At 38.6% G+C, this 128,853-nt stretch overlaps 10 protein-coding genes across 20 annotated transcripts; 6 read left to right on the top strand and 4 right to left on the bottom strand.

Annotated features, from left to right (window-relative positions):
• Nucleotides 1-16,351: 16,351 nt before the first annotated feature.
• On the bottom strand, nucleotides 16,352-30,527 carry sbk3 (SH3 domain binding kinase family, member 3). Its single transcript, XM_033981552.2, has 4 exons — nucleotides 30,350-30,527; nucleotides 24,568-24,715; nucleotides 21,093-21,295; nucleotides 16,352-17,892 (listed from the first exon to the last, which is right to left on the bottom strand). Exons 1-4 carry the CDS (start codon nucleotides 30,353-30,355, stop codon nucleotides 17,137-17,139), a joined length of 1,113 nt encoding a protein of 370 aa, XP_033837443.1. The 5' UTR covers nucleotides 30,356-30,527; the 3' UTR covers nucleotides 16,352-17,136.
• A 9,518-nt stretch (nucleotides 30,528-40,045) lies between these two features.
• epn1a (epsin 1a) lies at nucleotides 40,046-57,469 on the top strand. Of its 4 annotated transcripts, none has more exons than XM_055227575.1 (13): nucleotides 40,046-40,116; nucleotides 43,923-44,058; nucleotides 46,120-46,221; nucleotides 48,835-48,993; nucleotides 50,214-50,342; nucleotides 51,919-52,039; nucleotides 52,655-52,812; nucleotides 53,698-53,769; nucleotides 54,309-54,392; nucleotides 54,469-54,748; nucleotides 55,161-55,325; nucleotides 55,505-55,747; nucleotides 55,824-57,469. In XM_055227575.1, exons 3-13 carry the CDS (start codon nucleotides 46,153-46,155, stop codon nucleotides 56,273-56,275), a joined length of 1,932 nt encoding a protein of 643 aa, XP_055083550.1. In that variant the 5' UTR covers nucleotides 40,046-40,116; nucleotides 43,923-44,058; nucleotides 46,120-46,152; the 3' UTR covers nucleotides 56,276-57,469. The 4 variants fall into 4 exon arrangements, with proteins under 4 accessions (XP_055083550.1, XP_055083551.1, XP_055083552.1 ...); XM_055227574.1 differs by having other exon boundaries at nucleotides 40,072-40,161; XM_055227576.1 differs by lacking the exon at nucleotides 53,698-53,769.
• foxj2 (forkhead box J2) lies at nucleotides 57,469-63,412 on the bottom strand. Of its 2 annotated transcripts, none has more exons than XM_033981798.2 (10): nucleotides 63,136-63,412; nucleotides 62,533-62,888; nucleotides 61,861-61,935; nucleotides 61,696-61,779; nucleotides 61,269-61,406; nucleotides 59,852-60,290; nucleotides 58,784-58,933; nucleotides 58,281-58,385; nucleotides 57,871-58,200; nucleotides 57,469-57,798 (listed from the first exon to the last, which is right to left on the bottom strand). In XM_033981798.2, exons 2-10 carry the CDS (start codon nucleotides 62,863-62,865, stop codon nucleotides 57,686-57,688), a joined length of 1,767 nt encoding a protein of 588 aa, XP_033837689.1. In that variant the 5' UTR covers nucleotides 62,866-62,888; nucleotides 63,136-63,412; the 3' UTR covers nucleotides 57,469-57,685. The 2 variants fall into 2 exon arrangements, with proteins under 2 accessions (XP_033837689.1, XP_033837690.1); XM_033981799.2 differs by having other exon boundaries at nucleotides 58,281-58,382; nucleotides 63,136-63,411.
• Nucleotides 63,413-63,558: 146 nt separating this feature from the next.
• On the bottom strand, nucleotides 63,559-65,810 carry isoc2 (isochorismatase domain containing 2). Its single transcript, XM_033981800.2, has 7 exons — nucleotides 65,761-65,810; nucleotides 65,554-65,624; nucleotides 65,313-65,437; nucleotides 65,032-65,244; nucleotides 64,325-64,395; nucleotides 64,132-64,249; nucleotides 63,559-63,681 (listed from the first exon to the last, which is right to left on the bottom strand). Coding segments are annotated over exons 2-7 (594 nt in total). The 5' UTR covers nucleotides 65,555-65,624; nucleotides 65,761-65,810; the 3' UTR covers nucleotides 63,559-63,615.
• A 104-nt stretch (nucleotides 65,811-65,914) lies between these two features.
• On the top strand, nucleotides 65,915-68,049 carry atg12 (ATG12 autophagy related 12 homolog (S. cerevisiae)). The gene is made up of 4 exons (XM_033981801.2): nucleotides 65,915-66,060; nucleotides 66,731-66,867; nucleotides 67,587-67,649; nucleotides 67,900-68,049. Exons 1-4 carry the CDS (start codon nucleotides 65,967-65,969, stop codon nucleotides 67,957-67,959), a joined length of 354 nt encoding a protein of 117 aa, XP_033837692.1. The 5' UTR covers nucleotides 65,915-65,966; the 3' UTR covers nucleotides 67,960-68,049.
• A 4,377-nt stretch (nucleotides 68,050-72,426) lies between these two features.
• si:ch211-149k23.9 (germ cell-specific gene 1-like protein) lies at nucleotides 72,427-77,715 on the top strand. The gene is made up of 6 exons (XM_033981213.2): nucleotides 72,427-72,648; nucleotides 74,316-74,498; nucleotides 75,115-75,162; nucleotides 76,000-76,152; nucleotides 76,871-76,982; nucleotides 77,343-77,715. The coding sequence occupies exons 1-6, from the start codon at nucleotides 72,453-72,455 to the stop codon at nucleotides 77,713-77,715; spliced, it is 1,065 nt and encodes a 354-aa protein (XP_033837104.1). The 5' UTR covers nucleotides 72,427-72,452.
• A 2,410-nt stretch (nucleotides 77,716-80,125) lies between these two features.
• Nucleotides 80,126-85,190, bottom strand: rcvrn2 (recoverin 2). Its single transcript, XM_033981641.2, has 4 exons — nucleotides 84,944-85,190; nucleotides 84,319-84,845; nucleotides 82,378-82,489; nucleotides 80,126-80,244 (listed from the first exon to the last, which is right to left on the bottom strand). Exons 2-4 carry the CDS (start codon nucleotides 84,697-84,699, stop codon nucleotides 80,156-80,158), a joined length of 582 nt encoding a protein of 193 aa, XP_033837532.1. The 5' UTR covers nucleotides 84,700-84,845; nucleotides 84,944-85,190; the 3' UTR covers nucleotides 80,126-80,155.
• A 6,603-nt stretch (nucleotides 85,191-91,793) lies between these two features.
• si:dkey-17m8.1 (C-Jun-amino-terminal kinase-interacting protein 3) lies at nucleotides 91,794-107,086 on the top strand. 2 transcript variants are annotated; one of them, XM_033981634.2, is made up of 28 exons: nucleotides 91,794-91,915; nucleotides 92,523-92,790; nucleotides 93,450-93,644; nucleotides 94,012-94,132; nucleotides 94,649-94,719; nucleotides 94,799-94,863; nucleotides 94,970-95,039; nucleotides 95,637-95,812; nucleotides 96,521-96,801; nucleotides 97,516-97,573; nucleotides 98,323-98,475; nucleotides 99,177-99,219; nucleotides 99,298-99,425; nucleotides 99,873-99,926; nucleotides 100,240-100,362; nucleotides 100,441-100,570; nucleotides 100,655-100,741; nucleotides 101,697-101,744; nucleotides 101,903-102,044; nucleotides 102,625-102,667; nucleotides 102,767-102,847; nucleotides 102,940-103,007; nucleotides 103,088-103,236; nucleotides 104,058-104,229; nucleotides 104,898-105,011; nucleotides 105,086-105,184; nucleotides 106,132-106,221; nucleotides 106,300-107,033. In XM_033981634.2, exons 2-28 carry the CDS (start codon nucleotides 92,689-92,691, stop codon nucleotides 106,416-106,418), a joined length of 2,982 nt encoding a protein of 993 aa, XP_033837525.1. In that variant the 5' UTR covers nucleotides 91,794-91,915; nucleotides 92,523-92,688; the 3' UTR covers nucleotides 106,419-107,033. The 2 variants fall into 2 exon arrangements, with proteins under 2 accessions (XP_033837525.1, XP_055083708.1); XM_055227733.1 differs by having other exon boundaries at nucleotides 91,800-91,915; nucleotides 95,640-95,812; nucleotides 106,300-107,086.
• A 3,120-nt stretch (nucleotides 107,087-110,206) lies between these two features.
• On the top strand, nucleotides 110,207-113,585 carry LOC117384337 (coiled-coil domain-containing protein 106-like). Of its 2 annotated transcripts, none has more exons than XM_055227734.1 (8): nucleotides 110,207-110,362; nucleotides 110,793-110,977; nucleotides 111,065-111,157; nucleotides 111,230-111,451; nucleotides 112,043-112,099; nucleotides 112,180-112,437; nucleotides 112,521-112,688; nucleotides 112,769-113,585. In XM_055227734.1, the coding sequence occupies exons 2-8, from the start codon at nucleotides 110,905-110,907 to the stop codon at nucleotides 113,083-113,085; spliced, it is 1,188 nt and encodes a 395-aa protein (XP_055083709.1). In that variant the 5' UTR covers nucleotides 110,207-110,362; nucleotides 110,793-110,904; the 3' UTR covers nucleotides 113,086-113,585. The 2 variants fall into 2 exon arrangements, with proteins under 2 accessions (XP_055083709.1, XP_033837531.1); XM_033981640.2 differs by having other exon boundaries at nucleotides 110,262-110,362; nucleotides 110,905-110,977.
• Nucleotides 113,586-114,036: 451 nt separating this feature from the next.
• Nucleotides 114,037-121,897, top strand: u2af2a (U2 small nuclear RNA auxiliary factor 2a). Of its 5 annotated transcripts, XM_055227795.1 has the most exons (13): nucleotides 114,037-114,400; nucleotides 114,485-114,580; nucleotides 114,941-115,082; nucleotides 115,248-115,283; nucleotides 115,549-115,652; nucleotides 115,756-115,907; nucleotides 116,006-116,122; nucleotides 116,259-116,399; nucleotides 116,476-116,562; nucleotides 117,601-117,723; nucleotides 117,842-117,928; nucleotides 119,128-119,376; nucleotides 120,775-121,897. In XM_055227795.1, exons 2-13 carry the CDS (start codon nucleotides 114,532-114,534, stop codon nucleotides 120,907-120,909), a joined length of 1,422 nt encoding a protein of 473 aa, XP_055083770.1. In that variant the 5' UTR covers nucleotides 114,037-114,400; nucleotides 114,485-114,531; the 3' UTR covers nucleotides 120,910-121,897. The 5 variants fall into 5 exon arrangements, with proteins under 5 accessions (XP_055083770.1, XP_033837528.1, XP_055083769.1 ...); XM_033981637.2 differs by having other exon boundaries at nucleotides 114,037-114,580; nucleotides 116,259-116,397; nucleotides 116,483-116,562; XM_055227794.1 differs by having other exon boundaries at nucleotides 114,037-114,580.
• Nucleotides 121,898-128,853: the final 6,956 nt, after the last annotated feature.

The raw sequence follows: 128,853 nt of genomic DNA, 5'->3' as shown, positions 1-128,853 counted from the left end.
TTTTATAGACCAACAGGCCCCGTACAGATTTAACACAGCTAAAGTTAATATAATACAGTCTGTGTGATTGCTCCAGGTCAGGTCTGAGACACAGGAAAAGCCAATAAATAATATTAATATAATGCAGTTTTTTTAAATTAATGGGTCTGGTTAAACATTTATGAACTTACCCTTTATTTGATTGTTTTTTGTTTGTTTGTTTTAGACCAGATGCATTGTTTTATAGCACAAGTTTACATTTTCAACACCTATCCATCTCAGGCTTTTAAAGGGAAACACAAAAGTGCAAATTTACATAAAACAGAAGCAAGGTACATTTCAAACATTATGTGAGCAGCTCTGGCCCAACTTCAACCACAGAGTCCGGTTGAAAATGAACATGTTAAAAATGTGACAATTCCACACATTCCCTATTTAAAAACAGGTGCAATAGACATGACGGTCGCTCAATCGGTCGAGTGTTTGTCCACTTATCCGAAGGTTGGCAGTTGAAATCCCGCGATCGATCCACTGACCCACAGGTAGGCGGAGAGATTCCAGCTCCCACAGATAAATACTGCTGTGTTCTTGGGCAAGACACTTAACCCACCTCGCCCCCAATGTCTGCGTACACTGGTGTTTGAATGTGTGTGTGAATGTGTGAGTGGTTTCTTGCTGTAAGACAGTGTTACAATTGGCAAAGATTTGATCAGATTACAGTCTGATTAGAGTCAGTAAAAGTGGTCCTGTCGATGTCCAAATTTTTTATTTGGAAAACAATTTGTACAATGAGCCTTGCATATTCTTGATTTGTAACATGTTACATGACAAATTTCGAATGTATATAATGTAATAATGTAATATATATATATATATATATATATATATATATATATATATATATATATATATATATATATATATATATATATATATATATATATATATATATATATATATATATATATATATATATATGTATATATATATATATATATATATATTTAGAACCCATTGTTAAACCATACTTCTCGAACTACTTCTCGAAATATCACAGTATTCCCAGCCGTAGCATTTTGTTTTGCCCTCCTCACTCCTCGCTCCTCCTCACTCCTCCTCGCTCCTCCTCACTCCTCCTCGCTCCTCCTCGCCCCTCCTCACTCCTCCTCGCCCCTCCTCGCTCCTCCTCTATCCTCCTTGCTCCTCCTCACTCCTCCTCACTGAAACCATGTCCCCTCACTGAACCTTGTATGTTCAATGATGGGACTCGGGAGACTACCTAGTCTTTTAGTTCAATCACTCACACTCACTCACTCATACATTTTGGTGGCTCTAACAGCCACTGCCACTCAAAAGGTGGTGGGACCAGCACCACCTCCTGATGGCTTGACCAATGGACCTAAAAACAGAGACAAATATACATCTCTTAGGTGTTATCTCTACTTGTCTGAAGATGCATTCGATGATCTGGGTGCAGTAGCTGGGATCTGCATAGGCCAGCAGAGGCACCAAGCTTTTACCGTGGGTACGGCACAGGTCTTTGTGAACTTGCTTTGCAATGGCTGCAAAGTTGTAGCGCTCTGGAATAGCCTGAAACACACGATGAGATGCAAACAGGTGCGGCAGGAGAAGGTCAGAGAAATTCTGTATTTTAGTTACATCTTTGGTGCCCAACAGCTGTGAGGACACCGTGTTCAGCAGGTCCCTCCACTGGTCCAACAGGAACTTCTCCTCTGAGGAGCTCATATTGGCTTTAGTTGAAGCTTCCTGTCTCTCTGGTTTTTGAGAATTTTGAATTTCTTGTGGCATCTCCAGCCTTTTAAGTATGCTCTCTGTGATTTGGGGGAATAGGCATATAGGGTCAAAAAAGGCCACGAAGTGGAGCCAGTTCTCATCGTGGATAAGACACATGTCTTTGTAAACATTATGGGCCACTTCGTTGATGTGTAGCAGGTCCGGTTTTACTCGAATGGCACATTGAGACTGGTGTGGCTGCAGATTCTGCAAGAGCAGGTTGTAGAATTGCTCTCTGCCATTCTGTTCTGTGGTGTCCACCAAAAGGGAGGACACCTCCTGCAGTAGGGAGCTCCAGTGATTGCTATTCCATTTGACTGCTGCAATGGCATCTGTCCAGTTGCGGGGGGCGCTCTGCTTGTTCACAGCTGTGGGCGGTTTTACCATTGTAGTAGTCATCTCTTCAGCAATTTGGGACCTGGATCTGGGTTTGGTCTCTGTGGACATGGGTTTGGTCTTTGTGGACATGGGTTTGGTTTTCGTGGACATGGGTTTGGTCTCTGTGGACATGGGTTTGGTGTCATTGATGGTCATGGTGAGCTGTTCTCTGGGCGGTAGAAGCGGCCTTTCTTGCCATATGCCTCAGCTTGATCTTGATGTTGGCACGCACTTCTTCAGACAAGACTTTAAACAAGGGCTGACAGGCCTGCAGAGGGTACACTGGCCAAAAGTCCAAAATCAGATCGGAGAGAGTCTCAATAATGTCCCAGAGCTTCTCGCTCAGGCCAGGTTCGGGTTGGGACTCCTGCATCTCTACAGGACAGACCTGTTCTGTGGAGTTCTGACGGGAGCCCAGGGAAGACCCTTCCGTAGGGGCTGGTATAACGTCAAAATCTCCTTTATTCATGTTTTATTTTAATGAGGTTTTTTTTTTTTTTTTATTTAATATCTGACTTTTTTACCTCTATCTGTACTTGTAAGTTACTGTTTAGGCTGTGATGAAAGTCTCTCTGCTGCCATGGAGACGATGGATCACGTGACTTGCCACAAGATGACGCTAGTTTAGCTAATTCTTTTTATGAATATAATTAAATATTGGTGCTCATTTATTATATGTCTTGCTTCAGCTCCTTCACATTAATGTTGTTGCTTTTATGGCAAAAAGTTATTAATTGTTTAATTATATAGACTTAATCGTTTCCAGTGTAACGTGAATCCAGTTGGTTAGTTGTAATACATTGCCTCTCCAGCAGAGGACGCAGTGCACAAATAAATCATGAAAATACACAGTAGTGCTCAGCCCTAGAAGTCAATTGGAAAAATGATTTATAACACAAGCAGCACTGAGCCAGTCTGGATTCTGTGGTGACACTGAACCCATCAGTGAGACATGAGTCAGGAGACTATAAATGTTATCTTTACCAAAATAATAGACCTAACACTGTTTTGAACTCTGTCCCTCCTCCTACTTACTTTTGGCTAGAACTTTTTTTAATGTCACATGAATTAGCAATAAAATAGTTAACTTTACATTGGCCTACATTTCTATTGCAAAGAAGCAAACTTTAACTTTCTGAGTATATTATTACAAGTCAATCTGTGCATTAAGAGGGATAAAAACTAAACATTATAGCCTAATTGTTGCAGTTATTAATTATGAGCTGAAAGTTCCTGAGTACGTCACTCAATGTCCCAGTATTCCACAACTTGTCCCTCTATTTTTACAGTTTGAAGTGGTCACTCTACGACTAACACTTTGAATGTTATGAATGGTCTTTCTAATCTTCACTTTTATTACAGTACCAGTACAATAGGCCAGGGATTAAAATATATGAAAGAATACGCTGTTTTAGTTTTACTCTTTGATATACTTTATTCCCAGATGTCTCAAAAGTTGCATGAGTTAACACCAGTACAACGATTGTGATAAAGCAAAGTTTTGGAAAAGACAACACTGAGTAAAAAAGTTATTGCTTAACTGTGACAATTACAGCCTGAAACCTGATCAATACTTTCTGGGGCAAGGCCTTTGCAGATGCTCTCCTCTCATCGCCCTCCAGCGGACGCCTCATGTAAAGGGAAACCTGATGCTGGAGCAGTCAGCCAGCATGTTCTTGGCTCATAGAAATATTGCCACACATAGTTTTGGAGTCAGGGATACACCAAACTCCCCCTGGCTCTCACCTTAGGGTGGGCCTGGGCATGCAGAGGTGGAAGAGACACCCATCATTCTCCTGACAGATCGGGGCTAAGCGCAGTGGAGCATGGGCGCGTGTGTGGTGGCCCTAACAAGGTCATCTGGGTGACTCTGCTGACAGCTTGACCGATTGAAGCCGTGTAAGCAAAAGAGATAAGAACGGACAAGTGATACATCAGCCTTTAAAATAAAATCAAATAAAATAAAAGTTGTTATATTGTGGATTTTTTTGTGGATTTTATTCAAAAATCTTAGGCTGACTATGTTAATTTAATCAGTTAAAAGTGCCATGAATTACTCAAATAAGGAAAAAGTACTTTTGTGGAAGCTAAAGATAAACTGTAAGAGGAACTATTTGGAAAACATCTGATAATAAATAATAAATGAGTTTTTTATTCTCCACTCTTCTGTTTTAATATTAATTTTACGGTCATTATTTGTGATTATTTATGCGTTTATTTGTGTGATTTTAATGTAATTCTTCTGTAAAGCACTTTGCACTTTTACTTTGTGTACTAATTGTGCTATTCAGGGACTGCAGATGGAAACTAGCTGTTTAGCTATAATCTGGTGCAGTACATCTCTGTTTTATGAGCATAATGTCTCTGTACATTGTCCCTTCAAATAAAGACTAACTAAATACAACCTGCCTTGCCTTAATTTAGACCACAAAATTATGTAGGAGGAGCCATGCAAGAAACAAAATTCATTTAAAATCACCCACCTCATTATCATCATCATCATCATCATCATCATCATTATTATTATTATTGTTATTACAATTCCTATGTGTGTTGTGATTAGACTCATAGTGGGAAAAGTAACCAATACTCAGGTAAAATACTGTTACACTGTTGAATAAAACACTCAATATTTTTGTTTTTATTTGTGATTTTAGGCCTTAGATCTACACGTGCAGCAGGTTTCTCTAATCGTTTGTGGAGGCCTGATGACTTTCTACACATAAAGTGACGGCTCTATTACCTGAACACCACCTACTCTTTTCTGTAGAGATGTTATTGTTTATCCTGTAATGTCCCACAGTACGGTATTAAACGTATAGGATCTTCATTAAGACAATCTGTTGATTCCACCAAGTCCAGGTTACAGGTCTGATTTGTGGAGAAGCGAGCCAGCTTACAGTACGAATTAAAATATTTTCAGTAATAAAAACCTTAACCCAAGATATAGTTAAATGCTATGGACTATTTATTTATTTATTTATTCATTAAATTATGTATTTATTTATTATTGTTTATTTATTATATATTCATGTATTATTATTATTTATTTATGTGTTATTATTTATGTATTATTATTTATTCACCTTCTTGTTTTTTTGTTAAATATCTGACTTTTTTTTTACCGCTATCTGTAATTATATTTATTCATTTATTTAAAGACCAAACCTCCTCGTCAAAGCCTCGTTTTGTTTTGTTTTTTTAACATCTGACTGTTTTTTTTACCACTATCTGTACTTTTATTGATTGATTGATTGATTGATTGATTGATTGATTGATTGATTGATTGATTGATTGATTGATTGATTGGCCAAACCTCCTCGTCAAAGCCTCATCTTGTCAAATCTGAGAAGCTAAGCAGGACTAGGCCTGGTCAGTACTTGGATGGGAGACCGCTGAAGATTCTGGGTGGTAAAATGGGTGCCAGTAACAAAAACACTGATGTTAGGCAAGACACTTCACCTGCAGTGCCTGGTAAAAGTGACTTAGAACATCTTGAAAAACGCTAAATAAGACTGCAGGGAAACACTAATTTCTTCAAGGGCAGACGAACGTTCGCAGGGTTAGCGAAGCGGCAGATCGAAAGTGTCACAAATACTTATGGCAAACATAGCAGATAGTAAACACATGATAATCTCTCCACTTGTTTATTGGTGTAAAGTTATGCAGAAGCATGCCTCTTCACATCCTCTACTGCCCTCTCATTGACCCTGCATTTGTGTCCTACTGATTTTTACGACCGTCTCAGTTTTACAAGCCTCTGATTTATTTTTATTCTTTATTTGAATCATGCAAAACAGACGGACACAGACAGCTAACCTCTCATATGACAGCATTAAATAGACTCTCTTGCTCAGTGCATTTTGAGTGGCCTCCTCTGCACCGAAGTGAAGCAGCAGAGCGTAGAGGCAAATTTAAGAGTACTTTTAAATATAACAGTACTCATCTAGTAAGTATTCACCCAAATATTTGCCCAAGTTAAAAGTATTTAGTGAATCTGCGACACAAACACTCATTTATGACGCAGAGTTCATGTAATACGATGACAGAGAACCTGCAAAATGTAACTTTTCGGATGGGGCTGCCACCTGCTTAGTTGAGATATTATTGCTTTGTGTGAAATGTTCCACGCTATGGCATTAAATTCGTCTTGTGTCCATTGAATCGCAGCTGTTTACTGTTCAACGAGGCCACTGTAACCTGACAAACGCAATTAAAACCATGTTAAATTTGAAGTATTTTGGCATTGACGTGAGCAGATTCCTCAAGTGAATGAACATGCAGGTGATGGAGAAATACTAGTATGTAGAATAAATATTAGGCCTCCCTGACCTGAGGATAAGTTCTCGTGTCTATGTGATACGATCTCGTGATTTGGTCTGGATTTGTCATTAATCTGTCTCTAGTATCGGGATCTGCCTCTGCTGATCTCCTCCTCACAGCATCGCATTTACTTCCTCATGTACTTGCCCCATATCTGTTACGTCTAAAGCCATTTTCCAGCGATTGATCTCCTCTTTCATCAGATGTGCTGCTGCTGACCAGTGCTGAAGTGACCACTACACCGGGGTCAGGACATGCAGATCCCTGAGCTCCTGCCAGGTCCTGGGTTTGTGCCTAAAGCATGAGTCAAACGTCAGAGGAGCTTATCAACACTCAGCGGGACGTCCTGGTACATTCGGTGTAGTGTACTTCACGTGTGTTTGAAAGATTTACACGGTCAGATACTGCGGTTATTGCGTGGAACTAATGCGTTTGATTTGTAGTGTCTGTTTTGTACAAGCAGAGACATTTCAAGTTGCACAATCACAATCTTAACCCAAGATATAGTTAAATGCTATCGACAATTTTTTATTATTTATTTATTTATTTATTTATTCATGTATTCATGTATTATTATTATTTTTATTTATTTATAGGGCAATAATATTAATAAAGATGAGGGCAGTTGAGGTGACTACCGTTAAAATACAAGTTGATGGATGTTATGACGCTTGTGTGGGGTTAGGGAAGTAACAAAAAACAACCAAGATGGAACAATGGTTAATTAAGAAGTAATTTAATGAACGGGAGGAACAAAAGGGGACTAAAATAATAATGAAACAAATGGTACGTTGCAAAGGTTTAACCCTTGTGTTGTCCTGGGGTAATTTATGACCCCAAAAGCAGCTCTGTCACAGCAGAACTCGGTCATTTCTTCATCAAATGGGTTGAATTGAATTGAATTGAATTGTGTCACTTGTTCATTTTGATGATTTCTATAAAAAAACAAAAAAAAAACAAACAAAGTTGATTGTATAATAAGAACTGTCAGAAAAAAACGTTATGTTGAAGTTCAAATTGACCCAATTTGTTTCTCTTATAGCTCAGCTCAACTTAATTTCCACCTCTGTACTTGAAAAACACAGTGCAGTGATGGAAATAAAGAGTTGGAGGAGATTTTGAGGTCCAAACATGCACATTTTTTTAACTAAAATACGGCCTACTAGCCTAAATTAAAATAAATCAATTTGGTATCAGTACATTAGTCTGAAGTCAGGCTGAAAATAAACGCCAAATTATTTTAAAAAGTATGTTAGTTTATGGGTGAGTTATAAGAGAAGCAAATCGGGGTCAAATTGAGCCTAGAGCAGGGGTGGCGAACAAGTTAGCAACAAAGAGCCAAAATTTTCAACCGTAAGAGTCAAAGAGCCACACGACGCACTGACCTGCCAAGACAGACAGACACACACACACATTACTTCCCATAAAACACTCCTCTCCTTACAAAACAACAGCAAGCATTGTACTTCTGTTCATTTCAAGATAAGTGTCCACCCTCAACACACACATCAAATGCAGCTTAGCCAGAGTTAACACAGCACCTACCCAGAGGTCAGACACCCCCCCCCCCCCACACACAGGCATCTCTTCCTCTCTCTCTTTCTATCGCTCTCTCAAACACACACACACATTTTCTCTTTATCTTCATCTCTGTCTCTCTCTGACGCACTACTGAACACACTTCAGAAACACATGTAGGGCCTGTATAATATAAACTGATGGAATATTTTTAGTTTATTTTTTAAGTCTATTTTTTATTATTCTAAGCTATTTATCTATTATTTTGTTTTATTGCATGTACCATTTTCCTTCTGTTCTTCTGCAGTGCAATACTGGAATTTCCCCACTGTGGGACTAATAAAGGCATATCTTATCTTATTAAAATATTGACACAAGCATAAGTCAGGTGTTATTTCCAAACTACATCACAGAATTTTTTACCTTGTTGGAGTGATGGGATGATAATCTCAGTAGGATTTTTTTTATTTTTTTATTATCTGGAGCCAAGGTTTCAATTACATCCACAAAACACTGTTTTAAAAACTCTCCTTCGTTGTACGTTTTTTTAGCACGGGCAATGTTCCACGCCACTTTATAGGATGCAAGTGTCAGTGTCTCCATGCTTGTTCAATTGCTGAAACATTTGAGATTGTCTTTTTACCGGTCTTTTCAAGGTGCTCAGTTTGTGCTTGTGTAGTTCAGAACCTTTGGGGAATTCCTTGTCCATATTAGCATGAAGAGCGCTAAAATGACGCTGAAGATTGGAAGCCTTGAAATGTGATATTGTAGTATTGCAGATTAAACAGAGTGATTTGCCATTCCGTTCAATAAAAAAGTAAGTATCTTCCCATTCTTACAGAAATGTCCCGTGTTCATCTTCATATTTTCGTTTAGTTTTGCATTTTGCCATTTTGACTCGAGGGTAACAGTCTGCACGTGCATGAAATGTTTACTTATTTTCGCGCCATTAGACGTGACCCGCGCAGATGACCCGCGGTCACGTGTCAGACGCAGCGTAAAAAAGGCTGATAAATTAGTTTTTATATATTGTTTATTATTTGTTTTAATAAGCCCTGGTGGATTTGAATGTGTTTTAAGAGAGAAAAAAATAAGTGAAACATGATGTACGATGATGCACGATGCAAAGAGCCATAGTATATAGAAAATATGATGAGAGGCAAAGAGCTGCATTCCTATTGGCAGAGAGCCGCATGCAGCTTGAGAGTCGCGTGTTCGCCACCCTTGGCCTAGAGGAACTTCAACGTAACTCTACTGGGAGGAACAAAACAAAGGTCAAGTTAAAACACAAATTTTACAGGAACAAAACAAAATGGCAGACTGGCCCCGAACAGGTGTCCCAAATCTTCTTAAATTGGTGGGAGGCGGCTGAAGGTGAAACAGTCGTCCAATCACAGAGATTCAGGACACACAAACTAAACATACTGGACAAATACAAACAACATAACTTAAGGTCTACAGCTGTAACAATGGGTCTAGTCAGTAACAGAAATGATCCGGTTCAACATTTATGCATTTTATTTTATTTATTTATCTTTATTTATACAGGGGGACCCAATGAGAGCACTTGGGCTCTCTTTTTCATGGGTGCCCTGTTTAAAATACAACACAAACCGAAAAAACAATCAAAACAAATAAGTCCATAAAAAACATCAATAACAAGTGCAGGTGTGTGTATAAAAGTTTGTTATCAGATTATTAAATTGCAATTGTGTCACCAACGTGTCCAGTTTTGCTTTTCCTTGTAGCATATTCCATTTTTGTGAAGCAAAACAGCTAAAAGCCTCTTTCCCATCTCAGTTCTGGTGTGGCTCGTCCTTAGCCTTATGCATCATGTGATCTGGTGTTAAATGTTCCGGTATCAATAATTAACAAGCAGGTGAGGGATTCTGGCAGTTTTTGAAGTAATCCCTTATAGATAAACTTAATGCAGTGCTGTTCTCTTCTAACAGACAGTGATGGCCAACCTACTTTTTCATAGAGCGCACAGTGATGAGTTACAAATCCATCACCTGTAACAAAGCGAAGGGCAGAGTGAAATAGAGGATCCAATGGTTTCAAAGCAGAGGCTGAAGTCTGCACCACATCCCCATAATCCAGTACGGACAGGAAGGTTGCTTGCACTATTTCTTTTCTGTAACTCATTGGGATACAATATTTGTTTCTGTAATAAAATGATAATTTAGATTTTAAACTATTACATAATTCTGAGATATGTTTTTTAAAGGACAAGTTTTCATCAAGCCAAAACCCAAGATATTTATAAGTGTCGACTCTTTCAGTGGATGTACCATTTAGTGTGTAAAGGTTTGTAGCTTGCATGTTACTGAAATGTTTTTTAGAAAAAATCATATACTTAGTTTTACTTGCATTCAAAAACAGCTTAAGATTTATGAGGGAGTTTTGGATTTCATTAAAATCTTGCTGCAGTTTTAAAAGTGCTTGATCAGCAGAAGGAGCAGTTGCATACAAAACAGCATCATCTGCATATAAATGTATGTAGCTTTCTTTTAAATTGTGACCAATAGAATTAATAAAAATAGTAAAAAGTAGGGGGCCCAAAATTGAGCCTTGGGGCACTCCTTTACTTAAAGTTAAAAAATCTGATTTAAAACCATCGGCTACTACTGCCTGGGTTCTGTTTGAAAGATAATTTTGGAACCAGTTCCATGTAGCATTGTCAAATCCAATCTGCTTCAGACGGTTCAGGAGAACTCCATGATCCACTGAATCGAACGCTTTAGTTAAATCAATAAACAGAGCTACACAATCTTGTTTATCATCAAGGGCTGAGAAAATGTCATTTAAAACTTTTGTGGTTGCTGTGACAGTACTATGCCCTTTTCTGAAACCCGACTGATAAGACTTCAAAATGGAGAAATTATTTAAATAACCTGTAACTTGATTTGAAACTAACTTTTCTAAAACTTTTGCAAGACAAGGTAATCTAGATATTGGCCGGAAATTATTTACATTTTTAGTTGTCCCACCTTTATGTAAAGGCAAAACATGTGCTGTTTTCCATAATTCCGGTATAATTGCCATTTGAATTGGCAAATTAAAAATATGTAAAAGGGGTTGAATTAAATATGGGGCAGCTAATAAAAGAAGTTTTGGATCGAGATCGTCAGCTCCCGTGGACTTCTTTGGGTCTATGGAGCAGAGAGCATTTAAGACCTCCATGTAACTGAAAGGTCTTAAAGAAAAAATGTGGTTATCTGTCCGAGGTTCAGATTCAACATAATCAACATCAGAAGGACCATCATTGTTCAACATATCACATGCAGAGATAAAATGTCTATTGAAAGCATCACATATTTCTTCTTTAGAATTTATAATATCGGAATCTAATAAAATATCAGTTGGTAAGGTATAATTGTTAGGTTCAGAGAGGGATCTGATTGTCCTCCAGAATTTAGTTGGATTTCCGTGGCTCTCTATCAATGCAGACATGAAGTAGGATGTTTTTGCCTTTCTAATTGCTGATAGACATTTATTTCTCTTCTGACGAAAACTTGCCCAATCCAACTCAGACCAGGTTGTGTGCGCGGTTTTCCAGGCAGCATTTCTTTCTCTAATTAATTGTGCAGTTTCTGAATTGAACCAGGGATTATTACAATTATTTCATTCTAATTTTTCTTTTAGGCACATGCCAGTCGACAATTTCATTAAATGTATTAATAAAAAAGTTCAAGGCCATATCAGGGTCAAGGAATGCTGATGTTAACTCGATCTCACTGTAATATAGGTCAGAGATGAAGGCCTGCTCATTGAAATGTTTATATGATCTTCTGACCTTTACACATGGATGCGTCTTTTTCATTTTTGTATTTCGGATACATCCAATTGGACAATGGTCACTAAAATCAAGTGGAAAAACACCATTTGCCTCATAATTATGGGGTTTGTTTGTTAAGATTACATCAATGAGTGTGCCTTTATTCAAATTTGTAGGGTCAGGTCTAGTTGAAATTAACTGTGTAAGATTTAGGCCATTGCATAGGTCTTTCAAAGTTTCGGACTCTTTCTCCAGCCAGTTAATATTTATATCACCCATTATCAGGGCCTCATAATTTTCCAGTTTAGAAAGCATCATGAACAGATCATTAAGAGCATTTATAGGGGCTGAAGGGGCACGATAAATACCAGAAATAGCCAGTTTTTTATCAGGATCATTTGCGTAACTAACAGACACAGACAGATACTCAAAACATTTAGGCTTTGTACAGGAGAATAGAAGATCCACAGACAGGTGATCTTTGACATAAATGGCAACGCCACTTCCTTTAGATTGCCTGTCACAGCGAAAAACTTTATAGTTTTCAATATTGATTTTTTACATATTTCATTGCAAAGTACAGTGTAATCAATAGGAAAACTGGTTCTTGCAGAGGACACAGCTAAAACTGATGTTGTTAAAATGCTTCGTTGATGTTTGTTGTACTTTTGTGAGCTGTAGGGTCTAGTCCAGGGGTCTCCGACCTTTTCCCGCCGGTGAGCTGCTTTTACAAAACAAAAATGGCACAGAGCTGCTCCTTTTAGGTGTAGAACGAACGAAATTGAGCCAACACAAAGGTGGCGACTGTAGCTTTAGCTGGAGTGTATTTAGATGCATGTAAACATAAGCCACAAATCAATATATCAGCGCACACAATTAGACACGTACTATGACAACAGACACATTTAAATTAGTCCACGTAATATGCATAATTCCTACCGCTAATATTTTGGTGTGAGGAAGTCCGGTCCACTGTTACTGACCAACCATTTAGTATAATGAGCCAAAACACCTCTAATGTGCACAGATATTATTGTTTTTATTATGATTAACCACTTTATTTAATCTATTTATCTGTGCATATGACTGAAAGGTTTTTATTCTGCACTCATTTTCTCTTTTAATCTTAATTATTAATTATGATCTTATGTATGTTTTGATTTGTTTATATTGTGATTTAATGTCTATTTAGTTATTCTGTAAAGCACTTTGAGTTACTTTTCTGTACGGATTGTGCTCTACAGATGAACTTGCCTTGAATTAATGTTTTTAAGTGTTGGAAAAAATGTGTTTCTTGTGTGTAAATTGCGTCTAATGGAAGGAATTCTGGCTCTCCTAGAATGTGTGATGTTATCAGAGTTAGAACAATCTACTTCCTGTAATTTTGAACATATCTTTTACTTTTCTTTACACTTTTACAGTTTTTATTATCCAATTAAATGAAAAACAAATTAGAAAATAAAAAAACTGTCATATGTTCCAGAGTGTCCAGTTCAAGCTTCTCTTTGTCCCGATGAACGCTCAGATTTGCACCTCTACTCCTCTGTGTCTGTGGCTCAAACATGTGTTTTCCATTTGTCACGTCCACTCCACACCCAACGACTACAGCGCTCTGTTCCCTAGCACAACTCTCACAAACAAATGTTTTAATATCGTCCTAATGCAGGCTATCATTCAGCGTGGAGGACAGTGGGGAGTGACAATGCCTTTGAAATGTGTCCTCTGCATTTGACCCACACTTCAATGCAACCGGGTCAATCTGTCAGCGACCCGTCTCCACAGCTAGAGCGATTAGACGAGGTTTATTTGTGTAGTACAATAGTACACAAAGTAATTCAAAGTGCTTTACAGAATAAGAAAGACATTAAAATCACAATACAACAAATCAAAACATAAATAATCATCATAAAATTAACATTAAAAGAGAAGAGGTAGAATAAAACCCTTTCTATCACATGCACAGATAAACAGAACCGTTTGAGTCTGGATTTAAACGCTGTCAAAGTCAAGGCCTGAGTCACATCTTCAGGAAGAATGTTCCAGGTTTTAGCTGCAGAAAACTCAAACACTGATTCTCCATGTTTAGTCCTGGTTTAGTCCTGGTTTAGTCCTGGTTTATTCCTGGTGTAGTCCTGATTTAGTCCTGGTTTAGTCCTGGTTTAGTCCTGGTTTATTCCTGGTGTAATCCTGGTTCAGTCCTGGTTTAGTCCTGGTTCAGCCCTGGTTTAGTCCTGGTTGTCCTGGTTTAGTCCTGGTTTAGTCCTGGTTTAGCCCTGGTTTAGTCCTGGTGTAGTCCTGGTTCAGTCCTGGTTTAGTCCTGGTTTAGTCCTGGATTAGCCCTGGTTTAGTCCTGGTTTAGTCCTGGTGTAGTCCTGGTTCAGTCCTAGTTTAGTCCTGGTGTAGTCCTGGTTTAGTCCTGGTTTAGTCCTGGTTTAGTCCTGGTTTAGTCCTGGTTTAGTCCTCAGAGTGTGAGATGGTTCATGTGGCTTTAACACGTCGCAGATGCTGTTTTGGTGCTGGTTCGTAGTAATGAGACGTACGTCGGGGATTAACGTGTTTAGAAGTGAACGGGGAAACAGGTTCACTTAGCGAAAACCCAAACACAACGAGAACCTGCAAACCTCTCGTAGAAAACGGACTGAGAATCAAAGTTGGGCCCTTTTCACTGTAAAGCAGGAACGCACTCCCTCAGTAGCAAACAAGATCAGACCAGTCTAGTCAAATGCAAACGATAAGAAATGCATTAGAGGGGTCAAAGTTCAGACGAATAATGCAGAGATGGTCCCATAGAGCGCAGGGGCCAGTGAACAGGCTGTGCGCAGAGAGGGTCAGGAGGAGGTGATGATCGGCCCACAGTGTAAATAGATGGCCCTGGCTGCTATTTATAAACACATCTAGAGTGGCCCTTAGCGCGGGTTAGCACAGCGCCGGCGACAGGGACACACGGGCACCCTGCACATTAGCGACTTGCTACTGAGTGGGAGCATCTCCAGACCAAACTTGTAAAAGAGGAAAGAGGACTCACTCTGCTCAGGACAAGACTTTAATTACTTGTATGTTGGATCGTGTGCTGTAGGTTTATGGTTACGCTGTCTGCTCTAGGCCCGTTTGAAATGCCAACAAGGCCTCTCGCTATCCCCGCCGCGCAATATATCAAAATGCAATATTATATAAGCGCAACACATGTCCCCATACCCGTCAGTGCCCGGTCTTGTCTGATCTCTGAGGCTAAGCGGTGTTGGACCTGCTTAGTACTTTTTGGATTTGGATGGGAGAGCGCCAGGACTATCAGGTGGCACAGTGGGGCGGCAGTGGCTCTGGTGCAAGCTGTCACTGTGTCCTTTGGCAAGACACTTCAGCCAACCCTGCCTATTATGAACGTGGTGTATGCGTGAGCGTTTGTGATAGCGGCGGCGGTCCGGTCGCTTCCACCGGGCAACCTCAGGGCCGCTGAAATAACGCACAAAATGGTGAAACGTCTCGGAGCGTTCGAGAAAAGCTCGCGTTGCAGTGATGGCGCGTTTCAGGATCTAAAAACAAACCGTACCAAAAATATCCTGCAGCCACTTGAACGTGTTTGACAGATGTAGGGTAATTGTCTCGTTTAGAGGTGAAATATGTCCTCTTCGCTTGAGCTTTTGTTTTAGTTGCAGTGATAGCATCAATCAAAGCCATATTTAGCCCCCGGACTCTTTTGTGTCCCGCTTAGAGCCACTGTTTTCGTGTTGAAGTAAATGTCATAAGGCTGGATTAAAGGGATTAGGCCGATTGAGATGAAGTCAACACATTCAGCGCTGGATGAATTGTTCATTCCCCTTTTAGATCTGCTTCCTCTGACATGCAGCACCTGTCGCTTCACCGGAGTTTCCCTTTGGTCGGTTGGTACTTTTATGACCTATTTGTACTCGTTTAATTATTAGCGAACAATTACGTATTAACATGCATCCAAAACAAGGTGAAAACAAGTTGAAATTACTTTAAAAATGCTCCATATGTATGCAGCTTTTCTTGTGAAACATCAACCCCACGTTTGCCTCCATGGGGATATTATTAGTTTCCAGAATACTATGGAACAGTATGGCATTAAACCTCAATCGCAAGTGTTTAAAGTCTCGGAAAACACGCATTCTTACTGAGTGCGGGGTCAACTCTGCACAGATTTGACCTGTATCTGTAGTCTAGCAGTGTTACCCAACTGTTTCCGTGATGATAGATGTGTTTTTTGCTTTTACTGTCAAAGAAATAGCATCTCCACGGCTCCAGAAATGTTACACAGCACACTGAAATAAAAGGGTTACAAATAGATCGGGAGGATATATCGAAATTTCTGCTGGTGTGCACGGCCTTTGTGGTTTTGGCCGCGCTGAGTTGCATTGGGGCCATTCTGCGGTGGAGCTGATCTTGCAGTGGCAGCGCGGGACACTGAAATCAGATCTGTTTTGACACCATAGAGTTTTAATGCCTCTGCGATTCGCCCATAACCACTCACTATAACTGTATCTGCGGCATGGATAGCATTTCGATAAAGGGAGCTTCGTTTACGCAGCCATTCCAAGTATTTAATAGTTACTTCACGCTATAAATATTTACAATCTTTTTAATAAATCACACGCACACGCATACATAGATTTATATACATACAAAACAATATAAACGAGGCTTATAAAAATATGAAAATACTGCAGCACCTTAGTGGACAGTTCAGTCTATGCACCAAAAATAACAGATACAAACAATTACACCACAAAACTTCAACTGATTTTTAAATTTAAATGCGTATGAATTGACAGTGTGAGCTAAATATACTGCATAAACTTAACATTTTTTGAAATAAGGAGAAAAACTTGAGTAGATTTCACTTGCAAAGTAAAATTATCTGGCAATAAAACGTATAAATAAATCTTGTAACACTTAACACATAATAAAAGCCATAAAGTATTGCGTGAAATACTTCATGTACATGAAAACGCACGTTATTGCTGGGTTTTAGATGACATCAAGACAGCTACAACTACATCGAATACAAATGGGGGGAAGCTAAAAGAAATCTTGTTAAAATGCAAGTTTGTGTTGTAATACAGTGAGTTTTTGGGTCTAGTTATTAGTAGAAATGATCAGGTTTGACATTTGTGCATTTACTTTTTGGATGTTTCCTGGTGAAATACAATACTTTGCGCCATCTGGGATTGTGACATCCACCTGTATTGGGTAATATTGGCCAATAAAATGTTGTGATGTCAATTAAACTGATAATTTTACTCGTCAAAGCCAAAACTACTCATGACTTTTGCTGTACAGTCGTGTTCCCAGCAGCAAGTCTCTTTTTTAAGTGTACACATGATCTTATACAAATACAGTCTACAGGTTTATCTTTCCGCTTTGCCCTCCCTGAGCAGCTCCTCCTTCAAACCCGCAGTGTCTCTGATCTTTTGAGCCTCTTTCTGCGCCTCCTCCGCCCTCCTCCGCTGCTCCCTCTCCCTGTCCCGGAGCCAGGGACCGCCCAGGTAGCTGAGGATCTCCTCCGCACTGCCACGGTGCTTTGGCTCTGGGGTTAGGAGCTCTTTGAACAGGGCCATAGCGAGAGGGCTGATACCGCTGAACTGCGAAGGAGGCGGGTTTTTCTTGTAATGTTCCTCCATAATTGTGTAGCAGTCCGTTTTGTCATGAGCTCTCTCTTTCTCCGTCTCAAACCACTGCTTGTATCTCTTATAACCGCGGTCGTCTTGTGTGCTTTCTGCCCAAGGGAAACAACCAGTTAGCAGGCAGTAGGTCAGCACGCCCAAAGCCCAGCTATCAATACTGGGCTCAACCGTGATCCATATGTCTTCCATCTCTTCCTCCGTGCCTTCTGCTTTCCGCCTTTCCCACTCCTTGTCCGCTTCTTTAGCTGGTGCAACTTCCGGGGTGCAAAATGGGGATTCGTACCACACCGCCCGCACAGTGGATCCTATGGCCCGTGCCAACCCGAAGTCGCCCAGTTTAACCCATTTGCATGAGCTGTCGCAGAGGAAGATGTTTTCAGGTTTGATGTCGCGATGAACGAAGCCCAAAGAGTGGAGGTGGGTGACGGCTCCGCTCAGCTGGGCCATGACTCCCTGGATACGCTCCTCCTTCAGACCCACCTGCAAAAACATGTTTATATATTGAATAAAATATGACATAAAAAGTGAATCCCCAAATATTTTAATATTAGGGAACATGCAACATGCAAAAAAATACACCAACTATTATTATTATTATTATTATTATTATTATTATTATTATTATTATTATTATTGTTATTATTATTGTTATTATTATTAATTTATGTGTTTTCATTATTATTATTAGCATATTTTTTATTTATGATTTATATATTTTTTTATTATTTATTGTGTGATTTATTGTCATCTATTCACTCAAGAATTGTGTGATTAATTAATTTATTTATTTATTTTTGTATTCTTATTGTATTATTTTGTATTACTATTATTATTATTATTATTATTATTATTATTTATTTATTTATTTATTTTTATTTTTTTAAGTTTTAGTTCTTGTTATATAAAAATTAAAAAGATGTGTATGGATTTGTTGTATAAATGACAGTATAATATTTGTTCACACATCAATAAAAATATGAAAAAACTACACAAATAAAATTTATAATTCACCAAAAAACTAAAGCATTCTACAAATAAGAATAATTGGGTCCTCTTTATTTTTATTAATTTGAATTTTAATAGGTTGTTTTCCAATTTTAATAAAAGAGACCAGTGTAAACTTTGTGCCAGGTTAAATCTGCATCATCATGAACATAAACACATGTCAGATATGTTTGTATCATTTAAACGACACTGGAAACTAATTAACACCACACCTGTGTAAGTCCCTGTAAATCTGGCTGCATGCTCTGCGTCAGAAACAGCTGATCTGGAAGTCCCTGGTCTAACCCACATTCTCTCCACTCGCTCCAGTGGGAAAAGGGCGGCTTATCGCTCAGCTTTTAAGTTACTGGCAGCGACACTTCAACATGAGAGGCCACGGTCTTATCAACTGATAGAGTGTGTTCCACTGGACTCAGCAGCAGAGGAGGAAGAGGAGGAAGAGGAGGAGGATGAAAGTGAAACTTAGTGCTATGATAAATGAGAATCGTCACGTACAAGGAAAAGTACCTGATAAATATAGTATTTGTGAGAAACTGGTGGTGGTCAAAGGGGCCGATGGCGCAGATTGGCAGCCTCGCTTTAGTCAGTCTACCCCAGGGCAACTATGGCTACAGTGATGGTTCACCACCACCACATATGGAATGAATAATGCAAGGTAAAGTGCTTTAAGTGACATGTTATATGAAATCCAACCCTTAATTTAATTTAATTTAATTTAATTTAATTTAATTTAATTTAATTTAATTTAATTTAATTTAATTTAATTTAATTTAATTTAATTTAATTTAATTTAATTTAATTTAATTTAATTTGTTATTTTTATTATTTTTATTTATTTATTATTTATTATTTTTACAATTCCTACATGTGTGATTTATATCTCCAGAAAATAGAGTTGGGAAATATCTCAAATCATCAATACCATTCTGAAGTTATGCAAAAATGTAATAAAAAACAGTATATGATTTATAATAACACACACATTATTTAAGATTATTAAGACTACATCATAATAAAGGCAGAAAGTTAAAATTGTACACATCTGTCTGATAATAACTACAAGTATTTAGCTTATTTCTGATGGATTGTCAAAATATCTTGAGATACAGTGTACATTTTCATTTTCTGTTAATATCGTCCTACTAGAAAATATAAGTACAGTATTCAAATGGAAATAGCTCCTATAGCTGCTTTGTCTCATTATAATGTACATTCACTCTTCAGCCTCCACTCTGCTGTCCCGGGACACAGTATCAAAAACATGGCAGTTATTTTGCACCTCGGGTCTGTGCCTCTCAGATCACCACTGCATATCACATTCATACATTTACATTTATCATATGTACAAGAGTCTTATCATACAGACAAGAAGACACAACAACTGAATGCCAAGCCAGTCCCTGGATTTGTGCTACCAACCTTTAAATAAACAGCTTTTACTACTATTACAGTGCGTCAAAATGTGTATACTGTACTTATATAAACAGACTGGGCTCCATCAGTCTCCTCCGTGCCGTGTCTCCTGTACAGTACAGAATATGTTCAGACAAATTTACATAAACGTTGGATCGCAGTGTGACTCTGAAGTGCTGTACTTTTTGCAATTAGTTTTCTCCCCGACAAAACCCACAATGTCGATGAAACGTTCTGCACCTAAAAAGGCGAAGGTTTGAACTTTGAGAGAGTTTAAACAAGAGAGAAATGTGAGAAAATGTTAATGCCTGTGTGAGAAAAGTGTATAAAGTGTGTGGTGAGAGGTTTTACAGCAAAAAACATAGAGAATCAAGCTGATACTTTGCGGATTTTGCCTATTGCGGGTTATTTTTAAACGAGGGACGACTGTATTCACTTAAAATACCTTGAAATTATGATTTATTTATGTTATCTTATGTTATTAAGGTTTGTCTTTTGTTTCTATTAGTTATAAGTTATTTCCAAGATAAGATTAATGTCACACTGTGCAAGATTTTAGAAAGTGCAAAAACATCTTTATAAAGTCAAACGGATGGCCGAAATGTTACATAATGTAACTTTAAGATTCTCTGAGTAATTTTTTCAGCTCATAATGTGCTGAAAACATATTCACTGGAAGAAGAGACTTGGAATCAGTCAGATTTGGAAATACATTTACCCCCTGAGACCCAGGCTCTTGCAGGACTTTATTTGCAAAAACTATTAAGTGGTTGAACACATACATTTTGTGTAAAAAACAAAATGAGAAACAATTGCGAACAATGTGTCTCATTTGTGCTGCTGACAGGTGCAGGACGACATATGCCTTTAAATAAAAATAAAAATAAAATAAAATAAAATAAATAAATAAATAAAATTAACAAAATATATTAAAATACAATAAAAACAAATAAAATAAAAAATAATAAATAATATAAAAATAAATAAATTAAAATTAAAATGTAAAATCAAAATAAATAAATATTCTAAACTCTTAGAAATATTCAAAATTGAACATGTTTTTGTTGCTGTTCTTCTAAAAATTTGCACTGTCCACAGATGAGTTCACCAGGTCTCAGGAGGTTAAGCCATAAAAGTCAAATTGCTAAGTCAAAACTGTACAATACTACTCAGAAATGTAGATTATTAGTCATTTAAACTCAAGTATTCGACTTTTTTTCAGTGTAAATTGGGACGTTAGCAGCTCAGTGACACAAACTGACCTCTGACACGATGACACTGTAGAGGTCTCCGTAGAGCCCGGCCTGCTGCGCGAACACGTAGTAATCTGGAGTGGAGAAGAAGATGCCCAGCGCTCGGGTGAGGGAGGGGTGGGTGCAGTACGACAGGGACAGGTTGTACTCGCGGAGAAAAGATGTCAGCGAAGTGGTCTCACGGGGGAAGAACTTAAGAGCCATCGGGGACCCTGAGAAGAAAGACGGAAATTACAATATATATCAGTCCACTTGTTGGATTTTCGCAGATATCGATCCAAAATTTTGCAGATATTTGGACACCAATTTGGGTACACAATACACGAGTATTTGTGTACCCAAATAAGCCACAGTTTGTCCTCAGTGCATTCGATTTGTATTTTCGAACAGGCTAAAGAATAAAAATGGTCATTGTATCCCCCAGCGTTTTGATTTTTGCTTGTTTAATATAACTGCAAGTACGTACAGAGCGACATCACTGGACGACTCAAACATGCACAAATGAATCAAAATACAACTAAAAAGATCATAAAACTTGAATGAAAGTTGATTTTTACAAAGTACACAGCCTGGCCAAAAAAAGTCACCACCAAAAAAAGGTCACACACTCTAATATTTGGTTGTGGCTTTGTTTCGATTTCGCTTCTGCAACGTCACAAGATTTATTTCCATCCAGTGTTGCATTAATTTCTCACCAAGATGTTGCATTGATGATGGTCGAGTCTGACGCTGCACAAAGCTTCTCCATCACATCCCAAAGACTCTCAATGGGGTTAAGGTCTGGACTCTGTGGTGGACAATCCATGTGTCAAAATTATGTCTCATGCTCCTGAACCACTCTGTCACAATTTGAGCTCGATGAATCCTGGCATTGTCATCTTGGAATATGCCCGTGCCATCAGGGAAGAAAAAATTCATTGATGGAATAACCTGGTCATTCAGTATATTCAGGTGACCTCATTCTGCTGAACCTAGACAGGACCAACTGCACCAACCACAACTTATTTGCTTTGCTAAATCCAGGTGGCGACTTTTTTTTTTAGGCCTGGCAGCGTATATCTTATCAATTACCTCTTTATAGATACCCTGTTCATACAGAAGAGCTAAGAAAAGAAGAGATTTTATATTCAAATCCTCAAAAAAGCCACCGTTTGCTTTGTCAAAAAATATTTAGTACTATATTTTCCAGATTATAGGTTGCACTTTTTTCATAGTTTGTTCGGGGGTGCGACTTATACTCAGATGTGACTTATATTATGTGAAATATATGTTTTTATCTTCATTATTATGCATTTTTGGTGCGACTTATACTCCAGTGCGACTTATATCCCGCTGACCTCATTCTTTGAGCAGAGAATGTTGCTGAACTTAGACCGGACCAACTGCAGGAGGCTCGGACCTATTCGCTTAGTTAAATCCAAGTTGTGACTTTTTTTTTTTACAGTTTTTAACAGTTTAACAGTGTATGTCCCCTTTAAAGGAACTGTATGTAAGATTTGTATGTTAAATTTCATAAACGTGACCTATCTATGTCTCCAGAAACAGCCTAAAACACAGCACCGACATGCAAAAATGGTCGTATTTTTATGTAACACTTTTCCACTTTCAAGTGCTTTACATTAAGGAACCGCTCACTCATTTACACACACATTCATACACTATTGTACGCAGACACTGGGGGCGAAGTGGGTTAAATGTCTTGCCCAAGGAGCTGAAGTTGCACTTGATCAATTTGGGTTGATCTGATGTTTATGTCGAGAGCGGGATTCGAACCGCCAACCTTCAGATCGATTAATCTTATCGCTCTAGTCCAACCTCTGAGACATGGCCGGACCATATACTGAGAAAAACATATACGCGTACTATATCTGCAGGTTCAGGTGTGTTTGTAGTACTTTTTTAAAGAGCACAAGCTACAAACAGCTACTTAAAAAACTTTAAGAGAACGTAAATATGTTTTTGTAACATTTCTGCAGTGAAAAACACCTCTCTTTCAGCTTTCATTAGATGTATATACGGTTATGTAATCCTTGGAAATACCTGATCAGGTTTTGACAGTGCTATTCCATCACTGACACTGTGAACAAATATAACTTCCCCTGAGGAGCTAGAACGTTACAGCTCTGAGGCAACCTAATCCTCCCCAAACGCTTCATTAGAGCTACACAAGTGCAAAAGGTTAAGTGAACACTTTCAAAAGACTCCGCTGTCTTCACGTTACGGCTGCTCTCTCTGTAACACGAACAAAATCTACAGGGAATATGAGGACGTTTTTTCAGATTGGATATAGTCGTAATGTTTAGGCTAATGACAAGTCTATAAATACACAACATATGTACAAGTTTGCAGGCGATTGTGGCTTAGGGACAGTGTGGATTTAGTTTTAGTGCATCAGAATCTCTGAGTTTTAGTTGAGTTTTGATGAAGGAAATATTGCGTAAAGTTAGATTACCCAAACTACAGAAAGAAGGTCTAGAGTTTAAGGTTAAGGTAGACTTGTACTGTCCTCCGTAGGGAAATTTGTCCTCTGTATTTGACCCATTCTTCAACGCTGCCGGGAGCCGCAGTGGGAGCCGCAGTGAGAGCCACAGTGCCAAACCTTATCACTAGGCTTGGTCAGGACTACCTTAGCTGGAGGATTTAACCTTTTGCGCATGTTTTGGGGTTTGAATCCTGGAGTTTGCGTGTTCTCCCTGTGTCTGCGATTCCGTTACCACTAAAAACATGTATATTTTGATTAATTCTTTGGTTGGAACACTGCATTTTAATGAACCGTAAACAGGATTATAGCTCATTTCTATCCGTCGTTTTACATTTTCTCTTACAAACGCGCTCTCATTCATACACCAGTGCACACCAGACACTGGAGACAAGGTGGGGTAAGTGTCTTGCTCAAGGACAAAACAACATTATGTGCTAAAGTCACTGCCCCACGACGATGGCACTCAGTATTCCCAGAGGTCTCCCATCCCAGAACTAACCAGGCCCACACCCGCAGAGCTTCCGAGATCTAAACAAGTTCAGGTTTTCTCAAGGTGGTGCGTCTGATTAACTATAAATACAGTGGCAGTTCCAAAGGTGTATAGAAGTAAATGAAACGCACTGAATAATAGGTGTGTTACACTGAAACTGACACACTTATTGTAAACTGAAGAAGCGGATTTGATGAGAGGAAACGTTTTCACTTCTACAACCTTTTGTCCAGTTGACAGATTTGATTTTTTCTTTTATTATTCATAGCCAAATGTTTAAATGACACTGAACGACACACATTACCTTACATTAGGGCACTCTTGAGGTCAATGCACAGTGACCACCGATAATAGTTATAATAATGGGACACGGTAGGATATTAAGCTTAAAAACTACCATGATTTTCAATTCCAACATCTCCCAAAACACGGTCAAGTCTGCAAAAAAGACTAAACAGATGATTTTCTACACGGTCCCTGACAAATAAAGGCTAAAGAACGGAAGAAAGTACCTCTCTTCTTGTGCACGGCGAGCATCACTTTGCCGTAGGAGCCCTCGCCGAGCAGTTTGATCACGTGGAAGTGCGCGGAAACCTTCAGACTGTTCAAGGACTGAGCTGAGAGATAACAGAGCTCATCCAACTCCTGGGCTGCAGCGACCTACGGGACGAAAGTCAAACAAAATGAGACGGTACAACAAAATGAGACGGTTTTGCTCATGCTGCTATCATCCTCCTCCCAAAACACAACACATTTTACATGAGTTAATAACACAAAATAACAAAAAATTCATAAAAACAGCAGTACACACAAGATACTCAAGATACTTCTACTTAATTAGATCAGGGGGAGTTCCTCAGTTCATTTGCTGATACTGATCCTTGCACCAGTTGGTCACAAAAACGGTTCAAATCTCATTTTTTAAACCCGCTGATTTGTTAAAAGAACATATTTTACACAAATTTACTCTAAACAAACCCAAGAAATAGCAGGAAACGTGAGCAGGCTCTGGCTAGTCTGTTTTAGTACAATTTTAGCGTTCCTGGATAGTTAATGGAAAAAGTATGTCTCTTCTCAACAAACAAATCCCAAAAATCTGGCTCCCCGACCCCCATTAAAGCGCCAAAAGTTCCATCAACTGAAACCGATACCTGCTCAAACATTCACCCGACACCAGCATTTGTGCGTCCTGTCAAAATCTGCGCATCTTAAATATTCCCATGATTCTCTGACAGGTTCTGAGTTTCGGTAACCTGAGGACAAAGGCCTTATTGATGAGAGGTGTCACAGTGTTATGGGTGCACATGATGAGTGGAGAGGGGCAGCCAAATGGAGCACTCGCTGATGTAAATGATAACTGCGCTGGATGGAGCCAGGATCTGAGCTACATTTGGAAGACCACCTGTCGCCTCAAATACTGTCAGAGAAGGTGTTGTTCTTCTAAGCCGTGTTTCTCAAACTGTGGTGCGTGGGTTTGCGTCATTATTTAGAACGATCTTGTCCAGGGTTTAGATCTTGGTTCTTAATCTGTGGTACATGGGACTCTCTGTAACTTCAGTATTTGTTACGATTACAGACAAATCTATACATTTTTTGTCCTCGTTGAGCAAGACATGATTTATTCTACTAGTCTATGAGCACAATATCTCGATAGTTTAATATTGGCTGATGCAATAATCGATATCGCAACAGAATAAATACATCGCGACACAAAGTTCAGTGTTTGTGGGAAGAAAAATCGACAAAAAGGCAGATTCTATTTATGAGTCTTCTTGTGAAATCCTACATTAGATTTGGGCTGGTATGTGCGTTTTTTTAAATTTAAATTAACTTTAAATTAACGTATTCTGCCAAAAAAGATATTAAAATATTGTAAAAATATCCTTATCGCAATAGAAAACAAATGTATCAAATATCGCTTCTCTTTCTCATATGGTTTAATCCTAGTTAGTCTAATTTTAGACCTGGTTTAGTCTAATTTTAGACCTGGTTTAGTCCCATTTTAGTCCTGGTTTAGTCTCATTTTAGACCCGGTTTAGACTCATTTTAGACCGGGTTTAGTCTCATTTTAGTCCCGGTTTAGTCTCATTTTAGACCCGGTTTAGTCTCATTTTAGACCTGGTTTAGTCTCATTTTAGTCCTGGTTTAGTCTCATTTTAGACCCGGTTTAGTCTCATTTTAGTCCTGGTTTAGTCTCATTTTAGTCCTGGTTTAGTCTCATTTTAGTCCTGGTTTAGTCTCATTTTAGACCTGGTTTAGTCTCATTTTAGTCCCGGTTTAGTCTAATTTTTGAGATCAGTGGATAAACCCTCAACCAAATCAAATAGAGGAAACACATTTTTCTTTAAACTTACCCCTTTCTCCAGAATAAGAAGTACTTTTTTAGACGTATTTAAAGGTATATTCCGCTTACCTGGCCCTTGATAAACAGAAGAAAATGGATTGACAGATGGATTAAAGGTATATTATGTCACTTTTTCCTGGTGAGAGGGTCCACTACCTGCACGTCTCCATGGAAATATTACACAGTATAGAATTAAAATGACTGATTTATCCATTTATGCAATTCCAGGTGTTTTAAATTACTACATGGAAAAGCATATGTTCTTCAGGGAAAGATGACTTGTACCTAAGTTTAACGCCGCACTGTGGGACATTCCAGCCAAAGCTCTAACATTTCCATGGACACGAGCGGGAACATTGGTTTAACTTACTCCTGTTCCATAAACATTCACATATGAAAGCGACTGTGGTGGCGTTGTGATGGAGCGGCGTTAGCACATTGTCTTATCTCCGCACATTTGTCTGTGTCACTCACGGCGTCGTCATGTGTGCGACCTGCGTCTTTGAAGAAGATCCCTGGAAATTAGGGGGTTGTCAGCGCGGACGGGGCCCGGACTATAGCTTAACACAAAAGATACTATCACTGCAAGATGTATTTTTACATGTGGGCCGTTGCGTAAGAGGGTTTAAGGTACAGCCGCTTTAATGATGATTCAATAAAGTCATTACATCACAATGACACTGTGGTATTTAGAACGAGTCACTACATCGACTCAAAGACATGAGCTGCAGCGGATACTTTACTGCACTTTACATTAAGCTACTAGTACTACTACTATTACCACTACTGCGGCTAACACTTTACTGCAGTGGTCACCAACCACCGGGCCACGGACCGGTACCGGGCCTCTGGCCGCCCAAGAAATAATAAATTATTTCCATTGTATTTATTATCTGAGTCTGAACAATCTTTATTATGAAAAATCTTTTATTTTTAAAAAATGCCCAGATTCTCTCGGTTACATCTCGGTCACTTGAGCGCCAAAAATGTAACCCACAAATTAGCAAAATGAGTGAAAAACAAACGTCTTTGGAAAGTTTCTTTTTGAAGGGGAAAGGCCCAGTGAAGAGACAGAAAAAGAGCCAACTTCCAAGAAAAAGATGGCTTTTAACAGACAGTACCAGGAGTTCAAGCCTGCTCTACATAATATGCAGTGACCAGCTCTGGAATGAGGCAATGAAGCCTTCAAAACTGCTTCACCACTTGGAGACCAAGCACCCTGGATTAAAATACAAGCCCCCGGAGTATTTTGAAAGAAAAAAACATGGACACGAAGGACAGAAAAAGTTTACTGGCGGCCAATGCACTGAGAGCATCATACTTGGTGGCTAACTGTGTATTTTTTAAAATTATTTATGAGGCAGAGAGGATGTTAACAGAGACTTTGATGTTATACACGTTATGTTGTTGGTGCAATGTTACGAGGAAGCTGCGAATAAAGTTGCATACGTGTACACAGTGGATTCACGTCTATTAGTAACTTATAATATATATATATATATAATATAAACAATCTACGATCTGTTTTATTGTAGCAGTCTGAGATTCTATGGAAGGATGATTGCATTATAAAAAAAATATTATTATTATTAATACTACTACTATTACTACTGCAGGTACTACTACTTCTACTGCTGGTACTACTACTGGAAGTACTACTACTGCTACTCTTGATACTACTACTACTGCTGATACTACTACTGCTACTACTGCTAGTACTACTACTGCTGATACTACTACTGCTACTACTGCTAGTAGTACTACTACTGCTGGTACTACTACTGCTGGTATTACTACTGCTACTACTACTGCGAGTACCACTACTACTATTACTACTAACACTACTACTAGTACTGCTGGTACTACTACTGCTGCTGTGGGTACTACTACTACTGCTGATACTACTACTGCTACTGCTGCTGGTACTACTACTACTGTGGGTACTACTACTACTACTACTGGTACTACTATCCCTACTACTACATTGTATTGTATAATATTACTACTACTACTACCACCACCACTGCAGGCACTACTACTATTACTACTACTACTGCTTACTACATTGTACAATATTACTTACTTACTGACTTAGTAAATAACACTTTACTACACTTTAAATACGTGTAGTTAAGGTGCAGTACTATAAAATAATACCTTATATGGAGCAATTTACACATTTAAAAAGTACAAATACATGTAAACTTTCAGCACTTGTTAAACCTGCACACCATGTACTGCACTTACTACTTCTGCTACTACTTTTTAATGAGCTCCTTGTTTTATTTGCATTACAAATAAACACATTTAAATCCAGTGTTTGTGTGGAGCAAACAGGAAGTACAACTATCACGATGCAATTTAAATGCAATAAAATCAAAATATATAAATGTTTACTGTTTTTTGAAGTTTTTGAGCAGAGTACTCAATATATTTATGTGGTTAGATGTGACATTTTGATAAAGTAATAGTTTGCAAACATGAGTATCATGTGTGGAGGCTCTGCAGATATTAAAACAACAGTACTGCCTTTGTACTAGTTAAATATTTAATTAATCTTCATGATATTTTGATATATTTTTAAGCCCATACCACTCTGACCTGTTAGCGTTACTTACTATAAAAATATGTGACTGTAAAGAGTATTTCATGTAGTACTCCACAGTCCGTCCATACCAGACGTGCCCTCGCTACTACAGGCGCTTACGAATAAACCCCATTAGTTAATAGTCACTGGCAAAGAAGTACGTGATGAAAATATCTGCGCCTGGTTTAAGCAGGAGCCAAAACAATTAACACATTTAAAATATTAGCACTGAATCTGATACTCGAGGTTCAGATTCACACAGAGGAAAAGGAACAGAAGGGTTTGAGACGCAAGAGGACACAACTGAATACAACTGGACACAACAGGACACAACTGGACACAACTGGACAAAAGAAGACACAACTGGACACAAGAAGACACAACTGAATACAACTGGACACAACTGGACACTGTTTAAGGCATTGTTTATGGTTACTATGGCAACACTGCATTTATGGATGTATGTAAACAGAGAGATAGAAACAGACAGAGACAGATAGATAGATAAAAACATAGATAGACAGATCGATAGATAGATACATAAAGAGAGATAGATAGATAGATAGATCGATCAATAGATAGATACATAAAGAGAGATAGAGAAATAGATATGTAAATAGATAGAGAGATAGATAAATAGAGAGATAGATAGAAAGATAGATAGAGATAGATAAATAGATAGATAGATAGATAGATAGATAGATAGATAGAGATCAATAGATAGATAGATAGACAGGTGATAGGTAGATGATAGATAGAGAGAGATAAATAGAGATAGACAGATAGATGGATAGATAGATAGATAGACAGACACACAGATAGAAACATAGATATATAACAAGATATATAGATAGATATAGAGATAGATAGATCAATAAATAGATCAATAGATTGATAGATAGAAAAAAACAGACTGACAGACACACAGATAGAAACATAGATAGATAGATAGCGATCTAGAGATAGATAGGTAGATAGATAGACAGATAGATAGATAGATAGATAGATAGACAGATGCATATAGCAGGAGTAATTGCAATCAAATCAAATTCGCAAACGCAGTTATAAAATCTCAACAAAAAATATAGAACATCCCAAAATATTCCATCTTATTAAGTATAAAACGAGCCTGTGGTTTATGCCTCTGCAAAAGTTTTCTGAATGCACGATTATTGTTAATATTTCAGTTTCCTCTCAAATGTTATGCTCCAGGTTGTGTTTAAAATGTGAATCTTAACACTTGAACAGAAACTTCAAATGACATAATCGCGAAACTTCTCTGAAAAGTTGCAGCTAAATATTCATCCACAATCGTGCAGATCCTGAAACATGCAAAGTAACGACATAAAACTGTGATACTTACTGCCATGTTGAGAGTGTGTGCATGTAAAGACGTCGCTGTAGTGAAAGTGTCTGCAGGACACACTCTGGACCCTCTGGAGCAGCTGAGAATCGACTTAGATGTTCACTGTACACACAGATATTCAGATGTGAGTGGCTCCCCCCAGAGACTAAGCCTGACCCCCTCCTCTCCTCCTCTTTCTCTCTCGCTCACTCACCTCTCCCTCTCTCCTCCTCTTTCCCTCTCTCTTTCCCACCTCACCACTCTGCCTCTCTCTATCTCTTTCTCTTTCCCCTCTCCCTCTCTCTCTACCTTGCTCTTCTTTCTCTCCCCATTTCCCCTTCCCTTTTCCTTCTCTCTCTCTCTTGTTTCTCTCCCATGTCGCCCTCTCTCCCTTTCCCTCCTCCCTCTCTCTTCTCTTCCCCTCTCTCCCCCTCTTCTTTCTCTCCTCCCTCTTTATCTTACCCCTCTTTCTCTTCCTCCCTTCCCCTCGCTCTTCTTTCTCTCCCCATTTCCCCCTCTCTTCCTTTCTTCCCCCACTCTTTCCCTTACACCTCTCTATATCTTTCTCTTTCCCCCCTCTTCTTTCTCTCCCCATTTCCACCTCTCTCTTTCCTTCTCTCTCTTTCTCTCTCTCTCGGTTCCTCTCTTATTTCTCTCCTATTTCTCCTCTCTCCCTTTCTCTCTCTCTTTCCCGTCCTCTCCAATTGGCTCTTCTTTCTCTCCCTCTTTCCCTTATCCCTCTCTCTATCTCTTCCTCCTTCCCCTCTCTCACTTTGACTCTTCTTTCTCTCCCTATTTCCCCCCCTCTTTCCTCTTTCCCTTCGTCATTCGTTCTTTCACTCCCCCTCTCTCTTCTCCATCTCTCTCCCTCTCTCTTTCTCTCCCTCTTTCCCTTACCCCTCTCTCTATCTCTTCCTCTTTCCCCTCTCTCTCTCACCTTGGCTCTTTTTTCCCTCCCTATTCCCCCCTCTCTCCTCCCTCTTTCCCTTGGTCGTTCGTTCTTTCACCCTCCCTTCTCAGTCTCTCTCTCCCTCTCTTTCTCTCACTATCACTCTCTCACACTCCCTCTCTTTTCCTAACCCGATGCCAGGTCCTCTCTTCGCCTGCGCCCGTGTGTAGCGCAGGGAGATATGCTGGAGCCCCTCCCCTGGCACGCCGCACGTCTCCCCCCTCGTGCTGATAATATCCTTACGTTTTCAATCTGTCATTCATTTGAATCATATTACTCTGGCGGATCACTCCACAGCTGTCAATCACTGTCCATACACTTCCCTACGTCCGAGGATCAAATTCCTTCCTCCCGGTGTTGAAAATTCCTCTTCTAATCAACGGTATGTTGGAATGACTGGAATAGGCCAACAAGTAATAATCCTGATCCCAGAATCTTAATGGGATTAGAGAGGACAGATAAACATACCACACGTAAGACACGGCATTGTGTGTACTCACTACTACTATTACTACTACTACTACCACACGTAAGACACAGCATTGGGTGTACTCACTACTACTATTACTACTACTACTACTACCACCACACGTAAGACACGGCATTGTGTGTACTCACTATTACTATTACTACTACCACCACACGTAAGACACAGCATTGTGTGTGCTCACTACTACTATTACTACTACTACTACCACACGTAAGACACAGCATTGTGTGTACTCACTACTACTATTACTACTACCACCACACGTAAGACACGGCATTGTGTGTACTCACTACTACTATTACTACTACTACTACTACCACCACACGTAAGACACGGCATTGTGTGTACTCACTACTACTATTACTACTACTACTACTACTACCACACGTAAGACACGGCATTGTGTGTACTCACTACTACTATTACTACTACTACTACCACACGTAAGACACAGCATTGGGTGTACTCACTACTACTATTACTACTGCTACTACCACACGTAAGACACGGCATTGTGTGTACTCACTACTACTATTACTACTACTACTACCACACGTAAGACACGGCATTGTGTGTACTCACTACTACTATTACTACTGCTACTACCACACGTAAGACACAGCATTGTGTGTGCTCACTACTACTATTACTACTACTACTACCACACGTAAGACACAGCATTGTGTGTACTCACTACTACTATTACTACTACCACCACACGTAAGACACGGCATTGTGTGTACTCACTACTACTATTACTACTACTACTACTACTACCACACGTAAGACACGGCATTGTGTGTACTCACTACTACTATTACTACTACTACTACTACTACCACACGTAAGACAAGGCATTGTGTGTACTCACTACTACTATTACTACTACTACCACACGTAAGACACAGCATTGTGTGTGCTCACTACTACTATTACTACTACTACTACTACTACCACACGTAAGACACAGCATTGTGTGTACTCACTACTACTATTACTACTACTACTACTACTACCACCACACGTAAGACACGGCATTGTGTGTACTCACTACTACTATTACTACTACCACCACACATAAGACACAGCATTGTGTGTACTCACTACTACTATTACTACTACTACTACTACCACCACACGTAAGACACGGCATTGTGTGTACTCACTACTACTATTACTACTACTACTACTACCACCACACGTAAGACACGGCATTGTGTGTACTCACTACTACTATTACTACTACTACTACTACCACCACACGTAAGACACGGCATTGTGTGTACTCACTACTACTATTACTACTACTACTACTACTACCACACGTAAGACACGGCATTGTGTGTACTCACTACTACTATTACTACTACTACTACTACCACCACACGTAAGACACGGCATTGTGTGTACTCACTACTACTATTACTACTACCACCACACGTAAGACACGGCATTGTGTGTACTCACTACTACTATTACTACTACTACTACTACTACTACTACCACCACACGTAAGACACGGCATTGTGTGTACTCACTACTACTATTACTACTACTACTACTACTACCACACGTAAGACACGGCATTGTGTGTACTCACTACTACTATTACTACTACTACTACCACACGTAAGACACAGCATTGTGTGTACTCACTACTACTATTACTACTACTACTACTACTACCACCACACGTAAGACACGGCATTGTGTGTACTCACTACTACTATTACTACTACCACCACACATAAGACATGGCATTGTGTGTACTCACTACTACTATTACTACTACTACTACTACCACCACACGTAAGACACGGCATTGTGTGTACTCACTACTACTATTACTACTACTACTACTACCACCACACGTAAGACACGGCATTGTGTGTACTCACTACTACTATTACTACTACTACTACTACCACCACACGTAAGACACGGCATTGTGTGTACTCACTACTACTATTACTACTACTACTACTACTACCACACGTAAGACACGGCATTGTGTGTACTCACTACTACTATTACTACTACTACTACTACCACCACACGTAAGACACGGCATTGTGTGTACTCACTACTACTATTACTACTACCACCACACGTAAGACACGGCATTGTGTGTACTCACTACTACTATTACTACTACTACTACTACTACTACTACCACCACACGTAAGACACGGCATTGTGTGTACTCACTACTACTATTACTACTACTACTACTACTACCACACGTAAGACACGGCATTGTGTGTACTCACTACTACTATTACTACTACTACTACCACACGTAAGACACAGCATTGTGTGTACTCACTACTACTATTACTACTACTACTACTACCACACATAAGACACAGCATTGTGTGTACTCACTGCTACTATTACTACTACTACTAATACTACTGCTACCACACATAAGACACGGCATTGTATGTACTCACTACTACTATTACTACTATTATTGCTGATACTACTACTGCTGCTGCTGGTACTACTACTACTACTACTACCGCACATAAGACACTGCATTGTACGATATTACTTACTACTACTAATACTACTGCTGCTGCTACTACTGCTACTACTACTACTGCTGCTACTACTACTACTACTACTACTAGTACTACTGTTGCTGCTACTGCTAGTACTACTACTGCTACCACACATAAGACACTTGTAAAATATTACTAATTACTACAACTACTACTACTCCTCCTACTACTACTGCTGCTGCTGCTACTGCTTGTACTACTACTACTACTGCTGGTACTACTACTACTACTACTACGACTACTACTGCTGCAGCTGCTGCTGTTACTACTAGCACTACTACTGCTACTATTGCTCGTACTACTACTACTGCTAATATTACTATCACCACTACTACTTACTACATTGTACAATATTACTGACTGACTTATTTATTTACTTACTACTACTGCTGCTGCTACAACTACTACAACTACTACTAATGCTACCACTACTATTACCGCTACTGCTTACTACAGTGTACAGTATTACTGACTGACATACTTATTACCACTCCCTGTTCTGCTGCTTTGACTTTGTTTTTATAGTTGTTTTTACAGTTGTTTTTATAGTTGTAGTATTTGTCCAGTGTCTTTGTGTTTATTGTTTCTGTTTCTTCACTTCGTCTGTACTTCACACTGGTCAGATAAATATTCACATCCACTTCAGCGTCTGAATAAAACTGTTCAAACGTTTTTGTCAAATCAGAGGTTTAATGTGGACAGTTTAATGTGACGTGTTTATCGCTGTATAGATTCTATTACATAAGACTGGATTATTCTGTGAATTATGAGTCATAAACATCTCAATGTTTTTATGAGTCTCGTTAAAATGTTTTTAAGAGCTTCAGCCGCCATCTTGTTCTAGGGTTTTATAGACGCTGCTTTTAGACGGACACCGAGCAGCGGAAAGATTGTTTCCAAAGACCCTCTTAAAAACAAGATGGCGAATGTTACAGGAGTACCCCAAATAAATAAAAAAAAAATATACTACTACTACTACTCCTCCTCCTACTACTACTACTACTACTAAGAAGATGAAGAAAAAGAACAAGAAGAAAAAAGAACAAGAAGAATTAGAAGAAGAGGAAGAAGAAAAAGAACAAGAATAAGAAGAATAAGAGGAAGAAGAAGAGGAAGAAGAAGGCAAGAAAAAGAACAAGAAGAAGAAAAAGGAGAAGAAGAAAAAGAACAAGAAGAAGAAGAGGAAGATGAAGAGGAAGAAGGCGTAGGAGGAGAAGAAGAAAAAGAAGAAGAAGAATAAGAGGAAGAGGAAGAAGAAAAAGGAGAAGAAGAAAAAGAACAAGAACAAGAAGAAGAATAAGAGGAAGATGAAGAAGAAGAAGAGAAAGAAGAACAAGAAGAAGAAAAAGAGGAAGAAGAAGAAGAAGAAGAGGAAGACTTTGAATTTTAACAATACATTTATTTTGCTCCTCTCAGTTAAAAGAAAATGTTAAAATCAAACAACACAGTCACACATATTTTTTAATGATAGAAGAAGAAGGAGTAGAAGAAGAAGAATCAAATTTGACTCGAGATTCAGTCATTTTTTATTGTCAGCAGCTTTTGTTGTTTTATAAATGCCTACAACCAGTTCTCTGTCGATAAAAGCTGGTGGTTTGGAGTCCTAACTTTGAAGAAATATGTCAGACATTATTATTATTTCTGTCATGTCGCCCCGCTCTAAATAAACGTGAGCCACACTTTAATCCACTGTATAAACTCTCCTCTTAACTTTCGCACTTAGAGCACTTTCTGTGGCCTCCAGTCCTCCTGCGCACTATTATTGACCTGATCTTTGTGCGTTACATAACACAAACACTGGCTGCTATCACAACGTCCAGCCCACTCAAGTTTCTGCCTGAGCCCGAGTCCAGACGTGACCCTCAGATCCTCGTGTTTGTACAACCCCACAGGGAGACTCTGCTGTGACAACCTCCCCTCACATCCACAACACAGACAGCTCCCCCTGGTCCCTGGAGGAGTGACACTCGATGCACGAAAACGCACACTATGCCATGTCACTATGTGTACAAAGCCCGCAGACAATCTCTACACAGCCGGATCCATGTTGGCTGCATTTAGAGACATCAGACATGTGTCGATGACAGCGGGACATGCGGCCACTTGCATAATCTGCCTATTTAGGTACACTTTATATGGGGCTAATACAAATGTAGGTGATTCTTGAAAGTATAATGTATGTATAATGCAGAGTGGAGTGGGGAATCACAAGTGCCCATACGTTTTGATATATCGCACTAAATGTTCTGCAATATATCACTGTTTCTTTGTTAAACTACCACTTACACCACATGTGTCAAACTCAAGGCGCAGGGGCCAAATGCGGCCCGCCATGTCATTTTATGTGGCCCGCGACAAGGTAAATTTAAATGTATGACTGTCTTAAAATGTCAGGTTTCAGGAGTTACGCAGTTAGACAGACATATTATTTATATCTTTGCAAATTTGAGATGAACCATTTTGACACCCCTGACTTACACACTCCTTTATCGTGGGGGTTACATTCTAAAAGTAACCCGCAATAAGCGAAATCCACAAAGTAGTCAGCTTTTTTAGAATTATTCTGTTTTTTGTTGTAAATTCCCTCACCACACACTTTATACACTTTTCTCTCTTGTTTTATTAATTAATACTGTACAGGAGACACGGCACGGAGGAGACTGATGGACAATGGTCTACAGTCCCTTAGCCAATCAGGACGCAGAACACAATGCATGCTCATACACTGTAAAAAAGCATGTAAAATTGTACAAAAAAAATCTGCAAAACCGAGAGGCTGCAAAAGGTGAACCGCGTTAGAGCGAGGGACATCTGTACGCTCATTTTCCATCCATCCATCCATTTTCGTCTGCTTATCCAGTGCCGTTTCGCGGGGGCAGCAATCTAAACAGGGATTCCCAGACTTCCCTCACCCCAGACACGTCCTCCAGTTCTTCCGGTGGGACCCCAAGGCGTTCCCAGGCCCTAATTTTGATAATAAAAACAGTGCCAATGGCCAGAGGTGTTGGACTGGGGGGGTAAAAAGTACGGTTTACGCAAGGCCCAGTGCAGGGACGGGCCTTTTAAAAAACCTGTAATGGCTTTATTTCTTTGGACAATATGTATGATGATTTGTACGCAGGTCCTAAAATTTGGTTATACGCTCCTGTCAACTGCATTCCATAGATATGTTTACTGTCTCAAAAAAATTGAAATGCAACCACATTTTAGTTTTGCAAAGTGTACCAAAAAAAGGTCATGGTGATGTTTTCGATACAGCATCTTCGACACAACTAAGCATCAACTAATTAAGTACCACAATATATATAATTTTACAGAATACATTCATTATTTTAACCTGACCATAGCGCTCACTACCAGCTTTTAATTATATGAAAACACCACTTTTAAACGTGTGTGTATGTGCATTTTAGTCGGTCAGTTGGGGCCTCACAGCTGAGTCGAAAGCAATGATCATAAACAGTATTAAGATTAACTGTGACATAAGCCGCACCTGTTAAAATAGACTTCTGTAGCTGCTTAATCACCTGCTTTTTTAGAGATTAGATTTTCCAAAGCAGCGTGGCAAAGTCTGTGTTATGATATTTCCTTTGTATGTTCCCACAGGAGAGGATGGAGATAAAAGGATGAAGTGAAGGAGAGATGGGGACTCATGTCTACACACACAGCACATGGACACCGCACATGGACACCAGCTGTTACTCTGTCCTGATCTGAGGGGCTTACTATGAGCTGCACTGGGACCACTTCAGCTCAGGCCAAGAGCGCCTCTCTGTGGACAAAATGAGCAGCAGCGTTAGAGTTTGAGTCTATAGCTCGGTCACTATAGCGACAATTCAAAACAAAATATCAAATCATATCAAAATTCTATCTGTTCTGTCAATCAAAATACCAAGCACAAAAGGGAGAAAAATCTGCATAATATATTTTAAAAAGAAAAAAAAAACAACAGGTGTTCATTGGAGAGAGGGGTGATTATACAAACAAAAACACTTGACTCCTTTTGTTGTTCTTGTCACTATTTATGTGTTGTTAATGTAAATGCTCTTGTATGTGACATTTGGTTGCTATGCCGACAAGTTGATGTGAAGGTTCTGTTGGTCAGTTACTAGTCAGTTTTGGAGACTGGCTCTAATGAGTTGAAAGTGCTGATGTTTTGCTCATTTTGACGTGAGTCACAGTGTACAGTAGATCTTGTGTTAAGAAAATAAACAACTACAAGAACAATAGTATAATTTCTGAAAGGGGAAAACGCACCAGGAGTTACAACAGAATTAAGATTTTAAAAATGACGATAAGAAGTTGAGGTGTTCAGAGTGAAGTTGCGACAGTGAAAAGGTTAGATGTAAGAAAATCTAGGACAGAGGAGCCCAAACTCTTTTCGCTGAGGCCATATCTTGAAAATATTCAACACAGTAGATTATTCAGATCATTCATTTAACATAGTTTTGACCTCATCCTTTAAATAAGGCTTGACATATCAATGTTACGTCTGTATGGCAATGCAATGTGATGTTATTTAGGTTATATTGGTAGGATTACTCAAATTTGCCATAAAAAGTACTGATTATAATCAATTGGGCCAGTTCAACTGAAGGCCTGAGGACCAATAAAAATTTGTCTAAGTTAGTTTGGACACCCCTGATCTAGGACAAATTTGACAAGCTATGGGAGAAATGGAAATCTTATATTCTGCTTAGAAAACCAGAATAGGTCTGATCCTGTGACTGTTAATTATGTATAACTGTAACTGTAACAGTACACCCACTGTTTGTTTACTGTTTGAATGTTGTTGATTTTGGGGTATTTTTATGTTTGTGAAGTAAAACACTTGAAAAATAAAATAAAAAAGGTGTATGTAGATGTAAGATCATCTAATCATGATATGTCATAGGGCCATTGCCAGACAAACGTCATACAATTACAAATGTCTTGTAGGAGTGCGTAGGCCCAAATGGAAAAAGAAAGTACATAACAAAGTAAATAACAGACTGGATCCTAAATCCACAATACAAGATAGATAGTTAAGTAGTTTTATTCTTCATTTGGACTTTAAATGTGCACTGTGCAACATTTCTGGTGGGACATATGCTGCCTGATTGTCATGGAGATGAGTGACAGTGGCTCAGTGGTTAGAGTGTTGGTCCCCCCAACCTGAAGGTCGGAGGATCGAGTCCCGCGCGGACCAAGTTCTGTTGTTCAGTGTCCTAGTATGAAAGTGGTGTGTGTGCTATGAATGATAGGTGAAGGGGCTGATGGTGCAGATTGGCAGCCTTGCTTCTGCCAATCTGCCCCAGGGCAGCTGTGGCTACAATAGTAGCTTACCATCACCAAGTGTGGAAATGAATGAATAATGACTATAGTGTAGTGAGTAGCTTTGAGAGGCTTTGACAAGCCTGTAAAGTGCATTACAAGTGTAAGCTATTATTATTATTACTTTTTTTTTTTAATAGCCTACAGGTATTAGGCGTTTACTGCTAGAAGAAATACCTTGGAAAAAGCGAAATAAAAGCATCTCATGGACACAAACAGGTGGCAGACCCTCCACTCCACCAGAAAAGTTCCATGATTCACCTTTAACTTTGAATTACTACATTATGTGTGTAATATAATGACTCCCATACCCCGTGTCTTGGATGAATTGTCCCGGTTGGTGCCATCCCCAAAAGCATGTGGCCCATCTCCTCCTGATCGCAGCAAAACAAGTGCAGGGGGTGTGGTCTTTCCTGTGCTGGGACCGGAAGCGGAAGTGCGGCCATCTCCTCAGCACAAGCTACAGAGGGTCAGTGACAACTTCATTTGGATATTTTTAGAGATCTGTTTATCCGTAAGTTTGACACAGTTGCTTGTTATTTTATAGAGTTTATTTCACGTTGTTATGAATTAGTACCAGAGTTTTAGAAAGCGTGTTCCGTCTCGTAGCGACCGTGGTATTTACGAAACAGCAGCAGCGAGCTAATGCGAAGCTAGCATGCTAATGAAGCTACAAGTTAGTGAATTATGTTTTAAAAATGATCAAATATCGTTGTGTTAATTTGGTAATCAATGTCGCTTTTGGTTTCAATAAATATTCTATCTGATGCGAGCGTTTACACACTTTTTTCTATTTTATTTTGTGTAATTTCCTTAGTGCTAACTTAGCAAAATGTTTAGCCTAGGTGTGGATGGTGGTTGCGAGGACTAGCAGCAGAACAGTTTGACAGCCAAATCTTCTTAGTCTTTGCATGATTATTTGTTCATATTTACTTATCTTTGTATTATATTATAAATTAGGGTTTGACAAACTTTCAATTGCACGTTTACTGTCCATTATATGTGTAAGTTTATCCTTGCTTTGCGCTGTCGCTCTGTGCTGCTCGAACAGGGCTCGTGTGGCTGTCATGGAGTTAGGTGTGACCACAGACACAGCCGTACACACTGATTTTTAAGTACTGAAGTACATCTGGTTGATGCCTGTTTTAGACCTGGTTTAGTCCTCTTCTGAACCAGTTTTTACTCTGGGTTAGAACTCAAATTTTGTTTATATCTGGGATTATTATTAGTTAAGACCTGGTTTTGTCTTCTTCTGAACCAGTTTTTACCTTGGGTTTGAACTCAAATTTGGTCAATTTCTCACTTATGGATTAAGTTTATATCTGGGATTATTACTAGTTAAGACTTGTCTTAGTCCTCTTAAGTATGTAGTATTTTATTCAATCATTACATTCAAAATCAAACATTATTCAACTTGTATAAGGTTGTACATAACATTTCTATCATGACTGAAAGGGTTTAGGCAGAAGTAAAAATTACTTATAATGTCTAACCCTATTTAATAATAACAACAACTCCAAGAAAAGCAGCACATCAGTTCTACAACATATGACTCAATATTTATAGAAAAGAAAAACTACAAACCGCAGCAGTTCACATGAATCATTTCTGAGTGCTGTAATTTTTTTTTTAAAAGTAATGTTTTATACCTCTTTTTAAATGCTTCTAATGTGTAGGAGCTTTTTAATTTATCATCAAGGTTGTTTTTATAAACCAGTCTCTAAACCAGTTTTTATCCTGGGTTAGAACTAAAATTTGGTTTTTATATGGGGTTATTACTAGTTAAGACCTGTTTTTGTCCTGCTTAGTAATTGGGGCAGTTTAGATCTTATATATGCCTGTCACAATACAGAATTTTGAAGTGCCATATATTGCTGAAAAAAATAAATTATAATATTGAAACTAAATATTTATATAAAAAAATAGCAGAAGGATACACTTAGTTGTGGTTAGTATCTATGATGAAATAGATGTTATTTGTTCAACCCTCTACGTTTCCCACACAAATTAAAAGTACCCATGATAAATATTGACCTCCCAAAAATTATTGTCCCATCTACCATTTATTGAACATATAGTATTTGTGTAGTTGTAATTTAAGTCTGAACCTGGTTTGTGTAATCCTGGTTATTCCTGGTCTAATCTTGACATTGACCTCTCTATGGTGCTTATGGATGGCTGTGAGCTGTCATCATGGTGTCTGCTCTGTGGGTGGTTTGTTATCTGCTTGAACTGGGCGGAGGTTTAAGTTTAGCAATCTAAGACTGGATAGTTGTTGTTTTTTTAAGTATTGATTTGCCATTTTGAGACTCACAAGCTATATAAATCACAGTAACTAAGTAATCAACCAATGGGGAGTGTGATGTTAATTTAATATTTGAGTTATAATAATTTTGTTGACATGTTTTTACACACTTTATAGCTGACTACAAATATTTATTTACTTATTTGTTTTGCCACCGTATAACATGACAATATAAGTACACAGTATATAAAAAGCAGGTGCAGGAAAAGGCAAAAAACCCAAAAGGACTTGTATTAATCCCTGCACCTTATGAATACATAAAATTTAACATTATAGCTGTGTTAAATACAAAACTGAATAGATAGATAAAAAAAAAAAATATAAACATAAGCAATACAAGTGCCCAATTGAACTGAATGTGATAGATGTTTGAAATCTAGCTGCATTTGATTCATTGGTGGAATTACCCCACAAAAACCCCATTGAAACACTTTTTGTTCGCAAGCCATTTATTAATTAATAGTAAATATTTGGTAACTGCGGTTTTGCTTCAGCCGGTCCCTGTGTAAACGTGGACATGACTTATATGACTAGGGTAGTGTTATGCAAACAAGTTACTTTTCTCTGTGATGACTGGAAGATGCAGGTTACATGCTGTCCCTTTCTTATCATCATGGCTGCGTGAACTTTGGCATAAAGCTCATCGACTTCTAAACTGACTTTTGCAATGATTGCCTGGTGCCCAATTGTGCAACATGTTATTCTAACTCAGTCACCCATACCATTAGGATGTAGCTGTCTGTGTTATTATGGTGTTCTAGCTGTAAGGGCCGGGTTGTTTAGCCAAAGAAATTAATCAGGTTTTTTTCTCGTACTGATTGATAACAATTTCTGATTCAATTTAATTTTGTGTCATTAAAACAACTAAAAATAGCTTTCAATAAATTTTTCCTGAACACAAACATTGGCAATGCATACTCCTGATCAATCCTATTTTAACACAAAATATATACCATGATGAAAATTGAATTTAAGTAAAGTTTGAAAATTAAATTAAATTAAAGACATTTTTTCTCATATTGATCCATCACAATTGTATATTTTGACTTAATTAAAGAAAACATATATTAATTTTCTGAACATAAACAACAAACAATTGCAAATCACTGGATCTCTATCTCAGTTAATATTTGATTAATTGTCGCTCAGCTCATGTTCAAATGTGCACTACAACTGAAAGAATGATAACTAAATATCCCTATGTTGACAGTCCATTTTTATATGTGTGTATATGAAACCTGCGAGGCTTTTCGTCCAAACCGATAAACATTTTGCCAATAGAGCTGAGAATAAGATACACAATATGAAAATATCACAAATTTGTGATGCATACAATACGATATTTTTCACATAATTCTCTGTGATGTAACACTACTTTTAAGAAGCAAACACATTATAACAGCTGTTCTTTGTTAGACCACTGCCTGTAGAAAGTTCATAGGAAATAATCATCAAAACAGTGAAGATGTTAAATGTTTTGCCTAAACAAGTTTCATTTCTCGAAACAAGCAACAACTGTCGAACTGTCACAAAATCATTTTGTTAAACAGACTTAAAAATACTTCAATACAGCAACCCACACTATTGATACTGTATCACCAAATGTAGTATTTTACTGTTTTTATATTTCAGATCATACCTAGTTCTCAAATGCTATTTCAGTTATTTTATTTTTTTCTCTTAAATGTTAATGTGTATACTGTGAGCTGAATCTTAACTCAAAATGTATTATCTCTTTCTGTTTTCCAAAATGTATACAGACCGATTATACACACACTTACTTGGCAATGCAGTATTTTGGTGTTTTAGGAAATTGTTATTATCATCATCAGTATTATTATTAGTATTTAAGTATTGAGTACAAACATCACGACCGGTTCATGTGATTCCTATTCACTGCTTACCTTCTCCACTTATGTAATAATCTCTCATCTTTCTCTCTTCACAGTTTTTATTATTTTGTGCTGTAGGTTTTGGGGACTCGATGTTGCCACAGGAAGAAGTGGGCACCGTGAGCAGGCGACCAGTCCATAAATGAGTGCTTTAAAAGGAACTGAGAGACATCGAGAGCACACAACCTTCTTCTGCTCAGTCGTTGTGTAACAGGTGCATAAGACACTTACCTCCGGTCCGCCACACAAACCAATGCATTTACGACTCATCTGATGTGTACAATGCAATTACCAAAGCTCCCATTTTCATACACTCATTATATTAGGCCTGAATAAAGAGTACATTTACCTGAGTAAGTAAGAATAGTACTTCTCGTAATACTGCCAGGAAGTGTTGTTTATTGTTTCCATCTTAGCTGCGTTTGACATGATTCATCTCATAGAATTATTATGCTATTCATTTGCTATTGTTCTTTATTTATTTGTATAAAGCAAAAAATGTTCAATAAAGATAATGAAGAAGAAACAAAACAGAACACACTAAGTTTATTACTACTTGAGTAATACTTAGTTTGAAGTAATGGGAGTCTTACTTGAACTTTTGGTTATTCTTCCCACTGTGAGTAATTCTATTGTGACAAAAGTGTGATCTGAACATTAAGTTATTCATACATTTGTGCTTCTTGGTTAGTTTTTCAGATTAGTTTTTGCAATTTTCTTTCTTTGGAAACACTAGCATCTTTGTATAATTTTATATTTTGTCTGTCTGATTATGTTAACTCAAGAATCAGATTTTAATTACATTTTATATCAGCAGTACTTCAGTAGTTTTTCTTTGTTTAGGTCATCACTTTTCTCTTCTACACTTCTTCTAATATTATTACTCTTATTTTAGTACAGATTTTGGCTTCTCTACCCACCTCTGAGGCTAAATAGAATTGAAATGTGAGAAATATTATGTCACCTCCAAACGTTCAATTATATCTTCTTTAAAGCTCTCATGAAGTCACATTTTTATACGTGTAAGAGTTAAAGGTTCCATATTGCGGTATTTTCCGATGTTGTAATGTTGTTTCCTCATCACAGAATTATTCACGGTTGTGTTTTGTTTCATTCACACACAGCTGCTAATGTATATTATCCTGAGTTCTTCTCTCAAACTGAAAACACTCTGTTCCACCTTGTGATGTCATGTCACAAGAAGTGCTCCACTGTGTTTTTAAGCTCCACATACCTTCATTTCTAGAATCATTTGGATAATTTCAGCCCTGGGATTTCCAATCTCTGCTGAACTAAAGGTAAAAGGAGCTGCTAACTTGAAAACTAGCATGTCATGATATCACAACGTGGAACAGAGCATTTTGAGCTTTGGAGATGTAGACAGACGAATAATAAAGTGTTACTCATGTCCAGATGACTAACACATCTGGACTGAACTGGCTTTAAACTAAATTAACGTATTTATTAGAACACTATAGCACTTTAAAATTACTTTAGCCACATATGCACTTTAGACCGTACGGAGTGTACATTTTTTGTGATCTGTGGAGTTGTTTGATTGTTGTTTGTGTTGTCCTGTCTCTTGTCCCGTTTTAGATGTTGAGGGACTGAATGAAAATTAGCTGTGCAGCTAACTTCGGCACATTTACATTATTTTTTACTGGTGTTTATTAATGTGCATTGTCCCTTTTAAATAAATAAATACTGAAACATGTGTGAATGAAACAAAACACAACTCCAGGTCTGTTTTTGAGGAGGTAACAACATTATAACATGACTTAAAGCTGACAAGAGTCTGTTTTGTATAATATAGGACCTGTAAATATTTAATTATTTCGTTAAAATTTTGATTGCAGTTTAAAGTCTGTAACTATTTTAGGTAGATAAATGTTAACCTGTCTCCTCGGGGCCTTGTTAGGTGCAAAACCTGCTAACCCTGTAGTTTAGACCTCTACAAATATCTGAATGTTGTAATATTTGACAGAGGTTTGTAATTGGATTTTTTTTCATAATTTTTCAGTTCTACTTGTTGTTCTCAAGGTCGCTGTCTTGTCTTTCTTAATGATTACTAAGGCAGTGGAGAAAATCGATATATAGTATGTATGTATAGATGGATGTAAGGAGTCATATTTTTATCAAGGCAAAAATGTAGAATCATAAAAATATAGATTATTTAACAGTGCATCATTTAATAGTTTCTTCTTTTACCATTCTGAATGTTATGTCTGATATTATGTGCTTAGTCTTAAAACTCTTTCCTGCATCTTTTGTTTAGATTGCAAAAAGATTCCTCGGTCAGACGGTTGCCATGTCGACCTCATCGCTACGGCGACAAGTAAAGAACATCGTCCACAACTATTCAGAGGCAGAAATCAAGGTTTGTTTGTTTTTTTCCTCTTCATGTTGTTCTTGCTAACAGTGTCACGAAGTAAAGTCTTGGTTTAATATGTTTTCTGTTTTGATCTGGTGAGAATTCTGGTGATGTTCTAGTTTAGAAATCATTTAAGTCATGCGCTGGTTTAGTCGTTGTTTGAGCCCTTTTTAGTCTTGATGTAGACTTTGTCTGGTCCAACTAAGTCCAGTTTCAAGGTTTTTTTATATTGGGTGTGTGTAAGTGTAAAGGCACCATTAGTTAGTCCAGATATACAATGTGACTGTTTGTTTGTTTGTTTGCTGGAGACAGTGCGCACTAATGAACAAATTAAATTGTAATATGCCAGATTATAGCACATATGTGTTGTCCCTCGGCAGGTTACACAGAAGACAATTATAAAATCTTACAAAAAATATGTAGCACAGAACAGTAAAGCCCAGTTTGTTCACAGATTTGGTTTTCCTTCATCCACAGTTTAAGGTGCAGTTTGAAAGTGACAGAGATGGACTGTCTCTTATTGTCAGTGGAAGACAGCTCCAATAATATAATGGTGCCTTTGACAGACAGCACAGTCTGTGTGGTACCTCACAGTCCCCTTGAGCCGTGGCCCTGCTGCCCTCCCACTCACACTCTTTGGTTTTGTTCAATGGAGGAGGAGCTAGTGCAAAACTGAATATAAAACATAACTTTTTAAATTGAACAAAATTACCAAAACCGGGTTAACTATACTTATCCAAAACAATGGAGTGGTGAAATGAGTCTCTTTTTCTGGCTGAGATTTTTATTGCCCAATTCTATGGCTTTGAATGTTTGAGTGTTGTGCTGGACTAAAACAGGACTAAAACAGGACTAAAACAGGACTAAAACAGGACTAAAACAGGACTAAAACAGGACTAAAACAGGACTAGATCAGGACTAGATCAGGACTAGATCAGGACTAGATCAGGACTAGATCAGGACTAAATCAGGACTAAATCAGGACTAAATCAGGACTAAATCAGGACTAAATCAGGACTAAATCAGGACTAAATCAGGACTAAATCAGGACTAAATCAGGACTAAATCAGGACTAAATCAGGACTAAATCAGGACTAAATCAGGACTAAATCAGGACTAAATCAGGACTAAATCAGGACTAAATCAGGACTAAATCAGGACTAAATCAGGACTAAATCAGGACTAGGATTTAGTCTTGATTTAGTCCTTGAATGAATGGATCTTGTTTAATGCCATTTTAGTCCTGGGTTTGTTCTAAATCTTCCATCCTCTTTACTCCTGGTTTAGTCTTTCTCTAGTCCTGGTTGAGCCTTGGTTTGGACTTGGTTTAGTTATTCTTTAGTTATTTTTAAGCATTGGTTTTGTTTTTGTTGAGTCTTTCTTTAGCCTGGCGGTTTTAGTCCTGGCTTAATCCTGGTTTAGTCCTGGTTTAGTCCTGGTTTAGTCCTGGCTTAGTCCTGGCTTAGTCCTGGCTTAGTCCTGGCTTAGTCCTGGCTTAGTCCTGGCTTAGTCCTGGCTTAGTCCTGGCTTAGTCCTGGCTTAGTCCTGGCTTAGTCCTGGTTTAGTCCTGGCTTAGTCCTGGCTTAGTCCTGGCTTAGTCCTGGCTTAGTCCTGGCTTAGTCCTGGTTTAAACACCCTTACAGTATTGCCAGGTATAACCTGTGATAATCTAATTCTCCTCATCAGCCTTTTCCTCAGGCCTTTATCATCTGAGAACATTTGAGACAATCTAATCATATTATCCAGTTACGTTGTGTCTCCATTTTTTTCAGTTGATTTGATTTGTATGAGAACACAGAACAGTGTCAATTAACCAATACTAATTATGGATCTGGATTATTCTGTCAAACATTTCTTTTACATTGCATTTAAATTAAATAATGCTACTTTATGTGGGTCCATTAATATCTGAGCTGTTCACGGTCACTTCTATGACGTGTAGTAAATGTTTCACTGGGTTAATCTTGGTTCATGTTTATTGTCTCAGTGGAATAGAGTGGGGTTCTCAAAAGTATTGAAAGTCAGACGGTAAATCGATGGTAATAATCGTTAGTATCAAAACTAGATACTAATTTGAGCAGGTCTTGATACTAAAAGTCACATTCACTGGACAGAAATGAACCTTTCCTGAATAGACTCGATATATCAAGATCATTCTAAAGCTATTCTTTAGCATCAAAATAGAGTTTGAAATTTTTTTATTATTAGCTAGAGATAGATATTTTGTTTGGCCTAAGCAGCTGCCTAAATATACATGTCAAATATGTATATAAAACTTTATTTGAACACTTTAGCCCAAAGAAGTTACAGCAAAAATGTGACTATACTGCCCTCTTATCCAGTTTATAGTAAAACAAGGTTGTGGGATTATTAGATTTGGGGAAAATGAGTAAAATCGGCTCTACATATTGGCCTAGAAAATATCGAGTTTACTGGTAATTGTTCCTCTGGATTCAAACAATTGGTATCAGCCATGAAAAAACAACAACACATCAGTCGATCTCTAACACTCTCATAAAGTCGTTTCAATATATTCTCATAATTGTGCTATTAAATTTGTTATCAAGACAGGGCTAGTAAAAGTAATACATTTTTTTCTTTCCGTGTGCTGCTGCTCAGGTTCGAGAGGCCACGTCCAACGACCCATGGGGCCCGAGCAGCTCTTTGATGTCAGAGATTGCAGATCTGACGTACAATGTAGTGGCCTTCTCTGAGATCATGAGTATGGTGTGGAAGAGGCTCAATGACCACGGCAAGAACTGGAGACACGTGTACAAGGTGAGAGCCGCCAAATCCAGACCTACTCTTTATATAGTACATTTTATAGGCAAAACGGAGACACAGATAAATGCTCAGTTAGTTTGTATTATGGTATTGTAGAGTTTAGATTCTTGGACTGAACCCAAACTGACACACAGGTAGAACTTTGCTGTGTGTTGTGGTGTTATGGTCTTATATTACAAGTTAACAGCTACCTTTTACCTTTAGTTCAGTAGAAATTGGCCGTTCCAGGGCTGAAATCGTCTAAAAGAAGGTATATGTTTTTCAAAAATACAATGAAGCACTTCCTGTATTACCACATAAACATACCACTTGACATAAATATACAGGGTTTGCGTGTTAAACGTGTGAATAAAACCAAACAAAACTTTCAGTTTGTTGACGAGGAAACAACATTATAACAGATCAAAAAATAGCTTAATATACGCCCTTTAATTCTTAAGTGTATTCATTACTGTTGCCATGTTGAAATTTGGACACCAATCTTGGCTTTAAATGGCATTGAAAGCATTTGACTCAAGATCTAGAGCTTTAGACAGACAGAAAGACAGACGGCTGATATGCTAATGTGGTGTTTCATCTTGGCCGTAGCAAACACAACACCACTTCCTGTGCAGTCAATCTCCAGCTTTCTGTGCATTAAAAGCATTTGTCTGTGTCACTTCACCACTAGACCTGTCACAATAACAAACTTTAAAGCACGATCTATCTCTACAGAGCAATATAGCGGTAAATTATTATATTGAAGCTGTTTTATGCCACTGACACAATAACACAATAGCAATAAAGATAGATAATCCCAATAAACATTTTTTTTAAAGAGACAGTATCATTTAAAGAAACAAATAAATAGCAGAATGAATCCCTAGCCATAGAAGTGACTTATTCAGGCTTTTACAGCTCAAATTTTATCATATTACAAAACAAAAATAGCAAAAATCTTCCCAGTTTTACAAAGAAAATGAAAAGGCGATAAATATTGAGTGCAAATATATAGTTCCAAGTTCAAGATGATATAGTAATTATCATGACAGGCCGATTCAACACATTTCGCACACAATAATAACACACTTTTGACTTGTCTCTAGATTGGTTTAATGCTCTGATTATTTTGAACATTGTGGAATTCTCAAAGGAGAGTCACTTTGTGTCAGACAGGAAACGGATGCTGCTACAGGCACAAGCTCTTTTAATCACTGGTGGTTTTGTTTCTCCAGGCGATGACCCTCATGGAGTACCTCATCAAGACGGGTTCAGAACGTGTCGCACAACAGTGTCGAGAAAACATCTACGCAGTGCAGACCCTCAAAGACTTTCAGTACATAGACAGAGACGGCAAAGACCAGGTAACAGGGTTTGGTCCCGGTTTGGTCCCGGTTTAGCTCTGGCTTGGCTCCAGTTTGGCTCCCGTTTAGCCCTGGTTTAGCCCTGGTTTAGCCCTGCTTTAGCCCTGGGTTAGCCCTGCTTTAGCCCTGCTTTAGCTCTGTTTTAGCCTTGTTTTAGCCCTGTTTTAGCCCTTGTTTAACCCTTGTTTAACCCTTGTTTAACCCTTGTTTAACCCTTGTTTAACCCTTGTTTAGCCCTGGGTTAGCACTAGTTTAGCCCTGTTTTAGCCCTGTTTTAGCCCTGTTTTAGCCCTGTTTTAGCCCTGTTTTAGCCCTTGTTTAACCCTTGTTTAGCCCCGGTGTAGCCCCGGTGTAGCCCTGGCTTACCACTAGTTCAGCCCTGTTTTAGCCCTGTTTTAGCCCTGTTTTAGCCCTGTTTTAGCCCTGGTTTAGCCCTTGTTTAGCCCTGGTGTAGCTCTGGTGTAGCTCTGGTGTAGCTCTGGGTTAGCCCTAGTTTAGCTCTGTTTTAGCTCTGTTTTAGCCCTGTTTTAGCCCTGTTTTAGCCCTGTTTTAGCCCTGTTTTAGCCCTGGTTTAGCCCTGTTTTAGCCCTGGTTTAGCCCTGGGTTAGCCCTGCATTATCCCTGTTTTATCTCTAGTTTAGCCCTGTTTTAACCCTGTTTTAGCCCTGGTTTAGCCCTGCATTAGCCCTGTTTTAGCTCTAGTTTAGCCCTGCATTAGCCCTTTTTTAGAGAGAGTTTCTTCATGGAGTGCAGACCCTCAAAGTCTTTCCGTACATAAACAAAGGTATGAGACCCCACTGCTGAATCTACAGAAAAAAGAAAACGTCGTTTGTTTGTTTATTATTTAATGAAGGGACAATGCATATTAACAACAGAGGCATGGGGAACGAATCCCACACCTGTAAATATGCAGGATTATAGCCAGTGCTAATTTTCATCCTTTGTCCCTTGCTAGAAAAAAAACCCAAAACACCCAGCCACACCACCAGGTCGTCCGCTCTGGAATGCAAACACTCAGCCAGGGACACTCTGACCCTGTGTGTAAATACGTGAAAGACCAAAGAATTTATGGTCCTAATTTAAAAGTCCTGCATGATTTAGACTGGAGTTTTGTAGTTTTACTTGTAGATTAACTTTGAATAATGTGTATGTGGCATGGTCTGTGTGGTAATTGATAGTTACAAATTTAACTATGGTTCTAGGACAAGCAGAGGGCAGTGCTTTAAACGAAATTAAATATGTGTTTCTCAAACTGTGGTATGCCCGGCCCTCTGCAGTTTGAGTATTTGTTTTCTCCTCTTTGGGCTCATCCTTTTTTAATATGGCCTTATCCATGGTTTAGTGTCATTTTAGACAGTTTTTAGTTCGAATTTAGGCCTGTGAAAGTTCGGGTTTATATCTGGTGGTATTTGGAAAGCAAAAAATGATCTTGGGTAGTACTTGATGTGAAAACAGCTTGGTTATGTTTTTGATGAGGGAACAACAAGACAGTTCTGTATAATGTCAAACCTTTAACTTGTCTGTTTTGTATTTACAGGTACTTAAACTTATATTGTATTCTCTTTTTTTTTCCCAGGGGGTTAACGTGAGAGAAAAGGCTAAACAGCTAGTGACACTTTTGAAAGACGAAGAGCGACTAAGAGAAGAGCGAATCCATGCCCTCAAAACCAAAGAAAAGATGGCACAGACCTCGAGTGGTATGGACACGATATAATCCACAGTGTTCTATTCATACTGCTACCTGCCTGGCTTCAGGGAGATTTTAATGCTTTGCTCGGAATGCTCCACTGTATGGCATTAAACGTAACGTAAGCAGCTGGTGGAAGCAGGTCAAGTTACAGGTTAAGATTAATGCCATACTGTGGAGCATTACGAGCAAAGCATTAACATGTCATTTGAGATATGCCAGTGGTGGAACCCCCAACAGAAAAGTTACATAGTGCACCTTTAAAAACAAACTTAAATACCTTTTGCTTCTTATAATGAATTTATAAAAAAAATTATTAAAATACTGCTTAGACAAAGAGAGTTAATTAAAGTTACACTATTTAACTTTTCTGTCATGGAAGTTGTGCCACCTGTTTGTGTTATAACTTTGCCAAAGTATGGCATTAAACTCGAATTTGCATTTATTCAATAACAGGCCTTTAAAACACACACTGGATCTGTGAGTGGCATAGTCTTAAATTCATATCCTCAAATCAAATAAGGATGGTCTCTATATAATCTGTTAAACACAGCAAAATAAAAAAAAAGTTTGAAGCTAACATACGTGAACTTGGTCATGTTAACTTGCTTTCTTTGTGCTCTAGCCTCCTCAGCTCCATCAGCGCCCGGTGTAGGGGGCAGTTTGTCGTTGGGGTCCCATTCTGGAGGGGCAGATCCGGAGCAGGCCTGGCCCCAAAGCTCTGGAGAGGAGGATCTACAGCTGCAGTTGGCTTTGGCCATGAGTAAAGAAGAGGCAGAACAGGTAAACAAAGATGACCACTGGAAATGATATAAACAGGGCTGAGAGTTAAAATGGCGTTTGGGACATTGATAAATTCACAGAGGAGGCAAAAACTGTTCAGATATGAGGTTTCTAACTATGATGGTGGTGGAATTTGATTAAAAAGGGTAGAGGGACTTTTGAAAATGGATGATTATGGAGGGCTAGTTACAATAATTTCGTATTTGGAACTGTTGAGCAGAAGGAAGTTTTGAGCCATCCAACTGTTCACATCGTTGAATCACTCTAACACAGCAGACTTCCAGGGCTGTTTGGTCTCAGTGGGAGGGATATCTGTGTTATCAGGGTAACGGTGGAAAGACATGTTATCTGAGCATATAAAAACATATAAATTGGGAATTAAATGGGACCTAAACTTGAACCTTGCGGCACACCACATGCAATAAAGGAGGAGGAGGTAAGAAGGTTCTGTTGTGCTCAGCCTGATACTGATATAAATGTTCTTTCCCATTAAGTTTAACCGGCTACAAAATAAAAAAACAAATGTTGATGTTTGTAGACAGTGCGGGCAAATGGTCAGTATCTTAACATCTGGCTCCACTTTTTAAAGTTCACTTCATAAATATTTTGTTGCATTATCATCATCATTAATTACGGCACATGGTCGTTGCCATTTATTCAAAAACACTTCTGTATGTGGTGAAGTTTTCTAATAATGCTCTGATGTTACGTGTGTTTTTTCAAAGTCTGTGAATGAAATTGAAAAGTTTGTGAATTAAAAATACGCTAGAGTTACAGTGCAGAACGGTACCAGCCTTTAGAAAGCAGGTGTATTGTTTACAAACAGCTCAAGGGTCTGTAAAAGTCTATCTACACCTAATGTTATTTAACCCTGAACTCCCCCAGACCAGCGCGGATCCTCTGGAGGACGCAGACCTCCGATATGCAATCTCCCTCAGCCAAGAGATGCACCAGCAGGTCAGGGGCAGAGGGGGTGCCCAAGGCCTGTCTCTTCAATTCGACCTCAAACTGTCAATCAAGAAGCCGTATTTGTCATGTCTTTTTTTTCCATCAAGATCAAATTTACTGTCACAAGTTACAAAATGTGAATCCTGGAAGCCTAAATAATTCTTCTTTGTAATCAATCGCATACAAGTTCAAAGTCTGCATGACAAATATTTACAATGAACCGCAATGGCATTTTACCCTCTGTGTCATCTTCCAAGTGGCATGTTTTAAGTCAAGCTGAATGATTCTTTTCCCCTTTGTCTGTTTGATAAATGCCGTTGTATTCCAGTGTGTTACCGAGCAGTTTTAGTTTGAATCTAACTCCGTGTTTGTATCTCCATCTGTTTTATGTTTAGGTTTAGTCATAACTGAAATAAAAGTAGATTATCTTTGCTCTATGTAATTGATTACTGATCATTAGTCGCGTTCACAGTTCTTCTGCTGATTGAAATTCCTTGAAACTTATCTCCTGTTTGGTCGTTGTTGTTTATAGTGTGTGTGATTGGCAGGAGGAGCGTCTGCGCAGAGGGGATGACCTGAGGCTGCAGATGGCCATAGAGGAGAGCAAGAGGGAAAAGCCCAAGAGTGAAGAGGTAAGTGACACGTGGCAGAAAACACTGGCCAAACATCACGCCCTTAAACGCCCCTGACCTGTGTAATGGTCTGCAGAGTGCGCTGATGGAGCTGAGTGCTGTGGACCCATGGGGTGCCGCTGCTGCTGCTCCTCCTGTGGGCTCTGCCGGACCCTCCCCTCCTCCCTCTCTCTGCCCGCCGGCCGCCTCCAACCCCTGGGGTGCACCTGCTCCAGACCCTTGGGCCGTGGCCTCTCCCACCTCTCCCACAAACGCAGACCCATGGGGCGGAGGACCCCCCACTGTAGCGCCCCCTCCTGACCCCTGGGGAGAGGCGTCCAACAGAGTGAACAATGTGGACCCCTGGGGAGGCTCCGGTAAGACCTGGGCACAGGGTCTTTGGGGGAAGAGGAGAAGTCTGTTCTGCTGTGAATTAAGGCATTAAAATCATCTTCGCTGTAGTTTCATTTTCATGTGTACTTCAGTTCATCCATTCACAGACATACAGTTTGCTCAAGTCACTTTCCCTGTGTGTCTGAACCCAAACATTTGATCCTCTTGTTTCTGCCCAGGACTGACTGTGGGCCAAACAGGGCTTTGTTTATCACAGTGAGCTTGTCTGTGGCCTCTTGTTTGCCTCTTAAGGTTTTTCATTCATAATAATTCTGATTTAAGAGACAAAGGAGAGCAGCACTGTTGAACCTTGCAAAGCGTCCTGGTCACTCATTATATTCATTGTACCTGTAATGTGTTGTGTTAACCCTCCCCTGCGTCTCCCCCTCCCTGTAGCTGTGACTACCCCCAGTGCTGACCCATGGGGCCCCTCGGTGCCACCCAGCACCTCCTCCTCCGGGGGGCCCGTAGACCCCTGGGCAAGAGACGGGCCTGTCCCTGCCTCTGACCCTGTGACCTCTGACCTCTGGAGTGGCACTGCCCAACACACTAATGGCACAGGTACATCCACACGCTCCATGGATCATCCACCCAGTGCTCCTCTTCCCAGGGTCTAGACTCATGAAGATGAGATGTTCAACATTAGATCTTTGTATTGTAGTTCATTCATTTAACGTTGTGTAGTTTGTTTTACTATATTAATATATTTTAAATATATTTAATAGCTGTATATTCCTCAGGTGACCCTGAGCGGCGGGGGTCGTCAGCAGCTGCCTGTGACAGCACAGGTTCACCAGTGCCATTCGACCTCTCATCTCTGGGATCTTCACTTCCTGTTCGGAAAACTCCGGAGTCGTTTTTGGGGCCTAACGCTGCTCTGGTGGATCTAGATTCACTTGTGTCATCTAAACCCAAACCTAAACAGCCGCCGCCTCCTTCCATCTCCTCTTCCTCAGCACACAACCCCTTCCTTCAGAACACAGGTGCAATTTGTGAAATAACAGCCTGACCATTAAAAACCCTTAAAGTAAAGCCTTACTCTTGTGTTTACATTTCCAGGCTCCTCTCCAGCTCCTGGGATGGCCGTCACTCCGGGCAGTACCATCTCCAGTCGGGGGGTGTCTCCTACGCCTGCCTCCTCAAACCCTTTTGGCGTGGCCCCGTCGATGACCTCCATCTCCCCACAGCCCTCCACCATCGGCCTGAGCGCGCTCCGTACCAGCCCTGTGCCTCCTAACCCCATGCTGGGCATGGTGCAGCCCGGCCTAGGCATGGGGCCCATGGGGATGGGTGCTCCGGGCATGGGCCTGGGCATGGTGCAGGCCAGCCCTCTGGGGATGCCTTACAGCGGCCTGTCTCCGATGGCGCCCCCCGGCTCGGGTCTGCTCGGCCCTGGAGCGGCGCCACAGCTGATTTTGGGAGGGCCCACGGCCGGGGGAGTGATGGGGGGAGGAGGGGCGGTGGGGGGTGGAGGAACAGCAGGAGCCAGCACCAACCCTTTTCTTCTTTGAGGCTGTGTCACTACTTTCACCTGAACCTCTTCTGTCACACCTGCTGCCCCCTAGTGTCCCTATCACACAATGTGTCCAAAAAATTTCAACATTTTGTCATTTCAGTTTTCTTTTAAAAGCATTTGATTTCAAGACAAATTTATTTTGTTCCTTTCATTTCACAATTTCTTATTTTTCACTGAGAAATAATATTTATTTAGTTTTAATTCATTTCTGTATAATTCATTTTTTCAGTTCAGTACGTTATGAAGGCAAGCCTGTAAGAGCGAAGGATATCAGCAGATTGTATCTGTTATTTCTGCACTTAGGGACCTGAGGAAGAGGACAAAGCCACTAACAAACTGAACACAAACTGTTGCACTTACTCTTCCTCTGGAGTCAGACGAGCACTGATCCCAGTGCAGACCAGACGGATACTACAGACTGAATATATTATAGGCATAACATGGTCACACGGTTTCATAAAATCCACTTTTAATTTAATGTTAAATGTAATTTATTTTCCATTTTGGGGACAAATGAACAAGAAGAAAATCTAACAAGTGATGCCATTCAAATCAAATGCTTTTGTGTCCTGATTACTGTATAAACTAAAGAAAGCCCTAAAATCTGTGGTCTGATTCTGAAGACGAAATGAGGATTCTGAATGTGTGCTTTGAATGAATGGAAAAAAGAATGCTCATTTGTTAGTGTGTAAGTATGCTCTGTGCTACGGCCTGTTTCTGTGTATATGTATCAATATCTGTCTTCATTTTGTGTCTGATTTCAGCAGTGGAGAGGAGAAAACATTATTTCAAATGTCACTTGTATTGAAATGAGATTTATTATGGGGTATTATAAGGGTCACACATTTCTCTGCCAATCGTCCATTTTCTTTTATCAAAATCATTGGTTTAGTCTCATTTCATTTGGGCTCCAGACATCTCCACTGTCCTTGTGTTTCATCTCCTGTACCAGGAAGAGCCAATGAAGCTCCTTAAGATTATTCAGTGAATGGAAGAAAAAGAAACAGGGACTTAACATGCTTCATGTTCTTTTAATTTAGACAAATTTGTTATTTTATATCAACATGAAAATCTTTTATTGAGTAAGGTTGAATTTTTTGTGGTGTTGACTGTGAACATTCACATTTAAAAAAACGTAAAATGGAAAAAAAAAATCTAAAGAAATTTATGAAATAAAAAACACAAGATATGTTTGACTGGTTTAATGCTTCTGTATTTGTAATGTTAGTGTACATGAACACCGCTTTACATCAACAATTCAAAACTCAAATTCCAAAAGCAAATCTGCAAATGAAGTAACTTTAAAATGATATGAGAAAAGTGAAATGCAGCTTCAGCCGAGGACGTCCACCCCAAACACGAACTCAGGGAAGCTGAGGAGCGAGGACAGAAAGGCAGTACAGGGTCAAAGAATCAATGAGTCCCAGTCAAAGTCATCCTGGATCTCCTCACTGTTGCTATGGAAACCCTTAAGAGGCGGGCGTGGCCTTGGGCCGATGGGCTGAGGCTGGATTCCAGCTGAAATGCAAAGCAAAAGCACGTCTTACACAGAAGTTAGACTTGAAGAAAGAAAGGAATATAAGAACGTACGACTTGTGTTTGCAGGAGCTATGAACTGGGGTCTCTGCTGAGGCGGCAGGTGCAGAGGCTTCCTGGGCGGCTGAGCTCCGTTGGGGGCCACGGCGGAGAAGGGAAGGGGAGAGGGGTGGGTGAGGCTGGCCAGGGTGGGGGTCGGATGAGTGGGAAAAGGTGGCACTTGTAAAGAGGAGTTTGAACCCATCGCCAGAGGAGAGTTACTCCCACTGTTGATCATTCCTTTTTGTGTGAAGAAGCGGTTTAAAGAGTCACAGAGAGAAGTGAAGAGAGCGGGGTCCAGCGCCCAGTCGCTGAGCTCCGCCTGCCGCATGCTCTCCAACAGGTCTAGAAACAAAAGAAACATTTTAGGCTACAATCAGTTTTGTACTTACAGTTAAACACGTCAAATATAAAATGAGACAAACCTGGATGACCGCTGAGGTCTATGTTGGCCCAGTCCAGGCTGCTGGCGATGCGAAAACTCTCCTTCAGTGAATCAGTGTTACTAAACCAGTCTGCGGGCACTGCTGCTGAAACAGAAGGGACATGACACTCAGACAAACCCCTGTGCATCTCTACTGTACTATTATCTCTATCATTATTCATTTATTTTTTATTTGCAATTAGATGTGCGCAATATATTTAAAAAGTAAAATTCTGTTTGGAGTGCACATTGTAAACAAATCCATGAGCAACATTAGACTGAATTATAAACTGATAAACTAGAACAGAGGACATTCATTTATCTAAATAACTGCTAAGTTTGATTTGATAATTGTGGAAATTCATATTGAGATTTCGATTTGATTGTAACATATTGTGCAGCTCTATATTCTAATACCCAAACTCTGTGATTTTGGTTTGATATTTTCATCATGATATTGTGCTGCACTGCTGTGTAATCTGCATAAAATAAGGCTAAACTTACTACACTGCGTGCGGCCCTCAGAAGGGGGCGCTGTTTGCGCGGGGCCTCGGGTCCCTGTGGGAGCAGGCTGGAGTGGGGCCGGGTGAGGGGACAGGGGCAGGGTGGGAGTGTGGAGCGGAGTCGTGTCATTGCTCAGGGGCACGAAGTCTGCTGCAAATGTAAAGAATTTAAAGAGTTAGATGTGAAAGATACTGACAGAAAGGACCATATTTCTCTTGTAGTCCATCAGAAAAGTGACGTAAACGGCTTTATTTCAGTCTGGTTTTGGCTGATTAAACCTGATGGGGCTTTAACTGTGACATTGAGGGTGAAATATCACAAAAAAAGTGAATGAACTGTTTCATTATTGGCAATATTTGCAGTGTTTTAATTCTGCAAACTTCCAAAACAACTACTCCACTCTCTTGTAAAGGATCTATGGCCCACCTCTAATGAGAGAACAGTTTAATTAAAGATGTAAAGATAATTTGGTGATAATCGTGAACTGATAGTCGTGGTTATTCCGGTCACAATAAACTCTTATGAACTAACGGTGCCAATTTTAGAATCTAATTTAAGTAATTTCAAAAAAACGATTACCGCTATAAAATTTTCTGTCACTGTTTATGTCATATTAAATCATGTAACTTTTCCTGTGGAAATGTAAACGCTTTGACAGAATGTTCCAAAGAATGGCATTAAACTTATCTATCGCCATGGAGACAAGATGACGCTCTCAGGGTAAGGTCACAGGTCAGATCTGTGCAGAGGAGAGCCCACTCACAGTGACAACATGTGTTTTTCAAGGGATGTTTGAGCAATTAAAACACTTATTACAAAAATGCTAAAGAGGTAAGTGTAATGCCATACTGTGGAACATTTCAGGAAAACTAATGACATCTCCGTGAGGACGAGTAGCTAGCGGACTCCCCAACAAAACGTTAGATTTTTGTGAAGTTGGACACATACTAAATAAAAATGAAGCTTTTCAGTTTGGTCGTGGTGTCGATAATCGGTTTCTTCTCACAATTTTCATAGTACTAAAGTTTGATATTAAAGTTAAAGTACTTACTAAATTAAAGTACTTACACTGTGAGCCCCCCCTGTCTCTCATCGTCTTCACCAGCGATTTAAAAGACGCGTACAAGTCCGGGAGGTTCAACTCATCGAAGGTAAAACGCAGCGGAACATCAGTGGGGTTCAAACTGACGGTAGATGGACCCCCCGCGGCCGAAGACACCGCCACAGGGGGCGCCACAGACACGACGGGGTGGCAGGGCGCGGGCTGAGGGAAAGAGGGGATGGATACGGGGATGGAATGTTCAGGAAAAGAGATGGTAGTGAGAGAGGGAGCCACAGTGCAGTTCTGAAGAGGAGTCATGGTTTGCGGGGCAGTTTGATGAGAAGGAGAAAAAGAAGAAACGGAAGAAACAGAAGGGTGGACTTGAGACAGGCTGGACACGGTGGACACGGAGGGGTGGGACACGGTGACGTTGGAAACAGGGCTGCTCATGTAAGGGGACGGTTGCTGAAAAACAGAAACAATTTATATTATTATTACACGATGGCAAGCTTTTATGTCGTGTTATGTAAGAGTGGTTTTAAAGATGTGCATCAACACGATTAGATTAGTTTTAAAGGTGCACTACGTCACATTCAGGGTGGGGGGGTTTGACACACGCTTGATTTCATTGACATGTTATTGCCTTGTCTGGAATGTTGGCATTAAACTCATCTGTTCTGTATTAATTAAACTGCATTGTTTTAATAAATTCCTCAAAAACACATGGAAAAATAGGTTTTCTTCTTCAAAAAAAACCTGAAAACTCACCAGCTTCAAACAACTGCGTCTCCTTTGTTGTCTGTGTTTCTTTAATTTGTGTTTTGTTTTGAACTGCGTGAAGTTTTGTTGCGTGTGAAATGAGCTATATAAGTGTTTTGAATTATAGATCTGTACAAACATGTTCTGCAGAGTGTCATATTTCAGTCTTCTGACAAGTTTAAAATGTCAACTTTGAGCAGAATACATTTATTAAAACATAAATCGTAAACGCTTGTCAGAACAATCACAATTAGACATTTCTAATTAAAGACTGGAGTCATCTCTCAGCAGTACGACCTGTAACTTGGCCTGGGAGTGTCCCCTGCTTGTGTCTATACAGATAAATATAATATTTAATACCATACTGGGGGAATATTCTAAGCAAACCTATATGTCTTATTCCGCCCCACCCACTTTTGTCGTAAATGCTGCTAAACTGAGCTTTCTTTGTGGAGGGAATCCCATTCATTTCAATCGATAAACTGGGAAAAGTTTTGCCGCTAAAGTGCGATATAAAGTAGGTTGATTTGGGCAAAACGGCTGTGTCCCTGTTGAACTTATTTACTGTCAAGATCTGCAGCTCAAGGCAAAATAATACAACCCGGGTGACAATAGCAGCAACTTCCAGACTAAGATGAATAAAAAAGAATCTACATGAACACAAGCTGGAGTGGTCAGTCTTACCTTGCACGGAGGAGGAGACAGTGAGTCCGATCGTGGAGACTGAATTGTGCTCAGTGGAGTGTTGGGAAGGCGGAGGTCCATGTATGATCCTTGATGAGGATTTGGGGACAGTCCATGGTCCGATTGGTTGTCTGCAGTCTGTCACAGGTCAGACAAAACAGTGTGATTTCTGGCAATTTTTTTATTTTTATTTTAACTTTTAGAATTTTTTTTTGTTTTAGTCAAATTTTTTGTTTTTGTTTTAGTCCAACAAATGCTGACATAATAAAACAGCTTGGATCTTGTCTGTTTTTCCTCGTTATGATTAACTTTTTACTTAGGAAAAATAGGACATTGAAGAAAAATGAGAACATAATGGACATAATTGACACTGCTATGTAAAAATAAAGTATAACAGAGTAATAACTGTAACAACAAGTGAACGTACCTCCTCTTCTCCTGCAGGATAAGGCCGTTTAGGTGCTCTCATCTGTGACGCCTCTGCTGGTCCGTCCATGGTCCAGTACGAGCCCTATTTTAGGCACAATTTATTTCATTTATTTATGCATTTAACTTTAAAAATCTGATTTGTGTTTATGGATCGTTCTCGTACCTTTCCAGGGTCGTTCTGTGGCCGAGGAACTTTCCTGAAGCATTTGTTAAGAGACAGATTGTGACGGATGGAGTTCTGCAAAGACAAAACAAAAGGTAAAAAGGTACTGAAAATTTACAACTATCAGAGGAGGTAAGTTCACATTTATCCAAGTAACGTTTTGGGGTTATTTTCAAAACTGTTTCACGGCACAAACTCTTTATAAGCGACAATAGCTAAATGCGATTCAAATTATTGTCTTGCATCGTCTTGTATCTCATCTTCAGAGCTTGAATTTCTAGCATTTCTGTTTAGAGTTTGAACATTTCTTTATGGTTTGTGCGTCAAATTATATCATAAGCTCAGAGTCATTTGAGTAAAACTGACTTTATAATTATGATTTTGACATTTTTGCTGCATTCAATTGAAAAAAAGCATGTAAACGAAAATACTGTTATAAATTTCTGTTAAGAATGAGCGCTTGTTCTACAATGCAAAACCTAGAGCAAAGCCACATGTGTAAACTACAGAAAGAAAACAAATATAAACCTACTAACAATGAAAAACTGAGTCTACATTTTCTATAGAGACATTTTGAATCATTTGATGAGCCACATAACTGCAATAACTGTATATTTTGTCTCTCTTCCCACCTTTACCCCTTATTTACTCCTTTGTGTTGTTTCCACTCACTTTCCATCCACGTCCTGCTCGGTTGTAATATGGAAAAGTGTCACTGATCCAGGTGTAAATGTCATTCAGACTCAGCTTCCTCTCGGGGGCTGCAGCTATCGCCATGGCAATAAGCGTGGCGTAACTATGTGGCGGCTTCCCTTTGGAGTTTGAGTGAGAAAGATCGGGTACAGTAGGTAGAAAGTCTCTCCCCTCCCGCCCTTTCTCTCTCTTCTTCACTTCACCCCCTCCTCCTCCTCCTCCTCCTCTCTCCTTCCCCGAACGCAGGCTGCTTATTCCCAGTTGGGGCAGCCAGTCAATGCTGGTGAGACTGGAGTCCAACTCAGATGACATTATGTACGGGTTCAGCCGAGGATCTAAAGACCAGAGAGAGGCAAAGTTAACTGTAAACTCACATTAAGTGCAATGAAAGGAATTCCTATGGAGAGAGACGTAGTAGTGAAACTCACACTGTTCCTGAACTTTGAGCTTATGTTCTTAAAAGCCCATAAAAATACAAGCAATACTGTCATTATCAAGCATTGACATCAATAAAATACAACAAACCAGCAGCAGAAACGAGCTGTATTTTGTATTTTCGAGCTTGGAAAGTAGTTTGCTTACCTCTCAGTTGTCACTCGAGGCTACAGGCCTGAAAAGTATTAATATTTGATGTTCTCATTAGTTGTGCACACCAATACACACAGCCGCGTTTGATCTGCTTCTTAAAACCTCTCTTTCGCGCTAAGGTATTCCATTCATGCCATAGTTTTAAAAATGTTTCAATAACTTTGGAAAAATAAACACAAAATCCTATCGAACTGCTTCCTTTTTCTCTCCCTCTCTTCTTCCCCTCCCTTTCAGCCTGTGCAGAATTACATCACACTCTCCTCCCCTCCAGTGACATCACCCTGTGCTCCCGCCTCATGGGGCTTCTCCCAGAACTGTGGAGTACTAGGAACATGTCTATGCAATACCAGAACAAAAAGGGACAATTATACTTCATTTCAAATCCACACAGTCAAACAAGACGCACAGTTAAAGTAGCAGCTATGATTTATTAAAGAACTTAATCATTTCTTTTACAATAAAAACATTAACTTTTTAAAGAGCACTGAAGAAAGCGAGGAGGCCTGTGTCAGGAGAGGGATGAGCCATCAGCTTCTGGATCTAACAAAAGAAAAGATAGATTTACATAAACAAACAAATTAAAGATCACTGTGCTACTTAAATGATGCACTGGTCCTGGTTTGGTCCTAATCCTTATGTAGATTTGGTTTAGTCCCAGTAGTATAAGCTCAATTCTGATGTGGTGTGTACATGCGCCCTCTGCAACTTTTCTAGATAGTGACACCCACTTGTCACTATGGAGATGTTATTGTTTTTCTTGTCTATCTGGTTTCTATTCTACTTACTACAGGTGTTTATATTGCTAAAAATAAAACACATCATTAACTTATCTGTATGGAAACATGCAAGTGACACCACAAGGCCAAGTCTAATTCCATATGGTGGAACATTCCAAGGGGGTCTTCTTATTTTTTATGGAGTTATAAAACTAGTGGCAGACCCTCCGCTTCCTTAAAGAGGTTAAAGTCATTTTAAAAACAATTTGTGTACCTCTTTGAAATTTGGGTGTTTTGCATCTTGAACGAGCTGCAGCAGAACTGCCTCTGTCGTGGTGAGGAACGCGCCGCTCTGCTTCAGACGAGAGAGGGCAAAAAGTCTATCTGTTTGACTGCAAAAGAAAAACAGTATTGTTGGTTACAATATTAGCTCATCTAAAGAGTGAAAATAAATAAACCACACAGACCTTCTGGATGAAACTGCATCTGCTACAATGTGCACCTCCAATCCTTTTTCAAGCAGGTCATATGCTGTGCACTAATAACGTAAAAGAGAATCAGAATATACATCTTATTGCTATTGTCAGAAACAACATCACGATAATGACTATATCATCTTATCATTCAATATATGAACACTAGAACAATATATTTTGGGGCTCAGTATTTATCATTAACATTTTCTTGGTGTATTTTAATGTAAGATACGTAAGATTTGAGTGTAGAAGTTCAAATAAGTAATTTCTGTGGCTATTTCTTGGTTCAATCTGCAATTTATTTGTTGCAGCTGAGGCCTTTTAATGATTCTGTCTATTTAAAAATAGTTTACTGGGATTTATCCTGTTTTGTGACAGTGGCATACTGTAGTTTCAATATTATCGTTATCATTATTTTTCCCTAAAGCAATATATTGTGCTGCAAAGTTTGTTGTCGTAACAGGCCTGCATATTAGTAATATTAATTGTAGCCATGCACAGTAAAATACAAGTCAAAGATAAAATATTACATGACAATGTATTGACTAAAATCTGAAGGGAAAGCGTCATGGTCACGGACAAAGGTGTTGGCTAAAAATTACACAACCCACTCGACCTGTTTCACTTCTCACACATATCTGATAATAAGACAGTAAAATAGTAACTGCATAATCTACAAAGTTTTTATTTCAAATTACCGCAATACAAGCGTGAGCCTCTATTCCACAGAGGATGATCTGTTTGGGGTTCCCCAGTTCCTGTAGCTGCTTCTCCACCCCTTCTATCATCATGGTGAAAGATGTCTTAGCATAGGCGGTTAAGTCCTGTGCTCCTAGTTCAGGTACAGTGGGTCCCAGCCCTTTAGGATACTGCTCTGTCAGAATAGGAGGGATCCCCAAAATCCGACTGGCCTATATGGAGATAATAACAGATTAACCAATAAAAGAGTTGAGACAATGACAATGTTAATGTCACCAACCTGGAGCAATCGGGCTGCATTACTGACTATGTTGGTAAATTGAAAAATATTTGGTCTGAACTTCTCCTGCATGTCACAAAGGAACAGCACTGCATCTTTCGTGGAGAGTCTCCCAATTTTAGCCACTGCAAAAGAAAACACACCAAAGTTATATACAAAACTGTTTACATTAAGTTAGCTTGGGTAAATGAATAATGGTAAAAGAAATTTAACATATTGCATATACACAAGAGTAACTCACTGGTGCTGTCTTGTTTGGAGAGATGAAAAAGCAGGTGCTAACCGGATCAGTTCATTCAAGTTGAATATTATCTAAAAGGCAAATAAATGCACTTCTTAATTATTTAAAAACACATGCAAGTTTAACAAAATACGACAAAATAACAGCTTTCGTGAGTTAAAGAACGGGATCCTATATTTAAAACGCAGAAAGAAAAATTAAACTTACCAAAAATATGAACTATAGCTAAAAGGACGCAAGACTCATACGCACATACACTTCCTTAACAAGCACCGCCCACTACAACACCCATAGCCAATGAGATTACAGCATTTGCAGATAGACAGCTTCCTGGGCCAATAGGATTTTGCTTGTGCTGGTTGGCAGGCTACAGTGGGCGGGGTTATTATTCAGCCTACCGTGGTCACCTGAAGATGTCTGACAATGCGGAATCTCCACCAGAAACGCCGAAAGATGAAGCACAACCAGCTGCTAACGATGCTGCGACCAACGACGAGAAGAAAAAAAGTGCGCACATGCTTTTAAATTCAATCGTACTACCTTTATTTGCGATTCTTGTTGTCGTATTTTTGTAATTTCGAGGCACTTCCGGGAATGACATGATTGACATTGAGTTGAACCAATCGGAAGACTGTTCTGTTTCTGTTCAGCCAATCAGCGTTTGATATTACAACTTAAGTCCCGCCCAGGCTGTCAAACCGGGCTAACGCTACTGCTAATGCTAACACAATTTTATCAAAAGATATTTATATATTTAATGTTTCTGTGCTGTAATAATTTTGAACTAAAACATTGTACTTAAAATACCAAAATGTACAGGTCCAGGGCAATCATTTTCGCCCACTATATGTTTTGTTGTTTTAATTTCCAAAACAATATGATAATATGACATTGGCTTAAAAGGGTAGGGCTTCTTCAGACTGCAGTTTCAGTGTTTATTTATTTGGTATAATTTCACGTTTTATTGAGTCCTGCAAAATGGAGGCTTGAATTTTACATCTGGTGTACATCCAGTTTAGTCCTAAGGTGTTTTGGCAGCAACAATAATAGTAAGATAAGTGAATAGATATAGCATTCATAATACAAAGTGTTTTATGAATGCTATATAGTGTGTTATGAATGTTATGTATTGTATTATGGATGCTATATAGAGTTAACGTGTCTGTTCTTTCTACAGTTGACGTCCTGTTGAAAGCAGTGGGAGACACTCCGATAATGAAAACAAAGAAATGGTCCGTTGACAGAGGAAGAACAGTTCAGTCTCTTTCACAATTTATTGCCCGTTTCCTCAAGTTTGATGCCAATGAACAGCTGGTAAGAGATATTTTCAAGTACACATTTTTTGGTGATTTTTAGATTCTATAATGCGATGATGATGAGGCGCAAGAGCCAGTTTTCCCTATTGATTACATTGTAGTTTGCCATCAAATATCCAAAAGGTAAATTCACGAATGTTGAACCTGATCATTTCTATTAGTGACGAGACCTAATAGCTCACTATATTGCAACAAAAATCTACATCTTAACAATAGTGATGAGGAAAAAATGAATGGGCTGCGTTCATATTCTAAAATTTGAAGATATTATTACACTATTGGTTGTGCTTAGGTGTGTTAGTTTCAGTGTAGTTAGCTCTTCCTTTCAGACAGATATAAGGCAGTGTCCAGCAGTAATCTGACCAGAAATGAAGAAGCGGCTTGGATGAGCAGCAAAAAGTCTTCACTCCTACAACTATTTTGTCCAGTTGACAGATTTTATATTTTTTCTTTTACTATTGGTTGTATTAAAAACTCGCCAAACAGAAAATACTCAAAGTTGAATGTGGGTCCACACCAAACCGCTGGTATAGATGTTTTTGAACACTTAGTAATTATTATTAACCATAAACCAGGTTTCATTAGCAGCCTTTTCAATCTTTAGCAGCAAATTTTATCATAGAATTGTGACCTACCCTAGTCTTGTATGAAATCATGTGACTATAACAAATTAATCTTGCAAATTAAATAACATCTTCTTTCCTTTTTGTTTTTCAGTTCATTTATGTTAACCAATCATTTGCACCATCGCCAGATCAGGAAGTAGGAATCCTTTTCGATGTGAGTAACAGACATGCTCTTCACTGTCAAAAGCAAACCTAATATTATTGATCTTATATTTATCAAGAAACAGAAACCCTTTTCTCTATTGATACTTGATTGATATAAAGACAGATAGATACTGCAATTATTAAATAATAAACATATAAAAAACACCTTTTTATATGTGTGTTTTATGATTGTATTAGACAAATGTGATATTTTGCTTGCCTTAATTTTATTTTTCAACAATTAATTTTGTCTTTTGCAGTGTTTTGGAAGTGATGGAAAGCTGGTTCTTAATTATTGTAAATCTCAAGCCTGGGGATAGCAGTTTTCTTTTCTGTTTTTCTTTTTTTTCTTAAATAACACTGTGTTCTTTATAATTTGCTTTTTTGACAAACCCTCATTACATTTTTATGTATATAGATTTATGTAAATAAATTATTGTAAACAGTTTCTTGAATGTTTTTATGAAGGGAAAAGAGATTGTTTTTTTTTTTTGTATATTTAGATTTTTTTTATTCACAATTTCTTCCATCAAATGCAGAACTGTAGCATGAGAGAAATGACATCTAATTAAAATACAGACAGAAACTGCAGCAGACCATGAGTACCACCAGAAGAAGCCCACGTACCACACTTTGAGAACCACTGCTTTAAGGCACTTTGTTAAACCCCTTTAATTTTTAGTCACAGGCAGGTAGAGTTGTCAAAAATTGCACTAAAGTATTATAGTCTTACTCAACTAGAAGTACAGAGTAGTTGTTGACCATCTGGACGTAACATCTGCTTTATATTTTGAAGTAATTGTAAAAATAAAACATTACATAATGCACAAAATCTGGTATTTTCAAAGGATACAGAACTCATGACACAAACGAAATCATGTCTGAAACACAAATGTTCAAATAATTTCATATTGTCAAAATAAAGCTTATGCCACAGCTTTTACTCAAGGAAGAGTACTGTTACACTTAAATATTACTCAAGTAGGAGTAAAAATATGCTGTCTCGGGTTACTCGGGTACAATTTTATTAAAAAGTTACTGAAGTAAAAGTAAGTGAGCGCTGTACCACCTCTGCTTTTAGTATGTATGAACTATGCATGAAAACTGCCAGGGAATAGGAGGGGGGGGCAATGCAGATGGATTTAGAGGGATTATACTGTTCAGGGTCGGTTAGCAGCCTAAGAAACACAGAAAAAGAGAGAAGAAGAGTATTGGTGGTTGGTAGTTTGCCGTCTGAAGTGCTGGTGCTGTGTCCACTGCTCTCGCGACTCTTGAACTGAAGGATTAAAGTGCAGCTCTGGAGGTAGAGGTCACTGATGCTCAACCAACCAAACTGAGAGGACCCACACGAGCGATGAGGAGCTAAAATATTTAAGGAATTTGTGATTTTTCTTTTTCCGATCAAGAATTATCAAATAGGAATGCTGTACTTTGTGGACTCTTCTTTTATAATTCTTATTTTTTGGAATAATTTTGAACATTAACAAGGTAGGTGTGTGTTGACTTTGTTGCTTCCTGACTGTGTCCAGCTGCTTTTACTTTTACATCAATTTAATTATTTCTTTCTTGGTAATCTTTGTGTGGATTATATCAAATACTTGTAAACATCTGTTACATCTGTTATTCTTCTATCTAATCATATGTTTGTTTGTTTACCAAAAATATGAACTGTATGAACTTGTTTGTTAAGGCGCAATGGCCAGTTTCCTTCATTGATTGTAGTATTATTTTTATAATTAACACAAAATCCATAAAAATTAGATGTGGAACATAAATATTACATCATAAATGCTATTTTGCAGATGTATACAATTTTAATACTGAATATATAATCTATAATATAAAAAATGATTGCACTAAAACAAACCAGCAGAGCAAACCCCAAACATGGGAATCAAGAGATATTTTGGTGCATTTTATAGAGTCATAAGGACATTTAAAACATAATACATTTGTGTCTATATTGCACACTCCTATATTACCGTATGTTCTTGACCTTTAACATGTTATATTCTACAGATGTGGGCAGGGTGCTACTGCAATTTGAAGAGACGTTCAGGGTCTCTAATACGACAAGTAAAGAAATGAGGAACTGAAAACCTAAATCTGCATCTGGACAATCGTTTTACCTCTCTCCGTTTACATTAAATATTATAGGACGCTATAACAATGCTGTGATGTCATATGAAACCCACTACATAACTTTTATGGTTGGGAGCTCCATAAAAATGTGATTTCTTTGCCTGGAATGATCTACAGTATTAAAACATTAAACATTTATTAAATTACATTAAATTATTCCTCAAAAAAACCTTGACAAACGACATGCTTTCTTACTGTTAATGGGATTGCCTCTTCACAGATGTGACCTGCAACTTTTGCGTGTTTTCTTATGAATGTTAGTTAATCCGCTTGTCTGTTTCACTGTTGGATTTTCTATTTTTCTGTTGCTTAAATCAATGACCCTGTTAAGCTGTACGAGGAAACTGCTGTTGTGATTTTGAGCTTTACAAAAAGAAACTGAATTCACTTGAAGCCGGTCTGATGTTGTCACCGGTCTGTCTCCATGGAGAAAAGTAAGTTTAATGCCATATTGTGGGAACATTCCAGGCAAAGCAATAACATCTCCACAGGGACAAGCAGGTAGCGAACCCACCAGTGCTGTTTTTATATGAGAAAGTTATGTGTTTAATGCTTTTGTGTTTTGCAGAGGCTGTGGTCAGTGGGAGAACATGGACAGACAGCTGCAGCGCTTCTCACTAGAACACACCTAACATAAACAGATTATAGCAGCGTGAGTGGGATTACAACAGAAGATTTTCATTTATATGTGCGCTCGAGCCATAATTTCATCAAAAAGTAATATCGCAGTTACCCCGTATAATTACAACGCCCCTGCCTCATTTACAATGAGCAGCACGGCCAGGCTTAAACGTTTAGGAAATGTACGTGCTATTAAAAAAAACAGTGTCATCGTGTGGATCGAGTAGCACCGCAGAGCATTTTGATTACATAAGTGGAGCCATTTTCACATATTTGATGTGTGTATTTTGAACATAAACAAAATTTAACCATAAAAAATCTGATTATTTAACTATTTTAGTACTAAACTGTTTGAAAATGCAACGTTCTCAAGCGCGTGTGTGTAGTTTTGTTTGGAAATGACTCATAATTTCTTTGATTAATAGTTATTTATAGTTTAGTAATGATATATTTCTTTTAGCATGCTGTGAAGAAATTAAATAAAATACAAAAACAAACTTAACAGCAAACAGAATTTTAAAAAACTCTGAAAAAGGCACAAAAAAACGGCAAAAAATAGCAAAGAGACTTATTTTAAATGACATATTAAACCACTTTTTATGTTTAAACGAAACCTCTGTAAAGACTTAATTTAAAAAGTAAAATGTTTAGCAGTGGCGCATTATATTTCGCAATCTTTTTTTTAAATGTACTCAAAATTCTGCTAAATCTTTGACCTCATTAGATTCATTGCAGCATCTCGTAAAGTTCAGTAACAGGATCATACACTACAGCTGTCTGGCCAACGTACTGCAAGTCCCTCCAATCCCACTGTTTCCCCTTGGCACAACTCGTGGTCAACCTAAATCTGGTCTTGTTCACTTTTTCGCTCCATCTGTCTGTTGTGCAGTGTCCCAATCTCTCTATCCTCCTCCTCCTCTTCCTCTTCTCTTGCTTTAATTACTCTGACCCCTGCGTTTCATTTAAACCTGGCGGCTCATCTGGTCTTAAACCCTCCCGAAGCATCTGTCTCGTAGTTTTGGTTTTATCTGCAGATCTGGTCCTACCTCCTGACCCCGCCATCGTCTCCATGTGTTTTTGGCCTAAACGTTCACTCTTGTCTCGCCTTTGTGCCTTGTCTTGCTCTGGGAGAGGTGCGTAGCAATGATATACATTTTGTAGAGTAGCTTTTAGAAGAAATTAAACATCCAACTGTACTTCTAAGAGTACTTTTTGGACACTGGATTTGCACTTGTACCTGATTCTTCTTCTTATTGTTTTGAAATAACTTAAGGAAGTAGTTCAGTTTCATTTTGTAGAGTAACTTTTTGAAGAAACTAACCATCTAATAATCTAATAATCTAAAAGTAATTTCCTCACAGTATATTTTTATTATTATTTTGTACCTGATTCTTATTGCTTTGAAGTAACAGTATTGAGTTACATTTTGCAGAACAACTTAATGAAGAAACTGAGTACTTTTCGGAAACCATATTGTAGTTGTACCAGATAGCAGTAGCAGTACTTATTTAAAAGTTTAGAAAGTAATAAGCTGCATGTTCTAGACTTGTTGAAAAAGAAAAAAACGTTTGCGTTTCTTGCAACTTCAGACATGATTTTGTTTTTTAAAATACCATATTTGTGTAATATTTTAAGTTTTCATTATTATTCAGTTAAACATTACAAATCAGATGCTATATTCAAACAGTAGTTATTAGATTATGATCAATTATCCAGGTCACTCCTCTTTATTTACTACTGATAATATTAATAATATTATAAAGCAGCACTACTGTTACTTCAGAATGATTATTTAAATTAAATATAAAATGTACTTATTAAAGAAGGAGGGTGGGATTTAATGAGTTTCTTCTTCCCACTCCTTTTTGAGATTAAATAAGAAAAAATATGTGAAATGTGCATTATGTGTTAATTAATCTGCTCGAATAAATAAATAAATAAATGAAAGAAGCACACAGCGTACACTAGTGCATAACAGATAGTAAAAAAGTTATTATACAGAGTGTCTATTAGTACATTTGTGGCGTCTCTCCTCACCTCTGTGTTGGTCATGTTGGAGCGTTTGTCTCGCCGTGCTCGCTCCCTCCTCTCCCTCACCTTGACCTCTCTGGCTCTGGCTCTGTCCATCCTCGCCCTGTGCACGTCCTACTGGTGCGAGGGGACGCATAAAGTGGTGAAGCCTCTGTGTCTCTCGCCCGTCAAGATGAAGAACTGTGGGCAGAACAACAGCGAGCCTTACACTACAGGTACGCAGGGGAAATACTTTACATCACACAGAGCGTCGCTTCACACTTGGACGGGTTTGGTTATGGTTTAGTATTGGTTAAGTCCAGGTTTAGACTTGGTTTGATCCTCTTTTCGTCCATTTTTAGTTGTTAGTAAGTTCACATTTACACAAACACAACATTAAAATTAGGATTAAACTGTGATTAAACCTGGAACTATGATAACCCTGGACTAGACCAGGACTAAACCAGGACTAAACACACCCTAAGTTTCTGGTTTAGTCTCGACGTGTATGGAAGTGTAGTATTTCCATTTTCTTATTAAGTATAACTCCGTACATGTTTAAATCTTTTGAGACCTGTTTCAGACCTTGTTTAGCCTCCATCGGACTCACTGCAAACTTTCAAAAACTCACCCAAAACTTTTAAAAACCCACCCATGCATTAAAATTGTAATTGCAAATTTAAAAAATGCACAATTTGATCCAGGTTTGACCCCAGTTTAGTCCTGATGTAGTCTGGATTGGTCCTGTTCTACTCCTGGTTTCGTCCTGGCCTAATTTTGGGTTATCTTCAATTATAGTCCCAGTTTACTTCTGATTTTGATGTTGTATATGTGCGTATATGTATATAAACACACCCTTATAAACCCAACTTCACTCTGGCCGAACCACCAAATTGTTATTGTAACAGAGAACTTGTTCTGATCCGACCTGACCCTGACCTACAAAGTTAAATTCAATAAAATACAATGAAACACCCAAAGATGATGGAATTTGGCCTTGTTTTATAATGCCAAATAACAAAAAAAAGTAATAATCTCCGTCTTTTGGGTCATAAAAACTCAATCTCCCAAGTGTAGCTGTTCTTAATCCCTTTTTGCTCGTACCTTTCCCAAATTGTGAACATAATTAAGGTTTGGGATTAGACCAGGAGGTGAGGGGCGCTCCAGCCTATGCACCATTCTGCTCAGATTCTGAAATGAGATGATTAAAAAGAGGCAGTTTTCTTATTGATTACATAACATTTGCGTAATAATTATCAATCAAAAACATCTATAACATTGAGGCTAATCATTTCTGTTCGTAACTACGCTCTTGAACCTGATGTTACTTTGGAAATCTTCTAGTTATTGGACTATTCATGGGTTTTAGCTTCCCGTTATGTGCAGCATTTTGAGGGTTTTCTTCACATTCAAAGGATGTAATATTTTCTAATGAATTGCTAATCGCTATGGCAACAAAACCAACTATAAAAGTGGCTGAACCTGATTTTTACAGTCTTAAAAACGTGAAAAAAGACAATTTGTTCATTTTAAAAGGTCCAAAGTTATTCCCCACTTGTTTTATGAATTCAGAGCATCCAAATTATTCATTGTGATGAGCTTCATTAGTGCGTTTCAGAGATCAGAGCGGAGTTTTACCATCATATGTGAGTATTTGTCAATTAAACACTTTATAATTAGATGCAGACAGCACACAGTGGACTTATTTTGATCTCAAGAGCTGCTTATGCAAGAAAACTTTCTCAAAAACATGGTAAAAAGTCAGGTACATGTCCTCTAAACAGATAACTATTATTACGTTTTAATAATATGAATGAAATGCTGCTAGAGTAAATTGTTGTATATATTGAGAGAGGCATTTTAACACATTAAGACATATCATTTTGTGTTTTGTGCCACACAGAGAGTCCTACCCAGAATCCCTACAACCGCACCCTGTCCCCGGCCCGGAAGGAGGAGCTGGCCCGGATCAGGCAGCGGCAGATGGCCAACGCCGTGAGCTACATCTGGGAGACTGGAGAGGACAAGTACGCCTTCAGATACTTCCACACGGGCTTCTGGGAGAGCTGCGAGAAACTCAATGATGGTGAGAAAACAGTTAGTAGAAGATTAGGTTACACTTTAAAATAACTACACCTTAATGAGCCTTAATAAAGCGTGAAGACAGGCTTATAATAGACCACATGTGTCAAACTCAAGGCCCGGGGGCCAAATGTGGCCCTCCACATCATTTTATGTGGCCCTCGACAGGGTAAACTCAAAGGTATGATGGTCTTAAAATGTCATTTTATCAGGAGATACATAGATACACATCCATATTTTTTACATCTAGGCAAATGTATATGCAATATTTGGAATATATTATTACATATTTAATTGCAATATAAATAATAATAATAATTAAAATGAACTTTGTACCAGTCCAAACCGTTTAAAATGAACCAATTCTGTTTTTTGTTTGTTTTATTTTTACACTTTTAAGACAGTAAAAATCAGGTAGAACACCTTTAATTAAGAGGTTAGGGTAAAAATATCCTCCATTAAGTAGTTACTAAGCCTGAATCTTCTTAATAAACTATTTGTTGTAAGTCTTTCTTCATGGTTTATTAAGGACAATTATTATGTGCAGTTATTGTAAAGTGTTACAGATGATTCAAATTAAAATAAGACTATAATCCATATTTGGGTTTTTTTGTGTTCAGGAGAGAAATGTCGCAGCTTTATAGATTTAACTCCTGGAGATACACAAGGTGAGACACGCTCATAATAACAGTGATGCTTTGTGGGAGAAGTGTCTTGCTTAAGGACACAAAGACTGCCCCACTTTCACACCTGCATCCCAAAGATCTCCCATCCCAGCACTAACCAGGCCCAACCTGCTTAGCTCCGGAGATGAGACGAGATCGACTTTGACAACGACGTCCGGTAAATGTTAAGCTCTAGAGCACGTGTCAAACTCAAGGCCCGGGGGCCAAATGCGGCCCGCCATGTCATTTAATGTGGCCCGCGACAAGGTAAATTTAAATGTATGACTGTCTTAAAATGTCAGTTTATCAGGAGTTACGCAGTTACACAAACATATTTTTTATATCTTCGCAAATTTGAGACAAACCATTTTGCTGATGCGGCACTCGGTGAAATTGAGTTTGACGCCCCTGCTCTAGAGGAAGTAGGTTATCAATTAATTAACCGATTTTTGTATTATCTTTTTCAATTAATCTGAGCAATACTAGTAATTTCTATTAAAATGTGGTTCAGGGCACAACCTTAATAACAACCTGCTATAGTGAATGTTCATCTAAAGGCGCACTACGTAACTTTTTAGTGCTTTACCTGGAGTATCTTGCAGAAAGGCATTAAACGTATCTATTTGGTCTGTTAATTGATAAGAAAAAATACTTTGAGCGGGAATGTCTCTCCACAGATCAGACCTGTGACTTGGCCTAGTGGCATATTCATGAAGATGGATCAGTTTAATGTCATACTGTGAAACATTCCAGGCAAAGAAGTAATATCTCCATAAAGAAAAGCAGAAATCGGACGTTGCCCCAGAGAAGTTACATAGTGCACCTCGTGGCTCGTTGCAGGTGTGCTGTGGCTGTCGGTGGTCTCAGAGTTCACCTACATCGGCCTTTTGGGAATGGGATTCTTACTGATGTGGCTGGAAGTCCTGTGCGCTCATAAAGAAATGCACTCGCTCAAGATCAACGCGTTTGCCGCCATTTGCACAGTGCTGTCAGGTAACGCTAATGGAAACTTTCTCATTGTTTGAAAAGTGCAGTATGAAACCTTTGCGGTGTGAGGCAGGCCACCAGCTTGTATTTATGGTTATGTTATTACTTCGTCTGGGTCATGCTAACATGTTCCACGATGTTCCACGATGTTCCACAGTATGGCATTTAACTTAGCTATCACAATGGAGATAAGCAGGTGATTCTACCATCAAATTAGAGGTTGTATCGATGGAACGGTGATCACACTCGTGGTTTAAAGTCCAATGTCATACTGCGGAACAATCTAGGTAAAGCAATAATATCTCCTCAAATGCAAGCAGGTGGAATATCTCTCTGTAGAAAAGTTACACACTGCACCTTTAAGTAACTATGGTGATCTGTGTAAACCCTCAGTTGTCCAGGTCTGATCCACAGCAAAAGATGAAGTTTAAATCTGTCAACTGGACAAACATTAGTGTAGGAGTGAAGATGTTTTTTTTGTTCTAAGAGTGAAGACGATCTTTTGAAGAAGCAACTTGGATGAGCGGAAATGTCTCTCCACAGATCTGACCTGTAACTTGACCGATTTTTGTATTGTCTTTTTCAATTGACTGAACTGAAGAAGCGACTTGGACGAGCAGCGAAACGTCTTCACTCCTACAACAATTTGTCCAGTTGACAGATTTAAACTTCGTCTTTTGCAAACTCCGGTGATACTCAGGCTCATTTGTGTGGTGTCCTGCAGGTCTCTTGGGGATGGTGGCTCATATGATGTACACCACAGTGTTTCAGATGACCGTCATTGTGGGACCCAAAGACTGGAGACCTCAGTCCTGGGACTACGGCTGGTCCTTTGCGTAGGTGACTAATACAGTTTTCCTCAGAAGGGCTGCACAATTACACAATTTGTATCATCAAAATTATCAAACCAAAGGCTGAAATACTCAAGTAGTGGAATTTAAGGTTAAGGTGCACTTGTTTCAGCCCTAATGCGTCTTTTTTGTGGAATAAAAAGGCTAATCTTGTAGCATAGACCTTGTTAAATGTATGTATCGTTTTAGTTTAGAAGTTCATTTTTGATCTTCACGCATCATTAAATCATTCTCTGATAATCCTGATTTGAAACATAAAACTACGATTAGATTTTATCACCAAATTGTGCAGCCGTATTCCTCTGTATCTTATGTCATCCACACCTCCCTGTCCTCTCGTTGCAGCTTGGCCTGGGTGTCCTTCAGCTGCTGCATGGGCGCAGCTGTGGTCACTCTGAACTCATACACCAAAACGATAATCGAAATGCGCCGCAGACAGAGACTTCGCTTGGAGGAGGCCCGATCTGCGGCGCGTGCCCCGGCCTACGACGATGTGGTCCCAGGGGGCGGGCTCTACTCCGTCAGCGGCCTATTACAGTGCCCGGATGGGATGGTGGACGTGGCCTGGGCGCCCAATGGGAATGCAGTGGAAGTAGGAAACGGGGACGTCCCTACACTGGTGTTGGTGGGAGGATGTGGACCTGAAGGCTGTGAGGACTGTGAGAGAGAGATGGACGAGATGGAGGGTGCGATGGAGCGAATTGACTCTCCCTGTTAATAATATAACAATTAACTGATATGAAGACTATATACTGATATGCTGCTGGACTAACGCAGACTTTACAAATGAATGTGGACAACAAACTGGACGTCCTCAATATCAGATGTAAAGCTTGTGCAAACATGTACCACATACGCTGGACATACAGTAAATACATGTATTGTCTGGCGTTTCTCAGTGCCTCGTGGCGGAGCTGATATTATCCAGAATTAACCTGTTTTAATTTCCTGTATGGACGCCATTGTGAGGACCTTTGAACCTTTTGGGAGGCTAATTACAATGGATAGGTTGTGTTCAGAGAAGTTGGTGAAGATGAAGGGGCCTGTGAAGCTCAATGTGTGATTCACTGTTTTTTTAATATATCAAATAGATTTGAAGATCCACATCAAAAGAACCTCCTATTTTTTTATGGATTACACATTTTCCATATTAATCTCATGGTTTGAAGTTCTGTCAATCAACAAACCTTTACCTTGTCTGGCCAGCCACACCTACGTCCTTTTGAGTCGGTTAATTAATAATATAATGAGATTAGAATAGAGGCTAGACAAATGTTTGCCACCGTGTTATAAGACCATAATGAAAAAAAAAACTAAAACGTTTTCATTATAATTGGCAGAGAAGAACTTCATAACAGTTTTTGTTTTATGTGGCAAGGCCAAGTAATTACAGAAAAATTAACCATAAGCCAGATCAAAACCTGTGCATTTATCAGAATAGTTAATTATATATAGTATTCTGAAAGCTTCATTAAACTAGAATGATGTGATTTTTGTTTCATTATTTTACATAGAACATCATACAATATACTGTATGAAACATTTTTACTTTAAACAATCCACATTTCCGTGTGTTTTCATTTGAGCACATTGTCTTGTCGTGTCACACAGATGTTGTGTTTGACTTTACACAGACACTATGTGTGTCTGAAAGTCTTATAATAAACACACAGTACAGATGCATCGGAGTCATGGAAATGGCAAGATTATAGAGATTTGAAAAGTCTGCACGCCGATGTCGAACAGAAGATTATGTGTAATCCTGAGTTGGACTGAAGAAGACATAGAATGAGTGAAGATGGAGGGGATGCCGAGGGGCAGAGAGCAGAGAGGGGGAGCAGAAAACCAAGGTTAGTCAGAAGAGGAGCACAAAGGCACAACATTTAAGGAAAATCAACTAATGCAATGTGCATGTGATGTCGTTACTGGATGTTTGTCTGGCAAGTTCAGAATGATATCGAACGGGGACCAGATTGATATCAGTCTGGTTCCCACTCGATACCTAGTAAGGCAATATCACGCTCACTGGTCAACTATGATTTACAAATAAAATCTAATTATTCTCACCTCAGATTAACAGTTTAATGATTCTGAATTTTTTTGATTCCCCTGTAATATTTTTTCCTTTCTGTTTTCCTTGTAAACAGTCGTATTTGCCATAAGCCAAAGCCATAAAGACGGACCCTGCATGTCCCTGACTGGCTAATCCACCTGTCAATCACTCCCATCTGCACAGAGCTTCATCTGGAGACCAGACTCACATCTTCATAAAGTGTTGAAGTGTGTAATCTGGATCAAAGGCAATAGATGTGGAATATATATTTAAAATTGAGATTCAGTTCATAATGTCCGTAAAGCTCCAGACTTTGGTGCAGACTGAAGAGTCGACTGCTTAAAGGGCCTGAATCCCCTTTATCTGAGCACAATGTGTCATGTCCCAGTGCAGATATATTATATTAGCATCTCTTGAGGTCAAAATAAGTCTGCTGCATACTCTCTGTTTCATGGTCAGGAAGTGTGTGTTAGCATGCTAGATAGATAGATAGATAGATAGATAGATAGATAGATAGATAATTGGCTAGTTGGCGTTAGCTTTGCCGTCATGACAAATATCCACTCTGCCCTTATAAACTCATCACTGTGAATAATTAGGATGGAATGCGATGAGGTAAGTGAGGAATAACTATGGACCACGGAAAACTGCTTAAAATGAACTAGTAAAGGTTTAAAAAGATAACACTTTTTTAATTGAAACAAAGGCTTTATTTAAATCTGTTACATATCTCAGAAGTGTTGAAACGACAGAACAAATACAACCATGTTACTTACCATTGACTAAAACAGTTTAACTTTCACCAGTGTTGAAAACTTGTATCAAACTAAACAACAGACACCAACCGTATGACCAGAAAACACCGCGACATTTATTTACAAGTTAGTCTGTAATTTTTGCCTCTAAATGCCAATATCACAATTCTGCATAATGTAGTGTTTTTGTAATGTAAATTATTATTCCTTATGAACAGTTTTGAATCATAACCTAGGCCTCTAATTCAAATATTTGACCATTCCAGTACCATCTTTGAAAAAGGACGTATAAGGTTTATTTACAGGACATGAGCTGGGAAACAAGGGGGAAAAAAAACTGAAAAGGTCTTCTATTCTTTGATTGGTTCGTAGTGGATGAGACGCATCGCATTATCATTTTCAATTACTCCTTTGATGAACTCTCCTTCAGCCAGACGCTCTGAAAAAAGCACAGTACGGAATATTTTTAATGGGGGCAACATCACAACAGAATCGCTAAGGTTTAAGGTCCCTCTACCTAATCTACTTCTATAAATTAGTTGTTTAAGTCAGATTGCAGATTTGTTGACCTGGTTCATGGTTAATATCTGTGTAATTTCTTGGACTATCCACATGAAACAAAAACCGGCACAAAGTTCAACGTCTTCTCTGTCAGCGTAAATAAACAGAAGTCAAATTATTCTTTCACAAGAGCTTCAGAAAGCACACTACCCAACCCTGAAGACGTGACTGCTGTGAGTTTAAGCGACACTAAACCAAAGTTTGCAGAGCCCATCCCAAACAGTTAATAAGATTCAACATTTGTGCAGCGTAAGTTTGGATATTTCTTCCAAAAACAGTGAATCCCCCGCAGAGTTACACCGTCCCCTGCCCTCTATCACTGAATTAAAAAACTCTAACGCAACCTATAACCTACGGACTTAAAGAAGGATGTGTAAGACTTAATACTACCAAGATATACTGTCTTATCTGCCTGTATTAGACGCTAACATGCAAAGGAAAATCCAAGTCACCTCAAGTCCCCCTATACGCAGAACATTGTAAAGTATTGTAAAGCCTGCGTGACATAACAGATACTGAAGACCAGGTGGTATTGTATTGTTGCTAAGCCTCACATCTGATACTGGCATGTGTAATCTACAGGATGGAGGAACAGATGCTGCAGAGAGGTACCACCAGCGGCTTAAATTTAACTTCATTTAATATAAGTCGGAAGAAAACAAGAACAAAGCAATCTGTCGTGCAAAATACAGTGGCCATGTGGACATACAGTACACGTGAAATACTCTGGTAGTAATTTCTCAGCAGGTGGACTGACAGTTGGCTTGATTTGAGACATTTTAACCCGCTTAGACTTTTTTAAACACTTAATTTAACTTTTTGGATGACATTTCTGACTATTTTACACTATTAATGGGTCTCAAATTACTGTTAAAGGAAGGAGGAGTTTTGAAATTGTTAATTACTATGACAGCGATTTTACTTTTTATGACTCTCAAACCCGTGGATAGATAAATAAATCTGCCAATGGGGAAAGATATGCGTATATTATTCTAAACTAGTCAAAACTACTCAAATAAAACACTTAAAAGTCAGAATTAAAAGAAGCGACAGTGGCTCAGTTGGTAGAGCGTCCACTGATCCAAATGTTGCCGTTTTGAATCCTGCTCTCGACATAAACATTATTAGTTGAGCGGGCAAATCCACTGACTCACAGGTTGGCGGTGCGATTCCAGCTCCCACAGATGAATGCTGTTGTTGTGTCCTTGGGCAAGACACTTAACCACCTGGTATAAGAATGAGTGAGTGTTTTCTCGATGTAAAAGCGCTTTGAGAGCCATGAAAGTGGAAAAGCGCTATATAAAAACGTGACCAATTTAAGTTTACTGAATTGAAAATGTGTATGTCCCCATATAATTGTGCTCTGAATTTGAACTTACTACTAAATACTTCCAACATTACAGAATATTAAAAGACGAAAAACAGGTTATGGTCTAGAATTTGATGTCATATTTTCAGCGCAGGAGTTTGTATATATCTATAGAAGACGATCTGTTTTAGGAAGAAATTACCAGATAGAAAATCTAATAGAACTGATGTTTTTGTATAATGCCTCTACTTTTTTAGGCTATTCTGGCTATTTCTGCTGACAGAGAAAACATTGAACTTTGTGCCAGTTTTTGTTTTATGTGGATACGCACAGTAATTAGATATTAACCATAAACCAGGTCAACATCTTTATCAGTTGAAAGTTAAAAGCCAAACTCTACCATAGCATTCTGACTCCCCTCCAGCTAATGTGAACACTACCTATCGAACATGAGATATTTATGCACAGTAGAGTACAGCTGTGACCCTCTTATAGATCTGAGTGATATGACAAACAAATTATAATGATTTTTACCGCTCATATTGATCAATTATCATTTCTTTATGTAATCAACACAAAAAAGCCAAATTTTGAACTCTGCTCCAAACCACATGCTTTTACTGCCTCATTTAAAATCAATGACTGAATCTAAAACTTGATTAAAATTCCAATACTTGCCCAGTCCTAGCCTCTTTTTCTTACCATTGTCTTTCTTTTCGAAGAAAGCCCAGAGCTTGTTAGCCCTCTTCTCTGGGGTGTTCTCATCCTCGGGTAGCTTACTCTGCTCCTCCTTCGGGATCAGCTTAAAGATGGCCTGTGATGGGATTGGGCACAACACAAGTCAATGTACAACATCATTTATTTGCATACAGTCATTTGTATATTATCTTATTAGTATGTATTTTAGGGTTTCCTGGTTCGGTCCTGGTTTGATCCCGATTTAGTCCTGATGTAGACCTGGTTTTGGCCTTTTCTAGTCCTGGTTTAGTCCTGGTTTAGTCCAGGTTTAGTCCAGGTTTAGTCCTGGTTTAGTCCAGGTTTAGTCCTGGTTTAGTTCTAGGTTTTTTCCCAGTTTTGATGTGGTGTGTGCAGAATTGTGAATGCATCTTTTTTCTTTGCAACAACTTGATTTTATTCATTAGAGGAACTCAAAATATAACATTATAGAATAGCTCAGTATAAATATTTAAACCAAAACAACAGGTTACGGCTTTTTTAAACACTCGTAAAACTGTATAAAAAATAAATTATGTGGATAGAGAGCGGGATTCAAAGTGTAAATGACTGTGCATTTCAGGTTAAAGTGCGTCCCACTTAGAGCCACATTTAAGACACCTAGATTAACATGGATTACAGCCAAGACTCAGCCTCCGAGCCAAACACTCAGATCCTAGCGTCCCCTCTGGCCCTGCTGGTGTCAGGGCTCTGATAACATGAAGAGCTGGGCTGAAATATACTAAAAGTTAAATAATATTGCAAGATACTTAGATGATAAGGTATGTGTCAGGTATAAATGGAAATAAATAAGGATAAAATGCAAAATACTAAAACTAACTGAGTTTCTTTGATGGACTCGTTGTCATGATGTGATGGTGAACCAAAGACAGTCTTCGTTTAATCCTGGTTTGGTCCCAGTCAGGATGTAGACCAGGATGTTTGGTCCTCTTCTAGTCCTGGTTTAGTCCTGGTCTAGCTCTGGTTTTGTCCCAGTTTAGGTGTGCGTGGAAGTAAGAACATTAAGCTACGCACCCGGATAAATGACGAAAACAGGATTATTGTTCTATGTATACAGCTGTAAATTAACCTTTTGTCATTATTTCACATTCAAATATATTTTAATAGTCTCAGAATCATTGTTTGGACTTTGAAAAGTTGTAGTTTTAAAGATACTTCCTCTGAAAATGTAGCTATTTTGTGGCGTTGTTGTAAACATGGTGCATATGGATTTAAGCCAGTTGGCAAAGAATCAAATCCTATTACAATGCCAGCTGGATTCTCCGCTGATCTTTCTAAACCTCTTACAATTCTACATCATTTGCCTTAAACAGAATAAATTAAAGTTTGGAACAAGGAAAAACACAGATCTAATTAATCCTAACAAATCGGAGTTAGGATTAAAGCAAGATATTAAGTACACATTATTAGCAGGCTGTACTCAAGTAGCCACGTATTTGAGAAGACCTGCTAGTTCTGAAGCTAAACATGTTCTCATATAGATTATAAGAGATGATTAGAAATCATACTGATGGAGAAACTACTCTCGGTAAGGACAAGGGCACATTAAGTACAAAAGGGCATGTTCAATCCTTCAAACTTGGAGAATCGCACAAGAAGAAACAAATGGTTCACAGTTTACACACCCAAAAAGATCGTATCAATACTGGGACTAAACTGAAACTAAACACGGAGCTAAACCTGGACTAGACAAATGATAAACCAGGACTAAAGCTGGGTCCGAGCAAGTCTACATCAGGATTAAACTGGGCTCAAACCAGGACCAAAAAAGGACTCTATGAGAAAGTGGGAGTACAGACTAGTTTTTGACACGAAGACAATGTGAATATAGAAGCTTATATAGTTTATCAATGAAACAGAAGTTGTAAAAACATATTTGCATTAACTTTCACTACTTTTTGTGTTTACCTGGCAGATTTCCGTGACTTCAGTCTTGTTGATGTATCCATTTTTGTCCACATCGAACAGAGAGAAGGCCCACTCCAGTTTGCGCGTGGTCTTCCCGGTGGAGGTCATGTGCAAAGCAATGATGTACTCTTTGAAATCCAAGGTTCCGTCATCGTTGGTGTCGAAAGAACGGAAAACGTGCCGGGCGTAGCTTTTGGCGTCGCTATCCGGGAAAAATCTTGAGTAGATCTGTTCAAACTCTTCCGGCGTGATGCGACCGGATGGACACTGCTTCTGGAAGTTTTCGTACCATTGGCAGATTTCGTTTTCGGTGAATTTGGTGCTGAGCTTCAAGTCCTCGAGGATCTCCTTTGATATTGCGCTACTTGTGCTATTCCCCATTGTTGTTTATGTAGATTTCTCAATGAGCTTAGTTTCAGTTCCAGCAAAACTCAAGTATTTATAACTTGAGTTGTTCTGAAATTTAGCTCTCCTTAGCTGCGAGATCCCGTTTGTCACTTGTATCTTGCAATTGTGATCTTATAATCCTACATGGAAAACAGAAAATAGATGATTATTCTGTTTAGACTTAAATTAGCTTTACATATCTCAAAACGTATGGATTCACTTGTTGGAGTTAACTTACCTGCGCAATATGTAGGCTGAAAATGGCTGCGCATCAAGTGTCTTCCCCAACAAGACAGTAAGTATAAGCTGCCCAGCCAACCATCAACGACGAGGTTAATTCTGTTAATGCGGGATTTAAGGTGGCTGAGCTTTGACTGAAATATTCACCTAGACAATTTTACCAATCAGATCCCTCTAAATAAGATACAACTCAGCATATGGTACAGGGAAGTGCAGCAAAACAGTTATATGTGGATATTAAGGTAGCAACAGGTAATTTCATGATTCGAGTCTAATTTGGTGTTTCTCAAACTATAGTACAGGCTTCCTCTGGTGGTGCATAGGGTAATTTTCTTAGATTTAGTGTAAATCCTAGTGCCTCAAATCAGTATCATCAAATCAAAATGGCTTCTTGTAGGGAGGTGAAGCGTTTTGATTGCAAAAATGATCATTATCTCTGACTGAAACCTTCATTAGACGTTTATTAAGGGATAAACCTATTAATATTTTTGTCCTACTTGGGGTTAATCATCATTTAGAACTACCTTATCCATAATTAAGCCTCATTTTAGATATTTTTAGAAAGCCAGATAGTATCTTAGCTGGTATTTGATGCTCTATATGTTCATTAATTGGTTGATTTAGTGTAATTTCTATCACCTTCTATCGCCTTAATGCATCGCAAATATAACAAGTTAAGACTAGTGAAAATCTGACATCGACCTCAAAATCATTACAAGAAATAATTAGATATGTCGTTTTCCTTGCTTGATCCCGCCAGTGTGTTTGGCAGTAGTGGCCTTCCAATAGGTTTAGCGACCAGTGACCACTAATTTTAGCTCGCCACCTGCTCAGGCTTGTCGACCCACCCTGAGTGACCTACAAACGTACCCACCTATCTGCTCTCTCGACCTTGTTTTGATTTGATTATTAGTCTGAATACAATTGGTTACATACAACAACATACAAGCCACTTAAAGGCACACTGTGTAACTTTTCTAGAGAAGAGCTGCCGTTTTTATTGCTAACAAAATACCTTTGCGCGTTTTTTACTGGGGGTGGGCTCGCCTCTATACGCAGATCCGACCTGTAACTTGACCTGGTGGTGTCACGTGCTTGGCTCCATGGAGATAGATACGTTTAAAGCCAGACAGTGGGACATTTCAGGCAAAGCGAATGCATCTCCATGAAGACAAGTATGTGGCAGCCCCTCCAAGAGAAAAATGACATATTGCACCATCAAATTGTCCCACCAAGTTCACTTTTCTGTTTATCGGCCATTTATAGTCATTTTTAATATTCAAATAGATATAATTATTAGTTTTAAATTGTTAATTACTTTGGCAAAGGTACAAATTTCTCACAAACATGGCTAAATTATTATAGTACAATAAATCAGTGTGATGTTCGGCCTTGAAAAACAAGAGTATTATAGGTATTGCTGGCTAAAGTACATGTGAAAGTACAGTTGCTTCTCTTACACATGTTTGAGGATTAAGTTTTCATCATCTGTTTTTCTTCTATAGCTCCATAAACATGCTCCGTCCTCGTTCATCGGATTAGTCCTGCCCAGCCTGTCCCACCCACTTCAACATCCAATTATCCACCTGTGACTCCCACGTCCAATAGAATTACCCCTCACCTTCACAATCCCTGACATCTGACCTATACCCTCACAGACTTAGGTTTTCAGGACAGGAGAGACGGGCAGCAGAGTCAGGAGAGATCTTATGAGGCTAATCTAGAACCATCTGGAATATTCATTATTATGGATTGTGGGAGGGTGTAGTAAAAGTACAGGGCACCATGATTTTACTGCTATGTTATTTTTTATCTTTAAATATTAATTTCCTGAAATGTTACTGCTTTTCCTAGAATGTTTCAGAGTATGGAGTGGAACTTTTATCATTTTATTTACAATTTTTTATTCATAAATTTGAGGAGTTTACTAAAGGTTTCCACTCCAACCAAAGAAATGAGTAACAAAGATTGATTTTCACGATATCTCTAAGTTCACAAACTGTTTGGTGCAGTAATCAGCACTGCGGAAGTGAAGCCCCCAAGTGCCCAAGTAAGCCAAAACAAACATGGCGATGCGGCTGATGTACTTCATTCTATTTCAGCAAAAATACAAACTGTTTTGTTTGCGCAAAAATGTGCAGAAGATAAACACTTAAACACAAACACACAACAGACAAGAAAGACGTGTGTGGTTTTGTCTCAACTGAACGTAACAAAAGTTTGATTCTCAGCTTGTTCCACTGTTATGATGATTGAAGTATTTCTTTTAGCGTGAGCCATTTCAGATTGATACATGCGTCGACCTCGGATTGATATCGATGTGGTCAGGTTAAGCAACGACATCGCCAAGGACACATTAGGAATCTAATCCCGTGTCTGAAAATGGCAATTAGATCTTTTCCAAAGGCGTTCAGCTCAAGTAGAAAGTTAACTGTTTGTTTGGCAAACAGTCTAAAGTTAAGCACTGTTTATCACTTGGCAGTGTTTCATTTGGCTGGATCTAGACTTAAACTGCACCTGCCTGACACATCCTGCTAAGCACTGATATAGATTGCACAGCTCAACTTAACACGTCACACGCTTTTGTCATGGCAGTTATGTAACAATTATTTTTATTTTGCTAAATTCATTCATTCCATTACTGAAGTCTTTTTTTTTATTTGCGATGACAAAATAGAATGAAGTATTGTGATTGCAGCTAGATTTTCAATTTATGGTTTAAAATCCTTAGTCGATTCATATCACAAAGGACATTTTAATTTTGATTTAGGAGCTAAAGTGGCACAGTTGATTAGTCACGATTATTCCATTTAACTGTTGCATCCCTAGAATATGCCAATTAACTGCAATTCACCTTTCAGCCCTTTTGAATATTAAAATGAACATTTGCATTTTGAAAGCTACTCAAGAAAGAATTTTAGGAATGAACACACACAACGCACAATCTTAACCAAAACAAGGTCTAAACTCTTGACGTTTGTGTTTTACATTCAAAAGGAGAGAAAAACAGGATGGGAGTAGTTCCTAGATAAATATCTGGTAATGGGTCATAATGGTGGTTAATGACAGATGAGAGCATCCTACTTAACACGAGGAAGGAGAGGAACAAACAAACTCTGTTCACAATCTTGACAAGTGTGTCCTACATCTTGGGAGGCCTAAACCGTGGCATATCTGATGGCAGCAGTACATGGGCTCTCATGCCTACGCCCATTGTCCCAAAACTCTTTCACTGTCTTTCAAAGTCTTTCACTGAAACACAGAGGTGTAGAGGCCCGGGACAAAAGTATTTAGTTCTGTAGGACTCACTCAACTGCGCCGGTAAGTTATTATTCTGTTTTTTAAATTATATTATTTATAATTTTATTGTTTTATTTGTTAAGTCATAATTAACTAGTACTGGTGCGGTAAGAACATATTGTAGGCCTATTGTACAAAGCAGCAGATTATGAAAATTTCTATACTGTGCTATCTTAGTTTGACAAAGTTTGTGAATTATACAAAAAAACATGATGAAGAAATGAGCAGCTAATCCAAAAACTAAACACTGCGCATTAAAGTTTTCAGAAATTAGGCGAACAACGATCTGAACTCAGAAGTGGCCAAGTTTGAGGAAGTTTGTGTTATGGTTGTACGTACAAGTTTAAGTTTTATAAAAGAGACCCCTTTATAAAATATGAAGCAGTTTTGTGAGTTTGGATACAGTAGCTTGATGTCATACGCTTTATTGAGAGAACAGTAAGAATCATAAAATAGTGGTGAAAACTGGGGAGAAACATTCAGCAAATTGTCAAAGCCAGGAATCAATTTCACAGTGTATTTTTAGTCCCTTTTTGTTTAGTTTACCCTTACCATCCTTGTCAATTAAATTTTCCATCTTGGTTTTCTTTTGTTACTTCCCTGCCCCCACATGAGCTGAGTCGTAACAAACTCACAGAGCCATAACATATGAATCATAATCTAGCACAATATTACTTTAAATAATATTATAGAAAAGTTAAGATCTATTATGTCCATGATACTTACATAATTCTTACAAAAGCATCATGACAACACCCACCACTGTTTTTGTGTATGTTTTACTAACAGTAGCTCAGATAGTCCGAAGGTTGGCAGTTCGAATCCCGCTCTCGACATAAGCATCACTGAGCGGTCATATCCACTGACCCTAAGGTTGACAGTGCAATTCCAGCTTTTAGAGATGAAAGCTGTCATTGTGTACTTAGGAAAGACACTTAACCCACCTGAATGTGTGTGAGAACGGGTGGGTGTTTCCTTGAAGGTGAAAAAGCGCTATACAAATGTGCAATTCACTAGTACTATGTTTCAAAATTTCTATTGTGTGTGTGTTTACATAATTTGTTTGTTTTTGCATATTTCTTATTAAATGTTGTAACATATTTCCTTATTCCTAGACTAAAACTGCTGCTGCTTTTTTAACACCATAATCCACAATAACCCAACAACTTTGATGGAGATCCTAAACCCTGCTTATTTAGAAGCTGATCCCTCCTCCTCGTCTGTGACCTATGACCCCAAAGCAGAAACAGTGACTCTACCAGCAGGAGTGGTCTCGGTGGCGGGCATTACCGTGGTGACGGGAGGGGTAGAGCTGTCCTGTGGCTCTTGCATGTTGGCGTTTGGATTTTGGGGGACCCTGATCAGCCTCAGTTGCATCTCCGTGGGGATTTGGGACCAGACAAACCACTCCAGGGATGACATCTCTCATCTGCTCGCTTTGGGACTGGTGATCTTGGCTCTCAGCTTGGTCACAGTGGGATGTGCAGTGGTATTTTATCTCCTGAAAAAACAAAAAAAACAAATGACCAGTCAACAAAGAGAAATGAAAGAAGTACTGATGGAGGAGAGTGGGACTGTTAAAAAGAAGGTTACTGTTTAAAAAGGTTTTGTGTCTTCCATAATTTATATAAAGTTTGTAAATGAACAATAGTTAAAGGTACACTATATAACTTTTATGGTGGGTGTGTCCGTCGCCTGTTTGTCCAGAGAGATGTTATCGTTTTGCTTCGAATGCACTGATCGTATCTATCTGCAAACAAACAAGTGGCACCACCAGGTCAAGATACAGTCAGGCCAAGTTCTTTTTGTTGCTATTAATCCACTTGTAATTCAATAGATGCAAGATTAAGTTAAGCAAGCCACAAATTTATCTTGGGATCAAACTATTTCACCCTCTAACCTTTCCGTGACTGATCAAGAACTAAACCTTTGTGAGACCGTAATAAAATCAAATGTCTTGCACTAGCAGCAAACCACAGTAGCTCAGAGGCAGAATGTTTGCCCACTGATCCGAATCCCCCATCTCAATATAAACATCACTGGTTGAGCAGTTTGATCTACTTACACGCAGGTTGGGTGTGCAATTCCAGCTCCCACAGATGAATGCTGTCATTGTGTCCTTGGGCAAGACACGTAACTCTCACCCCCAGTGTCTGTGTACACTGGTATATGAATGTGTTTGTGAATGGGTGAGTGGTTTCTTGATGTAAAGGGCTTTGAGTGCCTTGAAAATAGAATATAAAAGCGCTTTATAAAACATTTTACCATTTACCATATGAGTATCAAATGTAGGCAAGGTTATATGTATAGCACAAGGTAATTCAAACTGCTTTACAGAATAAGAAAGACATTAAAATCATAATACAACAAATGTAGGTTAATTTTATCTTAACTTACCACTTATTTTATGGACATTATTGTTAACTCAATGGTTAAGCCTACTAAATACCTTGTTATGTTTGTACAAAAATAGTGTTAGCAATGTCGATATTTTGTTATTACATTGTGGCTAGCTAATCTGTTATTAAATTAGCAGTAACTCTCCTGTTTTTTGTTTTTTTTGCTGCTTTGATGCTACAGAAAAGGTTCTAAAAATACCAAGAATTGGGCATTTAAAGATCAATGTCTGCCTAAATCGCACATTAATCACCTGTAGATAAGACAAAGTAGCATAAACTGTTGTAAGGCCAATAGGAGGAATACGCCCCCTGATGTAATGTCTCCCTCTGCCGGTGAGGAGTGGAATTACCACCACTGACAAATTAATAGCGTCTGTACATTAGGCTATGGAAGAAAAATGCATTTTCATTTGTTATACTATTGTTCCTGTTGCTTAGCTTTTAAAACTAAAACTGAGATTTTTTTAAAGTGTAATATTTCCGTTATTATATTGTTATGTGTATACAACCTGACACACACACACAGACACGTTTGGTTTTCCTGCTTTTGGGGATATAATGTTTTGTGTTTATTTTTTATTTTTTTGTTTTTTTTTTCCTCCAGTGTTATGAATAAAATACCCACCCACATATCTTATTTATTATTTCATTGACCCATTCAAACACCTGTTGTTGCATGATTGTTGCTCAACTCAGCTTACTCCTAACAAAGTCAGCGATTATATTGAGAAATGTGCAAATCAGCGGGGTCCAGTGCAATCTGCAGGCAGTGATGGGAAGAATACTCAACGTGTGTAATTACAAAATACTGAATACTTGCTTTATAATGTGTTTTGTAACGTACATTTCCCAAAAAGTGGCGAAAAAGTAACTCCAAAGTAACTCAAAATAAGTATTCAGAAAGTGTATTTTCTGTACAAATGTTTAGTTACTTCCCAGCAGTGTCCGCAGGTATGTCAGGCATTTCAACAGGTATCTGACAGATCACCTGACCGTCTCCTGATCACGTGTCACCGTTCAAGTTTCAGTTAAGTTTTTTTTCTACTTCCGAAAACAAAGTGGCAACGCCCCGCCCACACGCAACTCTCATTGGCTGGAGGCGTCACCCGCAGCCTTCTGATTGGTCCTCCTGCGTGTCCGTCAAAACCAGAACCGACTCGAGCCAGCCCCCTTCTACCAAGTCGTTTATGTGGAAATGAAATGCCCCTTTAAAAGCGAAAATAGAGAAATCTCATCTGAACAGCAGCTTAACAAAAGTGGAAATCATTTAGGTGAGTTTATTAACGTTTAACGGATCACACAGACATTTGAGTCACTGTTTATAAAGTTGTTTTTTAAACTAGACGTTACCAGGAGTCAGTTAACGCTAGCTTTTCTTATTTATGCAACTGTCAAAGCAATTCTCTCACTGTTTTACAATGTTTACGACTATATTATTGAATATTGTAGCTACTGGAGTGTTAAAGAGATCAAATATGCTTACTTGTTGCTTTATACCTTAAGATAACAGTGTTTTTTAGCTTTTAAAGTAGGCTAAAACTAAAATAAACTGTCCTGCTAGTTTCAGTTAGCATTAAATCATGTTATCACTAGAATTACCTACTTTTTATTACTATATTAGGCATTTTTAAATAAATACACATTTTGCAACTGCTACACCTACAGCTTAACTACTCAGCTTTTAACACAAAACTGTGTAGTCCCTGATAATAAAAGTCACATGACCAATTATGAGCTTATTGCTGGACAAAGCCAAACCAGAAGAATGTCAGATTTATTTAATTGTATTGCTGTATATCACACTTTGTATATCTCACACACATTTCATATCATAAGTGCAGTTTACAAATCATGTCCTTTTCTCTTATCTTTTATCAGAATGGAGTGTAAAGAATTGCCTGAGATAATACACACAAGAATGTCCAAGGCTGCAAGTTGGAGGCTACAGAAAATAACATCAAACATGCTTTATTAGTTGCAAATACGCCTCTTTGCACGGGAAAAGCTGATACAAGCAAACTATTGATATTTACTCAAAGCTAAGATGATGGAGTATAATGAGAGAGTCCTGTGCGGGTCTGGAGAGCTGGAGCTGGACCCCAACATCGTCAGTGAAGAGGCTGGGAAGCTGTATTCAGAACTACAGGTAAAATAGTGGTTTCTTGACATTTGCAACTATTGGTGGATTCGATATGTCAACACAAAAGCCTGCAAGCTGGAAAAGGCAGTATATAGGCCCATACATGGGTTTCAGCTTCCAAAGATACTATATTTTGTTTTGAATTGTTACTTGCTATGATAACAGAGCAATTTATTTATCACCCTGTAACCCTGGATAGAGATCATCATTGTGTCGTCAAACCTCATGTTTATTCAAATGTATTCGGACACTACAACGCAGTGTAAATTTTGCTGCAGGTGAGCTTTAATTTCTTTCAGGATCAATAAAGTATCTATGGGTCTATCTACAGAGTGTGAGATGGATTCAGTTAACTTTTCTGAATATTTTTGGCTAATGTTTTTTTGTGAAGGTGCTGACTCCTTGCAACAAAGATGACCGATTTGTCTATGTTGTTGAATCATATTCTTCATTGATAGGGACAGTTAATAGGGCTGTGTGAAAATGAGAACATCAACTTTATCATTCATGGCAATTTCTTATCAATAAAAGAATGAATGCAATATATTGACTCCTGCCCTCCAGAGTTGGCCATCTTCACCCTCTAGATTAGAACCTGAACACAGCTTGCAGATTATTCTGAATCACATTTTGACCTGTTTTTTTTGTTGTTGTTTTTTTTTAAGACGGTCATTGAGCTCCATGGAGAAGGTGTTGTGGAGTCCCTTGTCCCCATATTTGTTTGGGTCCTGGAGGGTTTGGCCAATTGCAAATCCCAACTCAGAGACAGAGAGGAGGAGGCCAGTCGAGAAAAAGCTGAAAAGGAGGATCTACTTGAGAGATATCAAACTGAGAAAGCACTACGCAAAGAAAGCCAAGAGGTAAAACAATTATTAGATTATATTTATGTGATTTAAGGGCGTTGTACCTTATTTTTACTGTCTTTTTAACAAAACTAGTTCATTTTAAACAGTTTACAGTGGTCAAAAGTTGTTCCTGACTTAACTTACGCATTCCGAGCATCCTAATTATTCATTACGATGAGTTTGTAAGTGATTTTCACAACTTTCAGAGACGAGATCATGGAGTTTTACTGTAAAGCTAACAACAAACAGCCGTCAAGAGCTCCTTATACAATATATCTGTATAGGACCAAGACTAATTTAGCTGAAAAATATGGAAAATTGAGTATACAGCCACTTGAAATGACCAATATGTACATATAAAACTATGTGATTCTTCCTTTAGCGATATCTGGAGCTGGATGACCAAATTGAACAAGAGCGCAGAGCCATGAGGATGAGAGAGAAGGAGCGAGAGAGGAGAGAAAGGCAGTTGGAGAACAAAGCACGAGAGCAAGCTGATCAGTGTGAGTAACTTAACACTGGAATGAAAGTAAAGCCTGAATTGGTTATTTTGATTGGCTGGATCAGGTCCAGTGGAAACTTAAGTTGAAGCCGCCTCACCGTGTAATTTTTTTAGCCAAAAAAATTGACTGAAATAAAAGCATGTTTTTATTATTTTGCATGTTTTTTTATTGCAATGATAGAATAGAACATAGAATAACATACATCTGTATTCTGAGCAGGCTTGCATCTCCACAAACCTGACTCTTGTTTGTCCTTGAAGAGTACCTCCTCCTGCTTGTCTCTATGTAAATTTTGTTCTTTTGACTATGATTGTATTCCACATTATGGCGTATATGGTTTTATGGTTACACGGTTTGGCTTTAAGGTGCTAGCAAATGAAAAACATATCTAAAAAAACACAAATAAACCATGACTAAAGTCTAAATAAACTATATAAATAAATAAATTGCTTTAACAATGGTGTATTTATATTAACTACAAATGTGATCATGTGAAGTTGTATTTGTTTCTCACAGTGGTGGCTTTGGAGGAACAAAAGACACATCTCAGTAGAGAACTAAGCACACTACGGCACTCGCACACCAAGGTCAAACACTGTTAAAAAAAACATTATTTACCCAAAACATGTTGCGAATTTATCAAGTAACTATTCTTTTCATCTTTAGCTGACTTGCACATATCGAGAAATGGTGGACAGGAAGAAAGACTCAGAAAGAGAGTCTCCTTTAAGGTTTTTTTTTTTTTAATATATATATATTATACATATAGTTTCAGTTACACAGTGTTCTATAATAATCTTGTTTAAAATTGTTCCCATTTATTTATTTATTTTTTAGAAATCATGTGCACCCAAAGAATGCTGAGAAACCATTCAGTGCCCTTTCAGAGTCCAGTCACAATGATATGGTAAATATTTAATTCAAACTAGATTTTAAAATTTTTGTTTAACACATTTTCATCACATTTATTTTTGCATAGCTCAAATCAGACCTCATTTACCTCATGGAACTTTACCATAGAGCAGGGGTGTCAAACATATTTTCACCAGGGGCCACATTAGCAAAATAGCTGCCTTCAAAGGACCGGATGTAAAATAAATCTCACTACTTTTTTAACTTGTTAATTAACTGTTTCTGTATTTATTACTTGTTCAAGTTACAAATATTGCATACCTTTGAGTTTACCCTGTCGAGGGCCACATAAAATGATGTGGAGGGCCACATTTGACCCCCGGGCCTTGAGTTTGACATATGTGCCATAGACTGTATACATATTTAAATATATAATCTATGGGCTTTACATAATTGTTCATTTAATCAACAGAAACAGTTAGAAAAGTAATCAATGAAACATTGGCATATTATGGTCAGCTTGTAACTGCAGCCAGGATTTTTCTCTAATAAGCCACTTTGAGCCTTTATTTATCATTATTATTTTTGCTCATGCATTTGTATTGTGTGTCTGTTCTAGGTGATATTGACTTGATGTCTGTATATATTTTAGCAGCTTATTCGACGGCCACATTCACTCTCTGGTCCTCTGATGTTGGAGGAGGTGCAGCCCAAAGAGGAGCCCAGCCCAACACGCTCCACAGTGAAACCCGACGCAGACCAGTTCATCAATGACATCATCACCTCCACCCCTGAGCTGGCACACTTCCACGGAGGCGTGCGGTCCAGGTAAAGTTATGGATAATTACGCATCAAAAAGGAATATCCCACAAAAGTTAAGTGTTGTTTTGAATTAATGAAGTTAGTTAGCTATTTGAAGATGTTTATATTTTATTTATTTTAAGCAAAAGTCATTTACTACTCATTTATTGAGTAGAATGGTATTAATTATTATGGGCAGTTTGGTTAATAGTAGAAGGTAATTTTGAACGAACAAAAAAATATGTTGAAAATATTTGTTAAAAAAAACAATAGATAAGCATTTAGATTTTCTCCTAAATAAATGAATTAAAACCTATTCCACAAAATAAATAAATACATTATTAATAGTGATAAGTAATATTAGTTTCAAGTTACTTCAAGATATGCTAAATTGCTGCGTAGTAGTTTAGTAGGCGGCAGTAGATCAGTGGGTAGAGTGTTTGTTCACTGATCCGAAGGTTTGAATCCTGCTCTCGACATAAACATCATTGGTTGAGCGGTCACATCCGCTGACCCACAGATTGGCGGTGCTATTCCAGCTCCTTGTGCAAGACACTTAACCCATCTTGCCCCCAGTGACCGTGTACACTGGTGTGAATTGGTGAATGGGTTCCTTGATGTAAGATGCCTTGAAGACACAATAGCACTATATAAAAATGTAACCGTTTTCCATTTAAAAGACTGGGACAACTTAACCATAACGTTTTTCTGTTTTGCTTTCCCTCTAATGATCAGGGTCAGCATCCCAGTTAATCTAGAAGAACAACCGGGAAATACATTTGAGACCAGTTTGGAAGATGAGATCAGGAAAGACCAGGAGAAAGAAGAAGAGAGTGATCCCAAAGAGCAGGAGGCATCAGGCAGCAAGACAAAGGAGGTAGACGAGGAGGAGGAGGAAGAGTCTGAGGATGAAGAGCTGGAGTTTGAGCTGCGAAACACGGACTCCGTTTTCTCGGAGCTGTCGGAGCTGAGCCGCGACTACTTGGAGAGTGTGGACCAAGGAGCCAGTGTCCGAGGTGACCAAGCAAAAGCACTGCAATAGGATCGGTGGATACATGTTACAGTGGCTACGTTTACGTGCACACTAAAAATCTGATTATCTGACTTCTGGAGTTATGAGATTATTGTAAACAGTTATATCTGATGGGAGTAATCTGATTTCTTTCTGATTTTTCACACCTGTGCAAGTTTTGACATGGAAAATTATGCAAAAACAGGCAAACTAATGTGAAAAAGTCATGAGTTATTTTAAAATTCATTGTCAGAATTTCATAAAGATTTCAGATTTCTTTTGTGCTTGTAAACACACACCAAAGATTTTTATTATAACCAATTTTTTCATCTTATATTTAGACTTTTAGACTATATCCAATTTAATTACCGTAACTAACAACTAACTATCTGGCCTTATGTTAAAAGTCAACAAACCCTGTCATTTATAGTTCTACAAACTTGTTCTGAAATGCATTCTAGTGTTATTTTTGTAGTTTATATTTCAGTCTTGTCTGAAATTTGAATGCCCTTAGATGGTAGAAAGCATTTTGCTACATAGCCTACTGCATGAATTAAACGATCGCAGTAATTTGAGAGCTTCCTTTTTTGTCAGAAATTATTTATAACCAGCCAGAGCCGAGCTGCAGCATTAAAATGAACTTCCCTTTATCAGCATCACCTCACTTTGAAACTGTCTGACACTGTAGATTAATTCTTCTGTCTGCTCCTTTGTGCAGGTGGTACAGACCAGTTTGAGGAGATTCTTGCTAAATATGAGGAACTGAAAGTCACTCAGTAAGTTGTGCTTGATCAAAGAATATTATGGGCATCATTCTATTAATATGTTTGGTTACACTTAATAATAAATGCTCTATTTACAGTCTTAAGAATGCATGGAGAAAGAATTCATGATGAACAAGAAGTTTATAAAAGGGTCCATATTACTCTTCTCTGATCTATGTTATAATGTTGTTTCCTTTATCACAAACAGACCTGGAGTTGTGTTTTGTTTCATTCACACATGTTTAACACACAAACCCTGCATATTTAGGCTCAGTTCTTCTCTCAAACTGAAAAAAGGTTTTGTGTTCCACTGTTTTTAAACTCCACACACCTTTCCTAGAATCATTTGGAAAATTTCACTCCTGCAATCTGGGTGGAACGTAGCATTTTTAGCTTTGGAGATTTACAGACTAATAATAAAGGATCACTCAAACATATGAATGAAACAAAAAAAACTCCAGGTATGCTTTTTAGGAAGTAACATGTCATAACATGGCTTAAAGCTCACCAGAGTCAATTTTGCGTAATATATGACCTTTTAAGAATGACTCAGACTTAGTAACCACTTCATTAAGTGGTTAAAGTTAGGAGTTAGGATTATTTAGAGTTTTAATAAAGCACATACTAAGCCTCATTCTTAATAAACTGTTTGTTCATTAAGTCTTTCTTTGAGGCTAATTAATGTGTAGTTAATATACAGTGTACAGTCTGTTTCACTGTTCATAACCAATAATACACTTGTCACAATTGTATGTTTACAGTGAGCTTGTAGATGCAGCCCGTAAATCTTTAATATCTCGAGTTGTGGAGTTGACTGATGACCGTTCGGCTCTACAACTGGAACTCAGCTCGCTTCAAGAAACAGTGGCACGTTTAGACAATCGACTTAAGGAAAAAGAGGAAGAGATCAAAAGGTATAATGATTTATTTCTGAATAGATTTTGGGGGCATGGCCTATACAGCTCAATGGGAGATTCACTGTAACTGAATATACACATATACTAGGGATTTATCCATAAGTTTAACATATTAATCTTGTGACTTTAAGTGTAAGTAAAGTTTTGCCACTGTCAAAAGTGAACCATACCTCCCCGTTTGAGGGGTCCGAATTACGAGTATAATTCAAATATTACTTTGATTTTATTTGTCAAGAAAGCTTTTGTAATGTTGCCCCTGGAGCCGGAGTCGTGCTCGGGGCATGGAAATGCAACTAGGCTGAAGGGAGCCACACCAAACAGACCCGCTCCAAGGCAGCCCCAAGCGAACCTGTGCCACATGTAGTGCCACAGCTCTTTTGTTCACTTTTTTGTTTTTGCTAATGCTTATCTATGAAAAATAATGCAAAGTTTTTGATGTTTGATCCTGATAAAATTTTACTTAATTTGTGCTAACAGTGAATACATTGAACTGTTTGCCAGTTTTTGATTTGTTTGTATAGGCCTGGTGATTAGAGATGCCATAAACCAAGTCAAAACACATTTGATAGATAAAACATAATATTAACCTGGCATAGAACTGTAACCTGCTCAGGTCTGAACTATGAACGTTCGTGGTGTCACCTGGACACAACCTATTGTCTGCAATTTGTATATTTATCATAAAATGATCTTTACAGGCTCAAAGTGGACCTTGAAGCTTTTCAGTCAGCAGATTCAGATGTAAGGCACTGGTACACTGCACATAGTAGCCAGAATTACCCACAATTCCTCACTCACTAAACCTGTTTGTCTGTTCAGGCCTCTGTGCCGACATCAGTGCGTCATTTCTCTCGTTCTGAAATGGCTCGAGTTGTCATGGAGAAGAACCAGTACAAGCAGCGATTGGTTGAGCTGCAGGAAGCGACGAGAAGAAGTCAAACTGTCAGGTACAAAATGAGAGATGAACAGATCGATAACAAAATGTTAATATATCAATACTGACTGAGGTATCGAAAAGTATAGATTCTCATGCAAAAAAAATAGATAAAAAAAACCTAACTGAAATCAAAATTTGTACCAAATTTGACACATTTTTAAAAATACACTGTACATATATTTAACCATTTAAGTTAGGGTGGAGTAAAGACAATGATAAAGGTAATGTCTGTATACACCAAGATAAAAGCTTTAATAGTAACAGAGTTTCAGTAAAGTTTAATAAAAAACTCACTGGTATCAGTATTGGATCCATATCACGATACTTTTCCATCAGATCAAAACAAGTTACTGATATTGCCCATCAGTAAAAAATAAATCAATCAATCAATAAATAAAAATAAATTAGTCTGTGTATGTTTTCTGTGTTGCAAATAAAACCTTCTTTTTGTTTTTAGAGCTTCAAGAGAGGAGAGTTTAACTGGTGATAAAACCTCAAGCGTTTGGAAAAAGTATGTAATTTACTTTCTGAATTTTTCTTATTAAAGTTACACGATGTACTGGTGCATAGGCCTAAACCTGCCTGGAATGTTCTGCAGTATGGCATTAAACTAATCAAAGAGACAAGAAAGTGAGTTATTGGTCAACTCTGTGGAGAGGGCAACCTGCTCACAGTGAGAATAAATTGTATTTCTGAGCAATAAAAACACCTGTTCATAGAGAGGAGCAGGAGTTGGACCCTCCACCAGAAAAAATAGTGCATCTTTAACATTATAACACTTTTTATGTGATATAAAATAAAACAATCTTTTTTTTTTTTTTAAGGTTCAATCGGTTACTTGGCCTCTCCAAGGAACCCCTGATTCCACCTCCATCTTCAGCATTTTCTAAACCAAACTCCCCCCACCCTTCTGCACAACGCCAGGCTGCCACACCAGTCAAGTCAGAGTAAGCCATTAATGTTTCAAGTTTTTATGTTTTACACTTGGAAATGTATCTGTGTGACCCAAGTATCCTTCTGTCAAGGTCCGTATCTCAAGCTTTATCACCTCGAGTCAGGCGGAGGGAACATTACAGGGAAATCCGCTCACACATTTGGGAAAAACTGGGAAAACGTCAGATTCACGGCTGGAGCGTTCCTCTGGCCAACACTCAGGTTGTCTACTCACGCACTGCACTTGTCTTTACCACAAATATTTATTAATTTTATTAATCTGTTTTTACATGTACTAAACTTTAGGAATCACAGGAGCCTGTCCCTGAGCCCAAAGACATCCCTGTTTTAGTCAAGCTCAGACTTCTCGATCGGCGGGATTCAACTGCGAAGGTGTGGCTGAATATTTTGTAGCCTGGTTAGCTAGACTTTGATAGTTTCTTTGTCTTTCACTTATAAAAACTGCTTAGAGAATCACAGCACATTAGTTGATGATTTGGTCACTGTTACTAGAATTTTGTTTTACTGTGTTACTCTACTTACAGGCACATGGTAAGATAAGACAAGATGTTTTATTAATCACACAGTGGAAAAATTTACTTGGCGTTAAAACAACTCTTAATACAAACTGCAGATATGTAAACTAAGAAAAGAAATATTAAGATGAGGCCATTTGAAATAATATTTTAACAAAAGTTGATGGAGAGTCAAGGGGATTTGCCAATTAAAGAAAAATAAGGGAACACTTTGGCAAATTTATGCAGTTGCAGAAAATGAAGAAGCAGTGACGGTGGAACATAACAGAGTAAAAGTAGTAAAGTACAGTACATAGGTATAAATTTTAGGTATCTGCATTTCATGATTGTCTGAGACCTGCTGAAAAGGCTGAAGGGTTTAATTTTACCATGTTCATAGCCTGAGCAAACAAAAATACATGAAGAAAAACTGCATCAATTCAACACAAATCATTATCAAAATCACTATATTTGAAGACCTAAAAATGTGCACAAAATACGTACTTACTTTTTACTCTTTAAGTATGTTTTTTTAAAGGATACTTAAATGCTTTTACTTAAGTAGATTTTTCCATACTTTTACTTTTACCAGTACCTGCTATCTGTACTTTTACTTAAGTAACAAAATCCAGTACTTTAGCCACCACTGGCCAATTATAATATGAAACACAAATACTGTACTGCTGATATATTTGAAAGGAAAGTCTGCATTTCATAAACACTACTGCTTTCAAGATTTCAATATTGTAGGAGAATTAATAATGATTTTTATGACAAACTGTAAATGAATGTTGCCATTTTGAATAACACAAATTTTCTACATGATTTTACAGCTGAATTGTGCAGTGGCAGTCCCACCTGAAGTCTCTGGAGAAGCTTCTGTAAGTTTGTAATTATGTCAAGTAAACATCACCTGTACTAAGCCTCTAATAACACATTACACATACACATACATACTAACACAGCCAGTGGTAGTTATTTGTTGTTTTGTCTCCTTCATCTTTGAAAACATCGTCTCCTGTCCTGTCTGTCCCGTCAGTGCTCAGTGTGGGTCATATCTGGTCCAGCCTCCAACAGTGAGATCACAGTTATAGACCCGGCCCGGCCCAACACAGTCCTGGACCAGTTCACACTCCCCCCCACGTCGCCTGCCCTCTGCATCTGTGCGGTGCCCCCTGTAGGTCAGTGCTAACATAGAGCTAAATCTACACACATTTCCCTATAGGTTTTGTTCATTCATTTATATTAATCGTATCATTTGTGGAGCATAAATGTCACTCACTGTCTCTCTTACATATTTCTTTTAATAGTGTAGTTACCTTTTTATGTTAATGACAAATACAAGAGGAATAAACTATGATCTTGTTATGCTAATGTGAATTTGATTACTGTCTTGGCATCAAAATTGGGTTGTACCATTTTATAGATGGAGTTTGTCTTTGTGTAGCAAATTCTTGTGTTATTATGAACGTGCTGTACATCAACAATTAGGTGCTATTAGTAAGGGATTAAGAAGAAAGGAATATTGAAATGTAATACTGTCTACTAACTGGTACAGGGTGTTCTAGTTACACAGGTAAGAATGTTTTGCAGTTTTTAAGCCCGCTCAGTAGCTGAACCTGTTGTTTTTAATGAGTTTAAGTAGCTCACATGAGAAAAAAGGTTGAAGACTTCTGTAAATAAAATGTTGAATTCATTTGCATATTATGGGGAAAAGTATAAAATGCTCTTGTTTTTCTATCCCTGTTGTTTTTTCATAAGGCGACAATCAAGGAACTGTGTGGATTGGAACTCAGGAAGGAAGGTAAAACCAGCTGATACAGCAGTTTTAGTAAATATCTCTGAAAACCTTTCTTAAATAAGTGCCCCCCCTCTCCTCTCCTTTTATCTCCTTCTGCCACAGCGTCCTGGTACACTCCGCCTCGTCCAACAGGAGGCGCTGTCTACAATCCATCTCGTTTTCAGAGGCTGTACATTCACTCACGTATGTTCGGTTTCATTCAGTTATATCTGCTGACTCAAGAACTTGAACGCCTTTGCCATTTTTATTATATTGATGTGTTTCTGTTCCTATAGGTTTACACAGAACACAGTCATTGCAGGTTTAGCTGATGGCACTTTAGGTTTTTTTTCACCTACACCAGGTAATATTTTCTGTTTTCCCATCACGGTTTCATACGCCTCTCTCTATGTTCTGATTTTATGTTTTTGTGATGTTTTGAAGGTGGCTGGGACCTCTCATCTCATGCAGTTATGTCTCTTGGATCCACTCCACTGCAGCCCATTCGATGTTGTCTTGCAAAAGCTGGTCGCATGTGGGTGGGATACTGGAACAAAGTCCATGTGGTGGACATCGAAAACAGGAAAACTGAGGTAAAACTTTGATACACATTCATTTTATTTAGTATAGTGTATATTTAACCCATTTTATACCAATATTTTAAACTCCTTTTCAATACCAAGGAAAAGGCCTGATGCTTTGTACCATTTTTGATACCACAGTAATAATTAGAAACACCAGGTAATGTAACAAAAATAATATTCATGTTTTATAATCTTTTATGTAGCTGTATACTAATTCAAATATAGAGTAAGTTATTTCTAAAGCTCAGGAAAAGCCCAACTTGGTCATATTTATGTCAAACAATTGGCATAAATAGGACAAATGTTTGGCTATTGTTTTTTTCACAACCCTAATTTTATTTTTATTTTTTGTTATAATGTTTTTTCCTCACCACAAACAGACCTGGAGTTGTGTTTTCTTTCATTCACACATGTTTAACAGACACACCCTGCATATTTAGGCTGAATTCTTCTCTCAAACAACACTGTTCGACCTTGTGATGTCATGGGGTAATACAGGAAGTGCTCCACTGTGTTTTTAAACTCCAAACACCTTCACTAGAATCATTTGGATAATTTCAACCCTGGAATTGCCAGTATCTACTGAGCTAAAGGTAAAAGGAGCTGTTAACTTGGGAAAACTACCGCTTCATGACATCACAAGGTGGAACAGAGCATTTTGAGCTTTGGAGATGTACAGACTAATAATGGATGAATCAAAATAATAATGAAACAAAACTTCAAGGCATATTTTTGATGAGGTAACAACATTCTAACATGGCTTAAAGTGTCAATTTTGCGTAATATAGGATCTCTTTTTTTTATTTCACTTTTTCTTTTTGCATTTGCAGCTTGTGTTTACAGTGTCGGAGCGCAGTGAGCAGCAGGTGCGTTTCCTGTGTGCGGGGGGCAGTGGAGTGTGGACCGCCTGTCGACTCGACCCAATCCTCCGACTCTACGACTGGACCACCGGGCGGCCGTTACAGGAAGTGGACTTTTCTGCCCTGATCCTTAAAACTCTAGGTGCTTTTCATATAGTTTTTCTATTCACAAACATTTCACTTACACAAAGATCTGCCACTGAATAGAAATGATAACGGCTTTAGCAACTTTACACAGCAATGGCTTATTTTATTCTGTGTTTTATTTAACTGTTTTATTCATAATCATGGGTCAATGGTCAAACCAGTGCTTCTATCTGCTTTAATTAAATTGTTTTATTTTGAATTTAAGTCTCATAACTATTGCTGGATACCACTTTTCAAGGTACATTGTGGGAAATTTTGCGTGCACTACATTGGCATTACTGCTAAATAATACCTTAAGTCAGGAATAGTGTGGTTATTTTGAACTCTACATGTTAATATAATCCTAAAGCACATTTCATAATAAACCATATTATAAATAAAAGAGGAGGCGCAATAAATAAATAGAAAAGTGAAATGCTTAAGTTAAGATCTATAATCAGTCATTGATTTGTACCAAAAATACAAGAAAAACTTTCACACTAGTAAAAACAAAAGATACCTAATAAAGCTTGAGTTTAATAAAAAATACTGTCAATTTCTCATTTATTTAACTATACAAGTCAGTGTTATAATTATTGTGACAGACATATTGATGCACATGTAGGTCCTTGCTATTTTACAAATGCAAAAATGTAAAAAATAAACTTGTATTTTTCTTCTCAGGCCCGTCCTTTCTCACACTGTCACCTCTTCAAATCTCATCTCTGTCCATCATCTGCGGTCGGCTCTGGATTGGGACAGGAGGTGGCGCTGTAATCTCCATACCCTTATCTATAAGTAGGTTTGCTGTCATTATTATTATTATGATAATTATATAGTTATACATGAAAGTAAACTTTATATTTTTCCAGCATCCGAAGCGGTTTCTATCCCGTACTGCTCTATTGCCTCGACTCAGCTGTGTTACCATGGACACAGACAAGCGGTCAGGTTTATCATCCCTGCTCCATGTAAGCATCTGTTTTATTTACTTCCAACTTGAGTATTAATTGTATATAATAGTTTAATTTAAGGTCTTATCGTTTTTGTTTTATCCTACTGGTTTTCTATTCGTGGGTTTCAGTGTCTTGTTTATGGAATCCATTTAAAGTATTTTTGACCATTCAAATATGATATTTTTAATGATATTTTAACTACTTTACCCAACACACTTCATCCTGCTCCTTCATCGGGGGCACATACAGAATGTGATAATTACACTAGACACTATACAAAAAGGTTTAATTTAAAAAGAGGACTGATTTTTCCTCAAACGCCTAAAAATGACCCATAATTCAAACTGAATCTGTGTCTGAACCCTTTCAAAAACAAACAAATGCTCATTGTGAAGCTGAGACTTTGTAGTTTTGGCTTCACAGTCTGACCTACTCTCATTATAGAAAAGAACCAGCTCTGCACAGAGGAAAATCAGGTTTTGAATGAATACATTTTTTGAGGACATATAAAAATGTAATCTGCTGCCTGGCGGGACGGTTTGATCGGCAGTAGATTGAGCATTTGTTTGGTCTTTTTGACAGTTCCCTTTTCAAAGCTGAAGCCCGAATCACTGAAAACACGAATGAAAACAGGCTTAAAAACTGCAAAACATTCTACAAACTTCTCCAAACACCTCAGACGAAATTACTTTAATTTTGCTGTTTTGTTTATTTTTTTACAATTTGATACTTTTCTTTCCATTATTCACTTTTAAAAATTTTGTCTTCGTTGTCGTATTTGGGGTAACACTGCCATCTGGTGGTGTTTAGTTGCTATAGCATTGCTTAATTTATCGCTCTGAAACTCACAAATAGGCCTAGAATCGCATCTGCAATATTATTTTTGATTCCTTTTGACATTCTCCTGCTGCTCCTACTTTCTTTTTTTTTTTATCTTACCTGCTCTTATTTTTAACCCACAGCTTGTTTGATGACCTCATCTGACAACACTACTGTCACTCCATCTCAGTTGATTATTAGCGGTGGCGAAGGATACATCAACTTCAGAATCGGTCAGTCAGTACTTAAATATAAAAAATAACAACTGAAAGGTCAAAGCGTCTTCTCTGCTTACGGACTTTTTCATTTAGGTGACGATGCAAACGAGGAATCGGATGAAGCGATCCAAAGCTCGCCTCAGCGGTCCGAACGCAGCCTCATGATCATCTGGCAAATCTCCTCCGCCACAGTGCCTAACCCTGCCCTTTGACCTCTGACCTCTGCCGCACTCTTGGGAAATCAAAAACATGCATTAACTTCTGAGCTGGTGCTTCACTGAGCCGGGAAACTTCATCAAACAATAAAGACATCTCATGAGACAGTTTGTAAAAATAATATTCTTGTATTTGTTTACCTCATTAAGATGCACTTGTTTTGTTTGGGTAACGCTGGTGTTTTTTGGAACAGTTAACAAGAAGCTGGTCAGTATTCATTATTTAAATTGATTTTATGTTGTTCTTTTAAACCACTCAATTATTTCGGGTTTTGGGAATTCCCTGAAACCTAAGATGATTATTATTTTTTGCATAAATTGCAGTGAATGTGAAACAAATGGGCATGAATCATTAAGACAATCAGACTTATTATTATTCAGGTATTTTTCTTCTGCCAGGGCAACTTTTGTTTGTCACCTTTTTTCCCAGCATGCAGTATTCTCAATATGTTGATTTAACTGCTCTTAATTTAATGTATGTCTGATTTTGGTGTCTGCTAGTTAAAAAAAAAAGTGGAATTCTTTATGCTTTATCTCTGTACTCGTCCTATTCTTCTTGCAAAGAAGATCTTACCATTGGCTCTAAGCTCAGTTTAAGCAAAACAATGTCAGTAAATAATTTTAGCCTTTTATTTTTGTAAGTGACAACAACATCTCAAATGCAACTATGAAAAACAATACAAGATAATAAAAATGTACCGTATATCTCTTCATATGTCAGAGGTTATTGTTGTAGAAGAGCACAAAAAGGGAAGGGGAAAGTGTGGGAAAGGACAATCTCAGGACACTCAGGATATAATCATGTGAGGCTAATATGAAATCTGAATATCACAATAATTTGCACGCAAGCCTGTCACGATAATATCGATATCATACAATATCGACTTGTAGTTCAATGTGTGAAAGCTGGAACGATATGTTTTGAGGCTCAGTATTTACCGTGTGTATAATTTCTTTCTAAATAATGGGGAGATTTTAGCCATTTTTCTTTACTATAGCAGCTCAGGCCTTTTAATGATACAGTATATTTAAAAATCGGTTTAGTGGGATTATCCTGCTTTGTGTCAATGGCATAAAGTTGTTTCAATTTATCTGTAGCAATATATCGTGCTTGAAAATGTATTATCGTGACTGTTGCTACGGATAACGCCTCAAACAGCTCAAACACTGAGACTTTAAGAGGCTGAAAACACAAACATTGGCAGAAAAGATTCCAAAATTGAAGCAGAACTTGTAGCTGTTGTAAAGTACTTTGTCAAGAGTCATTCATATATTCAGTTACATCACGTATTTTCTGTGTACCACCAGATTTGAGCCAGGTTTATACTGTTACAGGTCTAAAGTAAAGCTTAACCAACTCTAAAATAAAACTAGACAATAGCTTTAATAGTCTAAACAAGGACTAAGAAAAATCAAGTCATTTAAAGTCACAGTATATCACTTTTTAGCCAAAAATGTAAGAATCTTATTAGGTTTATACGAAGCATAGTTTGATGGAGAACAGATATCGTCCACAAATGAATAGATGCTGATTTAATTTCATACCGAAGAGTTGCAGTTCTTCTCATGTGGGGCTGCTGCGGGTTCTCGGGAGTCGTATCCTGCGGCTCAGTGACCGGGCGAGTCGGTCCACGGCTCCCCCCACCGGACCCCCGAGCTCCTTTTGGGATGTGAGACCTTCTATGTTACCACTGTACCAAATCACCCACCCAGCCAGAGAAAACAGCACCAGCAGAGCGCCTGTGTACACCATCAAGTCCCCAAAGTCCCGTCCTCGAATCTCCAACGGCGCAAAAACCCCGGTGAGAAGAGCAACGGCCCCGAGCAAATCCGTGAGCACAGCGAAAACCAGGGCGAGCTTACAGTGGGATAAACCGTCATGTTTTGAGGCCATCACTGCAGGAATAACAAAAAAGTACACGGTTATGCTACAACTTATGAACAGTGCTTTGAATACGTCAGTGCCACACCTGTCTTTCAAGCAAGTCAACAAGCAGCAATTGTTATGCACATTTTAACAAAACTGTAAAGTCTACACAAACAAGGACAGAAAATTAAGTTAGAAATATCCACACCTTACCAAAAGCCAGTGGGTTGCGTCCGTTGTGTCTTTTGGCCGTTACAGCGGAGCGTTTGAATCAGTTGGACTTATAGACAACAATGAAACCTGACACCATCCCACCTGAACCTGCTTTACCTGTTCTGTCTTGTTCACAGGCGGCTGTTGTGCGTTTACAGTAGATTTGACCCCTGCAGAGAGAAAAACGCACACAAACGCACACAAACGCACACACAATACTGATCAAATATGCATATCCTTCATGACATGAGATCAAATCAGATTCATATTCGGACTGGCTTATTTATTTTCTGGCGTATTACACATCTCTCAGTTCAACCAAGCAATAGTTTGTTTAAATTAATATACTTATTTCCTGTTTTTTTTTTTTTTTTTGGGGGGGGGTTTTCAGAATCAGAAGAGCTTTATTGCCATTGTCAGTGAACACAGCTTCACAAACTAGGAACTTTTCTCAGTGATAAAGTGCAACATAAAACACTGAATAATAATAATAATAATAATAATAATAATAATAATAATAATAATAATAATAATAATAATAATAATAATAAATAATAATAAAGTAGAAATATAGCTATTATAATATATACAAATAAGTGTGTGCATAAAGTTAAAAAATATATGTTTAAAAATAAAATAGTCATAGAGGTAGATATATACAACAACATCAGAACAACAGTGCAAACATGACATATTAGGGTGACCAGTGTTTTAAAGTGTCCAGTTTAGTGCAGACATTATAAAGTGTTCATGAGACCAACAGCAGAGGCAATTTGGCAATTTTTACAGTGAATTGTAAAAATTAAATGTGTATGTCATGTACCTGCAGGCCTAAAATGTAGTAACTTATTGTCTATATATTATGTCTGTTAGACCGTACACAGCTAAATCTCTTGTGTCATTTCAAAAAACAAGTTTATAGACTAGTTTATAGTTTTCTCCAAAGAACATATGCTACTTTTAGGTTAAGACGTTTCCCAGGACAATGATCTGCAAATGATTGACTCCAGATTAAAATGTGACCAGCTCTCCTCCTTCTGTCCTGATCATGTTCCAGTTCAGAGGTGAAACAATTATTACAATTATTCTAAATGTTCTACCATTTTATAGAGGCCTCCTGCACATGATCTAACGACATCCAGGTGCACGGACGCCAGGTTGAGAAGGAGTGTGTGTGTGTGTGTGTGTACAGAGAGAGTATGTGTATAGACAGTGTGTGTGTTGTAAAGAGGGTGTGTGTAGAGAGAGTGTGTGTGTATAGACAGTGTGTGTAGAGAGAGAGAGAGTGTGTATGTATAGAGAGTGTGTGTGTAGAGAGAGTATGTGTGGGGTGTGTGTGTAGAGTGTGAGTGTAGGGGGTGTGTGTGTGTGTGGGTGTGTGTGTGTGTAGAGTGTGTGTGTGGGGTGTGTGTGTGGGGGTGTGTGTGTGTGTGTGTGTTTGAGCGTGTAGAGTGTGGGTGTGTGTAGAGTGTGTGTGTGTAGAAGGTGTGTGTGTGTAGAGTGTGTGTGTGTGGGGTGTGGGGGTGTGTGTGTGTGTGTAGCACATGTGTGTGTGTATAGAGTTTATTTGTACAGATCTTATTTCAGTCTCTTTCAGTCTAAACTTCATACACTCACCTCATAACAGCAGGAGCTTCATTAAAACTCTATAATGTTTGAGTTGATGTGTTTGTGTCTCTGCTTTGGGGCTGGTTGTGGCATAAACACGGAAATGACGTGAGCTGTGGGAGAAAAAGGCTAATTGTTATTGTTAGCTTGTTGTTAGCTTGTAGGCCGGAGGATAAAGGCAGGAGCTGGAGCTATGACAGAGTAATAACACCTTATTACATGTCTGTGGATAAGTTATTACAAACACAAAGTGGTAAGTACTGATTTCTCTGCACATTATGGATGTTATGACAAACAGGTTTATGGACAAGCGCAGTCTGTTAAAGCGGAAACATATCACAAAAAGGAGATCGTAATTAGATTTTCTTTGGGAAAATGTAGCTAGCTCCGGATCGGGCTAACAGATGCTAGTAGCACACGAAGCTAGCTCTGCTTTCTCCTCCTTTAAATGACTTTTTACATGATTTAAGTCAACAAAACCTTTTATATTAAACGATATAAGGTCTAACGTCGTCTTTTATATTATAGTAACACGTGGTTCTTGTCTATTAAAGGATGCATTTATATAAAACCTGCCATTTGATATCTTTATTTATCTAAACACGTTATGATTTGTTATGTTGTAGATGTTCACAAAATGCATCGATCCTGTTTTACTGAGTTATTGCTCATCTTATTTACAGAGTGCCTGGTCTTTGGGATGGGAAGCTGTGCTGTACCAGAGCTCTCACTCACTCCATAGTTTAATATTACACTGTAACAAGCTTTTGTTAAAGTTGTCCTTTCTTGTTTGAGATGGAAAACGGAAACAGGACAGATAATTCAACATCTACACCCAAGGACCATTCAAACTCTCTCAGCATGCAAGGTGAATAAAAATGACAGCTTCAATATCTATTTTAACATTTTCTGTAATATTTGCTTTCATTTTTACTGTTGTATTTGTGTTTTATAGTTCCTAAAATTGAAGCCACATTTTCCATACCTTATGAAGAGAGTAACTTTGAACAGCCTGGATTTTTTAATGACAGTGAACAGAGTTTTGAAGGCAAGTGATATTTTTAATTGACTGAAAATATATATTTTAAGAAAAGGTATGTTAAAAAATCTTCTTTTCCAGAATCTCCTTCCTCAGTTGGTCCATCTCAAGTCAGTAATTCTTACATATTAATAACAAACCTGCGGACTCAGCTTCAGATCTCTCTGGAGAAAAACTCTTGGCTGCAAAAACGTATTGAGGATTTGGAAGAGGAGAGGGACTTCCTGCGGTGCCAGTTGGACCGATTCATCTCTTCCACAAAAAATACAGAACCAGATCAGAGCCAGAGGCTGTACAGTAATGGTAAGGAATAAAGACATGTGCAAAAATAGTTACACTAAAATAATTAAAGGGCCCACATTATGCTATTTTCTGGTTTATGTTATAATGTTTCCTCATCAGAAACAAACCTGGAGTTGTGTTTTGTTTCATTCACACATGGTTAACACACAAACCTGCATATTAAGGTTGAGTTCTTCTCAACTTTACAAAGTCGTTCCTGTTCTCAAACAGGAAAGACCTTGCTCCACCTTCTGATGTCATGTAGTAAAACAGAAAGTGCTCAATTGTATTTTTAAGCTCCATACACGTTTCCTGGAATCATTTGGATAATTTCAGCCCTGGAACTGCCAATCTCTACTGAACTAAAGGTAAAAGGAGTTGTTAACTTGAAAACTACTTCTTCATGGCATCACAAAGTGGAATAGAGCATTTTGAACTTTGGAAATGCAGACAGACTAATAATAAAATGTTACTCAAATGTGTGTGTGAATGAAACAAAACACAACTTCAGGGCTGTTTTTGATGACGACAATATAACATAGCTTAAAGCTCACAGGAGTTTTTTTTTGTGTAATATAGGACCCTTGATCTCTAATGCTTTCTCTCTGTAAGGCTATGACTCAGGGCGCTATAACTGGAGGGGAAGAAAAAACGATGACCGCCCCATGGGTAAGAAATATACTTTTAATGTTTAAATAATAAATTCAAACTTTAACTTGTGATGATCTTTTTATATTTTCTTTCTACAGAGCAACAGAAGACAGAGTCACAGCACTTTCAAGCACGTCAGTTTATTCCCCGGAGGCCTGGTCCCGCTTCACTTATGGGCTCCAAGAATCATGTAGCAAATCAAATAACCAATCAACTTGCCTCCATGAGTGCCCTGTTCAACTCGCAATCTCAAGCTCTACTGCAGGGACAAAGCACGTCTAGTGTCACAGCTGGAGGCAGCAGTGCAAACATCAGTAATACAAGGCCTCCCATCAGTGGACACAATAATGTTGCAGGTGAAGGTTTTTGTGGATTCAGTTTATTAAAAATATACACATACTATATGTGTCAGTGAGAATAGCTTTTCATATCTCAACAGATTCCATTTCTCTTTTGGGAGAGTCTTCTAAATACCTGGAACAAGAGGCATTTGTGGAGGACGAGGAGCTGATATCAGGGGAAGACATGATCACAGACGACATCAACTTTAACCAACCACAGCTGAAGAAAAGACGAATGATGAGGAGTGGACGAGAACGACAGAGAGGTTAGACTAAAGAGCAAAACACCAATCACAGCACTCTGGTTCACCTTTTTAACCCTCTCTCTCTGCTTATGTCTCTGTAGTGAAAGATGCTGCTGGAGTCTTGTTTCGTTATAAAAAGATTCTTCTTACTTACCAGAGGCTTAAGAATATGACTAAGGCCTTTGAGATCCATGGTGTCGACCGCAACACGGTGGCTTCTACTACCCCAATAGCAGAACTACTTCTCGTAGCCCCTGAAAAACTGGCTGAGGTGGGTGAATTTGACTCGTCGAAAGAGAAGCTGTTGGACTATGCACGGCGCTGCTATGCCGCTCTGGACGAGGAGACACTGTGCAGAGTACAGGCACTGAAGAAGAATAACCTGCTCCTGCCCATCTCGTACAGGTTTAGGAACTGAGGCTAGTGCTGTCAGAGGGTTTTTAACTCTTCTTGTATATTTTAACTTTTTATATTTTGTATTGCTGTATCATTGTTTTATTTTTGTCACTTGCCTAGTGAATTAGCCCTTTGCAATATTTGTAGGTTCTTTGTAATACTTGAAGTGTACCATTTCATCTATAAAATTTGTATAAGCAAATTTTAAGTAGTTTTTAGTATTACAATTAAACTAATGGTGGTTGTTATGTTCATTACAAAAGCATGCAAAAATATGTATATTGTGGTCTATACCTTTTATAGGTCTTGTTCAAATATTATGGAAAGAAAATGTATGTTATTTTTACTTGCACATGCAATCATGTACTGTTTGTTACTTGTAATGTGGAAAGTTGTTCCTTATTCCAACTATTTCCATCTTTCATCGCAATTTGTGTAAAAACGATTAAGAAAAATATTCATCAACCTATTTTTTACGATGATTCAGACTGAAATATTATTAAAATATATGCTGTGAAATGTATGAGCGTTGTGTTGTTTATGTTTTTAATGAATAACACAAGGAGTAAAATACAATTTACAGTAAGGAAAGGCAAGTTTATTTGTAATAGCACAATTTGTACAAGAAAGGCATTAAAATCACAATACAAACAAATCAAAACATAAATAATCATCATAAAATTAACATTAAAAGAGAGTGCCATTACTAAAAACTCTTGATTGGTTATTAGTGCATCTTTAAACATTAATCTAATCATATACTAAAAAAAAGAAATAATCTGTCACCACCAGATGGCGCCAAATTTATGCAAAAACGAACGCAAAGGAAATTACAGAAATATATGTTTTATTTGTGGTCTGTGCACACTTTGAGTCTGAATGTATGATGTATAATAAATAAAGTCTTTAGATTTTTGAAGGGTCGTGTGGGATTTTTTCCGTTTTCTTTTTTTGAAACGGAAAACGACTTGAACTTCCGGTGTCACGGAGTATCTGGAGACGAAGCAAAAAGCGGGCAGACCAATTTCTTCATTGTTTTTTTCTATCCTTGAAACTTCAATTGATGCATGTACTTAGCTCCTATATTCAGCACATCGTTGGTCGTCCAGCGGTTTGTAGATCCATATGTGAGCACAGAGGCTCTCATTCATTGTGCGGCTCGGCGCGCGGCTCTTTGACTCGGGCCTGCTCTGGACTTTGCTACATGCTAGCTACATGCTACATGCTAGTTAGCAGCTAACGGGCGAACACGTTTCTTTATCTGCACACCAACACGCTTTAACTGGAACTAAGTACCACCCCGCTGATCTCAGCTGGTTTGGGCTTTTCTTAAAACTGTGAGTAAGGTTTCAAATATTCGAAGGTTTTTTCCCCAGTTGAAAACCAAAAGGACCTGTTTTAAGTGCACACTTTGTTGCTAGCTGAGGCTAGTTAGCGCCAGCGGAGCAGAAAGAGCAGCAGCCTCGAGATGTCGGAGTTTGACGAATTTGAAAGACAGCTCTCCGAAAACAAACAAGGTAAAGGATGTGCACAATCGTTTTGTAAGAGTCTTATGAACCCGACACATTTGAACCTGCAGCAGCTCGTAAACTCACTCTGTCTGTGTTGTGTTTATATTTATCGTGGCACGCAGAGGTTCACTGCATGATTGTCTCTGAATGAGCCACACATCGTATAATACCAGTTATTACACTGGTAAATAATATATAAATTACCTATCACTGTTTTATGTTCTGCATCACCTCTACATTTTATCGGTGTTAAACTTTGCAACTCGTTTGTGATGTGTAATAATTTATTTTATCCCCACAGCACGTGACTGAAATAATGAGCCTTCAAGTTATACTACAAACATGGTTTTTTTTTTTCCCCTGTAGCTGAACGGGACAAAGAGAACAGGCACCACCGGCGTTCCTCCTCCCGCAGCCGTAGCAGAGACCGGAAACGAAGAAGCAGAGACCGGGACAGACGCAGCCGGGACCGCAGAGGGGACAGCAAAGAGCGCAGACACAGACGCAGGTTTGTGTCTCAAAACTATTTCATAATAAGCACATTTCATTCTGCTCCAAACGTTCAGAGCTTTGCTATGAGCAGCTCTTGACAGATCATTGAGTGTAAATTATTATTTTTAGCACAGTACCCCCTACTTGAGATAAACGTGAAATCCTTCCAATGTCATTTCAGCTCACCATCCAGCTTTCCTCAGGACAATGCTGGAAGGTAATAACAGCAAATTAACTTGGGTTTGTAACATCACACAAGTAGTTTTTTTTGTTTTTTTTATCGGTTTACCGCACAATGAAATTTCAACCAGAAAACACAATTGTGTGATGTTTATAATCTATGAATTTGATCTAAACAAATGATTTATAATATAAAAGGTATGTCATATTTGGGAATGACAATATCATGTTTATACATTGTTTTAAACTAGGGTTATGTTTAAATTAGTATTTCGTTTTTGTTAATTATTTCCCACTAATAGTCGCTCACCTCATCGTGAGAAGAAAAAGAAGATCAAGAAGTATTGGGATGTTCCACCTCCTGGTTTTGAACACATTACACCCATGCAGTACAAAGCCATGCAGGGTAAGGCTTCATTTGTGTGTCAGTGTTATGGTGCATACATGTGCTACATATTATTTCCTGCAGTACACCAGAATGTACATTAAATTCAGATTGTTATTTTTAGCTGCGGGACAGATTCCTGCTACTGCTCTCTTACCAACCATGACTCCAGATGGGCTGACCGTTGCCCCCACCCCTGTGCCAGTCGTTGGCAGCCAGATGACAAGACAGGCCCGGCGTCTTTATGTGGGCAACATCCCTTTTGGCATCACTGAGGTAAGCATGACAGATTAGATGTAAAATCAATCAGAATCGTTTTCTTTGCATGTAATATTTTCTAAGCAAATACTTTATTCATTTTTCTTTTGTTGCAGGAGTCTATGATGGACTTCTTCAATGCCCAGATGCGTCTCGGTGGTCTCACCCAGGCCCCTGGAAACCCAGTCCTTGCTGTACAGATCAACCAAGACAAGAATTTTGCCTTTCTTGAGGTGAGTTCAACATTTTAGAACACAAAGATTCCACTTAAAGTAGAGCACAGGACAGTCTAAACGTAATTACGTTATCATTGCTTTGTCCATATAATTATTTCCTCAAAATGTCCCCCCAAATTTTGTATTTCTATAGTTCCGTTCGGTGGATGAGACCACGCAGGCCATGGCGTTTGATGGCATCATCTTTCAAGGTCAGAGTCTGAAGATTCGGCGTCCTCATGACTACCAGCCGCTGCCAGGTGTTAGTGAAAACCCCAGTGTCTATGTACCAGGTACTAATCATATAATGATTCATTTTTGGTTTTTTAAGTTTTACCCTAATAATGACAAAGAAATTCACAATTATTGGTCTGGCAGGTGTTGTGTCAACAGTGGTTCCGGACTCAGCCCACAAGCTCTTCATTGGTGGTTTGCCCAATTATCTGAATGATGACCAGGTCGGTACCTGCACGTGGTACTGTACTTTATCCATATTTACCCAAAGCGAGGGGAAACGAACAAAAGCGTAAAACCGCATTTCCATTAGAGTGGTACAGGGTGGGCCGGTTAGGGGTTATCCACATTTTCATAGGTTTGCTATGGAGGGGTTTGGTACGGTTTGAAGGGTCCATTTGAAGGATCCAAAGTGGTCCTCGCGACGTACTACACCCCAAAGGGGTCCAGACTGCATGCCCGCTTTAGCTAAGGAGGAATTACTACGCAAGATGATTGGATAAGAGAGAACTCCAAAAACTGCTGTATTTCCAGTGATGGTGACTTGTGTTGAGCTGACATGAAAAAGCTGACAAACGACTTAGTGTCTTATCTACTTTACCTTTACCCACATCTCACAGAGCCCCAAACCTGAATTTACTGAACGGCTGAGATGACTCCTGGACCTGTAGCCAAACCCTGAGCATGGAAATGGATTTCACCATTAAAAATAACTGCCGCAGAGTTCAAAGGCAAACCATTCTGGTTTTCTAGGTGCCAGAGCCAGTTGTAACATGCTTCTACTACCCTAAGCAGACTGAGCTGCCGCTGGGAGGAGGGTCTGTACAGCTCAGATCATGGATACCCTTCCCAAAATAATGGCTCAAGATGGAAGGAACTGCTTACTTGTTGTGGAATACAGGCCAAACCCCATTACGCAGGATAATGTGAAAGCACGAAACAGTGGCAATGCAATGGTAAAATAGATGTGCAAAAAGCTGATCATAAACTAGAAGTAGTTGGAACTAGCAAATTTCTGGACAAGTTCTATTCAAGCACTGTTATATAAAAAAAAAAACATCAGTGTTGATGTTGCAGATTTCATTTTCCTGGACCTGAAGTGAAGAAAACGCATTCCTCTTTTGAGACTGATCAGAGTTTTAGATCCGGTGAAAAAAGTAGACCAAAAATAAAACCGTCCGTCTTTTCAGCGTTTGTGTCCAGCCCGAAGTGCCCTAAAAGTGTGTTGTTTTTAGATGTTCGTTTCTTCCCATTCTGTCTAGGTGAAGGAGTTATTGACTTCATTTGGCCCACTAAAGGCCTTCAACCTTGTGAAGGACAGTGCCACTGGCCTTTCCAAGGGATATGCGTTTTGTGAATATGTTGACGTCAACCTTAATGACCAGGTAACCTCCTGTTAAATGTGGATTCAAACGTTATCAAAGCCATTTATCCATGACTCCAGTGCCTCCGGAATACAAAGTGTCTAAAGGTATTTCTTTGACTTGTACAAATCGTCCACAGGCCATTGCTGGGCTGAATGGCATGCAGCTGGGAGACAAGAAGCTCTTGGTGCAGAGAGCCAGTGTGGGCTCAAAGAACGCCAGTTTGGTGAGTGAAATGGAGTTGAAATCAAAAGCTTGTCACTGAGTCAAATCTAAGGTTAAGTTAAGGTGCACTTTTGTCCTCGGGGGGACATTTGTTTAGTCCTTGAATGCCACTGGGGCAACCTGTTAATCTAGTGGCAAATATATTCTTAGAAGAGATAATTAATCTGCTCCTGTGAGACTTCACTGTAACTCGTTATTCACTCAGCACACAAGTGAGGCTGATCAAACACAGCAGAAGCGGATGGACAAAAGTAGCCATGTCCCGCCGTTTGTGTTTGGGCTTAGTTGCATTGAACTTTAAAGCACTGACTCGACCATCTCTCCATATTGGCATCATCCTATCCAGTCTGTCTTGGGATTGGTTAGGCCTGTCACAAGAACATTTTTTGAAGTGTGATATATTGCTGAAGTAAATATAGATGATAATTAGTCTAAATATTATTGTTTCTGACTCAAAAATAAGCACAGATCTATACCTCAAAAACTATTCTATATGTACATTATGGTTAAACAAACATGAGCTGTAAGAAATGAGCAGAATGAAACACTTTAGTACTGAGTTAGCATCTGTAATGAGTGATAAAAGTTATTAATTCAACCTTCTACAACTCAAATCCTATCATGACGCCAAACGATAACAATTTCCCAGTAGTCCACGATAAATATTGACCCCCAAAAATGATTGTTCCATCTAAAATATATTAAATAAGTCGATATAGTTATGTGACAGGCCTAGGATTTGTGATAGAGAAAAAATATGTACATATCTTGGCGATCAAAATGTCGTGTTGAACCATAGAATTGACTAAAAATCGAAGACATGCCACTACAGCATTGTTTGAGGGATTAAAGTGTATTAAAGTTTTTTTTGGTTCTTTTAAGCAGCATTTTAAAATGTTTATCTCAGGCAAATACACATGACATTTATATACACATGTAAACGTAAATACTAAAAGAAAATGTTTAAATTCTCTCAACCAGGCAAGAGTTTTAGAGTTAAGATGTTTCTGAATCTTTTGTTCAGGTATGATCCATAGCAGAAAGTAATTCAATTCTGTCAACTGAACGACTGACACACAGACATATCTCCCAAATAATTTACTTTAAGAATTTCCATATTGTTTTGCTGTTTTTAAGTATTTCCTGTCTCTTGTCGATGTGTAGCGTTAATTCCCTCATGTCACTTGTTCCCGTCTCCAGACCACCATAAACCAGACCCCCGTCACGCTGCAGGTCCCAGGCTTGAACAGCTCGGTGACGCAGATGGGAGGTCTGCCCACGGAGGTGCTGTGTCTGATGAACATGGTGGCCCCCGAAGAGCTGATCGACGACGAGGAGTACGAGGAGATCGTGGAGGACGTCAGGGATGAGTGCAGCAAGTATGGCCAAGTCAAGAGCATTGAGATCCCTCGACCTGTGGATGGCCTGGAAGTACCTGGGACCGGCAAGGTACAAGACCGCTGTCCCGTTTATGTTAGAGACGAAACGATAGATATTATGTTTAAATGATTAATCTGGAGGAGGCGTGTGGCATTTTCCAGGAATGCACCGATATGATACTGGTGTTGGATATTTGCACTGATATTGAAACATTTTGTGGATAACGGTTCACTCTTTATCTCATTTTGGTGTATAAGTTGATGTAGTAAGACGATTTACTGGCCCACATTGCATTGTTGAACTTGTATGTTTTCAAAGCTGTTCTGTAGATACTTTAAATGAACAAAGTTGGATAATATTTAACCAAACGCTGTGTATTTTAAGGAAGTAAATCATTTTCAGTCTCTAGTATCAGTTGATATCGAGTATTGGGTCATCGGTATCAGAGCATCTTTAGTATTTTCCCTCAAACAATGTCACAATTTATTTTTAAAGATTCAATTTGTAGCTTTTCTCGTGGAGATTTGCCGTCTACTTGTCTACATTACTTTGCTTTGAATGTTCCACAGTATGGCGTTAAACTCGACCTTCTCCACTTAGCTGTAACCTGGGTGTCACCTGCTTGTGTCCTGGTGATAGGAATATTCCATTGTATAATATTAAGACTTGTCTGACAAACAATAACATAGAGACGAGAAGGTGGCAGACACTGCACCAGAGAAAAGCTGCACAGTGCAGCTTTAATTCCTTTGTGATGCTCTACAGATAGAATTTTCTTGAGTGTGTGTATATATAGTATGAATTATATTCCAAAGTAAAACAATAATATTTATTAACAGTAATATGATGTTGGCTGTATAGAAATAGCAAAGGATTATGGTCTTTGTTGTTCTTCCTGCTGTTTTAACAACAAAACAACAACATATTTAGGCACAAAAATAAAAAATATTGTAGTTCATGATATTATTGTGAGACTGAGATTAATGTCATATGGGCCTTTAAAGTTGTTAATAATAATAATAATAATAATAATAATAATAATAATAATAATAATAATAATAATAATAATAATACATTTTATTTATAGGGCGCCTTTCTGGGCACTCAAGGTCACCTTACAATACAATATAATATACAATTTACAGACAGTTAAAATCAACATTTATGAACATACAGTTAAAAGCATTCAGATAAAAACAAACATTGAAAAGGACAGTGCAGTTGTGGATTATAAAGAATATGCCAGTCTGAACAAGTGGGTTTTGAGTTTGGATTTGAAGTGCTAGAGTGTGTCAGTGTTGCGGAGGTCAGTGGGGAGAGAGTTCCAGAGCTGGGGAGCAGAGCGGCTGAAGGCCCTGCTCTCCACGGTGACAAGCCGGGCTGAGGGAAATACACATTCAAACATTTGATGGAAAATTTACAGGTTAATCCTTTCTTGTTGTAATAATACTGATTTCTATTTTGCAGATCTTTGTGGAGTTCACCTCAGTTTTCGACTCCCAGAAGGCCATGCAGGGACTGACGGGAAGGAAGTTTGCCAACAGGGTGGTGGTGACCAAATACTGCGATCCAGACGCATATCACCGCCGAGACTTCTGGTAGAAGAGGCTCCAGATGAGGGGAGGGAGGGGAGCACACTGCCCGTTTCCAAACACGCCCTTTTGAGCAAATTTGATAACAAAATTTAAGGCTGTCAATGAATACAAGAAATCCCGGAAAAGTAAATTGAAGTTTTTGGAGCTGTAGGGGCAGGAGCGTCAGATTTTTGCAGTGTGTGTGTGTAATTCAGGGTGGGGGTCGAGAATTTTTATACTTTGGCACAGTGATGTCATTTGGGGTGGGATAGGGTGCCACACTTACAGGTTTGTATCACCACAGAGTTAGTCTGTTTTATGTATTTTAGTGTGAAGCAGTAACTGGACAGAGGCAACAAGAGGGAACAAAACGAGGGGTTACATGAGGCAGAAATGTGAGAGAAGGAATTTTGTTTGGTCTTCAAATGTAGATACTGTAGCTGTAATATCCATTTGCCATTATCACAAAAACATGGGCTTTTTCTATGTTTAAATAATTTCTTTGTTTCTTTGCTTTTGTCAGACTACTGTCCTCAGGCTGATCGATAAAATGTTAAATGTAATTGGACTGAATATTTGAATGTCAACTGTTACTTCAATACTGTTTGTGGCATCTCTGATTATTAGCGCCCTATTTTTTCTCTATTTTTTTCTATTTCAGAGAAGCTTTTAACATATTAGGTTGTTAGTTTGTGTCTGCAGTTAAGCCCAATGTAAAATTTGAAAACCACAATGTGGAAAATCGAACGGTAAAAAGATTGGTACAAATAAGGTCGTCATTACCTAAAGCCTTAAAGTTATTTAACGAAAAATTTCAAACATAAATTTAAATCGCCCCTTTGTTAGTGAGATTTGTACATGCAGAGACGTCGATATGTTGTGCTTTACTCTACATTAGGCTAATTTTCATTTTTCTAATTTCTCAACCGATCTGATATGTAAGATGTGTTGAACCCAGTTGTTTCTTGTGCAGCGTCTCGCTTCTTTTACAAGACCAAATAAACATGTGACTAATACCTCATCGTTTATTGTTTTGAACTTGGAGAATAATCACATGGCTTCTGCTATATATCCTCAAATCATTATTTTTTTTATATTTTATGCTGTCGTCTTTTAAAACTTTAAAAACTGCTTGTCAATATCCATAAGAAATACCTGTTTGGAAGCATTGCCATTTAGCACAACATAAAGTCCTTTTTTTCCCCTCAAAAGTCTTAACTCTGCTCCCAACCAAATGTTTTTCCTGACAAAAAAAATTGGCTGCAGAACTCTTGATTATAAACATCTAAGTGTAGCATTGATCACTAGAAAAATAAAGGAAATTCGAGTAATGGCACAGGCAAAAGCAGCACTAGAACCTGCATTGAGTGTTTGCAATAAATATTCATGCCCAGAAGGGGGAGCTGTTTCACATTAATAACAGCATTTCATCAGTAACTAGTTTCATCAAACACAATATTTTGAATTTCTAAAAAAAAAATCACAGGTTCTTATTTCAGTTCAGTGTTGATTTGGTCCATATTTGCAATTTTTAACAATAAAATACAACCGCTGACCATTTAAAGCTGCACTATGTAACTTGAAGGATACCCGTTTCCATGGAGAAGTTACAGCTACGACATTAAACTCTTATATCTCCATGAAGATAAGCAGATAACGGTTACAAGTCAGATCTGTGGGGAGGTTCTGAGCAATAACATATCCATAAAAACAAGCAAGTTCACCATCCACCAGGAAAGTTACATAGTGCATCTTTATTAATAGCGAACTAGACCTGTAGAGGGCGCTGTCCCCGGGGGCTCCACAGCCTCTTTTCTCATCCCCACATCAGCCTGCCTCTGTTATGCTTAAGCAGACCGTCCCCGGGGCTGATTCTGCAGTGCACGACGCCCCCTGGTGGTGAGTTGAGACGGGGGTGATGGTCATTGTCATTCTGGGCACTTCTCTACTTTGATCTCACTCACACAGATAGTGCACTGCAGCAGAAGAGGTGCGTTTAATGTCGACGGAGTAAAGCAGATGCAAATTCAAAGTCAACTCAGCGATTAGACAAAATGGATTCCTTTGGGACAGTGGGGTTTTTTTTTTACTATTTAACCTCTATTTTACCCTGACGTCCTCCTTTTACTGACTTTTAGGAGAAAACAGCCTAATTATTATACAACAGAAATGATTATAAAGCAGGTTTCCTTGTTCAAACTGTTAAAATTTCACAGTTTTTGTTTGGATGCCTGGTGGAGACCCTCTGAAAACCCCCAGATTCAACATTTCCACACTAATTTCTTGTTTGTTTTATCTCTAGGTCCATTTTATGAAGAAATTGGATTTTTGCACCATTTTCCTTCATATCAGTCCATGATAAAATACAGCTGTGAGCGCCCCCTGCTGCCGTAATCCTGCGTGCTTCAGCTCTCCGTACATTATTGATGGGCTCAGATGGTCCGTGACTCGCCCCATCAATCTCCTGAGATAAATCTGCTCTGAAAATCTGCCCAATAATTACACACAAAGTCATTTTAAATATTGGACAGGTGTGTGCACTTTGGCGCCGTCGCACTCCTCCGGACGGCGTCGTTTATCAGAGCTGTCACACGAACGACGGGCAGGTTCTCTCTATTCCTCCACCCGGAAGTCTCCCTGTTATTTTCTGTTCTCTTTACACTCTTTCTCGTTCTCTTTCACCCTCCCCTTTTCTCTCACTCCCTTCCTCTTATCGTCTCTTTTCACTCGCTCTGTCTTTCACACTCACTTTCATTTCTACAACATGTCACTTTCTCCCTTCCTCTCTTCCCACTCTCCATCTCTCTCTCACCATTCCTCGCTCCACCCCCTTCTTTCTGATCTCTCTCCTGCTACATCCCACTTTCTCTCTTCTATCTCTCTTCACTCCCTCTTTCTGTTTCGCTCAGCCAGTCCCACTTTCTCGCCTCTACCTCTCACCCCGTCCCTTTCTCTCTCCTCTATCTCTCTTCACCCCCTCTTTCTGACCTCTCTCACTCCATCCCACGCTCTGTCCTCTACCTCTATTCACTCGCTCTTTCTGTTTCTCTCACCCTGCCCCACTCGCTCTTCTCTACCTCTCTTCACCCCCTCTTTCTGACCTCTCACCCCATCCCACTCTCTCCTCTACTTCTCTTCACCCCCTCTTTCTGACCTCTTTCACCCTGTCTCACTCACTTCTCTACCTCTCTTCACCCTCTTTTTTCTGACCTCTTACTCCATTTCACTCTCTTCTCTACCTCTCTTCACCCTCTCTTTCTGTTTCTCTCACCCCATCCCACTTTCTCTCCTTTATATCTCCCCCCCTTCTGACCACTCTCACCCTGTTCTACTCTCTCTCCGCTACCTCTCTTCACTCCCTCTTTCTGTTTCTCTCACCCCGTCCCACTCTCTTCTCTACCTCTCTCACCCTCTCTTTCTGACCTCTCTCACCCCGTCCCACTCTCTTCTTTACCTCTCTTCACCCTCTCTTTCTGACCTCTCTCACACCATCCCACTCTCTCTCCTCTATCTCCCTTCACTCCCTCTTTCAGTTTCTCTCGCCCTGTCCCACACTGTCACTTTTCTCTTTCCTTTCTCATCTTTCTGTCTCTAGGCCCCTCCCTCTTCTCTCTCTCTCTCTCCTCTTTCCTCTCTCACTTCGCTAAAATAGTTTACCAGTGCTTGTACTTTATTTCCACAGATTTAAATTAAATCAGCACAAATTAAGAAAAAAAACAAGGATTTCACGTAAAAAAATTTAAAAAAAAAAAATCATACAGGTTAAGCTTTTCAAGACCTGTTCTATTGACAAATCTCATTTTACAAATCACAAAACTATCCATATTTTTTAGAATGATGAAAACTCACGAAGGGTTGCCATAGCGATTGACAATTTAAAACTAATCTGAATGGTGAAAAGTTCTCAAAATGTCTCCATGTCGAGGACAGTCAGATCAAGACTCAAATCAAGTCTTGTTTTCTCCATGTTACTATCTGACTGTCACTTTCCTTTCATCTACCACCCCTCTCTCTCTCTCACCCCCTCATTTTCACCATCTGCACACCCCTCTCCCTCTTTCCCCACTTCCTTCCTCTCTCTCTTTCACCATTTTCTTCCTCTCACCCCTCTCCTCTCTCTCCTTCACCATTTTTCTCACCCCTCTCCCTCTTTCACCGTTTCCTTCCTCTCACCCCTTTCTACCCTCTCTCTGCCCACCCCTCTCTACCCTCCCCCTGTCCTCCCCCCCTCCTCTTTCCCTCCCTCTCTCCTGTGTCACTCTGATTTACTTTTAGTTTACATCTCGGCTGTTCCCCTTTCACCCGCCCTCCCTCTGCTGTTGGCTGTGCACACCGCTCCGTGTAACATAAACTGCTGAAGTACAGAGATCTCAGGGACACGAGCAACTCTCCCCCATCCTCACCCGTCCTCCCCCCCGTGCACCACAGCCTGACCTGAAATATCCTCCTAATTAACCCAAACATTTTTATTACAGCAATTAAAATGTCACCGCTGAAACGACGTGACGACTTTTATACTTTTGCTCTGTATTTGTCACAACAGAACCAAGTCGTGTTGTTATATTTAAGTATTTGATGACGCAGCTCGTCTAAAAACAGCTCGAATGGACTCCGCCGTTTTAAAGTTGTGTTTTCAACTGGAAATCACAGCGTTTTAATTGGCCAAAACTTTCAAAACTGTTCACAATTAAAGGTGCACTATGTAACATTTCTCTGGGGTGGTCCAGTACGTTCTTGTCTCTGTGGAAATGTTTTTGATTTACCTGTAATGTGCCGCAGTATGGCATTAAATGTCTATGTAGAGCTGGAGTGGGCAAACTTTTTGACACACGGGCCACAATGGGCTTTATAATTTGAAAAATGGGCGGGGCCAGGATAAATATGTGTGTTTATATTAATTACAGATTTGTCCTGTAACATGTAGCACAGTATGAATGTGAGCGTGTAGTGAAGGCTCATTGTACAAATTTCAAATGCATTAATTCAAAATATAAACTGGCTGCCAACCTCTGAGCCGTAGCCACCCGTTCCTACGTTGACTGTTTGCTAGCATAGTTGTCGTGCTTCGTAGCAAAGTGACGGCTCATATTGTTCTCTTTTAAAACCGTGACAGTTTCTTGGTGTATTAGACGCACAGACTTTGATCAAACTTCAGTGAAAAAATATTTAGTTGTCTACTCTGCACTCACTGCCCACTTTTCTTTTCTTTGATAAACTCATTTTTGCAGAAGGGCTGATAAGAGAATAAGAGTAACACACACGAACAAGGGTGATATAGCTGAAGTGCGCCATCTTTTGGGGAAACGTTGGCATTACAGAGGATAGGTAAATTGAACAAGTTTTACCCTCACTTATTTTAATATAATTTGGTCACGTTCGCAGGGCCGGATTAATAAAACCAAAGGGCCGTTTGTGCCCCCCGGGCCGTAGTTTGCTCATGTCTGATCAACAGTATTTATTTTAAAAGATGTTTTTCTTTCAGATCAAGGTTTAGTTTGTTTCCATCCCTGACAGTTTGGACTGCTTTGGTCACGTGATGTTGCTGTGGTATGTCTGTTCAGCTGATTTAAACAGGTTTTGGCGCCGTCTTTGTACCGGTGGAGGCAGGACGACAGCGCCATCTTCAGTCTGACTTATTCAGGACAGTATCTCAGGTGTGTGAGAGTGAAAAGGCCCCCTTGTCCCGGTTTAATGTCCCGTGAGCACATTTCTGTATTTCGATTGCCTTCTTAATCCAGCGGCGATAGATGGCGCTGTCATCCTGCCTCCACAGCGTTTAATGACCACATGACTGCTCTGAGAAAGACCACAACTGTATGAAAACAAACTAAAACTTGGTCTGGAAACAAATCTATTAAAATAAATGAGCATAAAACCAGATGAACCTCTTTAAACATCAGTCTGGAGTATTTCATTGCTCAAAACACCACGTAAAACACATTCTTGCTGTGAACAGGCTCGCCTCTCCACAGATTTGACCTGTAACTTGACCTGGTGGCTTCACCTGCTTGACCCCAAGGAGATGGATTAGTGTAATGCCATACTGCGAAACATTCCAGAGATTCCAGAGGGTATCGGACCCTCCAACAAAGGCAGCTCTTTAAAATAAGACCCTCGCTCCTGTTTGACAGTTTGCTCTGGAGAGGATTCAGTTTCATTCATAGTTTGTGAATCTCACTCAGTTTCACTAAACACTTGAGTCGACTTTAGTATTTGATTGAAAACTACTATAAACCACAATTTTTATCAGTGCAGTGAAGATAATGAAGTACACGTAGTAAAGTACTGTACTTAAGTAGAATCTGTAGGTGTCTGTACTTTGCTTAGTCAGTTGTACAGTGGATACTTTTTACTTTTACTTCACTACATTTGAGAGCAGTATCTGTACTTTCTACTGCACTACATTTTTGAACAGGACTGCAAAGTAAAAAGTACTTTTCATATGATTTGAGGGGTTATTTTTACCATGTTTGTGGAAACATCCTGACTAAAGTTTTCAAGTTCAGGCTTTGGCTTTGAGCAAAACAAAAATAAATACACAAAATGTATAAGAAAAAATTAGAAATTGATTTGTGATGTTCCTGTTGAACTAAACATGTCTCATTTTAATCAATATCAATAAACTTAAATTAACACTTAATCAAAATCTATGTGAAATCTATATGAAAGACTTTTACTTTTACTCTAAAAGTACATCTTTAAAGGGGTACATAAAGACTTTTAAGTAGATTTTTTCATGTGATACTTTTATTTGAGTAACTTTTTCCCTCTGTATCTGTACTTTTACTGAAGTAACAGTATTCAGTACTTCCTCCAGCTTTTTATCCAAATGTTTCAGAGATGAACCGTTGCCGTAGAAATTAACAAATGATCCAATCTTTTAAATGGTCAAAAGTCCTCACAACGGAGCGTATAAATGGAAAACTATTTTTTATTTTTTTATTTTGCATGATGTCAAAGTGGATATGTGCAAACAGAGACCATTTAACACACGCTCCAACTTTTTTTTGTTTTTTTTTCATTTAGGGCTGTAATATTTTCCATTCAGCTCCTGCTGCAAGTTTCCCCTGGACTGAGTCTGTACGACATAACCTGGACACACACATACATATATACACACACGCACACACACACACACATATATATATATATATATATATATATATATATATATATATATATATATATATATATATATACACACACACACACATACATATAAACACATATACACACACACACACATTTATACACACATATATAACACACACACACACACACACATACATATAAACACATATACACACACACACACATTTATACACACATATATAACACACACACACCCACATACATATGCACACATACACAAACACACTTACACGTATGCACACACAAACACATGCCCACACATACGTACATACACACACACACGCACACACACTGACTAAGGATTAAGTCTTGAGGACGTGATGTTTGTCTTCTCTTAAACTGAAAACACTCTGTTCCACCTTGTGATGTCATCACATGGTAAAACAGGAAGTGCTCCACTGTGTTTTTAAACTCCACACACCTTCATTTCTAGAATAATTTTGTATAATTTCAGCTTTGGAATTGCCACTTATCTCTACTGCACAAAAGGTAAACAGCAGCTGTTCAGGCGAAAACTACCACTTCATGACATCACAAAGTGGAACAGAGCGTTTTGAGCTTTGGTGATGTTACAGACTAATAATAAAGCGTTACTCAGACAAGTGTGAATGAAACAAAACACAACTCCAGGTGTGTTTTTGATGCGGCAACAACATTATAACACGACTTAAACCTCACAAGAGTCATGTTTATGTAATATAGCACCTTTAAATCGTAATACTTTATTTTATATAATTAGGAAAGCTTCATTTCTGCCCCGTGAATGTGCCTTTTTTTAGTTTTAGAATTGATTCGAATCTGTCAATTTTCAATACTTTTG

The sequence above is a fragment of the Periophthalmus magnuspinnatus genome, chromosome 16 (genome assembly GCF_009829125.3).
Source record: "Periophthalmus magnuspinnatus isolate fPerMag1 chromosome 16, fPerMag1.2.pri, whole genome shotgun sequence".
NCBI classification, from domain to species: domain Eukaryota; kingdom Metazoa; phylum Chordata; class Actinopteri; order Gobiiformes; family Gobiidae; genus Periophthalmus; species Periophthalmus magnuspinnatus.
The sequence above is the reverse complement of the archived record's forward strand: the minus strand, read 5'-3'. Positions and strand labels throughout refer to the sequence as shown.

Coding starts and splice junctions, on each gene's coding strand:
- sbk3 (XM_033981552.2), bottom strand. Junction 21,296..24,567: donor CGCCGTGCACAAGAAGAGAG/GTACTTTCTTCC, acceptor CTTTCTTCTCAG/GGTCCCCGATGGCTCTTAAG. Junction 17,893..21,092: donor ACAGTGTCATCGTGTCAGAG/GTCAGTTTGTGT, acceptor ATGTTTTTGCAG/GTGGGTCTGAAGGAGGAGCG.
- epn1a (XM_055227575.1), top strand. CDS start 46,153: ATGTCGACCTCATCGCTACGGCGACAAGTAAAGAACATCGTCCACAAC. Junction 52,040..52,654: donor GATGGCACAGACCTCGAGTG/GTATGGACACGA, acceptor TTTGTGCTCTAG/CCTCCTCAGCTCCATCAGCG. Junction 55,748..55,823: donor CCCCTTCCTTCAGAACACAG/GTGCAATTTGTG, acceptor TTACATTTCCAG/GCTCCTCTCCAGCTCCTGGG.
- foxj2 (XM_033981798.2), bottom strand. CDS start 62,865: ATGTCATCTGAGTTGGACTCCAGTCTCACCAGCATTGACTGGCTGCCC. Junction 58,934..59,851: donor AGACAGGGGGGGCTCACAGT/GTAAGTACTTTA, acceptor TTACATTTGCAG/CAGACTTCGTGCCCCTGAGC. Junction 58,386..58,783: donor TGAGGGCCGCACGCAGTGTA/GTAAGTTTAGCC, acceptor CTTCTGTTTCAG/CAGCAGTGCCCGCAGACTGG.
- isoc2 (XM_033981800.2), bottom strand. Junction 64,250..64,324: donor GATGCAGTTTCATCCAGAAG/GTCTGTGTGGTT, acceptor TTTCTTTTGCAG/TCAAACAGATAGACTTTTTG. Junction 63,682..64,131: donor AACACCCAAATTTCAAAGAG/GTACACAAATTG, acceptor TTCTTTTGTTAG/ATCCAGAAGCTGATGGCTCA.
- atg12 (XM_033981801.2), top strand. CDS start 65,967: ATGTCTGACAATGCGGAATCTCCACCAGAAACGCCGAAAGATGAAGCA. Junction 66,061..66,730: donor CAACGACGAGAAGAAAAAAA/GTGCGCACATGC, acceptor TTCTTTCTACAG/TTGACGTCCTGTTGAAAGCA. Junction 67,650..67,899: donor AAGTAGGAATCCTTTTCGAT/GTGAGTAACAGA, acceptor TGTCTTTTGCAG/TGTTTTGGAAGTGATGGAAA.
- si:ch211-149k23.9 (XM_033981213.2), top strand. CDS start 72,453: ATGTTGGAGCGTTTGTCTCGCCGTGCTCGCTCCCTCCTCTCCCTCACC. Junction 72,649..74,315: donor CAGCGAGCCTTACACTACAG/GTACGCAGGGGA, acceptor TGTGCCACACAG/AGAGTCCTACCCAGAATCCC. Junction 74,499..75,114: donor CTGCGAGAAACTCAATGATG/GTGAGAAAACAG, acceptor TTTTGTGTTCAG/GAGAGAAATGTCGCAGCTTT.
- rcvrn2 (XM_033981641.2), bottom strand. CDS start 84,699: ATGGGGAATAGCACAAGTAGCGCAATATCAAAGGAGATCCTCGAGGAC. Junction 82,490..84,318: donor AAGTCACGGAAATCTGCCAG/GTAAACACAAAA, acceptor ATCCCATCACAG/GCCATCTTTAAGCTGATCCC. Junction 80,245..82,377: donor CTTCGAAAAGAAAGACAATG/GTAAGAAAAAGA, acceptor TGCTTTTTTCAG/AGCGTCTGGCTGAAGGAGAG.
- si:dkey-17m8.1 (XM_033981634.2), top strand. CDS start 92,689: ATGATGGAGTATAATGAGAGAGTCCTGTGCGGGTCTGGAGAGCTGGAG. Junction 92,791..93,449: donor AGCTGTATTCAGAACTACAG/GTAAAATAGTGG, acceptor TTTTTTTTTAAG/ACGGTCATTGAGCTCCATGG. Junction 101,745..101,902: donor AAGTCTCTGGAGAAGCTTCT/GTAAGTTTGTAA, acceptor CTGTCCCGTCAG/TGCTCAGTGTGGGTCATATC.
- LOC117384337 (XM_055227734.1), top strand. CDS start 110,905: ATGGAAAACGGAAACAGGACAGATAATTCAACATCTACACCCAAGGAC. Junction 110,978..111,064: donor AAACTCTCTCAGCATGCAAG/GTGAATAAAAAT, acceptor TGTGTTTTATAG/TTCCTAAAATTGAAGCCACA. Junction 112,689..112,768: donor TGGACGAGAACGACAGAGAG/GTTAGACTAAAG, acceptor ATGTCTCTGTAG/TGAAAGATGCTGCTGGAGTC.
- u2af2a (XM_055227795.1), top strand. CDS start 114,532: ATGTCGGAGTTTGACGAATTTGAAAGACAGCTCTCCGAAAACAAACAA. Junction 116,563..117,600: donor ATTATCTGAATGATGACCAG/GTCGGTACCTGC, acceptor CATTCTGTCTAG/GTGAAGGAGTTATTGACTTC. Junction 117,929..119,127: donor GCTCAAAGAACGCCAGTTTG/GTGAGTGAAATG, acceptor TCCCGTCTCCAG/ACCACCATAAACCAGACCCC.